Here is a 144,179-nt window from a genome sequence, read left to right on the forward strand (position 1 = left end):
TAAGACTATTTTGCCATAAATATTATTATGGGTGTCAGAAAGTTACCCAGAATAACAAATTCTATCGTAAAATTTTGTTGTATACCCAATTGAATATTAGCTAATAACCCATTTTCTATAGCGATGTTTGAACAAAATTTTAATAATTTTATATTTTGTTGAATTTACCTGTATCTACCTGCAATTAGAGTCACTTTGTGACAAAAATTATAGTATAGAATTGGTTGAGAACATTTCATTAAATTATCTTCCAAAATTCACGTTAAATAAAAAAGTTATATTTGTTTAATGAAACCAGACTAAATTTATGATTATGTAAGAAATTAATTGAAACGCATAAGGGGTGTATTTTGGTCAGAAATATAGTAACGAAAGGGTTAACAGGACACTTTCTACTTATAACTCACCTTACTTTGTGACTAAGAATGTGGTGTTAAGGATGCATAGAATCCTTGTTGCGTTTTATGAGTTTCAATTCCAGCATAAGTATACACACCCCACTTATCAACAGCTGAGTGTATGTTATCAGGTTTAGATTAAACTGAGCACATGTAAACATTCATAATACTTAATGACAATAGGAAACAACTGGTTGTAGCTGGTTTATAAGAAAGGAGTGGGGTGGGGTATGTAAAGAAATACTTTGAATGTTTGTAAACCCCCCCACCACAAGTACTAATATCTCATCTAAAAAAAATCTAGACATTCTTACTCCACCAAAAATGTCAGCCATGTTCATGTGAATAAATAGTTTTAAAAAATAAAGGTAACTTATTTTTAATAAATCCAGAGGGATTACTTAACCAAATCAAAATAGATGAACATCAATGGAATTTGTATCCTTGTGGTACCAGTGCCGGTGGCACGTAAGAAAACCATCCGAACGTGGCCGTAGCCAGTACCGCATCGACTGGCCTCCGTGCTGTGGGCACGTAACAAACACCATCCGATCGTGGCCGTTTGCCAGCCTCGTCTGGCACCTGTGTCGGTGGCACATAAAAAAAAAAACCATCCGAGCGTGGCCGTCTGCCAGCCTTGTCTGGCACCTGTGTCGGTGGCACATAAAAACACCATCCGAGCGTGGCCGTCTGGCACCTGTGTCGGTGGCACATAAAATCACCCACTACACTCTCGGAGTGGTTGGCGTTAGGAAGGGCATCCAGCTGTAGAAACACTGCCAGATCTGACTGGCCTGGTGCAGCCTTCGGGCTTGCCAGACCCCAGTTGAACCGTCCAACCCATGCTAGCATGGAAAGCGGACGTTAAACGATGATGATGATGATGATTGTGTTTTTTTTTATGCTGTCAGTAAGACTAGATAAAAATGATTAATGCAAATAGAATACCACAAATCCCAATTGCCATGTGACACTTCACACAAACATACACTTAATGACATGTATGCAGTGTGGCCCTATATCAGGTAGAAGCATAGTCCTCTGACTCCATACATGTCTAATATGGCAGAGCTGACAAGAGCTATTTAATATTGACATTTAAATAGATTATTTCTCTGAGTAATTTCTTTTCAAAATGACTGAACAAGTTTTTCAACTTTCTTATAAAAAAACAATGATAATTTTTATTTGTAACAAGAGGTGCAACAACTGTTGAATCAAGAGACTGATGGCATGATCATAAGTCTTATTAATGCTATTGTGATTTTCTAGGCAAATTCACTCGACTGGGGAAAAATAGGTTGCACTTTTACTTCACTATTTAGTGACAGGTCATAAGGAAGGTAACCAAGTGTAAATACAATTTCAAGCTAGCATTAAAAAAATACTGTAAAAAAATATTATTTCAGAGCTTTATTTTGTCTTATTTTTCAGAGGAAAGAACAGTATCATCAACAGATAAAAATCATGGAGACAGTGAAGAAAAGAATGATGATAGTAATGGTCATGATGAGGAAGCTGATAAGAATCCAAGTCAAGATGTTGGCTTAATCACACAAAGAGACATTCTTTTATTACTATTTCAAAGTCGACAACTTATGCAATCTACTCATATTTTTCAACAAGCTCTGGACATTCTAAAACTCAAAGGATACAATTGTAGTTATCTGACAGATGTTCCCAAGAAAAAGATGGTGTCATCAACTCAAGATACTACTGAAGAAACTGATATGGATGATTCCTCATCTGTTATCTCTGAGACGGATGAGCTCAATAATATGGATGATGTTTCAGAAGCAGAACAAATTGAACTGACTAAATCTCTTATTAATATTTGTTTGGCTTGGAAGCCGTCTGTACCTATTACTGAGAATGCTAAATTAGTTTTGACTCAAACATTACAGTTAGTCATTTCATGGCTAAGTCATGAGGTTTGCCACAAAGGGACCATTATTTTGTTACACGATGTATTATTATGGATTGACAGAATTCTTGAAAATTGCAATTCAATTATTCCTGATCTTTTGACTAGTGAAAATTCCACAATTTCTGTAAGAAGCTTCCCTGAAAATCTATTAGTATTTCATGGAGGAATTATTTCTATGAAAGTACCTGACAACATTAACCAGATGGAAAGCCGTCTGGAATTAGATTCTGCATCTAGTGAAACTATACAGAAATCTCAAAAATTACTTGCTAAGCTTTGCAAAATTCTTACAGGTTTTGAAATTCAAAACATTACTGATCAACCTGTTAATTATTATCCATTTTTAGACAAAGTTGTAAATACAACCATTTAATAATAGAAGAAAAAAAAGTTTTTTTTGATTAAAATATCTGAGAAATTTATTTTCAATAACATTTTTATATTTCTATTTTGTTATTTTCTTTGCTGATCTTTTTTTTTTTCTTTTGTATGGGAGAGAGGAGTGTTGATTGATTAATTGAAAAAGATTCAGTTAATCATGCGTTAAGAGAAATCTGTTTTAGCTTGGCTGAAGGAATGTCTATCATATTAACAGAAACTGTTGATGGAAAATAATTTGAAACTTACAGCAACTTCCTTGCACATGTAACACTGTTTTCACAGTGCTAAGTGATTGGAGGACATTTTCATTCTTGGATAGGAATGCCAACCTGTTATGTCTTGGATTTCAATTCAGCAGTGCTCATAGACAAAAATTGGTGTTTTCCACTTGCATCAGAAAACAGTGCTTCCCTGTAGTAACCATTGTGGAATCACTAGTAGGTTAACAGAGAAAGTAGTCTTTGTATGTGACAGATACACAGGAACAATAAAGACTATGAACACACAGGAATTAGATTTTCTCAGGAGGGACCTGAATACAGAGGACATGCAAAAGCTGGAGAGGAATGAAACTAGTCTGCTCCAGTGGATGTGCAACATCAATGTGCATGTACTGCAAAGTGCAAATGTGTTGAAAGATAAGTTAGTTACAGAGAAATCAGATGTAGCATGCAAGAGAGAAAACTATGATGATTTGGTCATGTGATGCATATTAAGGTTAGCTGTATAAACAAGTGCCAGTTACTCAGTGGTTGGGATCTTCAGAACAGGATGACCTTGGAAGACATGGGGTGAAGTAATGAGGGCCAGTTTTGAAATTCTGAGCCTCATAGAGGTGATGACAATAGACCAAGATGTCTGGCAAATTAAGTTCTTGGGAAGACTTGCCCACGTCAACAAAATTGGGTTCTGGAACCACTGTGTATTATGTGCTCTCCACCCGTACATTACATTAATTTCCTCCACACCATGAACCAAACTGCATCTCATCACTTTTGTCCCTGCTCCTACTCTACAGCCCAACACCACTTTGTCATTTCAATCCTCTGTACCACTTCTCTTTACATTCATCTCCTTGTACCCTGAAGGTATACCTTCACCACCATCCTCTCCCTCTCTCTATCTTTCTTTCTCTCCAACTGGGATAGCTATGTATCTCTTCTGCAAGACACTGTACTGGTATCATGTAAAAGCATATGGGAAAGGCATCCAGAGGTATAAATCGTACTACAACTGACAGTAAAGCTTGACATAGCCTTCTGGCTTGCCATCTCCTGTCAAACTGTCCAACCCTTGCCAGCACTGAAGATGGACATTAAATAATGATAGTGCTGATGATATACATATAATTTAATGTAAAACTATATTAAAATAAAAGCTACTAATAGTATCTTCAGGCTCCTGGACACCAGACACATTATAAAAATCTGCCTAACCACATGTTTCAATGGTAAGAAACTATTATTAGCCCTTATTTTAAATATTGTGATATTTTTCTCCCACTGGATGGAGTACGTTTTTTGTTGATCCTACCTTAACAGAACAGTAAACTATATATAACTTTCTTGTGGCTCTAAGGGTTTTTTACTCTTATTTCTAGCAATATAGGTGCTACCCAGCACCCTCAGTCACAATTAGTGACAACTGAATTTTTCCTTCTTGGTTTTATTTTGCATATAGTTGCCTTCATTATTTTATATGAAGTGAACTGCTTGACTACACACCTTTGCTCCTTATTGAGATCTTTTGAAAAAGAAAGACATTTTATAATGCAATCTTAAATATATTTTCCCTGAAAAAAAGATGGGATGGCCACGGCTGGAATGATGGTGACCGTACGTCCACTGAATCATCAACACGAGCTAAAGTATTACAGTAAAAAAATTTTCCAATAAAAATATCGTCTGCTTGAATCATGTAGGAACATTTTCTAATTCTATTCTGTATTACGTTACAATTTTCAAGGGTCACCTCATTTTAATTATGTATTAATTAATATATATTAACTGATCCGCGTTTATTTTTTAAGTTATCAAGTCTTTAGCTTTATTTGCAAATATGTTAAGATATTAAAACACAAAGAAAGTTATAAGACGTAAATAATCGAGATTATTATCACGAACCTGATGTAAGTTATCTACCCTTGTTACTGAGATTCACTCGATTAGTTTAGTCGGAATACCAATAGATACATGCTTTTCCACACGTTGTTTATCCAGAGAAATAATCCCATCAAACTTCGTCTGAGTGAGAGCTTACTAAACTACAACCTATGTTTTGTTGTTTAACCTTTGGATTCTACCCTAACCATCATATCCTTCTATGACTATGTAGTTATTTTATTCGTACATAGTGTAATTTTAGAACATTATCCAATGTGTTCGGTCCTAATTTCAAAACAAATCAGGTGTGATTTAAGAAAGATTTGGCTGCTGTTTCTAGCAAACCGAGCGACTACGTAGGGTTTTTTTCTTCTTTCTTTCTTTTAGTCCCGTTATTGTTGTTTTAACGGAACTGAGCGTAAATATTAGATGGTGTTTATTGTCGAAAGGAATATATTATGAAAACGTGTTTCCCGCGTTCTATGTTATAATCTGTCGCAACATTTTTAACTGGTCGAAGACAAAGCCTCAATTTTATTTCATTTTTATTTTTAATATAAGAAGCAAAATCGCTGAACTTTCTAGAAAATGTTGCTATAGTAAATGCAAGCGTGATGGAAATTGGCAATGTTACTCTCAGAACTAAAGGCCTTAATATACTTCAAAGTGGTGAGTGTTTGTTTATATTAATATTTTATAGATAAATATGCTGAAAATTCAACATTTTGCTATGGATCCCGAGATTTTTGTTTTTATTACGTTGTTTGTTATTGATGTTGGTATAACATTATTTTAGAAATATGAATTAAACCCTGAAGTTCAAAACAAAATTATGGAATATATGTCTAGATATATATATATATATATATATATTATATATATATATATATATATATATATAATTATTTTATGTAGAAAAATACAAACTGGGACAAGAACGTAAAACATTAAGAAGACGATACAAAAAACACGGACGGGACATTCGAAGCCTTCAATCTTCAGTCAAGAACCGGATCATCGTAGCAATTTCGGCTGATTAATCTTGAGATCGCTCCGATCCGGCCAGCCCCAAGGAAAAACTAATCTACGAGCATTAGATTTCTTCGCCGTGTTTAAGGGCTTAATGAAGTTATTCGTGAATATATATATATATATATATTATATATATATATATATAATATATATATATATATATATATATATATAGAGAGAGATAGAGAGAGATAGAGAGAGAGAGAGAGGGAGGACAAACGGAAGAAAGTGGCTCTCAACACATTTGGAAGGAATCACTTTTTTTTTTTTAATAGCTTGGCTCAGCTCCAAATCACTTTAAGTTTTGTGGGCTCATGCGACGGACTTATCTCGTCAGATATCTAGAGACAAAATGTCCCAAGATGAAATGGGTTCGCCCTATGAGCTCACGAAACTTGGTCATAAAGTTGAGACAAACTTATATATATACACAACAGGTGAGAGCTAGAAATACTCAGTATATGAAACACGTAGTAGTGCTCAAATGAATTTGAAACTCCGAAATCTTCATCCGAAACTGGGTTCGCGGCGTGATGAGCAGCTATAAGAAAATCCTAGGCGAGCTGTATGTCAAGCCTAATCTGCATCATTACATCTGTCACATATATAAAGAAAGAGAGAGTCGTGTCGTAATTTCTCAGACTCGAGTCAGGACAAACTTCGAATTACAGGTATCATAGAAATAGGTGCTTGTATGAAAAACTTTTAGTCTCACTTTTTTTTTATCTGCAATGCATATTCTTTTTTTTTTATATAAGATTCTGAACTTCAAACAGTTAGGGAAGTAGAGCTTAGTAAAGTACCTATTCGTTATTTATAGGAAACAAGGAAGGAAAGAAAAATAAATAAATTACATAATATATTCTGAATCCCGAAAATAAGTCATTTTTAATTCCAGAATCCAAGCACAAGCAAATATATGGTTTCCCTCTTTATTACTTTGGGTCTCTATCTCAAAATAGAAACTTCCTTGGGTGGGCCTACGTTTTATACATTTTAGCTATAGTAACATTATTAGTAGTAAAAATAATTTCAGTGTAATTATCATATACTCTAAGGTGGCGAGTTGGTAGGATGGTTAGCGTGTCGGGAAATTGCTTAGCAACATCTCTTTCGGCTTTACGTTTTGAGTTTAAATCCCGCTGGGATCAACTTTGCCTTTCATCCTTGTGGGGTCATAAAATAGAGCACCAGTCAAGTACTGAAGTCGATGTAATCGATTTTCCACTTCTCGAAATATGCTGGCCTTGTGCCAAAATTTGGAAGAATCTTTACTTCTTATATATACATGTTATAAGGCCTGCGTAATTAATGATTTCAAATCGAAACTTCTTATAACTATTTTCTATTTATTTTTCTTTCTTTACACAATCAAATTTATAGTTCTAGTCCGACAATCTTACAATATTTTTTAAAAACTTTTTATGTAGTCGTGTGGAAAGCTTAAAACAGTAAATTGTTTGGCTCCATAGATTCTGATTGTTATCTCAGGGAAGTAAAAGTGAATAACCTGTCGGACCTGTCAGGGAGGACAATACAAATGTGTTACGGATGAGTTCTCAATGAAGCAAAGAACCTTCAGTGATGTCAAGCATTTTATTTTTGTTTGTTTTGCTTTTCTGACAAGTGTAAGTGTTTTTGTTTTGCTTTGTTAAAAGAAATCGTTTTCTTTTAACATATGACACATGGTTGGTGGTTGTTGATGTTCAGCTCCAACTCAGTTCTGATCATGTAGACCAGTGGTTCTCAACCGGGGTCCGCACAGCAAAACTGGGGATTCACAATAGTATTTTAAAGGGCACCTGAAAAAATTTTGCTTTAGTTGTATTTATTGCAAGAAACAGCGAGGTTTCCTGTATCATTTTACGTAATTCATCCTACACAAGTTAATGTGTGTGAAACGAAATAGGAATTTTGAAAGAGGTGTCTATAAAACTAGTTTTTAAATATCGAATGATTATAGGGGTCCACCAGAATAAAACAGTAATCAAAGGGGTTCATAGACAAAAAAAAAATGATTGAAAACCCCTGAATTATAGACCTATGATAAAAGATCTTCCAGCCATGACCATTCCTGTTTTTTTTTTCCTTTTAATTTTTTTTTTTAGATGCAATATAGTTAATGTGTCCTTCCTTTTTAAGAAGGTAGGGTTTAATTTGAAGAAGGTGCGACTTGTTTTCTACTGCAGCTCCGAGTTGACCAAACCTTTATAAGTGAAATCTGATACACGGAAACTGTTCTTGGACAACATGCTTAATTCGTAACCCACCTTTATTGGAGTCCACAGTCTCAAACATAAGAACCAAGTCTCCTGTTTAAAGATAACCCTTTGAGTTTTAATTTATTCCTTACTTTTACCCCCATTGGCTTGAGAGATCCTGCAATAAGGTCATTAGCTGATTGTTAATAATTTTATCTTTTTTAGAAAATAGTTATCTATCCAACTTAAATTGCCTGCAATGTTAAGAATTCTCTTCTTGTGATACACAAACTTATCCTCTTATGTGTGCCTTGAGAAATTTATGATATAGAGATGTGTGTAGGAAAATAATTCCAGCCATGAAATAAATCTAGGAATGCGCAAATATCTGCATTTGTATACCTGTTCAAACATTTGAAGTATGATAGGGCAGTTAGAAAGGTAATATGTGAGTGAGTAAAGATAGCATGTATTCAAGAATATTATGTGATGTATTGTGCAATAACAGAGTGAATAAGGTAGAGAATTTTAGCTGTAAAATTGGTATTCAGGTGAAGACCAAGTTAAAGTTCAAAGCTTAAAAAGAAGATTACTGTTATATAATAATAAATAAAATATGATATATATGAAGATTCACTAAGTTATATTACTTGTTTTCTGCCACTGGCAGATGATTTTTCTGCAAATCCTATTTGCTTTTCACTTTAAACCTTAATCAACAACAGATGTAAAAAAGACAAAAGAAAGTAATTAAATTTTTCCTATGATTTGTTAGCAGCAAGCTAAGTTTCTCTTTTACCTCTTTATTTCTTTCTTTTTTTTTCTTTTTTTTTTTCTGGTATTATTGTAAGATTTGTTAATGATTTGGGTTGGATGATGTTCTGGTGATGAGAAATATTAATTGAAGTTGTCAATAGGTTGGGGAATAAGATCATCTTAATTAAACAGCTGGCCATATCAACAGGAATGATTTTAATGAACCAATGAGAGAGCTACTATATAATTACTTTGACCTGGTACAAATAGCAGTCAAATTTCCTTTTGAATTACACCCTACCATCTTAAAAATGGTAGAACAGTTGTGACCATCTTGTCTCATTCTCAGACATAGCTGAGTCTAAGACTATATTGGCCAATGCCTCCTTCTTCTAAGATGATTTGAGAGAGATTTAGCTGCTATTTCCATCACATTGCACAGTGGCAATGTAGCAGTTCCCTTGCTCGTTCATCTCTTCTCTGTTATAGAAGTCTTACTGGCTTTTGGTACTTTCCCATTCCAATACTAACAATAATTGTTTCTAAACTTGGTGCAAGGCCTGCATTTTTGAGGGGAAGGAATTAGTCCGTTATAGACCCAGTAATCAACTGATACCCGATTGACCCCAGAGGAATGAAAAACAAAGTTAGCCTCAGCAGAATTTGAACTCAGAACAAAGAGTAAGGAGAAATACTGCAGAGAATTTCTTTCCAATGCTCTAACCATTCTACAAATCCTGTAGTTTTTTTCACCTATATATTTATTTTATGATTCAATCAAATGAAGACAGACAGCACCTATGACTTTCTTTCAAATCTGATGAAAGGGTGTGTAAGATATTCTTAAACTAGAATTCATGTATGAATGTGTGTAACTAACCAAAGTGCGCACCGCTAATGGAGTATTTTATTTATTTATCTATTTATTACTGTTATTTTCATATGTTAATCAGATTAGTAATTAGCTAAGCAACTTTCTTTTATATGACTAGGCTTATTATTTTTTTTATTTTATTAATTGTTGATTGCTATTATTTGCAAATTATTTATTTCTGCAGCATTTTGATCTTGTTGCCTCAAAAGCCATATCCTCTATTATCTCTGTTGTTGTAAAGTGTACAAAACTAAATCTTATTTAATTCTACTTATGACATTGATGTTCTTTTATAGTACTGAGATAGTAGTCATAGTAGTGATGTCAGAGCCGATCATGTTGCTCTTTGTTTTTATTTATTATTTTCAGTGTGCGGTTCATTGTTGTTCTATTTATAGTCAAATCCTGCCGTGGTCAACTTGGCCTTTTATCCTTTCAGGGTTTATAAAGTAACAGTTAGTACTGGAATCCATGGAATTAGCTGATTCTTTCCTTCAAAACTGCTCACCTTGTGCCTAAATCAAAAGCCTTTATTATTATTGTTATCAAGGTGGTGAGCTGGCAGAATCATTAGCACACTGGAGGAAATGCTTAGCGATATTTTGCCCGTCACTACATTCTGAGTTCAAATTCTGCTGAGGCCAACTTTACCTTTCATCGTTTCGGGGTCAATAAAATAAGTACCAGTGGAACACTGGGTCAGTGTAATCGACTAGTCTCCTCCCCCAAAATTACAGGCCCTGTGCCTGTAGTAGAAAGGATTATTATTATTATGGCAAGCTGGCAGAATTGTTAGAGCAGCAAACAAAATGCCTAGTGTCATTTCTTCCAGTTGATTATATTTTGATTCATACATTCAGAGTCAATAAAATAAGTACCAGTCAGTACTGGGGTTGATGAAATCAACTTACCCATTTCCACAAAATTGTAGGCCTTGTGCCTATAACATAAAGGATTATTATTATTCTGGCAGAATCATTAGCACACCAGGCAAAATGCTTAGTGGCATTTTGTCTGTTTTTACAGTGGAGTTCAAATTCCACCATGGTTGACTTTGCCTTGTTGCCTTAAAAAGTATATCCTCTATAATCTCTGTTACTGTAAAGTGTATAAAATTAGATCTCATTTAATTTTACTTATAACATTGATGTTCTGTCATAGTACTGAGATAGTAGTCATAATAGTGAATTCAGAACTGATCAGGGTCAATAAAATAAGTTACAGTTGAACACTAGGGTCGATGTTTACAACTTACCTCCTCCCTAAAATTGCTGGCCTTGTGTCAAATTTGAAATTATTGTTATTATTATTTAGACTGTGAGCTGGCAGAAGAGTTAGAGTGCTGGAAAAAAAATGTTTTGTGGTATTTCTTCCAGCCCTTTACATTCTGAATTCAGTTCCCTAAGGCTAACTTTGTTTTTCATCATTTCAAGGTCAACAGAATAAAGTAGCAGTCGAGTACTTTATCAATCTTTATCTACAGATGCAATAGACTAATATGTCATATTGATATTTCCATCTTGGGGTAGCGAACTGGCAGAATCGTAAGCACACCAGGCAAAATGCTTAGCAACATTTCATCCATCTTTATGTCCTGAGTTCAAATTCTGCCAAGGTTGCCTTTCATCTTTTTGAGGTTGATAAAATAAGCACCAGCTGAGCAACTTATACCCTCCACTGAATTTCTTGGCCTTGTGCCAAAATTTGAAACCAATATTTCTATTGTGGGTGATCTGTGGATTGTTTGGCAAAATTACTGATACTCGGTGTGTGCATGTATATAACATTTTCTTATAAAAATAATATTTATATGCTGTGTGTAAGAGGAGAAGAAAGAGTAAATGAAGTTACATTATATATTTTTTCCATTAGTATACAAATTGTCTCATTTGTTGATTTCAGTAGCGTAGTAGATTATATGTAATTAGGTCAAATTTTTTATGCCTATTTATTTATATATATATATATACATGCACAAGTGCATATAGATATATACATACATGTACACATCTGCTTATGTTCAGGTGTGTGCATGCACACATGCACACATTAAATTATTGTGTTTGTAAAGTTGCCTCCACCTCTTTGAAATACTGAGGTTAACCAATGTCAAGATTAGGAAGGCTTTTATTAACTAATGCTGCAGATAACATTTTGGCTTTCACTTTTAAAGGATTAATTTAATCATAAACTGATTAATTATGGGAAGTGGAGGAAAATGACAGTAACAATTGAAATAAGTATGATTCTGAAAGTGTTGATGCTGTAGGGTATTTATTTGTATTTATTTGTATTTATTTATTTATTTATACAGCTTTTGAAATGATCACATTTGCTTTAGTTAATTATTATGATACTGGCTGACTTTGAAATCAGTCTTTTTAGACATATATTACAAAATGTATTGTTGCTTTGATGTAATAATGTGAAAAGACCCAGGAAGACCTGGGATGAGGTGGTGAAGCATGACCTTCGAACATTGGGCCTCACTAAGGCAATGACTAGTGACCGGGACCTTTGGAAATATGCTGTGCTTGAGAAGACTCAGCAAGCTCAAGGAGACCATAACCTTGTGACCTATGCCAGGAATGTAACCAGCCCACTTATACGTGCCTTTCCTTCATTGGACACTAAACTCTGCTTGCGAAGACCTGTTGAGGCAAGTGAAATCAAATTCAATGACTGGCATCCGTGCTAGTGGAGCGCTAAGAGTACTATACGAGCGTGATCATTGCCAGAGCAACAAACTGGCCTCCATGCCGGTAGCATGCAAAAAACACCATTCGAGCATGATCGTTAGCTGCATCGCCTTACTGGCACTTGTGCTGGTGGAATGTGAAAAAACATTCGAGCGAGGTCATTGCCAGTGCCGCTGAACTGGCTCCTGTGCAGGTGGTACATAAAAAGCACCATTTGAGCATGGCCGTTGACAGTACCGCCTGACTGGCATGTGAAAGCACCCACTACACTCTCGAAGTGGTTGGCATTAGGAAGGGCATCCAGCTGTAGAAACTCTGCCTGAAGAGATTGGAGTCTGGTGCAGCCATCTGGTTCGCCAGACCTCAGTTAAATTGTCCAATCCATGCTAGCATAGAAAGCAGACGTTAAACGATGATGATGATGATCTCTTGAATTCCTGAGATGCTGTTATAAGAGCTCTGGCTGAGCCCTGGTTTCAGGGTGTTAAAGAGATCAAGGAGGAATAAATTTCTTCCATCTGATTATGTTATTGTACATTTGATACAGTACATTTTAATTCATCACCTGGTTTAACATCTCTACCAGGCCCTTGTGTACCTTTTTCAGAATTCACTCTGTTGCAAGTATTCACTCCAGGTCTCTAACTTCCTACTGCAGCAAACCATGAACTGCATTTCCTTACCACCACCACCACCACCAGTCATGGAGGCAAGACATCTTTCTTTGACTAATCCATATAATTTGAGGCAATGTAGAATATCTTGCCACTTATGCCTTTTTTATGGCATTAGTTACCTCAGTTCAGCAAGTTATTTATTTTAATAGTTCTAATTTCATTCCATTCATTGGTAAATTGATGCCTTACTTACAGTATCTTCTGACATTGTGAAAAAAAAAGTATTATTATTATTATCTTCTTTCAATTTTGTTTCCATTTCTTGTGTAGTGTCTTCCCGACACCTAGAGCAAAGAAATTCACTGTATACATTGATAGGCCATTAAAACAAACATGCTAGATTGTTCATTTTCAAAGTCATGTAACAGAAAAAATAAGGGGGGAAAGAAAATTCAGTGGCAACTGGTACGTCATACGTATTGAAAGAGCATTAAGATAATTTTTTGCACTTCATGCATAGATGGTGTAAACCAAGGATCATCCTCAAATAATTTTCAGTTCCCTTTATGATCATTTCAAGTACTCCTACAATCATTGCATTGTACCTGTCTTGAAATGCCACATTTTTCGATTTCAGTCAGCAAATCTTTATATTTTTTGAGTTTATCAGAAAAAAAAAAAGAAAAAAAAATCATCATCATCATCATGAAGGAGAAGAAGAAGAAGAAGAAGAAGGCACGCTGACAGGCTCATTAGGGAATTGGAAAAAGATTCTTTGTTATATCTTTTCCAGTTTTTTATATTCTGAGTTCAAATCCTGCAGAAGTCAAGTTTACTTTTCATCCTTTCAGGGGTCACTAAAATAAAGTACCAGTCAAGTATTAGGGCAATGGCAATAACTAACCCCTTCCCTTACAATTACAGGCCTTGAGCCTAACTCAGAAATTATTATTATTTGTTGCCAGAAAGAGGCAGTACAGGCACTAGCATAGCTAGAGTGTGTGCGGCCTCTCCGTTTGCCAGCCCCAGACCCCACAAAAAGCACATATTGCCTACAGCAGACCGAAAAGTGCCGCCCCCTACCATCCCCACTTCCTAGCTATGCTAGTGAGTGTAGGTATCTTTCCAGGTCCTCTCAAGCTGATGAGATTAATACAGTTGTTTAGCTTAAATTTCTGCTTGCAAGATGTCTGTAGGAAGTATATGAGAAAGATAGCAGCCCTAGAATGCTGCAATTCTGAGTAGGAAGATATACAAGCAAAGAACATTAAATGGAGGAGGAGAGAGAGAGAAGAAAGACACAAAGTAAAAAAAAAAATTTTTTTCTACAGTATTATATAATTAATCAACAATACTCCTCCCTCCAACTTAGAAGACCAGGAGGGGAAGTAACATGTCTTTGCCAGCAATGTGACACAAATCCAAAAACCTGGCTGCCAACATGACTAACAAAATAACATAGACATATTGGTCCCAAGTTTTGTATGTTTTCTGCTGTGCTTATTTGTCTGAATGATTAACAATCAAAAGAACAACCTTGCACAGGCATAGCTGTGTGGTAAGAAGCTTGCTTCCCAACCACATGGTTCAGGGTTCAGTCCTACAGTGTGGCAAATCAAACAAGTGTCTTCTGCTATAATTTTGGGCCAACCATGGCTCTGTGAGTGGATTTGGTAGATGGAAACAGAAAGAAGTTCATCATGTATGCATGTGTCTTTGTGTATGAATTTGTCCACCACCACTGCTCAACAATTGGTTGTTTGGTCGCTTACATCCCCCATAACTTAAAAAACCTGATAGAATAAGTACCAGGCTTCAAAAAATAAGTATCCTCTGACTAAATATTGATTCCAAATTTTGGCACAAGGCCAGCAATTTCAAAGACAGGGGTAAGTCTTTACATTCTGAGTTCAAATTCCACCAAGGTCAACTTTACCTTTCATCCTTTCAGGGTTGATAAAATAAGTACTAGTTGAACACTGGGGTCGATGTATTAGACTTACCCCATTCCCCCAAATTTGCTAGCCTTGTGCCAAAAATTTGATATCAGTATTTTTGCATATACCCACCTTCCAGCCCTTATACCTTGTATCCTTTTGTACGGAATCAAGTTCATGTGTTAATGGATAAACAACTTAATCTAGATTAACTGACACTTAATTACTGAAATAAATCCCACCAAACTCTCCCTATTTGTTTCCCTACTTAAACTTCTCTTGTCATCCATCAGCTTTTACATCATACCTAAATACTTTATATTTATGAAAAGAATTTCTCATTATCCCACCTCTCTCTCTATATATATATATCTCCACCTACTCCCTAACTTAATGGTATTACGTTAGTTACTTTAATTACCCTTTTAACAGTTACACCTCTTCCATTATAACATTACCTTCAATACTATACATTACACTGATCTTCCATCTAAAACTTGTTGGTTCAATTATTCCTTCTCATGTTTTTACCTCAACACTGTAACCCAGCAGGTAAATCAATATTTTTTACTGTTTTGTTTTTCCTTACCTTTCCCTGCTAATATATGAAGGTATCTCTAGTTCAGTGATTTTCAATATTTAGCCACACACTTCAGTTGGTTTCACTTGTTCAGCTTTAATGAACCGTTAATTTTGTCTTTCTTTTTTTTTGTTTATTGTTTACACTACATTTCAATTGATTTTTGTAAATACACTCACACACACATACATATATGAAGTGAGTATATATACAAATCTCTGTGTGTGTATGTTTGTATTTAGAAGCTGAATATTCCTTTAGTTATTAGTCAAGACCTTTTTATGCACATTCATCATTCAAGTGTACATAGCAACATATATTGTACTACATTTATACTTTTGTCTGTCTGTCTATCTACTTGCACCCCCCCCCCTTCTCTCTCTTTGAAATGGAGAGGGTCTTACATCAAGGATGTATTTCCTAATATATATTACTCAATGATCTAAAATCTATGAATTAAATGCTTTCAAAATATCATTATTTAGTTTGACTTTATTATTATGGCATGACCCAGGAAGACATGGGACGAGGTGGTCAAGCATGACCTTCATACTCTGAGTCTCACAGAGGCTATGACAAAAGACTGAGACCTCTGGAGATATGCTGTGACTTCGAAGACCCAACAAATGAAGTGAGTTCATGGCTCGAAGGACGGCCTGCTGTGCTAACCTTGGATTGTAGAGTGACCCGCTGTTCTTGAGGAGACCTATTGAGTCAAGTACATCAACATCAAAATAAAAATTCAAATGAAAATTATAGTTAAGAACCCGTGCCGGTGACACGTGAAAAGCACCGTCCGAACATGGCAGATGCCAGCACCGCCTGACTAGCGTCTATGTCAGTGACATGTAAAAGCACCAACCAATTGTGGCCGTCTGCCAGCCTGCTCTGGTCCCTGTGCCGGTGGCACGTAAAAAGCACCCACTACACTCACGGAGTGGTTGGCGTTAGGAAGGGCATCCAGCTGTAGAAACATTGCCAAATTAGACTAGAGCCTGGCAGCCTCCATGGTTTCCAGATCCCAGTTGAATCATCCAACCCATGCTAGCGTGGAAAATGGACGTTAAATGATGATGCTGTATATATAAGCCAACTTCAAGAAATGTAATATTGACTCCCATTCTGAGATAGAAATGCTCAGGATCAAGATCACTGGAAATCCATCATCAAAGAGGAACTAATAACTTTTAAGACTAACAAGACTGCCAAACAAGAAGAGGCACAAAAAAGATAGACAAGAACAACCAAGAAAGGACCTTCCATCCAGAACTACATGTCTCACTTGTGGAAGGAACTTCCAAGCAAGAATTGGACTCATCAGTCACCTCAGAATACATAAATAACTATAAAAATAAAATAAAATAAAAAGAACAAAGACCACAATCTTCTATATCAAGGGATAGCCACAAGTGATGATGTTGAAATTTATGTAACCCTGTGTGACAGGCAGTGAAAACAATGCTATACACACTCAGTATATATACATAGTTGAGTTGATATAGTCAACAGATGAGATCCCAAGATTCTCAGTATAGAAACACTTAGTAGTACTCAAATGATTCAAACTTAAACTCCAATGCCTTTACAAGGAATCAATTCCATTGGATAAAGAATGGCTATAAGAGGGACCAAGCTGCACAGATATGGAGGCAAATATGCAGATAAACAAATTAGATATATTAGATATAACAGTTTGGGTATGAAATACAAAATATGTATACATGCAAAATGAGAGAAAGCAAAAAGTGAAGACTTTCAGATGATGATTATTTAAGTATGAATATATAGATACTTATAGTAGTGAGGAAGGCAAACGGTAAATCTGCCTTCCTCACTACTTTAACCAATACCTACAGACTCAAGCTGCAAGTTGGCATTTTTTTTTCATACAACCACATCTCTAGCCATTGTTGACTCAAGCTGCAAGTTGGCATTTTTTTTTTCATACAACCACATCTCTAGCCATTGTTCTTGCTAGAATTTTGGTGGATTACCTATTGGAGCACTCAGAATACATACCTATTAGTTTGGGTTACCTTGACCTAAACTCCTCATATCTTCTGTGTTGATATTTATATTAACAGATCAACTTACAGAGTACAAATGACAGAGAAAATTAAAGGGGAGAAAGAAAGGTGTTATAAGTCCAGTAAAATTGATATATTTAGTTACTTATTGTCGAATGTTCATGTAGCCACAACTTAAAAGTTTTGTTGATAGTTATTACTTAAAAGTGGAGAAAACTTTGTTTTAAAATTCCACTTGATTGTAGCTTTTCTTAAGTTGGATAAAGTTCTCAATATATATTTGCAGAATAATGTATATTGTCTTGTAAAAACAAATGTATTTATATTTAGTAACTATACCATTAAATCTACACAATGGTTTAACAGTTACCTAGATAACCAGTTTCTACTTTAAAATATAGTATGAATTATGCTCTAATTCCATTGTCCTATAGTCTTGCATTGCAAAATTTGTTTACTTTTATAGAAAAGATTGCTGTACAAGGATATATGTAGTGATGGTGTCTGTAGGAAATATTTTGGGCAATTACACCACCCTCTGCTGTTATGACTTACTTCCTACTTTAAATAAGGCCATATATATTTATTGATGATTATGCCTTCAATCTTACTGTGATAAGAAGACTAAAAATGTTGTGTTCTTGTTTGAGTGTCTGACTTAAGAAACTGGACATAATGTTGAAGTTCTACACTGTAAGTGATGAAGTGAAGTTAATGTAAAGAGGAACATTGCATAGAGCAAAACAGAAAGATCCTGATCATGTGTTAATGGAGTGGATTTATTAGAGTGAACATATGCCATTTAGGGACTAATTATTATGAAACAAACAAAAATCTGTTGCAAATAACTATAAATGTTCAAAAGGTTGAAAAAGAGAAAACACTGGAGGATCTGTTAATTATGATTTTATTCAATATATTCCCCTCTCACATTAACACACTTATTGCAGTGGTCCTTTAGTTTTTCTAAACTCTTTAAAAATAACTCAGAAGGTTGGGCCTCCAACCAACCCTTTTGCAGAACCCTTACTGGAACTGGTAAGCTCTCTGGCTTACCAGTTCCAGTCAAACCACCTAACCCATGCCAGCATGGAAAGCAGGTACTAAATGATGATGATGATAAGAAAGCATTGTACTCAAGAATTGCTGTTATGTCACTAATTTAATAGTTTTTTGTTTTTCTTATAACATTTAAGAAGTATAGAAGAGAAGCAATTAACTTTGACTTTTACTGTCTATGCAAGAAAATTTGGTTGCTATTTCTAGCAGATTGAGTGACTGCTCCTTTCCAGCTTTTGTGAACCAATACCAAACAGTGGACAGTATATATCAATAAAACTATTTTTTATTTTATAACTTTCAGTTTTATAACTCTTAACATGTTTTTGCAAAAATACATTTAAAATTGGAAGTTTACAAAATTGGAAGAATGTAAAAGTGGTATCTAACTGTTATATGTGGCTAACAGATCAATGCAAAAGTATAATAGGTAGATTTGTTCTGGTGCAAAGCAAAACTGGACAAGTGCCAAATATATATATATAAAACTGCCGAAGCTGTATTATGAAATGGCTAATGTGTTTCTATTCCCAAGTTGTCCCATTTTGTTCATTCAAATATGCAATCATCTTGAAATCTGAAAAAAAATCCAAAACCAGAAACACTTCTAATCTCAGGTATTCCTGATAAAGAATTATTAACTGCACAAGCACGCATGCACGCACACATATACACATATCAATGTCATAAGAAACTTTGAAAACATGAAATAATTCTTTTAAGGAATGGTGAATATCAAGGTAAATAAAGCTGTAACTAGTATCATGTAAATACCAGGTTAAAAGCCTTTTGGATAGAAAAACTGAAGGCTGCATGTGGGACATGAACTTGCATCTCCTGTAAACATGTCAAGTGTTCTACCATTGGACCCTGTTGGTACTGGTGCCACGTATAAAGCACCTAGTAAACTCGAAGCATTTGGCCTTTGATAGGTCATCCAGCTGTAGAAATCATGCCAAAACAGACAATGGAGCCTGGTACAGCTCCTGGCCTCACCAGCTCCTGTCAAACCATCTAACCCATACCAGCACGGGAAACTGATGTTAAATGTTGATGATAGTAGTATTGATATCATCATCATCATCGTTTAGCATCCGCTTTCCATGCTAGCATGGGTTGGATGGTTTAACTGGCGTCTGGGAAGCCAGAAGGCTGCACCAGGCCCAGTCTGATCTGGCAATGTTTCTAGGGCCGGATGCCCTTCCTAACGCCAACCACTCCGTGAGTGTAGTGGGTGCTTTTTACATGCCACCGGCACAGGTGCCAGATGAGGCTGGCAAACGGCCACGATCGGATGGTGCTTTTTACGTGCCACCGGCACGGGGGTCAGGCGAGGCTGGCAACGGCCACGAACGGATGGTGCTTTTTATGTGCCACCGGCACGAGGCCAGTTGGAGCGGCGCTGGCAACGGCCACGTTCGGATGGTTCTCTTACATGCCGCTGGCACTGGTATCACAGCTGCAATTTCCATTGATGTTGATCAATTTCGATTCTCAACAGGTCTTCACAAGTAGAGTTTTGTGTCCCCAGAAGGAAAGGTATGCATAAGTGGACTGGCACATCCCGGTTTATGGTCTCACTTGTCCTGCCGAGTCTTCTCACGCACAGCACACTTCCAAAGGTCTCGGTCTCTAGTCATTTCCTCAGTGAGACCTAAAGTTCGAAGGTTGTGCTTCACCACCTCGTCCCAGGTTTTCCTGGGTCTGCCTCTTCTACAGGTTCCCTCAACCGCTAGGGTATGGCACTTTTTCACACAACTATCTTCATCCATTCTTGCCACATGACCATACCAGCACAAACATCTCTCTTGCACACCACAACTGATGCTTCTTAGGTCCAGCTTTTCTCTCAAGTCATATATATACATATATATTTTTATATCAACAGTTATTTTATATTCTACTAAAATTTTATTTCTATTTCAATTATCTTTTCATCTTTCATTATATTTTATTAAACTCTTGTTAATTTCATTGTTATTGCTTTTATTGAGCTAACAATTATTAGAGCATTAGAAAACTGCTTTGCAGTATTTGTTCCAATACTTTACATTCTAAGTTCAAATCTTGCTAAGGACAACTTTGCCTTTGATCCTCCAGGGTTGGGAGGAGGTATTGCTATTGTCTTACCCCTCCTGGTGTTTAAATTAAGAACCTTTATTAACTTAGTATCTCTGTATACTCTCTGCAGGTGTTGCTTTGTATTCCTGGATATGACTTGCATCTCCACTTATTCAGTGCTTTATTCTCTAAGAAATGGTTGCTGATGACAATTATGTAATTGTTACTTTACCTCAGTTACCTGATGATTAATGATTAAAGCAAATCTATGATCAAAGGTTTATTTCATTACATGGCAACCTTTAAAAAGTCTCTTCTACCATAGCTTCTGATTGACCCAAGCCTTGTGAGCAAAATTGCTTAGATGTAAACTATGTGGAAACCCATCAAATGGACAGTACCCATTTTTCAGTAGTAAATTTAATCCATTGCTAGTTTAACATCACCACTTGGTCTATAGATATTTTGTGTGAGGTTCAATACAAGGTTCAATACACAGCAAGCATTCCAGTCAGATAACTCAATATCTTGATGTGTTTCTTCCTAGTGTTAAGCCAGGAATAGTAATTTCTTCCTCATTTTCCTTATCTATTTCAGCCTTATGAAAGGTCCTGATTGTTGCCCTACCACTCTTGATTAAGCCATAAAAACAAGCCCTCAGCTGATTGGCATTAAATCCCTAACAGACACTCTTCAGTCTGTGGCCCACAAGCATGCTGACTCTTCTCTCTCTCTCTCTCTCTCTCTCTCTCTCTCTCTCTCTCTCTCTCTCTCTCTCTCTCTCTCTCTCTCTCTCTCTCTCTCAACTATAATGACTTTTTTTGTCCTGGGTATGATTTTAACTCTTTAATATTCAGATTTCTTTATCAAAAGTTATGTTTATTTATTCACATTGTTTTGAATTAATCATGTAATATCTTGCAGCTTCATGATTTCAAATGATTTGATTGTTTACTTTTAGAATGACATGGTGAGGTAGGTGTGAGAGTTCAGATCTGGTTGGTTTGAGCTAAAAACAGGTAGAATATTCAAGCCAGATATGGCTGGTTTAAATGCTAAAGGGTTAAATTATACCAGGTAGTGGGACCCTGGTTCAAAACTTCCAAGGTTTTGAGGAGTGTGGAGCTGCCTCTTACCCACTAGTCTTCCAAGGTCTACTCTAATCCACAGCTGCAATCCTGACAGATGCTACTACTCTGGGGTTAATTAGCATGCTATGGAAGAAACTCTCACTGCCTTGTGAATGTCTTGGGAAAGGAAAAGGCTAAGAGAATCAACCGTCACAGCAAATCAAAGATGGAGTCTCTCAGGCAATTCAATCCATCTTTGACACCCTTTCAGCAACTTCAAGGTAGGTGGAGCTCTCCATCCCTGTAAGGCAGTTCACCTTTGAGAAGGCCACTTCAGTGTAAAACCTACAATTTGTTGGTCACTGCAGTTGTCTTAAGCCACTGAACCACTGAGTTCAGACCCTTAAATCTAAAGAGTAGGATCGGATTGCACACACTGATTTTTACTTTAAAATGCAGGCAGGAAGAAAAGCTCTGCAGCATCAGAAGGTGTGCCACTCTGCCTCATTATAAGGGTGTGCCACTGTACCTCATGTTTTCAGGCACAAAGAAACTTCCATCATAATGTCCTCTGTTCTTTAAAGTTGGCTTGTCTTGTGCCTTCTCTACTCAGACACCTCTGACCTACTCATCTCTCTATTTCTCATCATTTTTGTTGCATCCAAGAAGGTCATGGACTATTACATCTTTTCCTTATTCTTTATGTAATGCCCCACCCCCACCCTCACCCTAGGAGTGACTAGACTGGGCACTGCTACTGGTTTACGATATATATGTTTGTAGCTGTGTAAACAACATTTCCATATCTGTTCTATCTAGACACATCCTTTGTAAAACCTGTCCATTTTGACATTTTCAATATCTTTTTATAACTATAATCAAAAGTCTTACAAAACTCACTTATTTGTTTTCCTTAATTGCTTTTTGAACCCCCTTTTGGTTTCCCTCTTCTGCAGTTCAGTGTAGACCCAACACTCTTTTTTCCCTTTCACCTCAATTAAGCCACTGCTTGACATTACTGTGATATGCATTGCATTTTCTTTGTCATCAGCCCTCAAAAGCAACTGACGGGGTTTGTGCGTGCATGAACAAACTGACACATTTGGAGACTTTTAGTAGTGCATTCAACCTACAGTGATACTTAAGGCACGTTTTAACCACCCTGCACAAAATGGTGGTGGTGATGGTGATGCAATTGTTGTTTAACACCAGGTCAGCCCTATTTGTGTAAGCCTTTGATCAAAAATATTTCAGCCATTGATAACTTTTTTCTTTTTTTCTTTTTTTACAAGAATACAATGCACCTGACATGCAAATGTGCTCTGCTAGAAATATCAGCTAAATCCACCTCTAATGACATTGTATTAAATTTAAAAGCAAAAAAATAGAGAAGGGTGTGTTGGTTAATGTAACTCCAGGTAAAAAATGTGATGGCCATGACTAGAATTGACATTAGGATAAATAACAATAGCAGCTAGCAATTAGAGCAAACAGAGGGGCTTCTCTGTGTGGCTGCTCAATTGGCTGGAAATAGCAGCCAAATCTCCTTCAAGTTACACCCTTACAGTTGTGTTAAATAGTGGTGGTGTAAAAGAGGAATTGGGATAATAGACAGGCTTTAAAAAATTGCCTGGAGTAAAAGGAAGTGGCAAGAAAATTATATCTAGAAACTATGTAGAAAAGTAAATGACAGGTTTGCACTGCCAGTGGGGAAGAAGTGGTTGGGAAATAGGAAATAGGTGGACAGAGTTGTGAAATATTGTCAGAAAAAGAAAAGTAAAAATATAAACAAGGAAAGCCAAGATGTCATTGGGAAGAAGTATATCTAGAGTGACATTGTGGGAATATTTGAATGCAGGCAGGCCAATGTTCAGTGGTGAAGTTGTTTTTCTTTGAGAGGTAAATAGACTGTTAGACATTGTTTAGTGTGACCCTGTGGGAGTAAGTATGGATTGGGTTGGGGAAACACTGGGATGGGTGTAGCAAATAGGCTATAATAGAGGAAAGAAGAGGAGGCCAGTGATTGCATCAGAGAAATGGCCATTGTAGTAATAGTGGTGGTGTTGGTGGTGGTAGTGGTAATGTTGTCATCATTCATCATCATCACGTGTTTTGAAAGTATTATATTTCTGAAAATCTTGCTGTAACATGAAACATTTCCCATTCACTTCCATGCTCATTGATTTCCATGTAAAATAGAAGTCAATGATGGTGTGTTTATAGTCTTTAAAAATCTTATACCGGGCAAAATGCTTAATGGTATTTCACCCGTCGCTACATTCAGAGTTTGAATACCGCCTTTCACCCTTTCAGGGTTGACAAATTTAGTACCAGCTACATACTGGGGTCACTATAATCAACTAGCCCTCCTCTCCACACAATTTCAAGCATTGTGCCTATAGTAGAAAGTATCATTACTATTATTATTATTAATTCCGCTGACGTTGACTTTGTCTTTCTGGGTCAATAAAATAAGTACCAGTTGTGTATGGGGTCAATGTAATCAACTATCCCCCTACACCAAAACTTCAGACCTTGTGCCTATAGTAGAAAGGATTATTATTGTCGTTGTTATTATTAAGGCAGTGAGCTGGCAGAATCATTAGTATGCCAGACAAAATGCTTAGCAACATTTTGTCTGTCTTTACATTCTGAGTTCAAATTCCGCCGAGGTCGACTTTGCCTTTCATCTTTGCAGGGTTGATAAAATAAGTACCAATTGAGTACTGGGGTCAATATAATCAACTTACTCCCTGCCCTCAAAATTGCTGGCCTTGTGCCAAAATTTGAAGCCATTTTTAATATTAAGGTGGCATTATTTACATTTGATGGATATTTGTCCTCATCTTGTTTGTTGTTAACACAACGTTTTGGCTGATATACTCTCCAGCCTTCATCAGATGTCTTGGGGAAATTTTGAACCTGGGTTGTCATTCCTAAAGTATTTTTCAATGTTGTTATTATTATTATTCAGGTCACTACTTGGAATCAAACTCGGAATCTTGGGGTTAGTAGCCCACGGGCATGTGGCGTAGTGGTTAAGAGCATGGGCAACTAACCCCAAGATCCCGAGTTTGATTCCAAGCAGTGACCTGAATAATAATAATAATAATAATAATAATAATAATAACAACATTGAAAAATACCTTAAGAATAAGAACCCAGGTGGCATTTCTTGCAGCTTTATGTTCTGAGTTTAAATTCTGCCAAGTTTTACTTTGCCTTTCCTTTTTTTTTGAGATCAATAAAATAATGTACCAGTTACTGAGGTTGATGTAATGACCAGCTCCCACTCTAGTAAAAAAGATTCTTATTATTATTTGTCCGTTCTCACTGAGTTCAAATTCTGTCAAGGTCAACTTTGCCTTTCATCCTTTTGGTGTCAATGAAAAAAGTACAAGTTATGTACTGGGGTTGATATAATAGACTAGCTCCTGTCCCAAAATTTCAGGCCTTGTCCTTATAGTAGAAATCATCATCATCATCATCGTCATCGTCATCATCATCATCATCATCCTCATCCTCATCCTCCTCCTCCTTTTAACTCAGGTTCTCTGAATAAGGGTTGTTTAAGGATGTTGAATGAAACATCCACTTTCCCAGAGATGAATTATTCAAACCCCAAAGAATCCCTCTCAACACATGGCTATGATGCTCCCCCACTACTTCTGCTCATGATCAGAGATACACATATCATCAACCACCAAGGGACATGCTCAACTGGTTATGGTCAGACAACTGACATGCAAATCTGTGGTATTGAGCAGAATATTTGATGTAGCCCATCTTTATACCAAGTCAAAATATGTACATGATAACACTTCCAATCAGTTAAGATCAAAAGCCATGAGAGCCAGTGCCTGGTACTGCATCAGTGTTATTATTATTATTATTATTAGTTTGAGAAACCCATCAAGAGTTAAGAAAATGTTCAAGGTTAAATACTCTGTGAAAATACCCTAACAATATTTACAGATTTCCTATTTTCTGAAATGTGCTTTGCCTATCCTTGTAGGTTATTTTTAATAGTCACATTTCACATCACTCCAATTGTTCTAATAAGACAGGATAACAGGCACAGTTCTTAACTACCATCATGTTCTTTTTAATTCAACAACTAGATTGGCATAATTTCTTAGCATTTCAGCCCTCATCTGCTTGACGTTCCATGTATTCATTTAGTGTTTCCTTGTTGATAATTAGTGCACTATATTCATGTTTTTTTTTTTCAAAGAAAATGTTGTATAATTTATGCATTCTCTAATCATCTTGTCTGTATGCTAAAGTTCACAAAGTATTTTCACATCATTGTCATTGTCTAAGACTGGTGGAGCTTCAAATGAATAGCACAAATTTTTCTTCTTATGGTAGTTGAAATTGGGTTACTAGGTATATTTTGAGTAGAATTACTGTGTTATTGTGTCTCTATATTTTAGAAACAGTGTAGTGTATTGTTTCAGAAAATACACCACCTGACCATGTGGTCTTGAGTTCAATCCCACTGCACAGCACTTTGGGTAAATACCTTCTACTAAAACCCTGGGCCAGTCAAAGCCTGCAAGTGGAATTTATATCCTTGATGGTAGGATACAAATAGTTGACCCTTCAACCAATAAACCAAGACCTTAATCATTTGATTGACTATGGCTTTCATACGGTTCTTTAAATTTAACAAAGTATCTTTTGGAACAAATAATTTCCAATTAAAGATAAGCAGTTTGTCTGGGTGAGCACTCAATATTCACTTGAAGCTAATTTTTTTCTTGTCACTTTCTTTATGACCACAAAAGTAGTCCAGAGTGGCAGTTACCTATAATATTGACCCTTTCTTTCTTTCTCTCTCTCTCTCTCTCTCTCTCTCTCTCTCTCTCTCTCTCTCTCTCTCTCTCTCTCTCTCCTCTCTCTCTCTCTCTCTCTCTCTCTCTCCTCTCTCTCTCTCTCTCTCCTCTCTCTCTCCTCTCTCTCTCTCTCCTCTCTCTCTCTCTCTCAAGCAGTTATTTGGTCATCAACCTCATTATTTTATATCTGCTTTCCATGCTGTCATGTCATATATTTTGTCAAGATCCAACAACTTGTAGTTTCACAACTTACTACAGTATCCTAATTTTGGCATGGTTTGTCTGGCTGTATGCATTTAACTAATGGCACCAACACTAATAAGATTGCCTTGTAACATGCTGGAGAAAAGAGCTATCTCAGCTGAAAGGGAGGATAGGAAATAGGGTTGTCGCTTCAAGCGAGATGTTAATGTTAAAGAATGACAGTAGGGAACAGGAACAGGATTATTGTGGTGGACGAGATTCACAGTAACCCTGTATTTTACATTGGTAGATGGGGGAGGCTGAAGTTGAGCCTAAAGAAAAGTAAATATGGTAATGATGAGGCACCAGAATATACTCTCCTGGTAACATGTTGAAGGGAGCATGGAGACTGAAGAATCAGGTCATTTGTAAAGATGTCGGAGGAGAGAGATGGATATAAATATAGGGTGGGAATGAACAGAAGTATACAGCGGATGAATATTGTGAATAATGAACAGAAGTAGGGGTACTAAATATGAATGGCTATGTGGTTAAGAAATTTCTTTCGTAATTCTGTAGTCCAATGTTCTACCTCACAGTGTGTCATCTTTGGCATTTTTTCCCCACCTAATCATAACCTTGAGCAACTCAAAAACTTATGAATGAAACTGAGTAAATAGAAACTGTATGGAAAGGCATTTGTTGGGCAGTTGATTTAATCTGTCTCCACTAAAAATATCCTTGGGTGTTTTTAGCAGAGTCTACTGTGCTGCGAGCATTCAGACCAGGTTTCCAGTTTAAGGACAACTGCCTTTTTTCTTCCCACCATTCTCAAAGGTTCTACACAATAGTCATGGCCATTCTTCCTCCTTTGACTAGTTGCTTCAGTCATTGGACTGTGACAATGCTGGGATACCACCTTGATGGTTTTTAGTCAAACAGATGGACTCTAGTACCTATTTCTAAGTCTGGTACTTATTCAATAATTTTTCTTTTGCCAAACTGCTAAGTCACAGGGATGTAAACAAACCAACATCAGTTGTCAAGTGAAGACAAAGACACACACACACACACACACAAATGTGTGTATATATACACACACGTCTGTGTGTGTGTGTATATATATATATATATATTATATATAGAGATATATAAGACAGGCTTCCACACAGTTTCCATCAATGAAATTCAGCTGCAAAGCATTGGTTGGCCCAGCACTATAGCAGCAGATGCCTACCCAAGGTGCCAGGTACTGGGACTGAACCTGAAACCATGTGACTGGGAAGTAAACTCCTTACCACACAGCAACTCCTTTGTATCAGTAGTCATTTCATTGAGTATGACGAGATCAAAAGACAGAGGTTAAACCTTGTGGGAATTTTGAGCTGTAAACAGTGAGAAACTGAACCGGACACTATGGACCATTCAGTCTGCTTGTCTGTTGTCTTAGTCACATCTCCTGCCCTACCCTGTACACTGGAATATTAATAGATATATCATACAGGTAGATGTTTTTGCAAGAAATATTTCAGATATTCAGTCTGAGTCATGTTTACAATGAAAAGAAAAGAGAAATCCTTCCAGTTTCCTAATACCTTTTGTTGCGAATTATTTTTATTTGCAATATATATATTTTTTTTGCTTTTTTTAAATATATGTTTCTTTTCTGTTTTCTTTCAACACCAGATAACTTATTTAATTCTGATGTAAAAATAGCTTTTATACCTGGACTTACTGGTTGAGGAAAAGACTCAAAGTTGTTGTTTAACCCAAGGTAGACCCTAGTTGAGCATGTCTATGATCAAAAGCATTCCACCCAGGATTACCACCTCCACACCTCTTTTTTCCTACATGCAGCTAACTTAGGACCACATTGTTCATCATGTCCACTTTTTAAAACGGCTAGCTGTGATTTGATAGGGATTTTGCTGTTATTTCTTGTAGTGGAAGCAACCATGTAGGAACTTGTTGAAATGGCTTTGTTTATATTTATGTTTGTATTGAAAGTGATGGTCACTGTTCATTTTTGTTTATGAATGTTTGAATTTTTAATTTGTTGTTTTGTTGTTTTTTTTCGTTTTTTTTTAACTGTCTGTTCATGATGTCTGGACACCTTATAATTTTATGAAGATAGTGTATGTATATCATCTGTATAACATACAAACATTATACATACACACATACACATGCACACACAGGTGTAGATATGTGGTAAGAAGTTTGTTTCCCAATCACATTCTTCTGAGTTCAATCCCACTGCATGGTACCTTGAGCAAGTGTCTTCAACAAGCCTTGTGAGTGGATTTTGTAGGAAGAAACTGGAAGAAGCCTGTCATATGAGTGTGTGTGTGTGTAAAAACATTTTATGTTGTTTACTTACTACTCTGATTTTCTCACAAGGAGTGTTTTATCTGAAGTCTACTATTATGTATGTTACGTTGAATATTTGGAATTCATATGTATTGATGATGTTTATCATTGTCATCATCATATCAGTGCCATCCTTCAGCATGTGCCTAATTCAATATGGCCCACAGGCAAAGCATCAGTACCACAGAAATATGTTAGAGACTCCAAATGTGTAATATGGAAGACTAGCAATTTGCCCTGCTAAGAAAAAATGATGGGATACTGATCATAAATTCAAATTACACAGAACAGAGGATAATAGAAAAAACTGCAATAGTGTCCATCCATACCAAGCAAGGAGGCTGAAACAATAGGCCATAGAAAGCCACCCGAATAGTAAAATGGTCTGGAAATATGCGCACTTAAAACAGAGACCTCACTCTCTAGTCAGCCTCTCTTCAAAATACCCACACATTTCACATAACTAGTGATGCCAAAGAGTGAATCAGAATTTATTGCCAAATGTTATACTGGAAGTTTTAGTATTGACAATCCAGATGTATCATCTTCATTGCTACTAACACCAAATTCCATAACATTTGTTGAATTTACTACTGCAATGCCACCCCAAGCTTATGTGCAACTATACTTCTCCTGGTTTTGATGGTATTAATTACTTCTCAAACACAGTGGGCTCTTTTTACTGTACAAGCTTTCACTTCTTTTCTGATTTTGTTTTACTCCAGAAAAGTTGAAAATTGCCAGTGTTATTCCCCTGTTCAAAAAGCTGAATACACATCACCTGTCAGTTACTGTCCAGTCACTCTCACAAGCTGTACAACTAAATTAATGGAGTTTAATATCAGAAAGATACTCTGGAGCTTCTGGAACTCTCATAACCTTATCGCCACTTACTATTTGGATCTATCTTTAACTTCAGCTGATGTGACCGATTCATCAAATTTCTTGAAGATATCACCCAAATCGCAGATGGTGGTTCATAGGTGGACATCATCTATTCTGACTTCACCTTGACCTTTAACTCCCTGCCACACAAGCAACTCACAGCTAAACTCTCTATGTACATGAAAGTTAATCTTTATTACTGGTTGAAGTCCTTCATTCTCACTACTAGGATAACATTCTGCACTTTATGCAATGATATCTGGTATCTTGCAGGGGTCTCTTCTTGGTTCCCTGTTGCTTACATTAATCTTACAGATGCCAACTTGAAGTATGTTACTGTATTGAAATACACAGACATTAAGTTGTACCTTGAGATAAAACAAACGACTCTTAAGTGCTATAGATTTTTCCTGAAGGTGACCTGGGCACAATGCATGGCAGAAGGTGTCTTAGCATCACTCAGCATGATCTTTGTCAGCCATTCATCAGCTACATATTTTATGCTATATATGGCTATGGTACATACACACTTACAGTTTGTATCTCCAATCTGGAATTCCTGTCATATCCAGAATGTAAGCACCCTGAGAGAAAAGTTGAATATAAGAAGCATCAGATGTGGTGTGCAAGAGAGATGACTGCGCTGGTATGATCATGTGTGGCATTTGGATGAGGATAGCTGTGTGAAAAAGTATCACACTCTAGCAGTAGAGGGAACCTGTGGAAGAGGTAGACCCAGGAAGATCTGGGATTAGATGGTGAAGCACGACCTTTGAACGTTGGGCTCACTGAGGCGGTGACAAGTGATCGAGACATTTGGAGATATGCTGTGCTTGAGAAGACCCAGCATGCCAGTGTAGCATAACCAGCCCATTTAAAAGTACACTTCAATCATTGGGCAAGAAACAGCACTTGCAAAGACCTGTTGACGTAAGTGAAGTTGTTGTCGTGGCCGATGACAGTACCGCCTGACTGGCACCTGTGCCAGTGGCACATAAAAAGTAACATTCGAGCATGGTTGAGGCTAGTGTCCCCTGACTGGTCCTATGCTGGCATGCATTCGAGCATGCTCGATGCCAGTGCCAGCTGACTGGTCCCATGCTGGTGGCATGTAAAAAGCACCATTCGAGCGTGGTTGTTGCCAGTACCGCCTGACTGGCTCCCGTGCCAGTGACACATAAAAAGCACCATTCAAACGTGGTTGTTGCCAGTACTGCCTGACTGGCCCTCATGCTAGTGACACCTAAATAGTACCCTCTACACTCTCGGAGTGGTTGGCGTTAGGAATGGCATTCAGCTGTAGAAACTTTGCCAGATCGGATTGGAGCCTAGTGCAGCCTTCTGGTTTGCCAGCCCACAACAATGATGTTGAGAAGCCCTTAAATCTGATCTGATTATTTTCAACATAGTATATGTGAAACTGTAAATTTTAATGCATTATATATTACATTTTGTAATTGTGTATGTGTAATTTTATATATAGACTATAGAGAATAGATTAACATATATTGTTTAGTCACAGATCAGCACTGATCAAGTAGACTTATGATCAAAAGCTTTTCAATTATGTTTCTACCATTTTTGTTTTTATTTTTAAGCATAGTATATCCAGAAGTACAAAATATATTAGGATGTAGTTCAATGGATGTTTAGCTGCTATTTCTTGCAGTTTAAACTATTGTAGCATTGTGACTTTCTTGTTGGCTTGATTAAATGTATTCTGTTTAATTTACATGCACACACTCACACACTTTCTAGAGGCAAATGTAAGCAGGCAGTCATGTGGTTCCCAATCATGCTCTGAATTTGATATCATTGCATACCACCATGAGCATATTGTCCTCTACCATCACCTTTAGTTGACTCAAGATTTCACAAAAATTTGGTAGAAAGAAATTACACAGAAACTACATATGTTGTGTGTTGTCAATCAATATAAGAAATATATGATTAGTCTAATTACAAACTAGAATTGTTAAAGATTTTGTCTGCCAACTCTATAACCCTGATGATGAGATGTGAAAGCCATGAGCACAGCCACTTCCTCTAAACAAAACCTTTAATCTCCTGATTGAGCAGACATATGATCAAAGGCATTCTAGCCATGACTATCTCATCTACTTTTACTTTATGTCCATTTCTTTTTTTTTTTTTTTTTTTTTTTTTGTAAAATGTTGAGATATAATTTAACAGAAATTTGGTTGTTATTTCTAGCAGGTTGAGCAACTACAGCATCTCCTCACTGCTTCATAAAATTTCACTTATATATACTGGTATGAAACATGCACTAATTCATAGTATCCCAATGTCTACAAAGGAAACTTATTTGTTTTCAAAATCAGTAAAAATGTCTACAAAGGAAACTTATTTGTTTCAAAATCAGTAAAAATGATAGAAACAACCTTTGTTTTTGATTTTCCATCAAAATGACTTCATAAGAATTAAATATTAAATTGCATTGAATTAAGAAGAGGAATCTTTATCTAGTCACTTGGTCTCCTACAAATTTGCCTTCAGTTACATTCTACTATCTTAAAATAAGACACATTGAACAATGTAGATGTAGGTACTTTATGCCCTGCAAGAAAGGTAGAAGATGGGGTTATGGATCTTTAATTGTTTTATAACTTGAATTAGCTTTCTGGGCAACTCAAACAAGAGATATATATGTCTAATCCACTACAGTGATTCTCATCCACTTTATGCATATGAACCCCTTTGATTACTGTTTTACTTGGATCTACCTTCATAGCTATTCAATGTTTTAAAAAATCCTATATTTGTATACTTAAATGTTATAATGAATTGTATACAAAAAGTTGTTAATATATTTTGTGTATTGTAGAAGTACAAACAATTTATTGTGCATAAATTTTACCAAACAAAATCTTATATGTGCCATGGTTAAGAACCACTGAACTACATTATAGCCCACCGATGTATTGGTAGTTACTGAAATGAAACATCTCGTGTTGTTTTTGTGTAGCTCCAGATTAACCCAGACTGAGTTGACCTGTGAGCAAAGGTGTTCCAGTCATAATCAGCCTTTTTTTTATTTTTCTGACAGTAGAGTTAGTGAGGCGGGTGTGGGGGGGGGGCGTTCATGAAAAGTGTTGTGCCATTGATAAGATAGTAAATTGCTAATATTTATCAGTGTTAGAAGGATGAAAACTTGCAAATTTTGTTATGATTTTAATGCAAAATCAGTTTTATTTAGACCACATATTGTGACTGGATGAATGCAAATCTTTTTGTTAAATAATAAATGTTTATTGGACTAAAATACATTGTATTAAATTGTTTCCTTAAAGCTGTATTTTATCTTTCAAACCAACATCCTTAAAGCTGTATTTTATCTTTCAAACCAATATTTATATATTAAGAAATATCACCAGTCTTTTAAGTGAGCTATTATTTACTTCCCAAAATTTCCAAATTCAACCTCTATCAAACTTCCTTATTGTAAATTCAATGCTTCTATCAAACTTCTTTATTTGGGAAAGAGATCTACAAGATTTAACTCTTTTGATACCAACTTATTTGAGATTGTCTGAGATTTTGACACAAAATTGCCCATCTTAGTGCTATTATTCAGCCATATTCCTACTGCTCTATGTCACGCTGGTGAGACCCATATTGGAGTATGGGATTCAAGCCTCTTCTCCTTATTTCCTCAAAGACATACATCATCTCGAAAGAGTCCAGAAGCTGGCTACCCGCATGGTTCTTGGTCTCAGAAGAAAGGCTGAAGACCCTTGACCTTTATTCTCTAGAAAAACGACGACGCCGTGGTGATCTCATTCTCGCTCACAACATCATAAGCAGAAAGTGTAACCTCTCGAAAGAGCTGTTCTTCACTCCTGCTCCAGAGCATGGGCTGCGGGGTCACTCTGAAAAGCTCTATCTATGACGATTTCATCTCAATCGAAGGGGAGGGGCTTTCTCCGTCCAGGTTGCGGATCCGTGGAATATGCTGCTGGACGAGATAGTGAAGATGCCAACAACCGCTCGGTTCAAAGTCTCTCTTGACCAGAAATGGCCTGAACTCTTTGTATGACCACCCTCCCTGTACATAACTCACTGTCCCCCTACATGGCCTTGCTTTTGCTTTTTGAGCCAATAAAAAATTGAATTCAATTCAATTCAAATCGATTTATTATCAAAAAATCTTTCCATTGTGTTCCTAACATCAGCTTAAAAATGTAAAATTCAACTAGATTGCTAAGTTCCTCCAAATTTTTTATTTTCAAATGTAATTGAAAATGCAATCAGTTAAAGAACTCTTTATAACTATCATTTATATCAACATTTTATGACAGAATTATGAAACTAATTAACCAGCCATTTTATCAGAAAGCATATTGCAACTTTATTTTAATTCCTATTCATATCTAGTTGATTTTTGCTTTTTTGTTTTAAGGGTTGAAATTACTTCACTCTTATTTTTTATTGCTCATATGGGTTGGAACAATTTAAAAGTTTGGTTTTCTATTGAATATCCATCTTTGAACTATGTACTGAAGTAGTTATGTATTCTTTGGCACGATCAAACTGCACTACTAATAACAACAATGTCTAGAGTAGAAATATTAGACGGGTCAAGAATCACCACCCAACAACAATTTATTGCTCATTGTAACTCAATTGCTCTTTTACATATTAATGTTTCTTTTTTCTATTCATTAAATTGTTATATTTGGTTATAGTTAGAATAATTTTCTTTTTTTCAGCCATCCATCCCAAACATGGACTTGTCTGGACAGATGGAAAATCTGTTTACTTGGCCAAATTCAAGATCATAAAAAACCAAGTTCAACCTGAAAAGTCCTTTAAGATTAAGGAATTTGAGTAAGTAATTCATTATCTTGTTTATATACATTATAAATTATAATTATATGACTTAAATAAAATAGAGTGATTCTTTTCTTTCTGTGTCAAATACACCTCACTAATGTTATTGATTGATATTGATATTAAAAATTGAAATTTGTAAACAAGACAAACAATGTAGTTCACAATATGGTTCTACATACACGGTGACTGGGAAGGGAATTGGAAGATTAATGAAAAAAATGCTTTCAATCATAGATCAGTTGAATTAGAGTTGCCATGGTGTTAAACAATGGCAACAATAACTGTATATATATCATCATCATCATACATCTGTTGTCCATGTTGGATTGGACGGTTTGACTGGGCAGGCATGCTAGAAGGCTGCACCAGATTCCAGTCTGATTTGGCATGGTTTTCTACAGCTGGATGCCCTTCCTAATGCCAACCATTCCAAGAGTGTAATGGGTGCATTTACATGCTATCAGTACGGGTGCCAATTTGCATGACACTAGTATCTGCCACGACTGCGATTTTGCTCGGTTTGATGGGTCTTCTTCTTAAGCATGACATAATGCCAAAGGTTTTGGTCATTGCCACTATGAGGCCCAACGCTCAAAAGGAACTCAGCCACTTTGCCTCTGTGAGACCCAGAGCTCTATATATACACACACATATATATATATATATATATTATGTATATATGTATTTATCCTCACAGATATAAAACATAAAAGGGAAAATAATGATTAACTATTATGTATAAAGTAGATTATGTAAGCACCAGCTCATAGAAAGCCAAGTTAGTGATTGATCTGAGCTCACCTTACATGCTTTTATTGTGTCTACCCAAAACTTACAGATTGGACTGTGGGAGAAATTGAACATGCCCAGACTACCACACTGCTTCACTTAAAATTAACTGCTGCATGGTAAAAGGTATAACACGGCCTGCAGTCAGATTGAAAAACAACATATTCAAATTTATAGATTTGTGGATTGCACCTATTCATTTGGCTGCCATAGGTTTGCTCAATCAAGCTAACCTGGAGCTATATAACAACAAACCTGTGACCCAATTTTGATTCCACATAGTCAATATTAGATTTTATGTATGTTACCAATTATTTGACTGAATTCCATATTTTTGGCTTTGTTCATATTGAAAGAAAGAAACGAGAAGGTACCTCAAAATAACTGCGCAAAGACACTAGGTAAAAGCCCCACATTACAATCAGAAATAGATATACCTCAGAAGGAAAGAAATACATGTGTGTGGCAGGTGGTGGTGGAAACAATGGTGGCAGGGGTGGTGGTGGTGGCAGCAGTGGCTACTGTTATTATTTATTAACCCCAGGTCAGCCCTGATCATGCAGACCTATAATGAAAGAATTTCCAGCTATGACCACTCTGTATTTTTGTATATGAATATGTCATTTATTTAAGACCAGAATGTTATTTGAAGGAGATATGGATGTTATTTCTAGTAGGTCAAGCAACTACATAAATGCCCTACCATTCACTCATATTCTTTAAAGCATGTTAGGCTACCTAGTGACTATAGGATTTTCTTTTGCTCAACAATACTTAAACTTCACTAGTCATATTATTGCAGCCAGTTATATTATAGGTGTGGTTATGGCAATGTGGTTAAGAAATTTACTTCCCAACCACATGGTTTTGTGTTTAGTCATACTGTGTGGCATCTTGTGCAAGTATTGTCTACTACAGTCCTGGACCAACCAAGGAGATGGAAACTGAAAGTAGCGTTTTGTGTGTGTATATATTTTTATACATACATAGATGTATATAAGTATATAAAAGCTTGCATAAGATACATCAGTTTTGTGTGGTGTATCTGAACGTATGCCTTTGTTTTATCCACAGTCAATCCCCATGGATAAAAATGAGCACAGAATTAAATATTAGTACTGAGACAGTCCTAATCAAGGATATCCCAATCATCCCCTCTTTAGTATTAAGTAACATGTACCCCAAACTTATAATCAAGGGTACTTCAGCTGTGATTATCCAATCTCTTTTCTTAGGCACAAAAACAATGAGAAACGATGAGTTCCTTGGATTACATTATTCTCTGTGTCCTTTTTTTAAAAAAAAACAATATATTGAAGGAGATTTGGTTGCTATTTCTAGTAAGTCAAGCAATATTCTAATAGTGATGTGGTGTATGCATGTTTAAATAACTGATTATGAGTCTGTTATAATACAGTTGCTTTAGTTTCAACACTCAAGCTTAGCTAAAATTCTCTTGTTAAATAAGTGCAACAAAGAAATTCATCAATTCTTCATATAATATCTATGTTCCATGTGAGTATGGGTCAGATGATTTGACAAAATTCAATAGGTCCAAGAACTGCATCATACTCCAGTGTCTGCTTTCTACAGTTGGACACCTTTCTTAATGCCAACCACTTTACAGAATTTACTGTGTGCTTTTTAACATGCCACCAGCACTTGTGAGGTCACCAAAACAGTATGCTGAGGGAAATTTGGCAGCTATTTCTAGCAGGTCAAGTAATACTCTAATAGCAATGCAGTGTATGCATTTTCATGGAGTAAATAAATATAGAGTACAATTATATGATATAATAAAGTGGATTGGCATGAGAGATTATTTTAAAAAATCAATAAATTACTAGACAAATTATACAGTCCATCAGATAAGTACAAAGTTTGGCAACTTGCCTCAGTTATTAACTGTATAGGTTCACAATGGTTTGAAGGTCACTAATACATCCTTGTAATTAAGGTCATGTGTATAAGTAAATTATTTTGTTACTCTGCAAAAAAATATATAAAATAGATGACATGGCTGCATGGTTTGTAACTTTGTAGTTCTGGGTTGAATCCTCCTTGTGTCACACTTTGAGCAAGTGTCATCTAGCATAAACTTAGGTTCACCAATATATTTCCTTCAACAGACTGGAAGGAAACATTGTGCTTCCAGAACTTAGTTTCACATATTTGGCCAGGTCTTCTTGAGAACTATATATCCTGATTCCTTGTGATCTCCTCCATGAAGTTCAAGGTCCTAAGATCAAACTTTACCACTTTGTCCCATGTCCTCCTGTGTCTCCTTCTTCTTCAAAGTCCATCCACCCTAAGTGACTGACACTTCTTTTATACAACTGTCCCCAAACATATGCCTCTCATATCCATACAAGTGCAGTCTTCTTTCTCACACACTAGATCTGATTCCTCATATATGCCCAGTTTTTCTCTCAATGCACTCGTACATTGTCATTCATGTACATTGCCTATTCACTGGAACAATAATTCTCAACTGGGGTCCATATGCCTCTTGAGGGTCCATATAAGATTTTTCTTGTTAAAATTTATCTGCAATAAATTGGTTATACTTCTACGCTACATAAAGTAAGTTGATAATTATTTCTATACAATTCCTAATAATCATCATCATCATCATTTAATGTCTGCTTTCCATGCCAGCATGGGTTGGCCGGTTCAACTGGGGTCCTGGAAGCCAGAAGGCTGCACCAAGCCCAGTCTGATCTGGCAGTGTTTCTACAGCTGGATGCCCTTCCTAACGCCAACCACTCCGTGAGTGTAGTGGGTGCTTTTTACATGCCACCGGCACAGGTGCCAGATGAGGCTGGCAAACGGCCACGATCAGATGGTGCTTTTTACGTGCCACCGGCACAGAGACCAGACGAGGCTGGCAAACGGCCACGGTCGGATGGTGCTTTTTACATGCCACCGGCACAGAAGCCAGTCAGGGCAGCGCTGGCTACAGCCATGTTCGGATGAATATTTAATTATAAAAATATATGATTTTTTTAAACATCAAATGGCTAGGAGGGTCCATCCAAGTAAAATAGAAATCAAAGGGTCCATAGATGAAAAATGGTTGAGAAACACTGCACTGGAACATGCTTGCTTCATTTGTTTCACTACTGCGCTGCTTTGCAAGTTATTTATATATTTAGCCATTACTTATCTCTGGCTCTTAAGTTATTTATTGACCAATTCACATTTTCTTATTTATTCATTGATTTTATTGAAGTGCTGTTTTTTTTTTGTCTTGTTGAAGGCTGTTGATAACAAATAGAGCATTTGATCATAAAACCTGAAATTATTGACAGTCTTTAAGTAACATATAACAGAATGTCATACGAAACATCTAGCAAGTTGCACACCTGTTTGAGTTGCTCATTCAGTTTCTATTCAGTAGGTTATATATTTCCAGCAAAGATTGTTTTGAAAATGTGTTTAAATCAGAAGTATTGTACCTAGCTTAAATATTTTATTTCATAAGAAAAATCATAACCCTTATGAAAATAGTTCCAGTGTTCCCTTGATATATGCTGCTCCTTTGTGAGCTCACAACGCCCTCAAGCATTGTGAGCTCATAAAAGCAGGTTGAGAACCACTGCCTTATCTGTCACAAATTACAAACTTTGTTAGCAACAAGTTTCAACTCTGTTATTATTAACACACTACTAACTTGATCAAACAGAAATTCTGTGGTTGTTGCCAATCATCAATTATTGTTTCTGAAATCTTTTACAAGATTCTTGTTGAGAAACCATATGTTGAAACAGATGTTGTTATAGTTTTACTTCACCTGTGCAAAAATTGATTGGTTTTTTTTTAATGGATTGAGTTGTAGATATTTTGTGAAACTATATTTCATGTTTTAATTACATTAAAATTACTTTTATAAGGAATCTATTTGCAACTGTCTAAAGTAGGTTGGCATCTAAGAAATTAAGTAACTTTGTGTGTATGTGTGTGTGCACGCACGTGCATGCATACATCACCCTCTGAAAACCCTTTAGTTGTGAGGAAATATATTCAGTTTGCCAACACAGTTGTGTTGTGTATATATGTGTTAGTATAATATGTGTGTATGTATACAGATATGTGTATGTATGTCTGTATATGTGTGTATGTAGCTATGTGTGTATTGATATATATATATATGTATGTATGTATGTATGTGTGTGTGTATACACACACATGCACGCACACAAACTCTGAAACTGACTGAAATTAACTGTTTGACTTTACAAAATCTATTTTAGTTTTGTAAACTGTGTACAATGGAGTTCAAAAAGCGACTCTGGGACATGTTACCTGAGTGTCTCACACAAAGATGGCATTTGTATATGGAAGGTAGAAGGAGAGGCACCAAACTTGGAGTTGAAACAAATTCGTAAAATATACATCGAAGCTCTGCCTCAAGGTAAGTTTTATGTCAAGTGATATTTTATATAGTCAGGGATATCAAGAAACAGACATGTGTTCAGAGGCATTCCAGCCATGACAATACCATCTGATGGACAAGACCTTTTACAGTCTATTGTCCTTGTTTTTGTTTTTTTTTCTTTATGTATGAACTTTCAGGTTAAAGTGTTTGCAGAAAATAGTTTGTAACACATTCTGCTATTCTGGAATTATCTAATTCTCAAAAACTTAACTCTGTTTAGCTCTTTGGATGGTTTGACAGAGCTGGCAAGGCAAAGGATTGCACCAAAATCCATTGTCTCTTTTGGCATAGTGAAGGTAGTTCAGCAGTAAAGACCCCCTTCGGTCATGAATGACCATGGGATTGCACCTAGAAAGTTACCCTCCTAGACACAAGTCCGGGCAAGGTTGTTTATGGAAGACCAGCAGTCGCCCATGCATACCAGCCTCCACTCTCCACGCCACCAGTGTTATCCAAGGGAAAGACAAAGGTCGATACAGCTTGGCACCTGTGACGTCGCAACTCATTTCTACAGCTGAGTGAACTGGAGCAACGTGAAATAAAGTGCTTTGCTCAAGAACATGGTCTTTTTACTGAAAGGTTCACCTATGGCCACTGACTTCCAACTGGGTTAGTTAGTTACACTAGTTTCTTCTTCCTTCCTCTCACTCATAATCTGAGAGGTGGTCCTGCAAAGGTCATGTGCTTTACTCTTTGTTCAGTTAATATACTGAATGAGTGGGTGTAAAAAATATCGAATTAACCATTTTGATACCAACCCACCTGAGACTACCCCTCATTCTTCGATACAAACTTCTTGTTTTAAAATGATCATGCTAGCATGGAAAGCAGACGTTAAACGATGATGATGATTTAAAACCTTGCATCAGAATTTCTTCTTAATTCATCTTTTTATCTTTTACTTGTTTCAGCCTTGCTGGAGCACTGCCTTTATTTGAACAAATCAAAACCCAGTACCTATTTTTTTTAAATCTAGTACTTATTCTATCAGTCTCTTTTGTCAAACCACTAAGTTACAGAAACAAACCAACGCTAGTTGTTAAGTTGTAGTGTGGTGACAGACGCAAATACATATGCACACAGGCATGAAAATCTTCTTTCAGTTTGTCTACCAAATCCACTTAGAAAGTATTTGGTCAGCCCAGGACTATAGAAGACACTTGCCCAAGGTGCTGTGCAGTGGGAATGAAACCCAGAACCACATGGTTGGGAAGCATGCTTCTTAATGACACAGTGTTAACATATTTAGCATATAATGAACATCAAAAATGTATTTAGAAATACTTGCATTTGACAAGAGCCTTAATAAAAATCAAATTGCTTTTACCCAGATAGCCTGGTTTCAATTCTCAGTAGAGGAACATTAATACCTTTTTAGGTGCAGGTTAAGGTGCATTGTGGTTAAGAAGCTCACTTTGCAACCACAAGGTTTGGGGTTCAGTCCCACTGCAAAGCACTTTGAGCATATGTCTTCTATTTTAGCCCCGGATTAACGAATGCCTTGTAAGTGAATTTGTACAGAAAGTTTGTGGCAGTCCATTTCATGTGTAGACATATATTTGTGTCTGCGTGCCTGTCGGCTCTCACCACTTGACAACTGGTTTGTTTATGTCCCCATAACTTAGTTGTTTCAGTAGAAAAGACCCGATGAAAGAAATACGAGATTTTAAAAAGTATTGGATGTTATTTGTTTGACTAAACCCTTTAAAGCAGTACCACACCATAGCCATAATCTAATGATGGAAAGAAGTAAAAGACAAACAAATTGTTTCCTTCTATTCTGAGGCCTAGTAACTTTATGTGCTAATCTTTACTGTTCAACATTTAGACCATAATATTTTATATGAACCAAAAAAAGAAAATATTTTGGCCAACTATTTAGTCCAACTACACACACACACACACATCATGGATGCTTCTACACTTAACTAAGTTACAATCACCTTCACAAGATTATATGATGGTACAATTTTCTCATGGTTGTTGCAGTAGGGCTCTAAAACGGCAATTTTAGAGTGAAGTGTTAGTCAATGATATTGACCTCATTACTTAATTTTATCAACCCCCAAAAGGACTTAAACTCAGAACATAAAGAGCCTGAGGAAGTGCCCTAAGCATTTCATTCGACACGCTGGTGATTCTGCCAACTCTCCACTTTATAATGATAAATAACCACTGCTTCTACTATTTAATAAGAGCTTGTTTGTTGAATTAATAACTCCTGGTAGCAACATATTTGTTGTAGGCTGGTTTCATCCTACTTGTGAGGACAATGGGTTCTTTTTTACTCAACCATGACAGTACTATCTCTTTCAATAGAGAGAGGAGGAAGAATGAATTGGAAATTAATATTCATTCTTCCACCATCACTCCAGAAATAGGAACAGAAGAGATAACCTGTTATTGTTGCTGTTCAACCCCGGGTCAGTTCTGGTCTAGCAGCAGGCCTATGATCAAAATTATTCTAATCATTACCATCCTCTCTGTTTGTTTCAGCCATAGTGTATCCCTGATTACAATATCTAATGCGTCTCCTTTTTTTTTTCCTAAGATACTTCTATGTTGTCTGAGGGAGATTTGGTTGCTGTTTCTAACAGTTTAAACAATACCCTTATTGGCTTGAATCAACAGTCATAACTAATGACTACTCTAATTTTGTAACAGACTTTCTGCGACATTATTGTATGGGTTATCTTACATTAATTTGTTTTACTGTTGTTATATACCTGTATTGGTCAAGTGTCTTCTGCTGTAACCCCAAACCAACCAAGGCCTTGTAGGTGGATTTGGTAGGCAGAAACCGAAAGAAGCCTGTTGTGTATATTTATATATATATATATACACACACACACACACACACACACACACACACAGGTATAGATAGATAGATAGACAGATAGATAGATGTGCATGAATGTGTGTCTTTCTATATATCTCCCACCACTGCTTGATGACCAGTGTTTGTTTATGTCCATGTAACTTAGCAGTTCAGCAAAAGAGACCAATATATTAAGTACTGGATTTAAAAATGATAAATACTAGAGTAAATTCATTCAACGAAAGACTCTTCAAAGCAGTGCCCCAGCATGGCCACACTAATGATTGAAACAAATAAAAGGTAATTGTTTTAGTTACCCCAATTGCGAGCAGACACTGACACCCTCTTGGCCTTCCCACCCTTTAACCCATCAGAATATCGAGGGCATGACAACTATGAAGAAAGAGGACTGCTGCCAGCATGAGGCTGGTACATACTTCTCAGCTGAGTAAACTGAAGCAGTGTGAAAATAAAGCACCTTCCTCAACGTTACAATATACTACCTGATCCATAAGACAATTTTTCCTACACTTTAATGAGTCTGCCATTCCAGTGCCCTAGCTGAATGTATATCTATCATCATCATCATTTAACATCCATTTTCCATGCCGGTATGGGTTGGATGGTTTGACAGAGCTGGCAAGGCAAAGGATTGCACCAAAATCCATTGTCTCTTTTGGCATGGTTTTTACAGCATCAGCATCAGTCTGTACTTGATCCAGAACTGCAGCTCTTTTAAAGAGACAAGCTTCAGAAAGACATCTCTCACAAATGATACCCACACCTGTTCACCATTATCATTTAGAAATCTTTGCAGTTATTTCCATGATAGAGCATGCTTGCATATCATTAGACATGGCTCTCCTATGTTCCAGTCAGTTTCTCATAATTTCCATCTTTGACAGTAATGGCTCAAGGACCAAAACATACAGAAGAGATACAGAAGGAATCCTTGACGGACTGGCCATGTGATTATAGGTGGATAACTACCACTGAATGGCTACCTCTATACATTGTAGCAATCACAACTATTTCTGAAACTATCTGCACTTATGAGAGCTGTTATATAGTGATAGTCAACTTTGTCAAAAGCTTATACTGATCAAGTTAGCAGAATCCCACCAAATCTAGATTTAGCTCCACATGCCCAGTGATCTATAAGACAGAGATGCACAGGCTTCTTCTCTAGAAGACAATTGCCCGAAGTACCATGCAGTGGGACTGAGCCCAGAAGAATATGGTTGGGTTTGATATATTCAACTAAGACACTCTTGAAAGTAATGCCTCTGCATAGCTGCAGTAAAAGACTATTAACTATTAGTGTGAGAAATAGAAAAATATTAAAAAGAAAAACATTACAGAAAAATCACACAATATTCCCAGCTGAATAAGCAACCAGTATTTCTATTTCAAGGTTAAAATAGTCAACCTGTAGAAAGTAGTTCTAAGAAAATTAGGAAGCAATTACTTTGATATCATATAAGACTATTCAGTACAAATATATACATGCACATATAAATAGATTTATAGCCACTTGCAAGGACACAAACTCACACACAGAAATTTGTGCTTCAAAATCTGAGTAAAATATTCACATTTGTAACAATAATTAGTACACTTTATTATGTTAGCAAATATTTCAGAGTTAACAAGATCACTTGACCTGCAGTAAACAGCAGCCAAATCTCCTTCAAAATACACCCAACTATTTTATTTTTAAAAATATACATAGGCACAAGTATGGCTGTGTGATAAGAAGTATTCATAAGTAAAAAAGATGAGTAAAAATATGCTCTGGGAATACACATTTGTTATCTTTCTTACTTCTTTTTGTATAAGTTCTTCATATATCTATCCTTATACACACACATGCACATGCACACACACATATATATATAGATAGATAAAATTTTATCTTATTCCACTTTTGGATGGAACTTCTCTCCCTCAAACATTTCCTACATACACTTATGCCTTTTTTTCATTGGTAATGCTTTTCTCTGTATGTGTGTGTGTGTGTATATATATATATATATATATATATATATATATTATGTGAAATAGAAAGATGAATAATCTTGTAGTAGATTAATCAAAAGTTTAACCGATACCTTAGTAGCAAAAATCACAGCAGTAAACAGCACGGTTGGAGGTACAACCATCTGGCGTTGCAACCGTGCGTTGGTGCGGATAATTGAAATTAAAACATTATTGGTGAATTGAAGAAATGGAGCTGAACGCAGATTGAACAGAAATCGTTTTATTTCATTCTACACGTGTTTCGAAAGGCACAAATTACCAAAATCCGATTGAATAATGGGACCATATTGTGTCTTTCTCTTCAGGAAGAAAAAAGGAAATCCGTTGGAGAAACAAAAACAGAACAGAGGCGGAGCAAAAACAAATCGAACTATGCTCCTAAGAGCCCATGGCGAAACTGTTTATCAGTGTATGTTGAGAACCGGTGGCTGAAGAATTCAACGGGTCAGGCATCGGTCAATCATGTGGGTGAGGGTGTATAGATGTTCTTTGTGACCGAGAATAAAGTTCTGACTATTTAAGGAATATTGGATGTTTTATAAGGGGCGAGAAAAAATCTACTTCGAGACGTGTGTGTGTGTATACTGTTCTATATATGTGTGTGTTGGCGTAGGGGTAGAAAACATTTTTTGTGTACGTGTGTGCGTTTGATCGTTCGGCTGTCAGTGGCTACTGCCGTGAGAACCGTTGGGTGGCAGAAAGAAAAAAAAATATATATATATATATTATGTTTTATGTGTGTGTGTGTTCATCTAAGCCTGCCTTATCAAGGAAACCCCCCGCTGTGAAAAAACCAAGCCCCGTTTGTCCCACAGGAGTAATTCCCCTTGCAGTGGTTAATCGTAGATATCTTAAAGGCTATTTCAGAATTTGTTACCAAGGGCTATGGGTGCCGGTATTATTTATAAACGCTATTTAAAAGCCAGATAAGTGTAACGCCGCCAATGGGGGCATCGAAAAGCCGACTGTAAGAGCCCGTTTACCATCCGGCCTCTGGCAAACAAAATATGGAAGAGTTCGGAGACACAAAGGTTGCACTGTCTTCTGCCCCTATCAAATGGGAGGGCCACCGACAAAATTGACCATTCCAGCCTATAGCTTAACTGAAGGATACAAACTTAAGCTATAGGCTGGAATGGTCAATTTTGTCGGTGGCCCTCCCATTTGATAGGGGCAGAAGACAGTGCAACCTTTGTGTCTCCGAACTCTTCCATATTTTGTTTGCCAGAGGCCGGATGGTAAACGGGCTCTTACAGTCGGCTTTTCGATGCCCCCATTGGCGGCGTTACACTTATCTGGCTTTTAAATAGCGTTTATAAATAATACCGGCACCCATAGCCCTTGGTAACAAATTCTGAAATAGCCTTTAAGATATCTACAATTAACCACTGCAAGGGGAATTACTCCTGTGGGACAAACGGGGCTTGGTTTTTTCACAGCGGGGGGTTTCCTTGACAAGGCAGGCTTAGATGAACACACACACACACATAAAACATAATATATATATATTTTTTTTTTTTCTTTCTGCCACCCAACGGTTCTCACGGCAGTAGCCACTGACAGCCGAACGATCAAACGCACACACGTACACAAAAAATGTTTTCTACCCCTACGCCAACACACACATATATAGAACAGTATACACACACACACGTCTCTAAGTAGATTTTTTCTCGCCCCTTATAAAACATCCAATATTCCTTAAATAGTCAGAACTTTATTCTCGGTCACAAAGAACATCTATACACCCTCACCCACATGATTGACCGATGCCTGACCCGTTGAATTCTTCAGCCACCGGTTCTCAACATACACTGATAAACAGTTTCGCCATGGGCTCTTAGGAGCATAGTTCGATTTGTTTTTGCTCCGCCTCTGTTCTGTTTTTGTTTCTCCAACGGATTTCCTTTTTTCTTCCTGAAGAGAAAGACACAATATGGTCCCATTATTCAATCGGATTTTGGTAATTTGTGCCTTTCGAAACACGTGTAGAATGAAATAAAACGATTTCTGTTCAATCTGCGTTCAGCTCCATTTCTTCAATTCACCAATATATATATATATATATATATATATATATACACACACACACACACAATGGCAGCCATAATATAAGGGTCAGTAAGAATAAGTCTATTGAAAAAATAGTTATAGAAGATTTACAACACATTGAGACTAGATATTTTACACACATTTAGATATATCTAATATTTATCTTTCGTGAAAATTTCAAATGAATGGAATAAATATTTCGTAAGTTATGAAGAAATAAACAAACAATCTTCCAAATTGCAGTGGCGAAAAGTTAAGGGTCATTTAGAAAAAATGAATTACTAACCGAGGTATTTGTTGTTTAGAAGACCATTAATGGGCTAACAGTTACTTCTTATGATCTTACATTACTGGAACATTCAACTGCCGACATGGCAGTTTGTGAGAGACAACCAGTGTCCTGTGATGAAAAACAAAGGATTGTGTTCCTTCACCAAGAGGGCAAGTCAAATTCTATGATAGCAACTGCTGTAGGAATGTCTAGAGGTGTTGTGCAATGAATTGTAGCTTGTTTTAAGTCATCAGGATCAACAGATGCTAAACCTGAAATTGGTAGACTTCGTAAAACTTCACCAAGAACGGATCGTATTATGGTTAGAATGTCACTGAAGGATAGGTTTAAGAGTGCTGCTGAAATATCCCATGAGCTTAGCTCCACTTCTGATGTCAACGTATCATGCAAAACAGTTTCTTGGAGGTTATGATGTTCTGGGTTGCTTGCTCGGACACTAGCAAAGAAACCTCTGACCTCCAAGAAGAGTCGAAGAGCCCGTCTTTGTTTTGCTTATGAACATGTCATTTGGACAGAAGAACAGTGGTCACAGGTGCATTTTAGCAATGAGTCAAAGTTTAATGTGATTGGTGCTGATGGCAGGATGTATGTCCAACAAAGAAGTGGCAAAAGGTTATCTCATGCATGTGAAGGAGAGTGAAATATGGAGGAGGCAGTGTAATAGTATGGAGAGTGATCTCTGCTGCTAGTCCTGGTCCACTTATTCGCCTACAAGGGACTGTCAATGCTGAAATCTACAAGCAAATTCTTAGACAGCATGCCCTTCAACATCTCTAATCCTCATCAGTTCAACCGCCTATCTTCATGCAGGACAATGCTCTCTGTAACACTGCAAAGAGAGTCAAAGGTTTTTTGAGTGATGAAGGGGTTGATCTCATGGACTGGCCACCTCAAAGTTCCAATCTCAACCCTATAGAAAACGTTTGGAAGATTATTAGAGCTGGGGTGCAAAGAGGAAATCCAAAAAACCAAGATGAACTCTGCTAATTACTGAAAAGCGAATGGAGCAATATTACTCCATAGTTTTACAAGAAATTAATTCAGTCCTGTGGTAAGAGGTGTCTGGTCATTGATAGTAAAGGGATGTTCACAAAATATTAATAGTAAGAGTTTCCTTTTTATTTTTGTTCCATTTTTCATTGTTTTTCTAAGTGACCATTAACTTTTGGCCATTGCAGTTTGGAAGATTATTTGTTTATTTCCTCATAACTTACAAAATATCTAGTCTCAACATTTTAGCTATAATAAATATTTCAATATATTTTTTCTTATTGACCCTTATATTATGGCCACTACTGTATATATAAATGTGTTTTCCCAAATAAAATTGCACTTCATGTTTGTAGGTCTGATAAAAGTATAGGATGATACACAAGCATTCAACTATGAGTGCATTACACCTTATAGCTGAAACAGCTGTAAGCTAATGAAGTTCATGGTACAATTTCTTACTACTGCTTTGTTCTGAAGCATATGTATATTGAGTTCTAACACTAGATCATTAGTATTGCTATGCCTAAGCAATCTCTCCCTCTCTCTTCTTTTCTCTCTCTCTCTTGCTGGGTAATCATGTACCTCCTCTTAAAGCAAGACACCTATTTCTGCCTCTATATTTCTCTGTCACACTATAACATTTCACCATCTGACATCAGATCACCTCCTCCAATGCTCCCTCCAATATAGCAAGACACCTGTTTCTGCCCCTCTCTCTCTCTCTCTCTCTCTCTCTCTCTCTCTCTCTCTCTTTCTCTCTCTGTTACACTCTAACCTTTCATCTTCTAACACAAGTTCCCCTCCTCAAATGCCCCTGCTCCTCTCAAAATTCTTTGTCTTGTGAGTTACTTGGTGAACCTGCCAGTGCTGGTACCACATAAAAAGCATTCAGTCCACACTGTAAATATCAGCCATCCTATGGCTGTCTAATTCTCTCTCTCATTAGACTACATTGTCTAATGCATCCTTGTTTAATGGTAGGGTGTGATTTGAGTGTAATTTGACTGCTATTTCTAGTAGACTATTATTATTAAGCTCCAGATCAGCTCTGAATAAACTGACCTTTGATCAAAAGACATTCCAGACATGACTATGCTATTTTTTATTTCCAGTTACAGTGTATCCTGAATTCCATTATCTAATGTGTCCTTTTTCATTTAAGATAGTAAGGTATGATTTGAGGGAGATATGGCTGCTACTTCTAGCAGATTGAGAACCAACCACTTTGTGGCTTCCTCATTGATTTCAACAAGTTTATTAACCATGTAGAGATCCCTTATTAGCTTGTTGTTAGCTAAGGGCATATGCTAGTAGCAGTGGAGGTGATTGTGTGTGTATTTATACTTACACCAGTGCTTTATTGTATATGTTATACGAATATATAACAATTATACTGACTCAATATATGTGTATTCTAGGCTCACTTCTGCTCTTTTCACTCACCTAACACTGCTAATTGAAATTAATGACTGCCTATAGATATCACTTTCTTTTTTTCTCTTTGGCTAGTAGCTTCTTTTTCTTATTTTACATCTCCAAACAATCTCTTGTTAAATTACTATCAAATCGTAGAAGTGGTGGTTATTATTATTATTATTATTATTATTATTATTATTATAGTGAAGGCAGCAAGCTGGCAGAATCATTAGGATGCCAGGCTAAATGCTTAGCAGCATTTCATCCATCTTCACGTTCTGAGTTCAAAAATACCAGTTGAGACTTACCCCCTTCCCTGGAATTGCTAGCCTCGTGCCAAAATTTGAAATCTTTATTATTACAACGGTAATGAGGAAGAGGATGGCTACAAGCTGGCAGGATCATTAGAACACCAGACAAATTATTAAGCGACACTTAGTCCATCTTTACATTCTGAGTTCAAATTCTGCCACGGTTGACTTTACTTTTCATCCTTTCAGGGTTGATAAGTTCAACACGGGTTGATTTAATCAACTAACTCCTTTTCCACAAAAATTTCAGGCCTTGTACTAATAGTACAAAGGATTATTATTATAAGGTAGTGAGCTGACAAAATCATTAGTGCATCGGACAAATTGCTTTGTAGCAGTTCTTTGGGCTTTTTACCTTCTGAGTTCAAATTCCATCAAGGTTGATTTTGCTATTTCATCACCAATCAGACACTGGGATCAATGTAATTGACTAGCATTCACTCCTAAAATTTCAGGCTTTGAGTCACTGTAGTAGAAAGAATGATTAATGTTATGACTACTATTTACATTGTTGTATGAGCAGTTTCAAGCCTCACCCAGTGACATCAAATAACACTAAGCTGGATGTTTTACTATAGGTGTTATTTATGATTAGTAATGTTATATTGTAAGGGAAGGAGACCAGAATCTGAGAACAAAGATTCTGTTAAATTCATAATACTAGATCACTACTCATTGCTATACTGCCAGTTAAAGATATTTGTTAATCATGCACATAACTTCTTAAATTGTTCAAAGTGAAAGACTTTTTTTTAAAGTCTGTGTTGTGTTGTCTGTATGTTAAAAGACATAAAGAAAAAACACACAAACAAGCAAAAAAATAACTATATGTATTATATATATATATATATATATAATATATATATATATATATATATATATATATAGGCTTTTTTTGTTTTTGAAGTGTGTTGTGTTGACAGACTTGTACTAAAATTTTTGTTTTTAATCAACATTTGTTAGCTACTAAGGTGACAATACTGCCTATTTATCTATCTTTCACACATTCTCTCTCTCTCTCTCTCTCTCTCTCTCTCTCTCTATCTATCTATCTATCTATCTATCTATCTATCTATCTATCTATCTATCTCAACAACATTTTCTTCTCTTCTTCCCTCACTCTACACAGATGTTGTAGACAGACAGACGCAAATCAACTTCTCTTTTACAATATTAGATTTCAGTTTTGAAAGAGTTTTAAGAGAATCATATATTTTCAGGTTGACAATATTTTTCTTAGGATGTGAGCAGTACCCATGAGAACAATCTTTTGTAGTTTAGATACTGTTGGGTTTCCTTGGGTTTAGCCTTAGTGTTTAAGAACTCTGTTGGTATTAACCCCAAAGCTCTGATGATCACAGGTACAGTTGTTCTTAGATATCACGTTTTTAAGACCTCTATTTGAAGACTCTTGAATTTACTTGACTTTTAAAGTTTTTTACAGAATTATTATTATTATTGCTGTTATTACTATTATTATTATTATTATATTATTATTATTATTATTATAGTGAAGGCAGCAAGCTGGCAGAATCATTAGGATGCCAGGCTAAATGCTTAGCAGCATTTCATCCATCTTCACGTTCTGAGTTCAAAAATACCAGTTGAGACTTACCCCCTTCCCTGGAATTGCTAGCCTCGTGCCAAAATTTGAAATCTTTATTATTACAACGGTAATGAGGAAGAGGATGGCTACAAGCTGGCAGGATCATTAGAACACCAGACAAATTATTAAGCGACACTTAGTCCATCTTTACATTCTGAGTTCAAATTCTGCCACGGTTGACTTTACTTTTCATCCTTTCAGGGTTGATAAGTTCAACACGGGTTGATTTAATCAACTAACTCCTTTTCCACAAAAATTTCAGGCCTTGTACTAATAGTACAAAGGATTATTATTATAAGGTAGTGAGCTGACAAAATCATTAGTGCATCGGACAAATTGCTTTGTAGCAGTTCTTTGGGCTTTTTACCTTCTGAGTTCAAATTCCATCAAGGTTGATTTTGCTATTTCATCACCAATCAGACACTGGGATCAATGTAATTGACTAGCATTCACTCCTAAAATTTCAGGCTTTGAGTCACTGTAGTAGAAAGAATGATTAATGTTATGACTACTATTTACATTGTTGTATGAGCAGTTTCAAGCCTCACCCAGTGACATCAAATAACACTAAGCTGGATGTTTTACTATAGGTGTTATTTATGATTAGTAATGTTATATTGTAAGGGAAGGAGACCAGAATCTGAGAACAAAGATTCTGTTAAATTCATAATACTAGATCACTACTCATTGCTATACTGCCAGTTAAAGATATTTGTTAATCATGCACATAACTTCATGCACATAACTTCTTAAATTGTTCAAAGTGAAAGACTTTTTTTTAAAGTCTGTGTTGTGTTGTCTGTATGTTAAAAGACATAAAGAAAAAACACACAAACAAGCAAAAAAATAACTATATGTATTATATATAATATATATATATATATATTATATATATATATATATATATATATAGGCTTTTTTTGTTTTTGAAGTGTGTTGTGTTGACAGACTTGTACTAAAATTTTTGTTTTAATCAACATTTGTTAGCTACTAAGGTGACAATACTGCCTATTTATCTATCTTTCACACATTCTCTCTCTCTCTCTCTCTCTCTCTCTCTCTATCTATCTATCTATCTATCTATCTATCTATCTATCTATCTATCTCAACAACATTTTCTTCTCTTCTTCCCTCACTCTACACAGATGTTGTAGACAGACAGACGCAAATCAACTTCTCTTTTACAATATTAGATTTCAGTTTTGAAAGAGTTTTAAGAGAATCATATATTTTCAGGTTGACAATATTTTTCTTAGGATGTGAGCAGTACCCATGAGAACAATCTTTTGTAGTTTAGATACTGTTGGGTTTCCTTGGGTTTAGCCTTAGTGTTTAAGAACTCTGTTTGGTATTAACCCCAAAGCTCTGATGATCACAGGTACAGTTGTTCTTAGATATCACGTTTTTAAGACCTCTATTTGAAGACTCTTGAATTTACTTGACTTTTAAAGTTTTTTACAGAATTATTATTATTATTGCTGTTATTACTATTATTATTATTATTATTATTATATTTTACTTCTCAGAGCTCTCGATCTTACTTGCTTTGGTTCATTCTGTGAGAGCAGGCAGCAACCTGTTGTCAGAGGTCTCACAGTGTCTCTTTCCATAGATTATAAGACTTGGAACTTGGACAGGTGGTGAGCTAGCAGACTTGTTAGCACACCAGACAAAATGCTTCACAGCATTTCATCGTCTTTATGTTCAGAGTTAAAATTCCACTGACATCAGCTTTGTCTTTCATCCTTTCAGAATCAATAAATTAAGTACCAGTCAAGTAGCAGGGTCAGTGTAATTGACTAGCCCCCCTCCCTGCCAAAATTTCAGGCCTTGTACCTGTGGTAGAAAGAATTATCATTATGGCTGCAAGCTGGCAGAATCAAGTGACAGTATACACTTTAAACATGCATATGTATATATAGTTAATCCAAACATGAACAAAGAGAAAACACAACAACGCGAGGATGTGGAATAAGTATAGTGTTATCAAACGCTCAGGAAAGGAAAGAAAGAAGGCGGATTTCACGTTTCGAGTGGAGCTCTTCATCAGAAAGATAGAAAAAAAAAATAAAATCCAAAGAAGGGAAGACGGAGAAAGAAAATCGGCAACGATACACACGCGATCACATATATGTATCATCATCATCGTTTAACATCCACTTTCCATGCTGGAATGGGTTGGACAGTTTGACTGAGGACTAGCAAGCCAATAGGCTGCACCAGGCTCCAATCTGATTTGGCAAAGTTTCTACAACTGGATGCTTTTTCCATACCACCAGCATGGAAGCCAGTTGGGGCACTGGCAAGAAAGTCTCAAGAAGAAAACTACCACTTCGTACCAATCAACAAAACCCACTGATATAGAATGACTAGATTAAGAGGCTTCTTCAGCTATATCCCACAACATGCAGATACATGTTGAGAGTAGGCCATTGCACTTGAGCCATGTTCACCACTGTCACCCACCTTTCAATAAATTTATAAGAGAACAGCATCTCTCTCTCTATCTCAGCTTCCTCTCTAAGTGGCACTTTAGGTTGCTTATGAGGGTTTCTCCAGAAAGAAAAGTGTCTGTCCTCACTTTTTTAGATCAGGAGTCACCTACAACAAAGCTATAGACCAGTACCAGACTATGGATCATTTGGTACCAAATGAAAGTATAAATTTTTCAGTTTTATTTCTATTTTATTGACTATTGCTGTCTGCAGGTTGTTTTTGTATTATATATGTAATATATATGTATAATATATGTAATAATTAAATCATATACTATGTACTTTATTGTATTTTGTTATGCACAAGATCCCCCACCAATCCATGGTGCAAAAAAGGTTAAGACTGCTGTTTTAGATTGTGTCCACCATACAGCTTCTTTTGCCATAGTGACAAGTCAGGAACACTGACTATTATTCTTGATCAAAGGAAAGCAGTGGGGTAATTTTCACAATGGACTCGGCCAATAGGCAGATCTCATTGATCTGGCACACAGCAACAGCTGTTCAACATAACTCTGCAAGTCAGTATTACTTGAACAGTGAATGAAGTCATGCAAAAATGGTTTTGATGTTATCTAAATATGCTAATACAGCTTTCCTGCATCCCAATTCAGAATTCCTCTCAACATCTTATGAGTCAGTACATAGAGAAGTGAAAGAAGGCATCCATAATAATCCAAGCATGTGATTTGAAACAGTTCCAGTTAGTGGCTATTTAGTCTAACCACTGGTCAAATGCTGTTGTACAGTGATGAAGCAATCCAGCCTCTTAAAACAGGATCAAAACTGGCTGCACAGAGGACAGGTACTAACTAGCAATAGTCAACCTTATCAAAAGCTTTCGATTGATCTAAATTCATCAGAGCCCTACTGAAGTCAGGTTTGTTACGCACCCTCTTTACAATGGAAAATATTATCTTGATTGGAAACAGCTGAAAGAGCATTAGAGTGTAGAAAATCTGCCTGAAAACAAATTTGTCTGACTCCTGCAAGCATAGACATGGACACTAAAATAAAGATGATGACATAGTTGCAACTCCTGACAGAAGTGTAACTTTTTTTTTTTTCCTAATGTGAGCTCAGAATGCACAGAACCAGAACAGATAGTACTAGGCATCCCATCCAGCAATCTGCCAATTCTGCCACTCTGGACTGGTACTTTTCTTATAGATGGAAAGGTAGAGTTGACATTGACAGGATTTGAACTTGTAGCATGGAGAGTCAGAGCAAATACTACTACAAGGCATTCTATCCAACGCTAATGACTCTGCCAGTTCACCACCTTACATAGCTAAATACAAGGTATACAATCTCCCACTCTACCTATTCTCACAATCCACTGTAATAGTAACAATAATAATGATGATGAAAGTAATAAAAACAAAACAATGAAATAGATTGTATGTTTGCATGTATGTATACATGTATATTTGTGTGAGAGAAAGAGAATGCAACCTAGTGTATAATATGTTATATATAGTTATATATTACATCTAGCCATGATTAAGGTATGTGCTCTGTAACTGAAATAGAAAATAGACTGACGTGGTTTGTGGGTCGTCATTGGCAGAGTGGCTAAAAATTATTTTCAAAGGTTAATCATGCTTGGAAGATAGACATTAATGTATGTAAAAACAAACATTTCTGGATTAAGGAAACTGATAATTTGAACCTAGTAATCTTCCATGGTATTATGTAGGTGAGGTATTTGCTGCTGAACTGTCTTTTTAGCTTTTGTTTTGTTTTATTTTTATCATCCACCCCATCCCACCATTTTGTAATGTGTCAGATACAATTGGAGTTCTACTGCCAAGTAAGGTACCAGTCTGTTGCTGTTGTCATTGTTGTTGTTGCTGCTGCTTAACCTCATAAAGAAAAAGACATAGTGTTGAATAGTATGGTAGATAGAGCCATATAAACTAAGAGAAAGAATTGAGCAAAGGGATAATCAAGGAATAATATCAAGTACTTAGAAGAGAAGTTAGGGATCAGGTATAGCATAAAGGGAAATTGAAAGTTAGAAGTGTCTCAGTGGTTTGAGGGGCTTTGGATTACAATATAATGTCAGTGTGAATCAGGGTTTCACTGGTTAAAAGTATGTAATGACTGCAGTACACTTGCCCTTGCACCAAGAAGAGGCATGGAAATGCTACTACTGGAGGTTGCTGGGTGAAGAGAATGCATGGGAAACAGAGAGACTACTCCATGTTGACTGAACAAGTTTGTATCAGGAAATTTTTAATGCCTTCTTAATGAACAAATACAGAAGTTCTTAGCTAAGAGCAAGACAGATATTCTGGTCTTATCCTTCCATCACTCAGGTCCTTCCAACCTTCTCACCTCTCCACCTTTCATCACCCTTGTTGCATCTGGGCCTCCAGTCCTTCCTCTCCACAACATCAACCTGCTGGAATCTTTTCCTGCTCATGTCTTCTCTACAAGTATTGACCTACAACAATTTGAACTGAACACTGACGGCATCAAATTCATTGGTCTCAGAGGGCCTACAAATGTCATGGCTGCTGCCCCTTCATGCAGACTCCATAAATTGAAAAATCAAAACATCACTGACCTGGAGATGGTTTTGACAAGGTTTCATGCTCTGTAGTTTGATATAGATGAGTAACTTGTAAGAGTTAACAATGAGTTCAGTAAGGAATCAAACCACAAAGAGGCCATCAGCTTTCAGTTTTGAGATCTCTACTGTTTACAATAATCCTCCAAACCATAACAGAGGAATTCAAAATTCACTCTCTATGGAAACTTATATACTGACAACCATTTTTCTCATTACCAAATTAGTCAGGGAATTAGAGGGAATGTTCCAAACATGGGAGCAGAGCCTAAAATTAAGAGGACTAAAAGTAAATTTATTGACAATGAAACTGTTAGTTATCAAAAGAAAATACAAAAATTTTGCCATCTAGGAAATAGTTTTGTGCAACATGTAGAAAATATTTTGGTAGAAATTCTAAACAATGTACCTGATGTAAACTGTGAGTGCCCAAGGGATGCGGTGAGGACACAGACTGGATAACAGAAAAGAGGGACATCATATGTAGCAGATGCTTTCAAATGCTCAGAAGGCTGCCTGGAAGTAGTTGACAGCCTCTATTACTTAAGTATTCTAAGTGACCAGTGAAGGTGGTGGTTATGAAAGTGTAGTAACCAGAGTTAGTGTGGTTGTTGGTCTTGTTGGTCTTGTTGGCATCGTTGGTGCTGGGTAAGATACATGAGCTATTACCTCAGTATAATTTATTGATTGCGTGCTTTCTAAAAATGTTCTGTTAAAAATTATTGCTTATTAGAGCTTTAAAAAGTGACTTGGTACACGTTAAGGTACACTTACACACACACACACACACATGCACACGTGGAACATGAGGCAACTTGTCATTTCTATAGCAATAATGAATACTTAAGACAAAGCTGCTTGCCATATGTGCTTCAATCCACCTTTCTCAGTACAGGCCTGGAACAGGCTGCACTGGATGCCAACCCCAAATTTCAAAATTGAGGGACAAGAACTATAACTTTGGATAGGAGCCTGAAACTTGCATAAGGCAGGGTCATCACACTCTGTAGTAATGACTGAAGTCTCTATCTGCTAGTTAAAATACTAGACTTAAATCTTACAAGCAAAGCACTTAGCTCTTTTTTATTCTAGTCAGTTTCAGTGACTGTAAATAGCTTCCATGCCCTACTTCATGGTCAACTGTCTTCTACGATCACTTCAAATCAACCCAAGCTTTGTGAGTAGACAGGGTAGACAGAAACTGTATGAAAACTCAACAGACAAATTTAGTAGACTTTATCAGTTTCCGAGTTTAACACTACAGTCTGGCTTTTGTGATGCCTCTTGCATAGCCTACCCTTTTGCAAGCATCCAAACTAGATCTCCAGTCAGAGGATAACTCAATATCCTGATATAATCCTTCAAATAACATTAAACTATGAGTTACAGTTTGTTTTTTCTTTTTCTCCACCAACCTCAGAAACCCCACATAGATTATGGATGCTGCCCTTCCTCCAGAGGATCTAATACTGATAAATAGGTGCATTGAATGAACGTAGAATAAAGTGTGTCATCTACTTTTATTCAGAAAAAACCTTTGCTGCAACTCAGAAAGTTTCTGTAGTCTCATGGGTGTTGCCTACCTAAGCTGTGGATATATAGCTATAAATTTTTATGTTTTATTTCTAAAATATTATGCACAGCTATTGTCAAACATATTTAACTACCAAAAAGTAGGCGAGTTGTTTTGCTCTAGTTGCTTTTTTCAGTAATTACTTGGACATCTTATCTGGTGGCTCATTATACATTATGAAGCTTAAAAATCCAAACATTTTAGTGATACTTATTAATGTCATAGAATAACAATATTCTATAAAATTTTGACATTTCTTTTTAAAGAAAGTTATTTGGATATTGTATATACTGTCTACCTCTTTTTAACATGTTGTATGGTTTACACACAAAGAGAAAAAGAAAATTAGTTCCACAAAAATTCAAAATGCAATAGAAATACATAGCAACACAATTGTTGCTATGTATTTGTAGGTTGTCAAACATTGTTAGTTCTTATAATTCATAGCATAAAATGCATTCAAATACTACAAAGGGTGCTGAAAAGTTCCTGGCTTTAAACACAGTATCAAAAATGGCCTGGTTGAAGGCCAACCCAACCTTCTAAGTTCTTTTACAGGGCTTAGGAAACCTGAAAGACTGCTGCAAGGAACTTTTCAGCACACTCCCTCCTCCATAATCACTTATGTAAAGAGAAATTTCCTTTTCATTTGTTAACATTCTGGTTAATATTGGTTCAAATATTTTTTTCTGATTATGTAACAGAATTGGAGAATTATACTACTTGTTTTTAAAACAATATAATGTTCCCAACAGTTACTATTGTTTCTAATCTTACTGTTATTGTTGTACTTAGAGCTTCACCTGCAAATAGACCTGGTATGACTGGTTTTCTTTCCATATGTACATTGAAAGCTTACTCAACAAAATACTTTATTTCCTGCTTCCCTGAGAAACATTTATCATGGAGATGCAATGGCTGTGAAATACCAACCCAAGTTCACTTTAAAACAGGATGTTTGCATTATAAACTATGAGCCGGAAACTGCCCCTGGTTCTATGATACAAACTTCTTGTTTTAAAGTGATCTAAATTAAAACCTTCCCTTCAAAGTCTGATGTTACTTTGTATTCCAAACACCAGATGAATAATGACATATTTTACATATTTCTTCACTATTTTCAAAATTGACTGAAACAAAGGCAGTGTATTTCAATAGAAAATTGGTAGAAAGGGTTAAAGTGCTACACCCACTGACCCATATCATGTGTGCAAACCTTACTACTACAACTATTGTATTGTTCCCCAGAATAAGGCGTCTTATAGTGGAACACTAGGTAATGTGATCTTGAATCTAGTGTAATATTGGAAAAAGACTATATAATTAAAACTAGAATGTTTTTAGTCAAGCCTGCCAATCAAGATTCATCTGGGCTGAACAACAACTTCATTTTACCTGACTGCTAGAATAAAACATAAAAAGCTACTCTATTCCCCATTTCCTTGTTGACCAGTTAGTCATAGGAAGATTATTCAGATGTAAAAACATTTACTCCAACAAGTAAATCAGGTCATCCATGCTAACACGGGAAAATGGGCGTTAAGCAGTCAAAAAGGAAATATCTTGTTTACTTAAGTATTGCAGATTTCTGACCAAAAATGTTTAAGACAGTAGAATAGGATCTAAGAGGGATATAGCTTCTTTTTCTAGCAGCGTGAGTAATTATACAGGCTTCTACATTAGCTCATTTTACTTGTTTTATGGGGCAGTGGAAATGATTTAAACTAGAGACATCATCATGTGTAGTCCAGTACTTTTTTTTGTTTTTCATTCAAATCCCATGAAAATCAAATTTCAGTCTTGAGTCTGTAAAATAAGGTTCCTATCATTGTACTATAATTGATTCAATTCACTATACCATTCCTCTTCAGAAAACTGCTATTTTGTATCCATGTAGACGGTGAAAATGACCAAGGGTATAAAGCACCAAACTTAGTTCCATTGCCATTAGATTCTGAGTTCAGATGTTGTTGAATAAGATTGGATTTAATACCTTTTGTCCTTCTGTGGCCCCAGTAGAATAAATATTTGTGATATACTGGTGTGAATCTCTTTTCCATAAGTTGGCTTTGATCCAAGTTGCAAAACAAGAAATCGGTATTGTGTCAGGTATGACATTTAAGGATTTACTCAATCATCTTTAATAATCCATGACATTTTTCCCTCTGGAAATCTTTATTGAAACTTGAAGATATTATGTTTTAAACCTGATTAATGTTTGCTTATATAAATTTATAAGCAAATGCTTTTAATCATAGGTTTGTTCAATCGTAGACGACCTAAAGCTAACTAACTACTAACTTACCATATGAGGAGCAAAATTTGTCCTCACAACAAACTCCAACCCTCAGTCCCTACCACTGCATTTTTAACCACTCATAAACACCCAAACACATTTACAGTACCATTTTACCAACACTATCTCTCCTATTCAATTCAGACAAACATTGAAAAAAAACCCTCAAAACAAGTAGTAGCATAAATGTGATCATTAATCCCTAAACACTATAGTAGAATGTTCAGCTTTAATAAGTGAAGAGGAACAGTAACTGTCATGTTTTGGCAGAGTTCACCTTTTCTGCTTCTGCTGTGGCCATCTCCAAAACTTACAGCTATACAGAAAGTGACTGGACAGTGGAGACAGTGTAATATGTCTAAAGTGTAGCATTGCATCCCATACAATTAACAATTGCATGTTGGAGTATATAGTCTAGTCTTCAGCTAAGTGAAAGCATGATATATATGGAATAAAAAATCTGTGAACTGCACTTATTCATTCAACTATCTGCCTGTCATATATATATATACATCCTTGATCAAATCTTATGACCTGTAGATACACAACAACAACAACAACCATCTTATTATGTAGGTTAGCCTTAGGTTTTTTTAGATAGATTATCTGCTATTCACCCTCTTGGTCATACTGCACTGAGTGAAGAGATACAGCATTAAGTAGTGAGGACCTTTCACTCTTACAGGGTAGAAGGCACCACCAGCAGTGTTGGTGCCATGTTAAAAATGCACCTAGTACAATCTGTAAAGTGGTTGGTGATAGGACGGGCATCTAACTGTAGAAACCAAGTCCAAAAAGTAACGTGCAAATAAGATATGGTTTTCCATTGCATCTAATTGGGAAGTAACTACAAATAAAAATTGACTTGGACCACAATAAATTGTCTCTGTAACAAATCAAAGTTTAATGTTTTCATTCCGTTGCTGGCTGACTTACCTTAACATTTCTTTCCTTTGGTCTCTTTTAGGTTGCTTATGGAACCCTCACCGAGAACTTCTGTGCATCCTCAGTCGAGAACAAATTCGTTTTTTCTACAGACATGGGAAAATTCGTGGTGTATACTCCATTCCACCTTTAGAGAGGTAAATACATTTTAAATCATGGTTTTTGTACTGTTGTAGTTCCAAACTGACTCCTCACTTTGTTCCAATTCTTCTAGTACAGTCATATCAAAGCACTCTCTCATTCAACTATCTATCTACTTAATTGCCCATATACCTATCTATCTTTTCATCTACTCATCTATCTATCTATCCATGTTAGTGTTACAGATGCTATCTATCCTGAGTCAAAGACATTCTAACTCTGGCCATCCCATCTTTTTTCCAGCCATAATGCATGTAGGACTACATTATTCTATGTCTTTATCTTTTTGGATAGTAGGGTTGAGAGTTGAAAGAATCTAGCTGTTATTTCTAGTAAGTTGAGCAACCAAATGGATCTCTATTGAATTGTTGTAGTTGTTAAGGACGATGTACAGTTTTTCAAAATTACTGATTTTTCTTCAATCTCTTTTAACAGTGGCAAAATCAGTTGTGGTGCCTGGTCTGAAGATGGCTTAAAGCTAGTTGTTTGCGTTGGTTCTGCTATTTTGGTAAGTCTATGTTTCTAACTACCTATCTTGTTCAAATTTTTACATATAATATTATCTAGTTCATTTTCATTGCCAGATCTGTACTATGTTATCTGTGTTGTTTGCAAAAACATTTAATTCTTAATGACTCATTTTACCTAATCATTAATTAATAGAACTTACTTTAGCAAACACTGCTGTAACGTTGTGCAGTGCAACTGAGGAATTTCTTCCACTCCATCAATCTTTTTAGATGAAAACATTTTTTTTTGTCTTTGGTCAGTAAATGTTATTTCCTATTTGACTTCTATTCCCTTCAAACTTTGCTTTTATAACCTGGGCATCAATGTTTTGAAACTGACCTATTTTCCATTATATTTCAGACAGATTCAGCACTAAGTTGCTGAAACAGAAATATTGTTATAGAAAATATTCCACTCAATACTACAATACCACGAATTTGCTTTGTTAGTTGCTTAACCTTAACAACTTGAGCATGTCCCTTAGTAGCTGGCAATATGTGCATCTCTGATCATAAGTAGGAGTAGTGAAGGAGCATCATAGTCATGTATTGAGAGGGATTCTTTGGGGTTTGAATAAATGTAACAAAAGCAAAGTCTGAAAGAAATATTAGCCATTTTTCATACTTTCTAGGGGTAAGCAAATAGGAAATAACAGTTGCTGCCCAAAAACAAAAATCATGTTACACAGTGCAATGAATGGTAGGGATGCATGCATGGCTGTCTGGTTAAGGAGCTCACTTTGTAACCACATTGTTTCTGGTTCAGCGAGGATCTTCTATTAAAGCTTTGGACCAATGAATGCCTTGTGAATGAATTTGGTTGACAGAAATGTTGTGGAAGCCAGATGTATTTATGCATGTGTGTTTTTGTGTTTGTCTTCCACCACTGTTTTGGCAATCAATATTGGTTTGTTTAAGTCCCTGTGACTTAGCAGTTCGGCAAAAGAGATAAATAAAATAAGTATCAAACCTAAAAATAAGTACTGGGCTCAATTTGTTCAACTAAACCCAAAATGGTACCCCAGCATGGCTACAATCCAATGACTGAAACAAGTAAAAGATAAAAGACAAAATAAGTCTGTTATTGTAAAGCCCTGGCTTTGCTAAAAATTTCACTTCCATTTATATTTCTCTTTGAAAATCTATATATAAACAAATTTTCAACTATATACCATGTCCATTTTCACATTCTCTATTGCTTGCTTTCTCTCAGCAACACAAGAATTCTTAACCCAACTTCCTTCTAGATCCATCCTCTCTTAGTAGGTTCCACTGACTATGTATTGTTCCTGTGAATTATGATTATGTAATGGGAATGACATTATATGAACCATTCTCTAAAAATTGATGATCAGTGGCTCTGAAAAAAAAAAGTGAGATAAAAGTAGTTTTTACTATATTCAGCAAGCAAAATATAATGTCCTGAAGTGTTTTGTTTACATTTAGCCTATCTTCATGACTAATATTTTTATAGTGATGGTTGTCTTATTTATTCATTCTTTGAAAACGTCTTAATCTTGAAATTCAAGTCAGAAGTTTCAAACCAGTCACTGTGTTTAAACAAAAACAAAAGCAGGTTAATTTACACACACACATAAAATTTCAAGAACAAAAAAAAGACAGTCAGGGTAAATAATTTCATACTGTAAAGAAGAAACAAAGGATAATTTAATAGTTTGGGTGATGTTCTTTGTTAAGAAAAAGGAGAAAAGAAACAAATGTTCTGTAATGTTTCTACAATGGACATGGCTTTTTTTTTTTTGTTTGTTTTTAACAAAGGGCACATTCTAAAGTGTAGAACTATACTCTTTTTTTTTTTTTTTTTTTTTTTTTTCCTTACAACATATTAATTACTTTGTACACCTGTCTTGTTTTTGTTGTAGTTTCTGAAATCTTTTTGACTGTCATTATCACTCTGATACAAATTATATCTCTAGGCTTCTTGGGCAAGTGCCTTCTACAAAAGCCTTGGGACTGACCAAAGCCTTTTGAGTGGATTTGGTAGACAGAAACTGAAAGAAGCTTGTCGTGTGTGTGTGTGTGTTTGTTTGTCTCCCACAACTGCTTGGCAACCAGTGTTAGTGTGTTTACATCCCCATAACTTAGTAGTTCTGCAAAAGAGAATGATAGCATAAGTACCGGGGTCAGTCATTTGAATGAAAGTTCAAGGCAATGCCCCAGCATGGCCACAGTCTAATGCTTGAAACAAGCAAAAGAAAAAAAAATACATTCTTAATCTGTTTTTGAAGTAAAGATAGAATTTTTTTTTATATGTACCTTTATTATGATAGAATTGTTCTGATAAAGAGAATTAACAACACTTTGCTCTATTAGTATAGAAAATATCATTGAAAATACAATGTTAAATTCATCTTAAGAATGGATTGATGTAGTCACTTTCTTGCTATTATTCTTTATTTGTTTATTTTTCAGATCTACAACTGGAGGTCAATAGATGGTGTTATTAGTGAATTTGACACAAATGTATGGAAAATTCCAGAGTAAGTATTTTAAAGTGTAGAGAGGGTAGGAAGAGGGAGATGCAGTGAGGATGTTGAGAAGGGAGGAAGCTGGTACATCAGATGACCAGTGTTAGAAGTGGGACATGGCTTATTAGGCATGGCAGGTCACTTTGCAACCATGTGGTTTTTGGGTTCAATCCTACTGAGTGGCACTTGGGGCAACTCTCTTCTGTTATTGCTTCAGTCTGACCAGTACCTTAGTGAATTTGATGAACAGAGACTGTGTGGAAGCCCATTATTTATGCACATATATACACACACACATATACATATATATAAAAAATTTACCCATCGCACCCTGCATATGTATGTGTGTGTGTGTGTGTGATGAACTTCATACACTTCTCTTCACATGCACTCATGAGGTAATACATAATATAGTGGGGCTGGACTCAAAACCATATGACTGAGCAGCCAGCTTCTTAACAAATGTGTGTGTGTGCACATTGCACACATGACCTTTGCAGTCTCTTCAAGTCCTTTGAGACCAATGCAGTACATTTTCCTCTTTTACAATTGATAACAATGATGCATTCCCATGTGTCAGGCCTCTGGGTTGGGAAAGAAGTTAGTGTGCGTCTGATGGTGATACAAGGTGGGTAACAAGAGTAGAAGAAATGGATGTGTTAAATTAGCTTGAGTTGGAAATGGTAGATAATCACCTAGCTCTGAAGAGCAGGGGCCATTGTGTTAGTGAGAGAAAAAGCAGAGTGAAAGACAACAGAGTGGGTCTGTTGGTTGAAGTGTATTGGTGACTCCATGCCAGTCTGTTAGATGAGTCCCTTTGGGATGCAGTGTAGAATGTATATTCACTGTGTGTAGCTGTAGCACCATAGCAGTTGTGGGAGCATTATATTATTGTAGATGTGGTTCTCACTTGAACTGTGTAGAGGGTTATTAACAATTGGTGTAGGTATAGCTCTTCAGCCTGCTCCCCAACCACGTGGTTTCAAGTTCAGTTCTATAGTGTCACCCCTTGTGCAAGTGTCTTCTACTATAGGTCTGGGCCAACCAAAACCTTATGAGTGGATTTGATTTGAGAGAGGGAAAGTGAAAGAAGCCCATCATGTGTGTATATGTGTGTGTGTGTTTGTCCCTTTGTCTTGACATCATGTGATCATTGAAAATGAATGTCATTCATTTCCAATATTCTGCAAAAACGTGTGGTCATGGGGAAATCTAACTGTAGAAAATTTACCTCAATCAATATCATCCAACCCATGTAAGCATGGAAAAGTAGGCATTAAAACGATGATGATGATTATGGATTGAGGAACTATACTTTACTAATCTCTTGATTTTATGTCTTGGTATAAATTACGTAGCAATATCAATATTCCTGAGACAGTAATAAAACTTTATTCTTTAGAATATTTCAGCATTACAAAAGCTTTTATTGCCAAACCTGTTTTTAAATTGCCCTCTGTTGTGTAAGCACTCTGTAGAATTTCATGGACGAGAAAGAAAACTTTTGTAAAGAAGTTGTATAATACGTTTTATTGATCTATGTCAGTTTTCAATGGTAACCTAAAGTTTACATATCTAGCAACATATTTGTCTTACAATATTTACTGCCAAGCAATCTTTTGTTACGGATACCTGTATGCACTGTATTATTCCAACTGGTCTCTGGACACTCTTGTACAGCCAAGATTGCCAACAAAAGAAGACCCAGTTATATATTCTATGCGTAAATGTCAAACAAGAATGAGTGCTCAACACCGCATTGGTGGATAAAATTTCTTTATTTGTGTATTAAGGCTACCATTGGTTTCATGATAAAAACATCTTAATATATATATATATATAGATATATATTTATAACATTTTTTAAAATTATTCAAAAAACAGAATGTCATAAGCTTTAGGGAAACATTAGTGTGTGTTTTGTGAGTAAGCACTTTCATTGTTCGACTTTAGAAACACACATGGAAAATTGATCAGTGAATTTGCATACACACAAAATATACACTGTATGCAGGCTTCTTTCCCAAAGGTTTGTGACATTCTGAATAACTTTGATACAATTATTGTCGATTTGAGACTAAACAACACCCTCTCCTTTTCAAGTACTTGCTTATGCTAATAAAATAATCCTCATTTGTACTGAATAATGCCCCAGGATTGCTTGCAGCTGTACTATTGTATCTTTTTACAGCTAAGCAGTTAACTGAGTCATTAAGCATTATATATATCTATAGAATATCTCAGCTTGTCTAATTTAAATTCAAAATATTAAATGCAAAATTTATTTCCCTTTATGAATCACGATTTCTAACCTGGGACATTTTCATTTCAAGACATTTTTGAAAGTCAGATCTATAAAGTAAATATTTATTAACAGTGTTATTTTACATTGCACATCCTAACTTCTGTAATACCTCCCTCTTTGGGAGCTAGTTAAACTGATTCCCAAAATCTGCATTTTTTTAAAAGGAAGTAAAAAATTTGAAAATCAGCTATATTAATGTAGTTTTCTACTCTTATTGCTATGAAGGCATGATGTGGATAAAAAAATTGGAGGAAAAAGTTACAGAGGTTTAAAAATTTTTTAAAAAACTATTTTTAGCCAATAGCAAGACAGAAATTTTCTGTGTTTAGCGGTGTCAGCTTTAAGGTTGTACCCTGTGAAATTTATAGTTTAGCGTCTGTGAAGTGACCTGTTCATTGTAGGTTTCTAAATAAGCAGAAATACCTAATAAAATCAACATGTATTATCTTACTGTTTCTTTTGTCTCTTCATTGATTTCTATAGTGTTTTATATGTTTTTATTTTTTTAATTTGTTATATTAATATATTTGTCTGCATGTGTTTACTTTATGCTATTTCAGTATTAAGTATATGTGTCATGTATTTGTGTACATCATTAATATATAAGTGCATGTATGAATTCATATATAAGTTTATATGTACACTTATGCATTCATGTGTGTGTGTGTGTGTGTGTGTGTGTGAAAAGGGGACGTCTGTCTCCAAAATTCCAAAGTTGAGTAATGTTTTCATGCTTGGATTTGTAAACTAGGATAAGAATAACATTGGTCAACGAAGAATTTGTCCCAAGAAAAAGAATACCTGTATCATATATGTTTTTGCATACAGAGTTCAAAAATAATGTCAAATTATCTGTATCACCCACAGTTTTTCTGTTCCACAATATCTCTCTCAGTTCCTGTTACATGGGCTAAATTTCAGTTAGGCTGTTGAAATGTGAAGCTAACGGTCTAAGAAATTCTCCTAATTTAAATGTTTATGAACAGAATTAACCTAGTGAAATCATAAATCCAGCTATCTGAGTCAATGAGTCCTTGAAGCTTGGCAATACTGAGTCGATGAGTCACCGATGCTTTGTCAGTACTGTGCTTGAAGTGTAGATGTGCAGTTGTATACTAAGTTCACATATTCCATTCACCTTCATAATGCCAAAAAACTGTATAAACATTGCAAACAACTTTTGCTATATTTGTGGTGACTTAAAACTCAAGTCACAAAGACAGCATTTCACGCTATTGATTAAAAAGTGCCATGTGCATTATTTTGATTGCAAAGTGGGTGACCAGGATAAAAGCTGGGCCAGTTGAAATGAATCTTGTGGTGTGAAGAATCAACACAGAACAACATGTGGCACAGACGCAGATGAAGTGAAACACAACGCAGCATGCGGTTGTCATGGTAACAAGCTGTTAATGCCTTGCTGTCTGTTGATTGGCTAAAATTACCCAAATTTCCTAACTTTAATGCCAAATAACACCAGATTCTTTAATCTACGAGATAAAGTAATTGGTTGATCGTAATCAAAATTCAGAGTTGCATCACTACACCAAAATTGAAAGCAATCTGAGCAAAATTAAAGGGGGCTGATTTTGTGAATCAGTTTAACTAGATCCTCTCTTTGCTTCAGGAAATGTGATTATTTTTTGTTAAAGGTTACTGACAGATTTTATACCTTTTTAAAATTTTTTTGTTTTTACTTTTTGGCAGTGCATATTAGAATTTAGAGTATTGAAGATAGCCAAGATGATTAACTACCTTGCCTTGGAAGCCTTTTATTATAGTAGTATAAGTAAATAAGTAGCAAGTATTGCTGGAATTGACTCACTGTACCTTTCAAAATGCCTAATCAAAAATTATTAGTATTAGTATTTATTTGACTTTTAGCTAATAAGGTTTCCAATGTGTATTTCTAACCCTCTCAGTGGCAATCCACCTATGCTGCTCATGGCATCCACCAGAGACCATATTAAAGTGATTATACTTAGATTAAAATCAATATTGAAATTTCATTATTGCTGGAATGAAAACATAAGATTTCCATCAGTAAATACATTAGTCTAATTAAGTCATGCTCCACTAAATAAGTTACATTTATTTTACTACATTGCTTCTAACTTTTGATTGCTTTGAAAATAAATTAATATACATGAAACATATCTTATGTGTTTCATATATATCAATTTATTCATGTTAGAAATATAGCTGTTCGATTCACTTCAACATTTAAGTTTAATTTGTCAAAATATTTTCATCGCTTTAAGACCGCGACCTGTTCACTGACAAAAATTCGTGCTGCACGGATTTTTGTCAGTGAACAGGTCGCTGTCTTAAAGCAACGAAAATATTTTGACAAATTAAACTTAAATGTTGAAGTGAATCGAATGACTTTTGTGTGTTTCTTAAATGGCTTACAAACACCTTCTACGCTGCAATTGTTTTCGTTTCAGCACACAATCTCAGATCAAATCACTTGCTATGCAAGTACATCTCCATGAAGAAATATAGCAGTAAAAAATCGAAGTGACTTCACAATAACGACTAGAATTTGTTGGCTAAAATCTATTGTCTACAATGTCAAAACCTTAATGTTAATCCCACATTATTTGCTCAAATCATGTTATGTCTTAATTGTATTCTCTTTTAATATTTGCTTCTAGACTGAAAAGCACTGTAACTGCCATAACATCTATGCAAGAAAACCTATTTGCTTGTGCTGCTGAAGTGCCATTAGAATCTCTCTGTAAAACAAAAGACATGTTTGTGGTTCCAGGTAAGTATTTTACATTATAAGCCATCATGATTCTCATTATCAATCTAATATACAATTTTCCTCACTAACATGACCTAGGCAGATTTTCAAGGTCCTTCATCTGTCATAAACTGAACCTGACTTTGTAAACTACATTACTTTATTTTAATTACAGGATGGGAGCACTAAGCAGTGATGTGTATAACTGCAATGTTATTACCAATTCAAATATGCTAATAGCACATTCAAACTTATAAACAAGCCATTCACTGCCATGGAGAAAATTTCTCACTGTAAACAAATGGTATAAATACACCTAAATCAGCTCACGGCACCATCTATCAAGATTGTGAAATGCGAACATTTCAGACAGGTTATCTCCTCTTGAGTCACAGAAACTGGATGGAGGTGCTGCAAGCTGATAAGAGAGACAATCTCTCTTATGCTATTCCAATAATCATGTCAGCTGGTGTATTTACACCATTTGTCTACAGGGAGAAGTTTTCTCCATGACAAAACACAGTGAATAGCTTGTTTATGAGTTCGAATGTGCCACAGGCATATTTGAACTGATAATAACATTGCACTTTATTTTAAGTATACTATCAACTAAGAGCACATTTTTGCTCACAAATACACAAACACACATTGTCCAGTTACAGGACATAAAATTCCCAACTCAGTTGTCTCTCTTCTATAATACCTAGGTCATTCATTCATTGTCTCAGTTTATATGATACTAGCAGTATCGCCTGGCGTTGCTCGGGTTTGTAAGGGAAATAACTATATAAGCATTTTTAGAGAGTTACTTCCCTTATATAATAGCAAAAAATGCATTAAAAATGGGAAAAAATTGTGGTAATTTTTTTTTTAAATTGTAGACTCATCGTAGATGCGCGCTAATACCCAGAAGGGCTCGATATGAATCACGACTATAAGATACCCGCTTTTGGTTAAACGGCACCGCAAAATGTGGGAGTAGTTAGGAATCTAAATCATAGGAGACAGACACACAACTTCACTTTTATATATAAAGATTTCTCAAATTCACATTACAAAACATTAATTTTGCACAACTAGCTATATTCTCAATTTCATATTTCTGTCATTAATGTGTTTGGATATTTGAAGTGGTTTTATAATACTCTCCTATAACTACATCAATTTGAGTAAATATTGATTTCTAACATAGGCACAATGTCACAAATTTTAGAGAATGATGGGTATAGTTGATTAAATTGACCCACTTACATGCCTAGTATTGTGTCATGATTTACAATGATATAGCTCAGAATTCTTCTTAACTGAGGAGTTATTATAAACACTGTCAGACATTCCTATAATTGCTGTTCTCTATAAAGACACAGCAGACTATGAACATTATGGCTGTGAACTTAGGATGTTGAGTTATTGACCAAATACTTATGTATTCAAACCTTACAAGTGTTATTGTTTTAGATAGGAACTTATTTCCTTTATTAGGCTAGTGTACCAGACTAAATAAAAGAAAAAAATGAAAGAAGAGAAAACAGAATCCACTCCTATTTAGCTGTTTTATTCAGAAGCCAGGCAGCACTCGTGACCTTTGTGACTTCTTGGCTGGGGTGGAGTTCACACTTTGTGCTACATCTTCATGGGTCAAGGCACAAAGAGTGAACTGCACAAAAAGTATCCCATTGTCAGGTGTTGATTTGAAAAGGGATCACCTTTTCAAAGTCTGCTATGTCTGGTATCTAGCTATGAAATCAATGGCTTCAACTGGTACATATCATCCCATGCAAGCAAAAAATGGGGATGGAGTGGGGATAGATGTCAACTTGTGGCCTGATCTAATAACAACACTTGATTTTCTGATAAATTCAATAATTATTTGAAGATATACTTTTAATTTTATGGACTTCAAAGTTTTGCTAGTCATCAGCAGACTGCCTAAAGATAAAAAGTATCAAATTTGTATTCAAATCAATCTTTAAACAATATTCAACAGACATTGAACTTTAAAAATGTGTCTTTATTCTTTTAGCCCTTATATTTTCTGAAATATTTCATCTGGAGATTTTAAGAGCCAAAAAAGAGTGTGACACTCTTGGGCAAGTGTCTTCTAAAGCCCCAGGCCAACCAAAGCCTTATGAATGGATTTGATAGATGGAAACTGAAAAAAGCTCATTGTGTGTGTGTGTGTGTGTGTGTATGTATATATGTATATATATGTATGTGTGTGTGTGTGTGTGTGCGTTTGTCCCCCACCATTGCTTGACAACTTGTATTAGTTTGTTTCCATCCTTGTGATTTAGTGGTTCAGCAAAAGCAACTTACAGTATAAGTACCAGTCTTATAAAAATAGTAATGGGGTCTAGTTGTTCAACTAAAAACCTTTCAAGGTGGTACCACAGCATGGCTGCAGTCCAATAACTGAAACTTAAAAAATAAAGATTTACTATTGATATAAAAACATCACATACTTTAAGTAATAAATGGCACCCTAACAATTACGATGATGAGGGTTTCAGTTGAAATTAACGTACAAGTGGCTGAGTACTCCACAGACATGCACACTCTTAATGTAGTTCACAGAGTGACTCAGTATGACACAGAATGTGACAAGGCCAGCCCTTTGAATTGCAGGTACAACCCATATTTGCTAGCTGAGTGGATTGGAGCAACATGAAATAAAGTGTCTTGCTCAAGGTTGCAACACACCACCAGGTATTGAACTCACAACCTTGTGATCATAAGCTGATTATCCTAACCACTAATCTATGCTCAGATAAAAAAAAAAAAAAAGAGATGTAATATTAAGCTGTCAAGTGCAAGGGAGTTAACAAATATTGTCTTGATATCTCTAAGCATAGAAGATGAGAAACATCTGAAAAATGAAATAAATGAAATGTCTAAAGAAGTAGCAGATATTAAAATAATAATTTCTGTAGCTAGATTTTCAACTACTTCATTACATGAACTGTGATCATTGTCAAATTGAAGAAATTGAATTTTATTATAAGAACTATCATTAACTTCATCTATTTGTGATAGATTTTGTTTTATATTGTATCACTCTTAAAAAAGAATTATTATATCTGAGTCTGACTCCAAAACTATTGCTTATTGCATTTGTGTTATCGAAATAAACTTGTAAAGTTGGATGCTCTTATTATACCATGGAACAGGAATGATGTAGATATCAGTTACTCTGTCTCTTACACACACAAGTACACGCACACACACACACAAACACACACCTTTTATCTTTTTCAGTCATTAGACTGCAGCCATGCCTTGAAAGGTTTTAGCTAAATAAATCAACTCCAGTACTTTTTCTGTTATGCCTGGTATTTATTCTAACCATCTCTTGCCAAACTGCTAAGTTGCAGGAATGTAAACACACCAACACCAGCTGTCAAGCTGTGGTGGGAGACAAACACAGACACAAAGATATATACACACACACACACACACACGATGGGCTTCTTTCAGTTTCCATCGATCAAATCCACTCACAAGACTTTGGTCGACCCTAGGGTATAGTGGGACTGAACCCCAAACTATGTGGTTCTCTCTCTCATCATCATTTAACATCCCCTTTTCCATGCTGGCATGGGTTGAATGGTTTGACAAGAACAGATGAGCCAGAGGGCTCCACCAAGTTCTATATCTGCTTTGATGATAATGATTTAATATATATACTAAACTACCTATGACCCAATAGTTCAAGGTACCCGTGGTCCGATTCACGCAAAACTTGTTTTATTCCATTTGTATTCATATTTCAATGATACCTTGTGTTCACAGTAAAGGGCAATAACTCCAGGTTTCACTGCTTAAATTTGTGGAAACAACCTCCCACCCTCACCCCCAAAATGCCTATCTCTGGAATCCGTGGTCCGATTTACACAAAACTTGTTTTATCTTGCTTGTATTCATATTTCAGGGATATCTTTCTTTCAGAGTATTTTCCTATTATGTGCCTGTTTGGCTGTATTAAATTACACAAGCAATCAATCACAGACTTTTAGTATTATATAGATATCAATAATAATAAATGCAAAAGCAAATGTCAGTATGTCATACTCTTTCAACCTTACTCCTCCGACCCCCCTCTCTCACTATTCAGTAACACTTCTACTATTCCTCATGCTTTACCCCTCTCTCATCATCATCATCGTTTAACGTTCGCTTTCCATGCTAGCATGCACCAGGCTCCAATCTTGATCTGGCAGAGTTTCTACAGCTGGATGCCCTTCCTAATGCCAACTACTCTGAGAGTGTAGTGGGTGTTTTTACGTGCCACCGGCACGGGGGGGCAGTCAGGCGGTACTGGCAACGACCTCGCACGAATCTTTTTACACATGCCACTGGCACAGGTGCCAGTAAGGTGACGCTGGTAACGATCACGCTCAAATGTTGCCTGTTACGTGCCACCGGCATGGAAGCCAGTTAGCCGCTCTGGCAACGATCACGCTCAGATGGTGCTCTTAGCACCCTACTAGCACAGGGCACAAGTGCCAGTAAGGCGACGCTGGTAACGATCACACTCAAATGGTGCCTTTTATGTTCCACTGACACGGAAGGTTTATTAGCCGCTCTGTCAACGGTCACACTCGTATGGTGCTCTTTGCACCCTGCTAGCACGGATGCCAGTCATCGATTTTGATTTTGATTTTACTTGCCTCAACAGGTCTTCGCAAGCAGAGTTTAGTGTCCAAAGAAGGAAAAGGTACGCATAAGTGGGCTGGTTATGCCTCTGGCATAGGTTCACTATTCAATTACACTTCTACTATTCCTCATGCTTTACCCCTTTCTTACTTTTCAATGACATTTCTAACTGTATCAAGTAATTTAACCATAACACGTTTCATAACATTTGGACCTGAAATACGTTTTGAACCCACTCTCTCATACAATATTACCTCTCATAACTCTCTACCATAAAAATATTGGAAAAAATTTAGTATTTTTTCAGATATTGATAAAATTTGTTGGACCTATTTGCATGCCATCGGCCATCAAAGCTATGGAAACTTAGTGCATTCCATAAAGGCAACGAGCTGGCAGAAACATTAGCGAGCCGGGCAAAATGCTTAGCAGTATTTCGTCTGCCATTACGTTCTGAGTTCAAATTCTGCCAAGGTCAACTTTGCCTCTCCTCCTTTTAGGGTCGATAAATTAAGTACCAGACACACACTGGGGTCGATGTAATCAACTTAATCCCTTTGTCTGTCCTTGTTTGTCCCCTCTATGTTTAGCCCCTTGTGGGCAATAAAGAAATAGGAAACTTAGTGCATTCCAACTGCATGAGAATAGATTTGACAAATTTTATTATTACCTTAAAAAATACTAATTCTTCTCTCTAAAAAAGTTTTTTTCTTAATCCTAACATTTTGGAAAAAATATTTCTCTAAATATTATAACTATTTCCAAAAGTAATTTCCAAAATAAACATTTTGAAAAAATCTAACACTTGCTTCATAATGTTCAGAACTGAAATCCGTATTGAACTTACTCTCTCATGCCGCCAGAGCTATGGAAACTAAGCGCACTTCAACTGCATAAAAATAGATTCAACTAATTTTATTATTACCTTAAAAAATACTAAAAATACTAAATTTCAAACATCTTTATCGTCAAATATATTTAGAGCAATTCCAAACCATAAAAATCGCACTTTAAAATATTGTTTAGCGACAGTGATGTAATTTTCCTTCAAACTACAAACCGGAGTTTATCTATGTACCAGCTACTACAAATAATTATTTGTATGAAAAGTAAGGCCCTACATATATCAAATTGTCTTTAAATTAAATGGCATCAGAAGAATTATCGTTGAACTTTTAAAAGGTGAGTTTATTGTTGCCTACAGCCAGCTATATGTTGTTCAAGAGTAGGGAATGGAAACAAGCTACTTGTACTGACCCTGCATAGGAAAACAAAAAATGTTGTTTATCATACAGTTTTGCAATAAGTTCCAAATCAACAAATTATATCATTGTTTTGATGAAAATTGTTCATTGCTTGAAATAAAATTCAAGTTCAATAAAATTTAATATGTACTCAATGCATGAAGTGTCATTGTTGGGCCCACTGAAGAGCCCTCTACAGGGGCTAGCTTTCAAGCCAGTATATAATATATGTATAATACATATAATCATCATTATCATGTAACATCCACTTTTCCATGCTCATATGGGTTAGATGGGAATTTTTTTAAAAACAAATTTTGTACAGCCAGATGCCCTTCTTATTGCCGACCTCCACTTGTGTCCAAGCTTTCATGTATTCAGATAAGTTTGTATGTTGTGAAAGAAAAGAAGAATTTGACATTTTGGAATTAACTCTTTGTCAGAGAGAGATGGAACAAATTAATTTCATTCCCAAACTATCAGATTCCTTTTCTTCTTGCCACATACAAATTTCTCAAACACCTGAACCACACAATATGATTTTTTTACCAACAGAAGCTATCACCTTTTTACCTTTTTTTTTTTTTTTTTTTTTTTGTTACTTAATATTCATTTTGTTTGTTTTTTATGCTTGCATGGATGGATGGTCATTATTGAGGAATTAATTTACAGCTGTATGCTTTTCTTTTTGCTCTTATCTGCTTTACCCGAAGAGATTTCTTTTTATTCTACTTCTCTTCAAAAGTACAGAGCCACAGGATGATTTGTAATATATTATTATCTACTACATGTATATATATTCTACAATTGTGTTTGATAAGCATATGATTGGCATAAACAGATTTGTAGTTTGATAAAGGAATAGTGTATTGTATGTTCAATGAAAAAAGAAAAGAAAAAATGCCTTATAGTCTATACTGCTGGTTTAATTAAATATTATATTGTATCAATCAAAAACATAATGTATGAGTTTAATAATAAAAACATTTTTGCCTTTCTTTCCATTTCAGAACCAAACAAAGTAAATTCACACAGCAATGACAATGAGAAACAAATGCTTGAAACAACCAATCTAAACAAATTAATGAATCTCAGAAAAACTTCTGAAGTAAATAATATAATTACATTACATATTTCTAAAATATGAAAACATATTTATCATCATAAAAAGCTTAGTATGAGACTATCATCCAATGTGTTGTTGCTATTATTATCAACATTATTATTATGAAGATGGCGAGATGGCAGAACTGTTAGTATGCCAGATAAAATGCTTAGTAGCATTTTACCCATCTTTATGATCTGAGTTCAAATTCCACCAATATTGACTTTGCCTTTCACCCTTTCAGGGTTGATAAAATGAATACCAGTTGAGCACTGGGGTCAATGTAACCAACTTATTCCCTCCACTGAAACTGCTGGCCTTGTGCCAAAATTTGAAATTATCATTATTATTATCATTACTACTACAACTACTACTTAGGCAGTGAGCTAGCAGAATCGTTAGCATGCCAGGCAAAATGCTTAGCGGCATTTTGTCCATCTTTATATTCTTAGTTCAGGTTCCGCCATGGTCGACTTTGCCTTTCATCCTTTCAGGATCAACGAATAAATACCAGTTATGCACTGGGATCGATGCAGTTGACTAGCCTTCTCCCCAAAAATTTTGGGCCTTGTGCCTAGTACAAGTATCATACCAAACTGACCAGAACTTGTATGTTTTTAAAAAGTTTCTCTGAGATAAAGTATTACAGCTATTGCCATTCTGCATGATAAATGTTATATTCATCAGTATTTTAAACTAATGCTATCTCAAATGCATATACCAAATTGATTTTAGCTTAACTAGCTTTTGCCAAATCAGTGAATGTTTTGTTTTCTGATTTCTTTATTAGATTGAATATTTCAACTTAGCTCAGAATGTCCAAGGGTGTTTTGCCACTGAGGAAACCAAATCAGGCTGAAACACCATATCTGATAATCTACTGACAATATTCTGAATGAGCTCTCTTTTCTAATACACAAATCTCTTTGAGAAGTTTCTCTGAGACAAAATATTTATTGGTGATCATTCTGTATTTGTATACACATTATTATTTTAATCTAGTACTGATTCAACTGCATCTAATATATTTTAGCCATGCTTGCATGGATCAGATAAGAGTATGTTGGTGCAAAGTTATCTGTGGCTGGATGTTTTTCTTGCCACCAACTTCTACATGAGGTTACAATCTCCCAAACATACACACACACACATATAAATGAATATATGTGTGTATAATGTGTTGTAATTTACCTCCAATTCTGTTGTATTTTAGGCAACTTCTCATATCCTTGCTTAAATTGAGTTAAAATATTACTGATATTTAATTTACAATTTCATCTTCTGTAGCTCTTTCTCTGTTGTAACACCAAAATTATTACATTTGCAGTGTGACGTTGACAACCTGTCACAGCTTGTTGTAATCAGAGTGAAGGAAAATATGAAAGATCCTGAATTTCTAATCAGAACTAGCATTAAAGGAATTAATACACCTGATTTGCTTCATTTTCAGGTTTGTAGCCTTTATTTCTTTTTTTGATATCATCATTCCATTTTTGTTATACCCAGAGGCACCCAAGATACATGACCACTGACCACAGTAACTATTTTAAACTATGATATCAATTATTGTCATGTGTCCCTAGATATATGCTGCAAAACACCGCTTACCCAACTGATGTCAGTCACTTATTTTGCCTACTCCACTGTTGATTTGATTAAAAGTAGAAATGACATTTAGCTATAAACAAGTATTTTCTCAACAGGTACATACTAGAGTGTTACCTGTTATATGATGGCTAACATTGGAAGTATACTTATGCCACTATGGTCAATATCAGGAAGTATGGCACCTGTGCAATGATTATTATTTAACTTTTATCAAATTTCTTGATATTTATTTATGCAAAATAATGAAATGGATATTAATTTTCAAAAGAAAAATATTTATTACCATAAAATTAAATAACACAAATTTCTCATTTCTATAACCATCATTTACTCCCTCTCCTCCCTCTATGATTCTTTCTCCTTCATTGTGCATGTGTGTACAGCATTCCTTTACTCATTGCCTAATAACTGCACTCATCCTACACTTCTTATGATAACTCTCTCCATATCTCTCTTTTACGCTCTCTTCCCCTCTCTCTGTATGATGTAAAGCTTGATTAGAAAAATCATCAAACATACCAACCAACTGACCAACGTTTATATTAGCTATTATTATACAGAGATCTCTAAATTATTGTAAGAGTCATATTGACCAGGACTTTAAATTTTGCCTGATGGCTTATTCAGCCATTTTGACCAAACAAAGCAAAACTTGAAGGGAGAGATTTAAAGTCCTAGTCAACATGAATTTGACAATAAATTTGACTCTACCTTCAGTGTATCAAGCTCCCTACCCATCAGTAAATGTTCTGTTTTTATTCTTTAACTTACTTTAAAATAATAACATCAATTTGATATTTATCTGTGTAAATTATCAAGAACCCTCTCACCTGTATTAGCATGGAAAACGAATAAACACAGTAAAGGAAATTGGTAAATTGGTGACAGTCAAATTGTATTATTAGCTGAAATATCAACTCATTCATTACATTCACTTTGAACTAGGTTTCACAGCCTTTTTCCCCCCATTCTGTCATCAGTGCCATAGCTTTTTAAGTTATTGGTGTGTTGTTGTTTAGTTTCATGTCAAACTTGATTGGACAGGCCTAGGGTCAAAGGCAGTCCAGACATAACCATTCCATCTGTTTTCTATATCAGGGACTACATAGTGCAATGTATTTTTCCTTTTCTTTTTATTTTAAGACAACAGGGACATTTGGAAGCTATTTCTAGTAGGTTTACTGACTGGGTAGAGGCCAAGTTCGACATCTCATTAAGTAGAATTGTAACCTGTTGTCAACCAAGCTACCCACATATAACACACTAACACCGTTATAGAAGATTGATAAAAATCATCTTAATTATGTCATAGTTAAGAGAATGGAAACAAATAACTTATATTACACATCCAACAGAGCATGCTAGTTCTATTTCTTTCCAGTCTTTTCAGTCCTCTGAATTCAAGGCCCATGTTTCACCACCATGCAAACATTGCACTTCACATAAGTGTTGTACAATCTGCCCTTCACTTTGCAGGAAAAGACTTTTGTTACCAGGAGATTGATAAAATATATTACATGTCATTGATTGCACATAATATTCAGCAAATAAACATCAACAGATGAGTTAATGAGGGAGCCTCAACATGCTAAAGATAGCAACCAAATTTCCCTCTGATCACACCCTACAGTCAGGATATGATTTAAAATAGGAATGACATCGTGAATAATGTAATCCCTGACAGTCTGTTTCTGAAGAAAATAAAGATGGTCATGAAATGCCATTTGATTTTAAGTTTGCTCATTCGGAGTTGACAAAGGACTAATAAAGAAAAACTGTCATTTGTGAAACCATTCATATACAAACACTGCTGATTATTATTGCCTTTGTAGAAAGAAAATCTTGTTGAATAATTTTTTTTTTTTTACAGACTTTAAAACAAGTTCTCATCGTTGGAAGCAACATACAGACGTCTCTGCAGCTTTTTAATTTTGCCAAGGATTTTAAGTTAATCAAACTTGCTAATGTGGTAGGTATTGTGTTTGATTCTTCTTTTTTTTTTCTTTCTTTTTTTCTCCTTTTTTTTTTTTGCATTGTTTAAAAGAAATATTCTTTACCAGTTCCTTGATTAATTTTTTTTTCTTTTTAACAAATAAAATTGTAAAAGAGCTATTCCTTTTATTTAGATAACTGTCTTTTATATAGGCACACAGGCAAAATCACAGAAATGTAAATTGAATTTATGATTTTTTTTCTGATTTTTTCCTTAAATGACACTGATGGTGAAACTAAATAAAAAGAAATATCAACAGCTAGAAATCAAAACTAAGCTAGTGACTTCACTTGTGAGGTTACTTCTGCATGTATCTTTATTATAATGTGATTTATTATTGAGCTGGTAGAACCGTTAATGCAGTGAACAAAGTGTTCAGTGGCTTTTCTTCTGGCTCTTTGCAGTTTAAGTTTAAATCTGCTAATTTCAACTTTGCTTTACATCCTTTCAGAGTTAATAAACTAAAGTACCAGTCAAGTGTTGGGTTCAATATAATCAACTGACCCCATCCCCCAAAAAATTTCAGGCCTAGTGCCTTAGGTAGAGCGAATTATTATTAGATTACTGGATTAGCAGAATCATAAATATGTCAAACAAATTGACTTGTGGTATTTCCTCCAGCTCTTTACCTTCTAGGTTCAAATCCTGCCAAGCCAACTTTGCCTTTCGTACTTTCAGGGTTGATAAAAGGAAGCTGATGATATAGACTTCATATTGTTTAACTCTTTAGCATTTGGATTACCCTGTCAAATGTAATTCTTATTTGATGTCATTGCTTTGAACTGAACTAACCATGCATTATCTTGTAGTTTTGAGATTCTGGTGATGTGAATGTTATTTTTAGAATGACATTGTAGGGTAGGTATATAAAGCTGGATTTGGCTGGCTTGAGCATTGAACAAGTAGAATAATATTTCGGGTGGATATGGCCAGTTTAAATGCTAAAGGGTTAAATTAAAAACATGGTGAATTGGCAGAATTCTTAGGGCATCAGAGAAATTACTTTACAGTATACTTGAGCAAATGTATTATTCTACTATAGCCCAAAGCTAACCAATACCTTACAAGGGAATTTGGTCAATGGAAATTGTGGCAGGATATGGGATACAAATGTTTTTTGTTTTTTTTTTATAGTGAGACATGGAATTGTGAAAAAATGTTTACCTTTCCTCAGCCTACCCAAACCAATCGCTCCTGCCAAGTGTACTGTGTGAAGACTTTGCTACAGTATAGTGTTATTCTGTGATAAAATATTTTTAGAAATATTGTTTTTATCCAACTACTGATGGAGCCTATGTTTTTTAGGAAAGTTATTGTGGAACCCTAGGAAAAATAGGTTGTGAAACACTGGAATAATGTTTCCCACAAAATGCCTGGTGTAATTTGTGCCTATGTTAAAAATCATTACTGTTAGCTATGTTGTATCATCAAAAGATGGATCTTTGGATTCACTTGTAACACATTCCTACTGATTAAAGTTTCTTATGTAAAATTATGACAGTTTAATTTAAATAATGAACAATTTAAAATGACACTTTTCTTTGAAAGAACCAAATTATTAATATGATCGTATATTTCATATGCATGTATAGAAATGCACAATGGAGTATGTAAGTAGTATAAGTTTTAGCTAGCACTGCAATTTGTAAGTAAATGTGTATATGTGTGGAGATAAGTCAAATTGTTATTAAAAATATATGTAACACCTACCAAATGCTACATTTTTTTTTTATTTGTCCACTCACTATATATAGACATGGTAATCAAATAAAGAATAAGAATTATATCCATTTAATACTTTATTTACTTACATACATTTCAAATGACTCAATGTACTGTATCCACAACATATACACTTAATTGATTAATTAATCAACCAATTTATGGAGCAATCATCTCACAAACCATTCTCATCATAGCTCAAAAACATCTGTTAAATTTTTAGAAGACAGTCACAAGCAAAATTAGTGAAGAAGATAACTGATAACAAACATATCAGACTCCCTCTCGTTGTTTATTATCCCTATGGTTTATATTTTTGGGAGGTATTGATATTATCAAACTTTAAGAAAAACCTTTATGAATAATAAAGTGTTTAATGTCTATATTAGTCAGTCTGTTTAAGGGGAGAAGGAAGTTTGGTATCTAAAGTCAGTTGAGTGCAATCCTGCATTCAGTAAACAACCGAAGGTAATAAATTGTCTCACTAAAAATTTTTTTTAATTTAATTTTTATAGCTATTAAATCAAATTCCATTTTTAAAAAAAGCATTAAAAAATTAGATTAAACTGAATTACATTAGGTGTGATAATTATGGACTCAGTATTGGAAAGACAGATTGAAATTAGAAAGAGTTAGGAAAGGAACGCTTATACTATTTTTTTTATGGAACAACATAGCCATTTCAGATTTTTACAAACTTGGGGCATACATTAATAATGTTTCCCTTATTCTACTAATTAAAAAGTAGGCACAAGACTAACTCAATCACAAATTGCAAAAAAGCATTCAGTTAAGAATCGTATGTCAAAATGTATAGATTCAACATGTAAAAAAAAAAATTGTTTAAAAGTGTTAATTTAAAATGTCTTATTGCAGAAATGTTGCTTCTTGTCTAAATTAATTGTGAATGTGATAGCCTTCATTGAATTATGTGTCACTTCTTTGTAGGAACTTGAAACCCACAGTCGTCCAAAAGGTGTTTGCAGTCTTCCACCAGAGCTTTCCACAAACAGCAGTAATGGTAACATGTTAATCATGCTAGGTAAACGCTCAGAGACAAACCCTTCCATTTTCTCCACCTCCACAGAATCTAAGTATGAACTGTGGTTGCAGTGCTTTTCACTGGACAATGCACAAAGTAAGTTGATTTATTATTTTATTTCTAACAGAGATGGATTAACCCTTTCATTACTATATTTCTGTTGAAATACACTGCCTTTTTCTCAATTAATTTTGAAAGTAATTTTTTAAAATATTAAACTAATGCTGACATTATTCATCTGGGGGTTTGGAACATAAATTAACATGAAATTTTAATGGAAATTTTAAATTAGATTACTTTAAAATGTGAAATTTTTATCAGGACCGAGGGCAGTTTCTGGCAAGTTGGTATCTAAAGGGTTAAACACAAAGAAGTGTGTTTGTATCTTTGGTGTAATACAAGTTATATTGGTTGTTATTATTGAGCCCCAAGTCAACCATATTCAAGCAGAACTATGATTAAATGTCTTCCACCCATGACCATCACATTTATATGTATATCAGTGTATCCTTTATTTAAAACAGTGTGATGTGATTTGAGTGAAATTTGACTTCTACTTCATGATGGGTGTTTGCTTTAAAAAAGATATGCTTCTAACAAACTAAGCTTGCAACATGGTATCAGTAACCAGTTGTAGCATATTTCTTTATAATTATGCTACTTTTATGTTTAGATCTGATTAGGAAATACACTATTTTGTCATGCTCTTTTATCTACTAAATTGTCCAGCTACTTAGTGACCTTCTCATTATTACTTCTGCTTGTATAATGAAGTTTATGTTTCGCAGATGATGTCTATTAAGATTGAAACATGTCTAGTGTTGTCTCCCATATTTGCTGGAAATATTAAAATAATATTTGTCATTAAGCTAATATTGTCTTTTCTTTCTTTTTACATAAGCACTTCTAGCTATAGTTTAAAGCTCTCTACATTAAAATATATTAAGATAAAACATTTGACTGTCACCCTAATATACAAGATAGATAATTTTATACACAAACTGGTAACAAGGTATCCTATAATTAATTACATGTTAAAATTATCATATGCATATTTTTTTGTTTTCATATTCTCTTGAACTTTTTTATATTTCATGATTTGAAATATTAATCCTCCCACTTGTATATATTGGGTCATCCCATAAATAAAGCAGTTTTTTCAATTGCATGAACTAAAAGTCAGAGAGGGTGGGATAAACTACCTGCATCAACTTGCTGTAAAAGCAGGTAGTAATTTTACCTTGTGCTTATTCTTAGTGCAAGTTTTGAAGAGTGCAGTTCGATTTTAACAGTTATTTTTTCAAAACTATAATGGAAGTGAAAAAGCAGCATATTTTGCTTCATGAGTTCAATAGAGGCAACAATGCAACAGAAAGTGTGAGGAATATTAATGCAGTAAATGGGGATCAGACAATAAGTGTAGACCATTCTCGGTGGTGGTTCCAGAAATTCCAAGCCAGAAGCTACAGCCTAGAAGACAAGCCTCATCCTGGAAAATCTGTAGAGCTCGATGAGGATGATGTCCTGCAAACCCTAGTGGAACAAAATCCCATCATAACTGTTGAGGAACTAGCAGAGAAGCTTAGATTTGGTCATTCAACCATTCATCAACATCTGCGTGCCATCGGAAAAGTCAGCAAATTGGGTCAGTGGATTCCTCACAAACTTTCCAAGTGTAATCGCGCACAGAGAGTGAATCTGTGCTCTACTTTGCTGTCACATCACGAATGAACCTTTTTTGGACAAAATAGTGAATGGCGACAAGAAATGGGTTCCCAAACCAAACGATAACAAAGGAGATCTACTGTGAGCAGCTTGAGTGGCTTAAGTCAGTGCTAGAAGAAAAACAACCATCTTTGGTTTCAAGATGAAAAGTGTTCTTCCATCAGGATAATGCTCGGCAACATACAGCAAGGATGACATTCCAATGACTTGAGCAGTTTGAATGGGAAATGATGCCTCAGCCACCATATTCACCAGATATTGCCCCATCTGATTATCATTTATTCCGCAATCTTCAAAATCATTTAGATGGGGGTGAAAAATATGAATTCTGTAGACAAGATCAGAACAGTCCTGGAGAAGTATTTTTCATCATGGACAAGTGAATTTTGGAAAAGGGGCCTTGCAAGTCTACCAGATAGATGGAAGAGCATTGTAGAAAATGAAGGAGAGTATATTTTAGATTAAAAAAAATTTTTTTTATCTTAATTTTGAAAAATAAAAGAACTATAAAAAAAACTGCATTATTTATGGGATGACCCAATATTCTTTTATTTTTTTACAAGTTTCAGTCATTTGACTGTGGCCATGCTGGAGCACTAGCTTTAGTTGAACAACTCAACCCCAGAACTTATTTTTTGTAAGCCTAGTACTTACTCTATCGGTCTCTTTTGCCGAACTGCTAAGTTATGGGCATGTAAACACACCAACATCAGTTGTCAAGCGATGGGGGAGGGAGGGCAAACAGAAACACACAAATATATGATGGGCTTCTTTCAGTTTCCGTCTACCAAATCCAATCACAAGGCTTTGGTCAGCCCAAGGCTACAATAGAAGATACTTGCCCAAGCTGCCACACAGTGGGATTGAACCCAGAATCATGTGGTTGGAAGCAAGCTTCTTACCACACCTGCCCCTGTATATTTGTAAATGTTTAGAAACGTTTTATGCCATGTTTACATATATGTTCTTGAGCACTAATATCATTTATCTCTTGACCCAACATATCCAACTACCAGAAGATTAGCTGCCTCTATTTTTGCCCCATTCATTTGATTGCTTAAGTGTATGTTCTGTTACCTTAGAAATTATCCAATCCAGGAAGTTGACATTTTTATACCTTTGTTTACAACTCACTACATCCACTCCTTACTTGTCTCTGAACCCCTGCTACTGTGTAACTCTCTTATACCCCTTTCCTCCACTCCACATCATATTCTTATTTCAGACATTTGACTGCGGCCATGCTGGAGCACCGCCTTTAGTCGAGCAACTCGACCCCGGGACTTATTCTTTGTAAGCCCAGTACTTATTTTATCGGTCTCTTTTGCCGAACCGCTAAGTGACGGAGACATAAACACACCAGCATCGGTTGTCAAGCAATGCTAGGGAGACAAATACAGACACACAAACACACACGCACATATATATATATATATATACATATATACAACGGGCTTCTGTCAGTTTCTGTCTACCAAATCCACTCACAAGGCTTTGGTCGGCCCGAGGCTATTATAGAAGACACTTGCCCAAGGTGCCACGTAGTGGGACTGAACCCGGAACCATGTGGTTGGTATGCAAGCTACTTACCACACACCCACTCCTGCACCTATATATTCACCTTCTTGCAAACTTGGTACACCCTGATATCTTCTCACCACCATCTTTTCTCTATAGTAAGACACCTGTTCCTAACACATTTAAGCCTCTTAACACTTGGTGCAAAGCCACATCCTGCACTCTGATTCAGTCAAGAGGTCTTGTTTTGCAAATTAGTGAGCGACCTCATTAGTGCTGGTGCTACAGAAAAAAGCACCAATACACTCTGTGAAGTGGTTCACATTAGGAAGGGCATAAAAAAAAGCAAGGATTTATACAAACAAATGAAATTTAAGTAGAAATATATTTACACACAATTACTTTCAGATGTTGGGCACTTAGAGTATAAACATTCTTATATACTTTATACCATTTTATCTTGTAGCTTCAAGATTCCGATGATATTTTTTTTTTTTTAGAATGACATTGTAGGGTAGGTATGAGAAGCCAAATCTAGATGGTTTGAACATAAAACAAGGTAGAACATTTGGGTCAGATATGACAAGTTTAAATGCTAAAGGGTTAAGGTGGGCTTCAATGATTTGGCTGCTATTTCTTGCTGGTTGAACAACTACCTTGGTTCTATAATGTAAACTCTCTGTTTTAAAGTGATCTAACTTAAAAACTTGCATCAAAATTTCTTGTTAATTTATGTTCCAAACACCAGCTTAACAGTTATTTTACTAAATTCTTCATTATTTTCAAAATTAATTTAAACATAAGTAGAGTACTTCAATAGAAATATGGTAATAAAAGTTAAAACTTGTCTGATATGGTTTAGTTAGGTTCCCCTTACCTTTCATCTTTCCACAGTCAACAGAATAAGTGCTGGTGTCACTAGAATTGACTATACTCTAGAAAGTGGTATTCCAGTATGGCCAGTGTTCATTGTCTGAGGTTTTTCTCCAGCCATACTTTCTACTTGTTTATTTCCAACTTAGCTCTCAGAAAATATTTTAATTATCAATGATTTCCATAAAAAAAAATAGTTTACTGATGGAACTGTAAGTTATTTAGGTGAGAACATTTGTTTTAAATAATTGTCCATTAAGAAGCTGCTTCTGCATTCTTCACCTTGATAAACAATGAATTTTTTTTTTCTAGTAGTCAAACATTACTTATAAATATTGTAAAGTTTATTGTCTGTTATGTTTTCCATCTTGGAGCTTCATGGTCATCAATAAAATAGCTTAGAGATTAACTTAAGAAACTATTCTTCTTTGGTGCCTGTCTTAAGTCAAGGACCAATGCTTCTTAATCAGCATCAAACATGATTTCTTCAGTCTTGGATTAATTCTAAATACTCTGTATAATTGAAAATAGTTTGTTTCTAATTTCTTACTCACAAAACTAGTTTACCGCTTGCCTGCCTGAGATATCTCTTTGGAATGTGTGACACAGAGTCAATTACTAGACTGTGCAATTTATCTGATCCTCTTCACTGCTCTCAGAATGTTATCTTCGTGTTAGTGTGTTGTCTTGGTTACTGAATCACTTAGAATTTTGTCTGAACTACTTGTTCTTGTTGATTTTGGCTATCAAGTCACCATGTTATTTATTCTCATACATGTGATGTAAAGATTTTCTTCTTTTTTTTCTGTTGAGATGGAAAACAATATGGCATTTATTGAAAGAGTATTGTTTAATATGTTTCTTATATAGTCAAAGGTTTACAAGAAAGGAGTTAGGAAGTGCCTAGACAGTGACACTTTTTTCAAGAGCGTTAGGGATATTAGGGAAACTGATTCATCTAAAATCTAAAATTGCTTCAATCTTTTCCTGAGAAATTACTGCCACAATATTTTGTTGTATCTGTGTGTGTGAGTGTGTTGGCTGTATATCATACTTAAAGCATATATACTGTTGAAACCTTCTAAACTGCAGTATTTGTCTCAAGAAAGTATCTCTTATAGATGTATAGTGTTAAAAACACACATCAACAGCAGATGAAAATTGTTCAGCAACAACAGTGGCATTGCTGCTTCTTTGAGCTTCATCAATAGCAGGTATCACTAGCATCATATGCTTAGCAAAAATCAACTGTTTGCTGATGTAATTAAACAGAGATTGAAAGGTCACTGATTTCACATGTTTGAGCTTCAACATGTGCTATTGTTTAGCCATGGTTGAGCCCTTGGTCAACTCTGATTGAACAAACCTATGATCAAAGGCATTCTATATTTACACACTCTGTTTAAAGTAATTTATACATACATTTACTGTTCGGTCTTAATATGATCATCACTACATCACTAAAAAGCAATAAGATCTCAGTTCAGTTATTGAGATTACAGGCTCTGAAATTGACATGAGAAATTTTATTAAATGATGTAATTTTCAGTGTTAGAATAATGAAGAAACTTCAAGTAAATCTCACCTATAACATCAAATACAGATTCAAAACAAATGTTTGCGCTGTCATCATCATCATCATCATTATCATACAGCCACTTTCCATATTGGTGTTGTAATTAGGTTATGAGTCAGTTCTCTCATACAGAATTTGTGCTCCCTTGATGGGTCAAAGGATCACATGTGCATGTTTCACTTTGGGCTTGATTTCTATAGATGGATGACCTTCCTATCACCAACCACTTTACAAAGTATATTGATTGCATTTTATTGTAGTACTAACACAACAGAGAATGTCATATCCTTGATAAGATTTAGAAGTTGTATCAACATAATTTCTTTTTTCTTTCTTTCAAAAGCCTGGAACTAGAGTATATTATGCTTTGTGTACTGGGATTTAATAAACCAGCTACCATTTGTTAGTATTGATATTGTCTGGTGGTGTTAGTGGCGTGACTGATATATTTTTGATGACACAATAAAAGGCACAATAAAACAAAATGCTTTGCATATTCCTACAGAGTTTTTGCATGGTACATGATTCTTACTGATATATCTGTTTTAGTATGTTCAAATAATACATGTTTTTAGTATGTTTAGATAATAGAATAGTCTTTCCTTTGTTTGTCTGCTCCTTGTAGAACCTTGCTATTTATATATGTGCCTTCCAAATCTTCTTATGCAATCCTTTCTATCAGCTTTCATCTTTCTTTATTTCTGCTAATGCTCCCCTATTCAAGATAGAAAGCTTTGTTTTATTCTATTCTCTGTTAATGTTGCGTAAAAGAAATGCTTTACACGACAGAGCTGCCAATCACACACACCTCAAACTGTAGGACCAAGTTTGTTGTAGCAGACTTTTACTCTGCCAGGCCTACTGACAAATAGTAGGTGCCTTTCTTTGAGCCTTTAATAGGAACTCCATATTTACAAAGCGAAAAATACAATGGTGTTTATACAGAAAGATCAAGGGTCATGTTTAGTTAGGTAAACAAATATTTCACTTGCTTATCAAAGTATTACATTATAGAAGTATGGCCTACAATTTAATTTCAGTAAAAAAGAGGGTGCATATTTTAGCATAATTAAGGAGGGTGAAGCTGCATGGTCTAGTGGCTAGGGGAGTTGTACTTACAATCATGAGTGTGGTTTCAATTCTCAGACTAGTTGTGTTCTTGAGCAAGGCATATTGTTTCATGTTGCTCCACTCTACTCAGCTGTAAATGGGTAACCCTACAACAGACTAGCCTTCCAATCAGGGACATTGTTGGTCTGCTTGCCTAGCCAGTAGAGTAGCATCATTCAATAACTAAAATGATGCAAAATGCATTGTGACCAGCAGTGTATAGCATCTGATAGTCTGGTTGATGCTGTAATAATTAAGGATATAATGCTTAAGAGAGAGAGAGAGAGAGAGAGAGAGAGAGAGAGTTAATAGATAACTGTACAAAGAGTTTGAGGTTTCAAAATGAAGCAATAGAAAAACGTATGCCCTTTGAATATGAGAACATTCATGTTATATAAGAATTAAAACCAATCCAAATATCCTAAGTTGTGGTAATTTTCAGTGTTTAGAAAATATGAGAGTAGCTGCTGATTTCACTGGAAGGGTACCAGCCACTAGCACTACATTGAATCTGTATCAGAGACTATTAATTCAGTGCCTCAACATAATATTGTAGACACTGCTATATAACTAAAGACTTTCATGAGTTTATCCTGCTAATCTGAAATCTTTGCAAGGGTAACATCTGTATTAAACTGGTGTCTTCTTTTGCAAAGTTTGAGGTACTTCCCACTTTTCTTGAAGTGTAACAATGCTCTGACACCATTTGGTAATTCACTGAGGGAACCTATATTTGATCACTCAACCTGCTAGAAATAACAGCCCAGTATCCCATAAATAACATATTACCATCTTCAGGAAAGAAAGGATGCATTTGATAATGTAGTTCTGAACACACTAATTTTGAAAAACAAATAGGAAATAATTATGGCAGGAATGTTCTTGATCATAATTCTGATCAATCAGACCTAATTAATGACAACAACTATATAATGATAGCAGTGGGTAAAAGAAAAGCGAAAAATACATATTGTAGACAAATACAGAACTGCAACATATTGTAACATTTCTAGTATAGCATATTACTTGATGATGTTACATACCTTGCGACACTCCACCATTTTGTCTTTTGCTTCAACAATTACTACAGAGTTTGTTAAAGATTGTTGTATCCAAATTCTTGGATACTATTGTGAAACCATGGTACAATAATAACTAGAATCATAATATCATATATGAAGTGTGCTGAAAAGTTCCTGGCTTTAAGGGTATAGTGAAAGGTCTGGTTGGTGGTACAACTTCCCGAGTTAGTTCTTTTACAGGGTTTAGAAAAACTGAAGGTCTGCTGCAATAAGTGTGTGAATCTGAGGAAATATGTTGGATAAAATCATAATTAACTGATCCTCCTGTATTTTCTTTTACCCAAAGCAAGGAACCTTTCAGCACCCCCTCATGTGTGTGTATATATGTGTATGTGTGTGCAGCACTATCCGTGTGGAATATATATATATATATATATACTTTCTTATCTAATTTCAGCCTCAACTGAAATCCATCAAAGGCCTAACAAATCTGAACGTAATAAGACTAATGGTCATTCAGAATATCCAAACAATATTGCTGTAGTCAATTCACAGCAGAGTTCTGTAAGTACTAGTCCCATTGGCTCTCCAGCAAATGACCTCAAAGAAGACAAAATTTTATTAGCTAAAAAACTTCTGCACCCTGTAAGCCCACAGCTGTCATCTAAATGCATGATAGAAGAACTTGAAGAATCTGAAAAGTTGAAAGAACTCGAGATAGAAAGGACAGACTTTGCTTCAACTAAACCTAACTTTGTCAACCCTACTTGTTTGTCTGAGTGGGGCTCATGCAATGCAGAGTTGACGGCCAAGAATTCACATGAACGATCAAATGGATTGAGAGAATCTGCCAGTGAGTCTGGTTATTCTGTTAGCAGTCCTATTTCTCCAAGGTCTCCTTCAATTGTAAATGGTTATGATCAGAATGAAAATCAGTCACTGGATTATGGTTACCAACATCTAGAAGATAAATTACAATTTCAGGTAAGCTGTTTTCAGAACTTCAATGTTGCTTTGAGAAAATTTTATCATTTGACATTGTAGACATGTTATTTCTGACATCAATTTTCTAAATGTTCAATGAGTATAAAAATTTGACTTCTTGCATTAGTTGTTAAAAAATTGTTTTAATAATTTCTGAGTGTAAGGTAGCAAGCTGGCAGAATCGTTAGCATGCCATGTAAAATGCTTAGCAACATTTTGTCCATCTTTATGTTCTGAATTCAAATTCCGCTGGGGTCAACTTTGCTTTTCATCCTTTTGGAGTTTGATAAAAGGAATACCAGTTGAACATTGGCATTGATATAATCAACTTAGCCCCCCCCCAAAAAAATTACTGGCCATGTGCCAAAATTTGAGACTTATAATTTTTGTGTGTTATGTCATAATTTTTAACACTGTCATAAATCCATAAAATTTAGAGGCAGTCTCAGTCATTTAAAATGATTCCAATATTTTTTCAATTTTTCATTTAGTATTGTCTCCCGATTCATACAAACCCATTTGCTAGCTCACGATTAACAGAACCTCTTTACTCAGCTACGGTGTTATATTAGCTATCAATAATGATATTCCCTCTGATTTTTCTGATTTTCAAACCTATTTATCTAATGTTTATTTATCGACAATGCCGTCCCCAGTCAAATTCCCTCACACCGCTTATTGTCACGTGTCCCTTGACCTCTCTCTCTAACTAACCCTATCTCTCTCTCGCTATGTCCCCCCTTCCCATAACCATCATCGCCATGGTCCTCTATGCCCCCCCCCCCTCCCCAAAACCATCATCGCCATACATAAAAGAGCGATCGCATTTATCGTTAACCCCACTCGCTTCAAAATATCTAAAGAATACGCACAGATCATGAATGGCTAAAAGTTAAGTGAATCGTCCAACCTCGCTACGACTACCTTCTTTCTTGCACTTATCCTTATTCTTTCTCTATTCTTCAATTTCCATCTCATTGTATTGTCCCTCATTCTTTCAGTATTCCCTCATTACCCTGTCTAGCTCAAACATTTTTTTTTCGTTTAGACTTGTCTCCAGGTTCATAGCCACTCTGATTTTTCAATTTTTCAATTTTTCGTTTAGTATTGTCTCCCGATTCATACAAACCCATTTGCTAGCTCACGATTAACAGAACCTCTTTACTCAGCTACGGTGCACCCGCCCTCCCACCCCCACCACGCATGCCGGAAGTTCCTATTCTCTTCCATCCCGGGGTTGCTTCCCATGAAGACTGCAAATGCTCTCACCATCCCTACCCCTCCCTACCCCTAGTCTCGACCTATGTAAGGTAATGTTCATACAGTGCAAAATATGAAAGGCTAGCGTTATGCAGGTTGTACTGAAGGCTACTTTACTACTTCATTTCTTGCACATGAATTCTGCCAAATGCGAGCTTTCTTTTCAGGTACACGAAGCTACTGTCCACCGTCCCAGGGTCTCTAGAGCCCATGCCTTCCACACCCTCAGGGTTGGCACCCTCAACGTTGGCACTCTGAAAGGTAGGTCTGGTGAGATAGTCGAGATGCTTGAACGGAGATGTGTGGATATATGTTGCATGCAAGAAATAAGGTGGAGAGGAGGATCAGCTAGGTTCCTCACAGGCAAGGAACGCAGGTACAAGATTTTCTGGGCAGGGAACACTGACGGGGTTGGTGGCGTGGGTATACTTATCGCTGAGAAATGGGTAGATAAAGTAATTGAGGTAATCAGAGTAAGTGACAGAATACTTAAGATTAGATTAGTGCTTCATCATAGTTTAGCAACCATTATATCAGCCTATGCTCCTCAGTCGGGGCTACCCGATGGACAGAAAGACCGATTCTATGACACTCTACTGCAGACTACCTCATTGACGAACGACAGAGACCTTATCTCTGTGGCTGGTGACTTCAATGGTCACGTTGGACGACATGCTGGGGGCTTCCATGGCGTACATGGAGGCTATGGCTATGGCTCCCGCAACAAGGAGGGAACCAGGCTGCTGGAGTTCTGCGATGCAAATAATCTTATGATTTGCAACACTAACTTCAGGAAACCTACCAGCCACCTAGTCACTTACCAATCGGGCCAACATACCAGCCAAATTGACTACATCCTTACAAGGCAAAGGGAGAGATGGCTGCTTATAAATGCCAAAACCTTCCCAGGTGAAGAATGTACCCCACAACATAGACTGGTAGTTAGTGACTTTAGGATCAGGACTAGGAGGACAACCAGAAGACGACAAATATGGAGAAGAAGGATCTGGAAGCTTAAAGATCCTGCAAATGGACAGAGATTTAGGGACATATTACTTGAAGCCTCTGACGAAGTAGAAGGGGATAGAGCATCACAGGGGGTAGAAGACAGCTGGACGTTTCTAAGGGACAACCTGCTGAGAGCCACTGACCAGATCTGTGGCTGGTGCAAAGTCCCCTCTCGACCTAGAATAACGTGGTGGTGGAACAATATTGTAGACAGGGCTATTAGAGAAAAGAGACAGGCTTGGAAGGTCTGGAAAAATGGGGGTAGCAGGGAATTGTATCAGACTGCCAAAAGAGAAGCTAGGAGACAGGTTTATTTAGCCAGAGGGGAAGCAGATAAGAAAAAATTTGCCAATGTTCTGCGCCGTGAGGACCAAAGACTGGAGGTGTTTCGTGTTGCAAGACAGTGTGTGAGAGAGAATCGTGATGTGGTAGGAGAGAAGTGTGTTCGCATGGAAGATGGTTCACTTGCGCTAAATGAGGATGCAAAGAGAGAGGTTTGGAGATGCCACTATGAAAGGTTGCTGAACGAAGAAAATGAATGGGATAAAGAGAGTCTGCCGAATGTTGACCCAACAGAGGGACCAGCTATCCGAGTTGATAGTTCTGTGGTAGCTAAGGCAATTAGAAGCATGAAGACAGGGAAAGCCCCAGGCCCATCAGGAATCACTGCAGAAATGCTCAAAATGTCTGGTAGTGTCGGCTATAGCCTAGTCACCCATATAGTTAATCAGGTGATACACAAAGGGGTCATACCCAATGACTGGTGTAGCAGTATAATAGTCAACTGCTACAAAGGTAAAGGTGATGCCCTAGATACAAATAACTACAGAGGTATCAAGCTGTTGGACCAGGTGATGAAGGTTACGGAGAGGGTCATAGCCCAACTAATTAGAGAGAAAGTTAGTTTAGATGAGATGCAGTTTGGGTTTGTGCCAGGGAAAAGTACTACTGATGCTATATTCCTGGTAAGGCAGCTGCAGGAGAAATACCTAGCCAAAGATAAGCCCCTGTACCTGGCTTTTGTTGACATGGAGAAAGCCTTCGACAGGGTCCCCCGATCCCTTATCTGGTGGGCAATGAGAAAACTAGGGATAGATGAATGGTTAGTGAGAGCTGTGCGGGCCATGTATAGGGACACCGCTAGTAGGGTGAGGGTTGGAAATGAGTACAGTGAAGAATTCCGGGTAGAGGTAGGGGTCCACCAAGGCTCAGTACTCAGCCCCCTCCTATTTATCTTAGTCCTCCAGGCAATAACGGAGGAATTCAAGACAGGATGCCCTTGGGAGCTCCTCTATGCTGATGACCTTGCTCTATTTGCTGAGTCGCTATCAGAACTGGAGGAGAAGTTTCAGGTGTGGAAACAAGGATTAGAATCGAAGGGCCTCAGAGTCAATCTAGCTAAAACCAAAGTCGTAATCAGTAGGAAGGTAGACAAATCACAAACACCTTCAGGTAGATGGCCCTGCTCGATCTGTAGAAAAGGTGTAGGTAGAAACTCTATAAGATGCACCAAGTGTAAGCTATGGACACATAAGAGATGCAGCAATGTCAAAGGAAGGCTAACTAGGAAGATGGTTTTTGTATGTGGCAGATGCTCAGGAACAATAAACACTGAAAATGCTCTGAGACCAACTTCCGTCACTTTCCAGGGAGAAAAACTAGAAATAGTTGATAGTTTCCGTTACCTAGGTGACCAAGTCAGCAGCGGGGGCGGGTGTGCTGAAAGTGTAACTGCTAGAGTAAGAATAGCTTGGGCAAAGTTCAGAGAGCTCTTACCTCTGCTGGTGACAAAAGGCCTCTCGCACAGAGTGAAAGGCAGACTGTATGATGCGTGTGTACGAACAGCCATGCTACATGGCAGTGAAACATGGGCCGTGACTGCTGAGGATATGCGTAAGCTCGCTAGAAATGAAGCCAGTATGCTCCGATGGATGTGTAATGCCGGTACTCACACTCGGCAGAGTGTAAGTACCTTGAGAGAAAAGCTGGACCTAAGAAGCATCAGTTGTGGTGTGCAAGAGAGACGTTTGCGCTGGTATGGTCATGTGGCGAGAATGGATGAAGATAGTTGTGTGAAAAAGTGCCACACCCTAGCGGTTGAGGGAACCTGTGGAAGAGGCAGACCCAGGAAAACCTGGGACGAGGTGGTGAAGCACGACCTTCGAACTTTAGGTCTCACTGAGGAAATGACTAGAGACCGAGACCTCTGGAAGTGTGCTGTGCGCGAGAAGACCCGGCAGGACAAGTGAGTCTACAACCCGTGGCCTTCTACATGGGATGGAGCCAGCCTACGTATGCATACCTTCCCTTCTTGGGACACAAAACTCTACTTGTGAAGACGTGTTGAGGCAAGTGAGGATCAGAATCGAAATCGATCAATGGAAATTGCGGATGTGCTACCAGTGCCGGTGGCATGTCGAAACTCTGCTTGTGAAGACCCATTGAGGCAAGTGAGGATCAGAATCGAAATCGATCAATGGAAATTGCAGATGTGTTACCAGTGCCGGTGGCATGTAAGAGAACTTTCCGTTTCGCGACCGTTGCCAGCACCGCCCCGTTTCGTGTCCGTTGCCAGCCTCGCCTGGCCCTCGTGCCGGTGGCACATAAAAAGCACCATCCGTTCGTGGCCGTTTGCCAGCTCTGTCTGGCACCAGTGCGGGTGGCACGTAAAAAGCACCCACTACACTCACGGAGTGGTTGGCGTTAGGAAGGGCATCCAGCCGTAGAAACACTGCCAGATTTGACTGGGCCTGATGAAGCCTTCTGGCTTCACAGACCCCAGTAGAACCGTCCAACCCATGCTAGCATGGAAAACGGACGCTAAATGATGATGATGATGATGATGATTTGACTGGTACTTATTTTATTGACATGTAAATGATGAAAGATAAAATCAGATTCAGCAGAATTGGAACCTAAAATCTAAAGCTATGCAACTAAATACTGCTTCTGTCACTCATCACCCTTGCTTTTACCATTCACGTATGATATGGCAGTGTTTCTTTCTTACAGAACAATACTCATTAAAATCATTTTGTCTTTCCCATCTGATCTAAAGACAGACTGAAAATAGCTGTAACACATTACTTCACTTGGTCCACAATCTGTTTTAAGCTGCCCAGTACTTTCTATAAAATGGTTGACATTAGGAAGGGCATCCAGCTATAGAAACCAAGCCAAAAGAGATTATGGAACCTGGTGCAACCCCTGGTCTTGCCTTGAAAAACAGACATTAAATGATGATGATGATGACAATGATTTGTTTTCTTGCATGAAGAAATCAAAAAATTCTCAATAATGCAGTGCACCTGAGCACTGAATACAATAATCCTTTCATCCTTTCAATGTTGATACAATAAGTACCAATTGAGCACTGGGATTAATATAATCGACTTAGTCCCTCCCCCAAAATTGCTAGCATTGTGCCAAAATTTGAAACCACTATGATGATGATGATGAACAACAGACAAAATCATTAGAATGTCAGAAAAAATGCTTTGTGATATTTGTGCCAGTTCTTTAATTCTGATTTCAAACCCTGTTGAGGTCAATTTGGTTTTCATCCTTTCAGGGTCAATAAAATAAACTTACTCTCCAAAATTGCTGGCCTTGTGCTAAAATTAGAAAGGATTGTTATTGTTATTATCATTCAGGCAGTGAACTGGCAGAATCTTTAAGCATGCTGGGTGAAATGTTTGGCAGTATTTCTTCTGGATTTATGTTCTAAGTTCAAATGCCACTATATCAGCAACCAGCTTATGCTCATTAGCAGCTGAGTAAAATGAGCCACCTGAGATGAAATGTTTTACTCATAGACACAAGTCCAGGAAGTCCAGGAAATGAACCCATGACCTTACAATTATGAATTGGACATCCTAACCATTAGGCCACATGGCTTCATAACTGTTAACTGTAAATACAAACAGCTCTAACTGCAACCAAGACATGTAATGACTGACAACTGTTTTGATAGATCACTTAATCTGGTTGAGGTAACAGTCACATTTCCACATCCTGCTGTCTTTAAGAAATAAATAGTAGATAATGTATTCCAAGATAGACTATTCCTAGAAGAAAAAAATAGGATTGTTAGGTCAGCACCTATGACACTTTTCAAGGCTTTTGAGATTAGTGGAGGAATGTAGGATGTTACCCTCACAATGGGGACCTGATTTGAATCCTTGTGCCCAAGAACCAGATAGTTCAACATTAGCTGTTAAACCACCTGGTCCTTGAGTACAGGGATTCAAGCAAGGTTTCTGATTAAGTTTATCACCTAGGATAATCAAGGTACCATGGATTGAATGCTTTTAGTCATAGATTTACATGACAGTAGCTTACTTCGAGGTAAGGTCAATAACCATTTCATATGCTGAGGAAGAAAGGATAGAAAGAGTGGTTGAAATCTTTCAACTATTTGACTTTATGGAAATTGGGATAAGCTCAACACATCATGATAATATTCTAGTAGTGGTTCAAAACAGGAATAATTTTTTTTTAATAATTATTTACATATTTACTATTAAATATTGGATAGTCTATCATTATTATCATCTTCATTTAACATCCATTTTCTATGCTAGCATGGGTTGGATGGTTTGACAGGAGCTAGCAAGATGGAGAGCTACACCAGGCTCCAATTGTCTGTTTTGGCATGGTTTCTAGTCGGTTATTCTTCCTAACACCAACCATTTTACAGAGTGTACTGGGTGCTTTATACATGGCACCAGCATAAAAAAAGAGTTTCTGATATCAGACCTATTTCCATTCATCTTAACTTGAATTTTCCTTATTTAAAATTTTTACAATCAAATGGAGTGAATTAAACTTGTAACAAGCTATTTCCTCAACTGTTTTACATGAAAATGTTTTAAAAATAACTGATTTTTTTCTTCAATATTTTACAGAATAACCAAATTGCTGAACTAGAGAAGAAAATCGAGGAACTAAAGAGGTTATATATTTATTTTCCATTTAATTTATATAATCTTACTCTTGTGATGAATATATTTAGTTTAATTTATACTTGTTTCTCTTTAACATTTAAATTATTATCAAATGTAATGTTTATTTATTTACATTACTTTGAATTAATTATGCATTATCTCGTAGCTTTGAGGTTTTCATAATCGGATTGTTTATTTTTAACATGGCATTGTAGGGTTGGTGTGAGAGGCCAAATCTAGCCAGTTTGAACATAAAACAGGTAGAATATTTCGATCTGATAAGTCTGGTTTAGCCCTTTAGTATTAAGATTACTCAGTTAAATGTAATGCTTATTTACATTGTTTATTTTTAGAATACCATTTTAGGGTAGGTATGTGAGATAGGATCTGGTTGATTTGAACACAAAACAGAATATTTGGGGCTGGGTATAGTCAGTTTCAATAGTTAAATGCTAAAGTTTTAAGCCAGTTTTTGTGCATCAAGCTTATCAACAAATATTAAAAAATTTTGGTTCTAATTTCTCTCTGAATGAACATAGCTTTTGACCCATCTGCAATTAGCATTCGTCATTATTTAACATCACTTTCAATGCTAGCATCTGAAATGAATGTATACTTAAGTAATCAGTATTCATGAAAGAGAGTGTTAGCTACAGTATTTATCAGTAAGCCCATCACTTAAAAAAAATTAAAAATACATGATATATAACAGAAAACAGAACTGTATTTTTGTAATTGATAGGCATAGTTGAGTATGTGTGTAACAGTGTGTTTCAGTGAATATAGACTTCCAAATTCAGTGTATTTTGTAATGCATAATGATACTGATGTGTGTGTGGTGACCGGTAAACTCCACCACAGTATATTCTACCATGGTAAATTTCTCCATAGGTGAAATATTATTATCAAATCATTATTTAGAAGGGTTCCACAATGCTTTGCACTCATCACTAACATCCACACATCCAAATTTGTGGAAACTATGCACTGCCCTTAAATCTGAGGAAGGATTAAGCCATACAAAAATTGCACATGTTCAACGAGGAGACTCAACAACAAAAAAAAAATGACCTATCAAATTATTCATGCACAACTGAAATAGCTAGTTCAGGAATATCAAAATGAAAACCCTCTGCAATTTTAAGAAGTCTTGCATACAATTTGTCTTAAGAAATTTTTTTTTAATAAATTAAACTTTCTTATCCTAACTCTACTTCACAATGTACTCACTATTATTTTCTATCCTATTGTTATAATAAAATGTGTGCTAAAATTTGATCTTTTCTTTCTTTATCCCAAATTATATTATTTTTGAAATTCTGTGATGAGTCTTTTTCATAGATTCTTACTCAATGGGAGTACATTAAAGTGATCCATCTCAATTCAAGTAGATTATAAAGATTATGTTCTATCTCACCTTCAGACTCCCTCTCTCTCTTCTTAAAACTTCAGAGATAGACCGATTAAATAACATTTATTGACCCACAGTCTAGAGAAACTGACCACGGTGATTATTAGCAGGTGGAATTTACCATGGTGGAATTTACCTATGGTAAAATTTACCACAGTGGAATTTACCTAGAACCATATATATATAGGTTTAAGAGACAGAATCACCTTCAGGCAACTCAATCATCATTGAATGACATTATCCACAATATGTACATACAACCCATGCTAGCATGGAAAGCGGGCACTAAATGATGATGATGATGATAAGGACTAAATATTAAAATTATCAAAATTAATACCTACAATTCTTATTCCAAATTATCAAAATTAATACCTTCAATTCTTATTACAAATCATATACTTTACATTATCTAGACTACATGCATTTCATGACAACATATTCCTCAATATTGCTGAAATAGAATGTCTCTATACAATACCACATTAAAATGATTATATTGCCAATCTTCAGGTCTATCTTATATGAACTTATTTTGCTATTTACATCGTATATTAAGACATGACAAACTAACATTATATAACTAAAAGTTGTTGAAATAATTTTACTTTAGTAAATAATGAACAGAAATGTGGAATAAAAGTAGGAAAAAGAAATGTTAACTTATGTGTATGGTAATTTTCTCAAAAAAAGCCTGCAAAGATCATGGGCTCTTCTCCTATCTTCAAATGCAGCTTGTTATATATATACACACATATATATATATATATATTCACTACAAAATAACAAAAATGTATTAAAAAATATAATGACAAAACCATAAAAATAGAAGTTTTATAGCTCATGTAAATGCTAGAAAGACTTCTAAATCATCCTGTACATTTTCTCATACAGTCTGTGTTATTTTAGTTACTGTAATTCAAATCTTCTTTAGATGTAAATTCTCAGATATTTTGGTGGAAAACAAGCTGCTGTGTAAATGATTTAAATATTAATTTCATTTAACAATCACAATTTTCCAGCCCTGTTTCCTGAAAAGAAGACAAATGTTTATACATTTCAGCTTCATTACACAGCTTCACTCAGATTTATTTTTCTTTGTTCTTAATGTATTTATCTGAAACTATTTCAGAGAAATTGATAAAAGCAGTTGTATCTTTCCTACAAAATACCAACCACTCAAGGCACCAGGTAACTTTTCTAATTTTATTTCTTCTGTTTCTCCCAATATACTAACTTGACAATTATATTTGTCTTTCAGTAAACTGAATTTGTGGCTGAATTGTAGCATTCATGCCCCTCACAATGGTATTAACTAATCTAGTGAAAAGACTCCAACATCACATTTCTTTTCCCAAAAAGATTATTATTATTTGTGTTAGTTTACAGAAATCATCATCACCATCATTTAACATCCATATACCAAGCTGGTATAGGTAGGATGGCTTGACAGAGAACTGGCAAGCTACAAGGCTGTGTTGAGCTCCAATGAAATATGAACGAATATATCAAAGAAATGGTATGCATTGGGATTTCTGATACAGCCTTGTTATACTATCTACCCACCTCCATCCAGTTGATTTTTTTTTTTAATCTTGGAATGTGACAGTTAAGTGAACTACCAGGAGACTAATCTATTTGCAGAAGAACTATTCATTCATATTTTATAATTTCATTAGTACAGTACAAGAACCTATTTCCCTCTCCTCCCCCAAAACATGACATCTTGGTGGCTCTCCTCAGAATTAAAATAACAATTAGTTTTAAAAGTTTACACAGTAGCAACTGTATATGCTAAGATCCCTGTCACACTTTCAAACTTTGAAATGAATTTAAAGAGCTGAACATCTTTAACCCTTTCGTTATTAGCCCAGCCAAAACCGGCTCTGGCTCTGTAGTACAAATATCTTGTTTTCATAAATTTTGAATTAAAATCTTTCACCAAACCTTAGTCACAATTTATGTTCCTAACATTAGCTGAATGATAACTTAGTTATTTTACTAAACTCTTTGTTATATTTAAAAATGATTGAAAGAAACAGAGTATCTCAAAATAAATACAGTAATGAAAGGGTTAATCAACTTGTGTTTTCTTATGGCAATCAAAAAGCTCAAGCTTGTTATCAGAATCTCCCGGAATAGACTTAATTTTTTATGGTTAGCATATCATCATTGATGATGATGATGATGATGATATACTGTCCATTGAAAATTATATATATAGATTACTGTTTAGTTGGATTGTCTAACAATTTCAAAATTATTGGCAACAAATGGTAAAGTGCCTACTTTCTTTATAATATAAGATTCTAACATATGTACAATGCTACAAATTTGGAGGAAAGGGAAAAGTACTTCAGTACTTAATTCATTTTATCAACCCTGAAAAGATGAAAAGTCAGAATTTGAGTTCACAATGTAAAAGACACAGCATTATTTAATGAGTAATATTTAATGAATAAATCATTTAATATAATGAATAAATGTGTCTTATTGTTTATCTGTAACTTATTTCAGTCATTGAACTGCAGCTATCCTGGGGCCTTGAAGGGTTTTAGTCAAACAAATAAATCCCAATACATTTTTTTTGTAAGTCTGGTACTTTTATCAATCTCTTTTACTGAGCTACTAAGTTACATGGACATAAACAAAAAGACAGAAATATATATCTATATATTTTTAATTATTTTTTTTAAAGCCAAAACTATGCTAGTTATAAAAATAATGTCAATGGTTTTACCAAGTATTTCATTATTTCAGGGTTAAGACCCCTTCTTCAGGAAATCTTTGGAGAAAAGGTGTTGTTAGATGGCTTCTCTCTCTTCCACTACATGAAATGTGTTAATACTAACTTATTGTAATACTACTTAATGGTAGGAAGTAAAACAAAACCAAACAATATCAATTCAGTAACTACTTTATATTTTTCAGAAATCATCAACGTAATCCATGTTATTCCATCAGGGATATCAATTAAAAAGACCTTTCTTTTGGATCATGGCCGGTTACATATGGAATCTGTGAAACAGTCTTTTGGTTTGAATACTATTGAGCTTTACATTGGTGAGAAATATTTCCTCATCATATTTTGAGAATACAATAAAATAATAACACATCAATTTAATCTATTGTATTGTAATTATAATGTGGATATTGATTAACTTTTTTCCTATTTAACTCAGTTTATTGTAATTGTATTTTTACAAGTACAACAAAGATCTCCTGGGTTTTTAACTTGCATTTATTTTATCATTAACATCATGATCCCTGTGTGTATCAAGGTTATGTTGGTTCAGTACTAGAACACTTATCTACTATTTCCCTTAGATGGGTTAATCACTACCACATTGAGCTAGAAATTTGTTACAAGTAGTATTCTATGAGAGACAGGTTGTTGTAGGGAAAGGAAAAGAAAGAGCCCTAAAGATTCTGGCAAATGTGCAGATTTGTCACTACCCAACCTGTAATTTTCATAGCAAAAGTGATCTAATTGGTGTAAATGTATTTTTGTTAAAGCTCTCTCATTAATACACATTATATCACCGGTTTTCTTTTCTTTTTTCAGATGGTGTTCCTGTTATTGTCAGTGCAAACATTGATGGCTATATTCCACTGAAATTCGAACCCAATTCTACACTGTTCATTAGTGGTGTCACATCTCCAGCTCAGGAGGATAGTGTATCAATATCATCATTAGCATCATCTGCTGTCTTACCTCAGAGCCCAATTAATGAAAGTAAACCTATTACAGACTTAACAGTTACTGGGGCTCTGACTTCCATCAAAGGAAAAGCCACATCATGTTAGCATTTCCAGTGAAAATCTCTCTCTTTTCTTGTATGTCTTCATCTTGTAATGACTTTGGGGGAGGCAGCCAGTTTGTACTATTCGGTAAAGAAGTTGCTGTGTTATTATTTGTTAGCTACAACTGCACAACCTTACAACTAACTGCACAGTTTGCTTAAAATACATTAACATCTATATAATTTCCCCTTCTCAAATACATTGCTATTATATATATATGAGAATGTGTATGTGTTTGTATATTTGAACAAATTGATGTATTATGTATTGTTATGGATTTTTTTTTTGTTAATAATGAAAGCACAAAAAAGAAAAAGCTGTAATAAATAAATAACATAAAAACAAGCTGTTTTCTTCATTTTGACCTGTTCCTATTTAGTGCCATACCAGTGCCATGTATTACTGCTTATACCATGAGATATGACATCATCCTCATCATTATTATCAACATTGTTTAAACATCTATTTTTCCATGTTTGCATAAATCAAATGAAACTTGTTGAAACAGATTTTCTATAGATGGATGTTCTTCTTATCACCAATCCCCACCTGTATCTGTTTCCAAGAAAAGCATTATCCCTTGTTCTTCAAACAATGAACAACTCAATGGCTAAACATGTTTTAATAGAAGATTGCAAACAAACAATACCAATTGAGTGAATAAATGCTGAAGCAAAGGAAAGACACACACATGCATACCATACATGCATATATATATGTATGTATGTTTACACACATGATGAAAGTAAATAGGGGTTAAATAAGCCATGGTGAATACCCCTTTAAGCAGTCTCTGGAAATAGAACTTGTTCAGTTATAACAATCCATATATCATTATTTTTTTCTTGTGACAGGTATAATTTGTAAATCCATGGTTGAACACCAATTAAACTGGGTATATTAATCACTGTATATTAGAAAAAAAGCAAAGGATCCAGATGCATTATCATCAATTTATTTAGCTTACACATGTTTCAAACAGCATGGCACAACAGAAGTTCTGCACATTGCGGTATGCACATTTAATTAATCCTTCTATTGGTTGACTAAATTGTGAGAGAAACAGAGCATGTAGCTGCCATGCCATTCTTTTCAATGCTTCTGCTAAATTTTGTATATATTGGGATAATGTAGAAAGGGCAATAAATTCCAGACTGCTGTTTCCATTTTATTGTCCAGTGTCCATATCATGGGCAAGGGGCAGTCTCTTTTTCTTCATTTAATGACAGCTACTACTTGTATGTATTTTGTTAGACTTGTAATTTAATCTGGAATGTCATTAAGTGCAACTTAATTCACAGCAGAAGACAATGAATTTAATAGAACTATAAAAGAAAATCTAATAAAAATATGCTTTTCACTGTTGAAGGAATTTATATTAGGTAAAAATTACATTTCATAAATTAATAAAAAAAGAATAAATTATACACATATACACTCACATACATATATGTACACACACATGCATACACACTCTTACTCGTCATGATACAGACTTACATCAAATTTGTAAAATTTTTGAAGAAAAGAATATCAAAAATTTAATTAAAATGTAAAACAATGTTGGGAAACAGGAAACATTAAAATATGATATAGTGCCTCAACTATTAATTTTAATATGTCAGTTTGTGGATGATTTAGTATATTATTATATATGTTAATCCCTATTATGAAGTATATGCTACAGGGATTAACGAGAATTGCTGAAGCATGGAACAAACTGCCGGCATCAGTTGTTAGTTGTCTGAGCACTGCATCCTTCAAAACTTCCATGCTTTCTGAGATTCGCCAACACTACACCTGATTTTCTCCCCTCCATACACACACAGGCATGTATCTGACTCATACATTGTTTGCTTTCCAGACATTTTTACATTACTGCATGTACTTTATATGCACTTTCTGACAAGTTGTGGTACACCTGAGCACTGTATACAATAATTTCATTATTATTTTTTATTTTATAAAATATACTAAATTATCTGCAAACTGACATATTAAAATTAATTGCTTTGTCAATATTTTAATGTTTCCTCTTCCCCACTCTGTTTTAATCTTTAATTAAGTTTTTAATATTCCTTGCTTTAAAACTTTAGAAATTCAATTGTAAGTTTTTATTATGATTAGTAAGAGTGTGTATGTATATATATATATAGAGAGAGAGAGAGAGATGCATTAGTGTGTGTATGCATTTATACAGTACGTGTGTGTATGTATGACATTTTATTTTTATGTTATATAATTTTACTTAATATAGATTACTCCATCAACCAAATGCATATTTTTCTTAGTAGATACTGATTTTCTTTTATAGTTCTAGCAAATTCTTTTTGTCATTAAGATGCACTTAAGAGAGACTAAATTACAATTTTTTTCTTGACAAGATACATCTATTAGCTGCCATTAAATTAAAAGAAAGATACCACCCTTTGCCTGACATGGACACTGAATAATAAAATGGAGACAGTGGTCTGGAATTTATTGTTTGTAAACTCCTTCCTCATTATTTCAATGTATACAAAATTTAGAAGAAGCATTCTTTGTAAAGAATAGCATGGCAACTTCATGCTCTGTATCTCTGGCAATTTAGTCGATCAAATGAAGGGTTGATTAAATGTGCAATGCCTGCATTGTGCCATGTTACTTGAAACGTGTAAGCTAAATAAATTGTTGATAATGCATCTTGATTTGTTATGGTAGTATAGTAATAACAGGTGAGAAAATGCTTTAAATGTTGTCGGTATGATGGTACAAAATGAAGAAAGACTGGTCAATGCTTGAAAGAATATTCCTTAAATACAGATGTATGGTATATGATATATTTCCAAATAGGAGTTTGTAAATCATTTTCAATACAAGACCTATAACAATACCCAAAGAAAAAAAGATTATCTATGTAAAAGGTTTTTTTTTTTTTTTTCCTTTTTGGGGGCAGATTTAACAAGTACTTCTACCTTCATAGATATTCCTTCATTCATGTACACACTCATTTGTTAATGTTGATACCATAATAGCAAATGTATGTACCATATATGTGTTTGTGTGTGAGTATGTATGCAAGTATACATGTTTGTGTGTGAAAACACTACAATCTTAACAACTGTTCTTTAGAAACTATTGTATTATAAGCATGTTTGTATTTATTTTTTTAATTGAAAATAATTTATTTGAAAATTTTTTGTCAAAAGCAATCTATAGGCATAAAAAATTATACAATGTTTAATTAAGAAGAGAGATTAATTTTTAAAATTGTTGCCCTCCCTATGTTTCCCTTTAAATTTAAATTAATACATTTGTAAAGAGGGAAAAAACGTAAATCAATCTAGAATCACTATGTTACAATGAATGATTTCAATATAAAATTATACTTTATTCATTTGAGTCACCTGAAGCAGAGCCACCAGACACTGATAATAACTGATTGTCAATTAAGGATGTGTTATAAACCCACGTTCTTGTTAATTTCAAAATAAAGATACTTCATAAAATTACTTAAAAACCCTTTAACATTCATATTTCTCTGTCAAATGTAATGCTAATTTATTCACATTGTTTTGAATTAATAATCATGCGCAGTACTTCTACCTTCATAGATATTCCTTCATGTACATACTCATTTGTTAGTGTTGATACCATAATAGTGAATGTATGTGCCATACGTGTTTGTATGTTAGTATGTATGCAGGTATACATGTTTGTGTCTGAGATTTCAATGATGTGATTGTTCTTTTTTAGAATAATATTGTAGGGTAAGTGTGAGAGACTGGATTTGGTCAGTTTGAAGATAAAAAAAGGTAGATTATTTTGGCCAGATATGGCTAGTTTAAATGCTAAAGGGGTTAACAGAAAAATAGAGTGTTGAGAATGGTTAAGCTGAAGGGAATTATTCAATCAGCTAAAAATTTGTCACCAACTATTCAAGTCATTGTGTGAGAAAGAGATGCTTTTAGTTTTTAAACAGTGCCTTGCCATTACAAAACTACCCTCTATTGTTAGACAAGTTTCTTTACTCCCCTTTGTGTACGTTCATTTCTCAGACGGTGTAGTTGTTTGAGTTAACCCTTTCACATTCAGATTACTCTGTCAAATGTGATGCTTATTGATTCACATTGTTTACTTTAGAGTAGGTGTGAGAGGCTAGGTTTGGACATAAAAACAAGTACAATATTTGGGATGGATATGGCCTTTTTAAATGCTAAAGGGTTAATGTAAATAGGGAAGAAGTCATAGAGAAAAGTAATTTTCGAGTAGAAAGATTTGAGAAAACTTTAGTTCAAGGTTTAGCGGTGAAATATTGATGTTATTGCTTAGTCCCAGATTAGTCTTACTTTAACAGATCCTATGATCAAAGATGCTCCAGCCACGTTCATGTACTGTCTTTTGTTTAGATATAGTGTATCTAGGATTATCTATCCAACACTAGTCCCTTTCTAAATAGTTTAAAAGTTGAGGGAAATTTGGCTGCTATTGCTAGTGGATCAAACAATCATGTAGAGCAAGGGTGGGGGATCCCCCCTTTATGGTCAAAATTTTGCCCACATTCAAAATATAACCTTCTCACTAACATAAAACCTGTATGTGAAAAAAATAGCTTAACCCTTCAGCATTTAGACTGGCCATACCTGGCCCAAATATCCTACCCTTTTTACATTCAAACTGGCCAGATCCAACCTCTCACACCTCCCCTACAATATCATTCAAAAAATAAACAATGACATAGAAATCTTGAAGCTACAAAATTATGTGAATAAATAAGCATTACATTTGACAGAGTAATCTGCATAACAGAGGGTTAAGCCTTAATACCAAAATAGTAATTTAGGTCATGTGTCTATGTATTTGTAAAATTAAATATTTGTTCTTCTTTTTGGTATAAATACTGCAAAGCATTTTTTTTTCCAATCCTTATAATTTTGCCGATCTACTGCCCGTTAACAAAGAAAGATTGGGAGAAAATTACCCAATTAAGGCGGTAAGCTGGCAGAATCGTTAGCACGCCAGGCAAAATGCTTAGCAGTATTTCGTCTGCCGTTACGTTCTGAGTTCAAATTCCGCCAAGGTCAACTTTGCCTTTCATCCTTTCAGGGTCGATAAATTAAGTACCAGTTACGCACTGGGGTCAATGTAATCAACTTAATCCCTTTATCTGTCCTTGTTTGTCCCCTTTAAGTTTAACCCCTTGTGGGCAATAAAGAATTAAGAAAATTACCCAAGAATGCATTTGGCATCAAGGTTTTGGCATGTACTGATAAGATTATGTTACTGAGAAGATCAAAACATGACAAGAGTTTTCACTATATTTAATAAAGATTAGATAAGCTCACCACTACGTGTCCCATTCATTTTTTCTTTTATTAATTTGAATTTAGGAGTAGTTGTCCCAATGAGATCCAAAGCTTGCTTGTTCACAATGCACCTACCCTTACTCACACACTGCTATATCAGATATCTTTCTCTTATTTCTCTACCCCAACAAGTGGAGATCTTACTAGCTGGGGTAAAGAAAGTAATTTAGAAAGTTTTTTATTGGTGCAGGTGTGGCTGTGTAGTAAGAAGTTTGCTTCCCAACTGCATGGTTCCAGGTTCAGTCCCACTGTGTGCAACCTTGGGCAAATGTCTTCTACTATAGCCTCGGGCCAACCAAAGCCTTGTGAGTGGATTTGGTAGACAAACTTGTAGAAGCCCATTGAATATATATAACTCTGTGTGTGTCTGTATCCCGCCCTCCATCACCACTTGACAACCAGTGTTGGTGTGTTTATGTCCCCGTAATTTAGGAGTTCGGGAGAAAAGACTGATAGAATAAGTACTAGGCTTAAAAATTAAGTCCTGAGGTCAATTTGTTTGACTAAAATCCTTCAAGGCAGTGCTCCAGCATGACCACAGTCAAATGACTGAAACAAAAAAGAACTGGTCTTAGTGGAAAAAAAAATCAAATCAGACCTGAAGGTCATTGTTCTATAGTATGGCAACAACTTACCTCAAAAGAACTGTTTAGACTACAATAATGAAAAAAAACTGTTATAAATGTTGTAATAAATGGCAAATCATCAAAATTTATGAATATTAAAACATTAAGAAAGCAGGATGAACTTTCAAATACAAAAGACAAATAGAACTAATGAATGGAGATGCTGTTACAGTAAGAAAGTAGAAACACAGTTGGTTAATTTTGGATATTTCAAACCATTTCATTAAGCAGTGAGACAAATACAAAAAAAATAAACAGAATGACTCCAACTCATGCCAAATGATTTAGAAAGTAAATCTTATAAAGTGGAATAAATTCAACATCTTGATGTGTGCCTCTCATCCTCCATCTCTTTATCCATCTATGCCAGAGAGAGAAAGAAAGATTGTAGCAACGACTCCCATTTCAACTTTCTACCTTTCTACATCTTCTTTCATGATACACAGCAGCATGTGATTTGAGGGAGATTTGGTGGTTATTTTATAGAATAAATGTTGTACAAAACTTCCTTGAGGTGGTAAATAATTGTGTATCTGGTTCGTAGTTTCTGAATACATACATACACATGCATATCCACACACATGCACATACATGCTAAAGAGATTATAATGTAAATTGAAAATTATTTTGCCTCTTGATAATGGCCATTTTAGGTGTTGTAAGCAACAATGAGTAACAATGTTAAATGTCTGTAATTTGTTTGAAATGGTTAATAAAATGGAATATTACAGAACACAATTGAAAAATATTCATTTTATTTTGACAAAATATAATTACACCCACACACATTCATACACATATACACACAGCTGACACCCAGTTATACAACATATACATAGACAAGAACACACACATGAACATATATTAAATGTGTGTGTATACACACACATACATTTCATATATATATATATATGCTAGCATGGAAAACGGACGCTAAACAATGATGATGATGATATATATATATATATATATATATATATATATATACACATACATACACACACATGTATGCAAGGGGCAGACAGCCACCATATATAAACTCATCTTCACAGGCCTATCTTGAAAATGGCTATAAACCTGTGTGGTAAAAAAAAAAAAGAGAATTTAAATAGCACCAAAAATAAATGGTAACCAGTATCTCTCTTTCCACAGACACATTTGATTAAATCTTTCAACACACACACACACACACACATATATTCTGTAGAATAGGGTGACAGAGACAGCAAGAAAAAGTAAAGAGAAATAATACATATACAGATACATGTATATTTCTATTAAATTTGTCTATTGTTAAAAACTTTCTATATGTTTGCATCTTTATTCATATGCGTAGCTACATACATTTATTTATAATCACAACACTTGTACATTGTGCATACACATAACATTTGCACATGTTCATACACATGCATACATTTATACACACATCAGGTATAAATGTGTTTCGATAATATATATATTTTTAAATCAGTAATTGATGTGTGGGTGTTTATGCATTTTTGAAGTGAGGAAGTATTTCGAAAGTTTTTGAAGTGTGTCTTGCCACCATTATAGGTTGTGATAGCTTATTATTATTTTTGGTGCTGAATTTAGTCAGAGCCTATTATCACTATGACTGATATATTTCAATGAGCTTCCATGATTCAGGTGTAGTCAAGCGGTTACTACTCTCCTATCAGAGTAACGCTTCAATGGAGATGAGAATGCCAGCAAGATGGTGAAGATGAGCAAAAATAAAAAGACAAATAAATAAAGCTAAAATATGAATAATGGAAAATATTAAAAGGAAATTAGAAAACTTTAATATTTTCATAATGATTTTTAATAGTGAGTATAAATGACTGAAACAAGTGTTTAGTGGACAATCAGTTTAGTGGTTGCTAGTTCATATTCTATCAACAGTGGTTTTTTTATATGTTGTGATAGTCAGCTTTAGTTGAGGAAACCTACAGTATATAGGTAGTTAATTCAATGCATAGGTAAAATCCATAGATCCTACCTAGCTGTGCATTTACCATGCAGAAGATAATTAGTTTTTGGAGCACTGCATCCTTCAAAACTTCCATGCTTCCCGAGATTCACCAACACTACACCTGATTTTCTCTCCTCTATACACATGCAAGCATGTACCTGACTCATACACTGTTCACTTTCCAGACACTTGTACATTATTGCATATGCTTTATACATACTTTTGACAAGTTGTGGTGCACCTGAGCACTGTATACAATAATTTCATTATCATTATTATATATGTAGTGCAGTGCTGCAGTTTGGTGGATGAATTTTCTTCTAAGTCCAGTGTGTTTCTATATGTCTCTTATTGTAGTTATTGTTTTAGATCTAGGTAAATCCCGATCAAGTAGATCTATGAGGAAAGTGTTTCAACTATGACCATCTTTTCTTTTTCTTTTTTTTTTTGAGACAATGTATCTAAGGCTACATTATCCAGTGTTCTTATTTTTTTAAGACAGTAAAGGTGTGATTCAAATGAGAATTGGATGCTATTTCTCACCAGTCAAGCTACCATGTAAAGTCTCCCTTATTAGCTCAATTTTATATCTGTAGAATCTGGTGGATTCATTCTAAAGACAACTGTTGTTTCTCTGCACTTATCATTGGATCATCAAGCAATTTTGTGTACATTGCTCAAAATATTTCATTCTCCAATAGATTATTCATTGACTTAAGAATAAAGGATAACTAATCACTATTTATGGCAACAGCACAGAAAAATTGATGAGCATTTCATTAGCCTGCACAGATGAGTTCAATTCTTCAACTGAGTGCTGCTGTAAGATGACTTAGGTATCACTGGTCTCTTCTACAACAGAACCAACCACTTGTTGATGGATATCAAGGAATCTATTCAATTATTTGACAAAATTTAGGTCAAGAAAGGAGCAAATTTTCTTTGCTACAAATAATAATGGTTTGAAATTTTTGCACAGGGCCAGTAGCTTTTTAGGGGAGGGGGAAGTCAATTATATTGACCTCAGTACTTGAGTGATATTTGTTATCAACCCTGAAATGATGAAAGGCAAAGCCAACCTCAGAACATATAGACAAAATGCTTAGCATATCAATGATTGTGCCAGCCTGCTACCTTTTTAATAAAAATAATAATAATCCTTTCTACTATAGGCACAAGGCCAGAAATTTGGGGGAGGGGGTAAATCAATTACACCAACCCCAATGTTCAACTGACCTCAAAAAGATGAAAGGAAAAGTCCACCTCAGTGGCATTTGAACCAAGAATGTAGAGACAGATAAAATGCCGCCAAGTATTTTGCCCAGCATACTAACCATCCTGCCAGCTTGCTGCCTTAAATAATCACTTTGCCTTTCATCTTTTTGAGGTCGATGAAAGTCCCAGTTACACACTGGGGTTGATGTCATCAACTAGTTCCCTCCCTGCAATTTTGAAGCCTTACACTTTTGTGGGAGGTGACTGGTTGATTACATTAACCCCAGTGTGTAACTGGTTCTTGCATCAACCCAAAAAGGATGAAAGGTAAAGGGGACCTCAGTAGAATTTGAACTCAGAACAGATGAAACACTGCTAAGCATTTTGTCTGGCATGCTAACAATTCTGCCAGCTTGTTGATTTTCACTAAAAAAATAGTAATAATAATACCAAATCTAATAATTTGTAGAAAGAGACCCTGTGAGACCCTTGATAACAGAATTAACAGGAGCAAGTAAGATCAAGAGCTCTGAGAAGTAAAATATAACAATATCATTATTAATAAAAATAATTGTAATAATAATAATCCTTTTTACTTAAGGCACAAGACCTGAAATTTGGGGGAAGGGGAGGGAAGTAGTTGACTATATTGACCCCAGTGTTTCACTGATACCTAATTTATCAACCCTGAAAGGATGAAAGGCAAAGTCGATCTCGGTGGAATTTGAACTCAGAACATAGTGACAGGCAAAATACTGCTAAGCATTTCATTCAGCATGTTAATTATAATAATAATAATGTTTCTAATTTAGGCACAAGGCCAGCAGTTTTGGGAAGAGAAGTTAGTCGATACCGTTGACACATTAATTGACCAGTACTTTATTTTATTGACCCCAAAAAGGATGAAAAACGAAGTTGACCCTGGTAAGATTTGAACCCAGAATGTAAGGAATCAGAAGAAATATCACAAGGCATTTTGTCTGATGCAAGGCTATAAAGTTGTGTGTGGAAAGAAGTAAATGGATCAATCCTTGCATATACTTGGTTCTTATTTTATATCAATTTTAGGAGAATAAAAGATTAAGTTATCTTCAGTAGGATAGGAACTTAAAATCTTAATGTATGAAACTACACACTGTGTGTCATTCAAATCATTATAATAATGTTACATCTTTCTGTGAGGGTGATAATTACAGTAAATGTACATTTTATTTCATAAGTGGACCTTTAAGATCATATCACTCTAGGTTGTTTTCATATTTTTTTACTAACTCATTTAAATGATTTAGAAAATGTAAAACCTAAACAGAAACAGCAATAGAGGAAATGTTTCTGTTTGTACACTACTTTGTATGCGTAAAAATGCAGCAACAGAACACATACTTCTTGAAACTTTTTATTTATGTTCCAATAACTTGTTACAATAAATGATAACCCAAGGGTGTTCCAATGGTTTAATATCTATGCAATTTACATAAAGATATTCTATTTTTTATTTAATGATTTTATTATATTAAATAATATTTATTGAACAATTAATTGTTGTTTTTTAATTGAAAAAAATTGTGGCTGTGTGGTAAGTAGCTTGCTTACCAACCACTTGGTTCTGGGTTCATTCCCACTGCGTGGCACCTTGGGCAAGTGTCTTCAACTATAGCCTTGGGCAGACCAAAGCCTTGTGAGTGGATTTGGTAGACAGAAACTGTAAGAAGCTCGTCGTATATATGTATATATATATACACACACGCATATATATATGTGTGTGTGTGTGTGTGTGAGTGTGTATGTATGTTTGTGTGTCTGTGTTTGTCCCCCCCAACATCGCTTGACAATCAATGCTGGTGTGTTTATGTCCCCGTAACTTAGTGGTTGGGCAAAAGAGACCGATAGAATAAGTACTAGGCTTACAAAGAATAAGTCCTAGGGTCGATTTACTCAACTAAAGGCACTGCTCCAGCATATCCACAGTCAAATGACTGAAACAAGTAAATGAGTAAAAGAGAGAGAGCTTCCTAAATGTGGAATATTCAACACATAAAACTCCAAAGACCATTTTTTTAAAGAAAGGTAATATAAAAAAAAGGTTTAAAAGGTTTTTAAAAAATTCCTATTTAAACATTTGTTCTTCTATGACAGAACATAACCAAAAACTAATAAATAAATGATTTGGTATAGTTTATCATTATAGATTATTACTTTCATTTCTCAATATCATTGTTAAAAGCATTTAATTAACTTATTAAGCACAAATTGTAGATAAACCATTTCTTTCCTTCTTTCGTAAGTAATTCAATACAAAAAGTAAACAAAAATTCTATTATTTATTTGAAAGTTTTCAGAAAAGAAATTAATTAATTGAGATGTCTGTCTTTCCCACTACAAGAGACAAACAAGATACATAAAGCCAATTTATTTATGAAATATAACAAGAAACATAGAATTTCCAATGTTCTAAACTTAGGAATTTGAAGGACCATTTGAAAAAAAATTAATAAAAAATTAAAAATTCAAAGTTGGTGCTCAGGAAAGCCAAGTTATTTTTCAACATTCCCATTTATTACTAGTATCTTTTTAAATATGCTACCTTCCTCATAGATAACCCTAAAGAAAGGTCAGTGCATTTTATAAACAAGATATATTTTTCTTGTGTTTTGTTTGCCATAATTAGAGGTTGGTTTTATGTGTGTATGTATATATACAAATAAATACAGTACTAAGTTCTTTGGCACCTTAACCTTAAAGTCACAGTTCCTTGTACTCTACTTAAAACTGATGTAACTGACAATATCACACTGCTACTTAATTAAATCAACATTAAAAAGATAACTGGTGAATTTTAGCTTTCTCCCCACTCTAAGGAATAATGAGGTACTGAACTAAATCAAAATGTCATAAAGCCCTGATATAAATAAATAAAGCAAATAAAGATATGAAGACAGGGAAATACCCTGGTCCATCATGAATTACCACAAAAATGCTTAAAATATCTGGTGAAGTAGGATACGACCTAGTCACCTGCATAGTTAATCAGAAAGGTATCATACCCAATGGTTGAAGTAGCAGCATTATAGTCACCTACTACAATGGTAAGGGAAATGCTTTAGACAGAAGTATCTACAGTGGAATCAAATTGCTAGATCAAGTCATGAAAGTTACAGACAGTCACAACTCAACTAATTAGGAAGAGAGTTAACTTAGGTGAGATGCAGTTTGGTTTTGTGGCAGGGAGGAGCATTACTGATGCTATCTTCCTAGTAAGGCACCTTCAGGAGGATCTTTTAAGCAAAAACAAACTGCTGTACATGACATTTGTCAACACAGAGATAGCCTTTTACAGGATCCATTGCTCTCTTGTCTTGTGGTCACTGTAGAAAGTAAAGGGTAAATAAATTACTAGAGAGAGGTGCTCAAGCTATGTACAGGGATACTATCAGTAAGGTGAAAATCAGCAATGAGGACAGCAACAAATTTTGGGTGCAGGTAGAAGTTCACCAGGGTTTGATTCTCAGCCTTCTCTCATTCATCATAGTCCTCCAGATCATAAGAGAGGAATCTAAGATAGGTTACCCATAGGAGCTCTTCTATACTGATGATCTTTCTTGTTCTGACAGCTGAATCTATAGTAGAATTAGAACAGAAATTTCAGGTGTAGAAGCAAAGCCTGGAATCAAAGGGCCTTAGAGTTAATTTAGCAAAGACCAAAGTACTAGCATACAGAAAAGCAGACAAATTATTAATCTCTTCAGGGGAATGGTCCAGCTCAATGTGAAGGACATATGTTGGTAGAAATTCTATATAGTATACCCATTGCAAGCTACAGACACATAAAAGGTACAGATGAAGCTTAATGGAATAAGTAGTCTTTGTGTGTGACAGATGTACAAGAACAACCAAGAACACACAGGAAACAGGCTTCTTCACATGTTCAGAGGGATCCTTAGAGGTAGTAGATAGTTTACGTTACCTGAGTGACTAAACAGTGGAGGAGGATATTCTAAAAGGGCTTCTCTCTCGGAGTGAAAAGTAGATTCCATGATACTTGTGTACAAACAGCTATGCTGTTTGGTAGTGAAATGCAGAGGGCATGTGAAAACTTGAAATAATTGAAGTTAGTACACTCTGCTGGATGTGCAATGTCAGTGTGCATGAACAATAATGTGTAAATGTGTTGAAAGAAAAATTGTGCATAAGAGGCATCAAATGTAGTGTGCAAGAGACAAGACTGTACTAATATGGTTGTTATGTGACCCATATGGATGACAACAGCTGAATAAAGAAGTGTTGGTCTCTAAATGTGGAGGTAACCTGCAATAGAGGAAGACCAAGAAAGACATGGGATGAAGTAGTGAAAAATGACCTTCAGATATTGAGCATCACTGATGAGATGACAACGAACTAAGATGAGTGGCAATTTGCCCTCAAGATGATTGAGAAGAGCCAGTCATCTAAGAAAAATTGAAGTCATAAAGGCATGTCATTTATGTCTGTGCTCCTGCACACAATCAGTCCTTGACAAATCTCTTCCCCTACAACTGATCTTCCTCACACCTCTCCCTGCCTCCACCCATGTTCACCACTTGCAGCATTCCCCTCCCCTCTATCTCCCAATCTGCCTTCATGAACCTACCTACTCTCTCTCTCTCTAACTAGGTTATTTCCTCTGTTGCAAGACACTTGTTTCTGTCCCTCTATTATACTTTAACCTTTCATAACCCAGCATAAAACCACCTTCCTCAATGCTACTCCCCCTTTACTGGTGACTGCACTGCTGCTAGTGCCATGTAAAAAGCACCCAGTACACTCAAGACAATTTTAAATTTCATAACAAAACAACTGTAGTGATGTCAGTATGTGACAACCTACAATTTTACAATTGCATGCAAGAAAGAGGGGTCACCATCATGTATGTAAAACAACAAGAAAAATAAGGACTTGTGAGATGTTCATAATAAGTCATAACATATTTATTACTGGATGTAATTCATCTCTCTCTATATAAATGGCAGTTTGTCTGTGCGTGTTTCTGTGTGTCTGTTTGCTTGTACCCTCACCCTGACCACGGCTTTCAACCGATTCTGATGAAACTTGACACACACATAGCCCAATGTCATAATTCAAAACTAACGCAGCGAAAATTTTGAAAAGTTCCCCCAGTTCTGAAAAAAATCGATAAATTCGACATGGGGTCGAGAATCAGAAACACAAACCGCAAACTGTCTAGGGGACGCAACTCCACCTTTTTTAACTAAAAAAAAAATTTACCATAATTTTTTTCCATTTTTTTGTTATTTTTTGGCTATAACTCTCTAAAAATGCTTTATAGTTATTTCCCTTACAAACCTGAGCAACGCCGGGCGATACTGCTAGTTAACATATAAGAATGGTTTGAAAGAAAAGGCTTGTAATATATTACATGAACATACTTTGCGACCACATGTCACAAAGCAAATGAGGCAAATATGCACGCGTGCGGGTGTGTGTGCGAGTGGCATGGCTGCATGCGTATGCCTAGGAAACGACAGGCAAAGGGTACGTGAAATTAGAAATGTGTTTGCTTTATATAAGGGATGAACCAGAAGTCCCTGACTTCCATGTCATCCAGAAGTCAATTGAAAGCTTCTAGAATATTCGAGAAGGTTGGAGATTACTCTCATTAGATCCCTTTTTTGTTTTGCTTTCCTGCTTGACCGCCAGGGGTCACTACACAACACTAATATGCAAATTAGATTACCTGTGTAAACTAAACTGCATTCCTATATAGCTATGCAAACTAGAATACCTTCAGTCAAAGGTTGGACAGTCTCAACTAACCTGGGTTTAGATATCAACGATAACAATGATTTTGATTTCTAACATTGGAACAAGGCCATGAATTTTAGGAGGTGGAAGTGGTCAGTTAAATTGATTCTAATATTGATTCAGTACATTCCAAGATTTATATCTAAGTTATCAAACTAGTGTCGATAAGCAAATTAGTTTCACTGTGTTTCAATTAAATTACATTTATATGTAGTCTTAAGTTGCTATCTTATCAAAAGAATTGTAAGCTTAAGAAGACAATCTATCCAAGCATTTATCATACTTTGTTTCATTAATACAACAAAGACATTAATCTAATGAAAACAACTCTCCATTTAATAATGGAGCTATATCACTATTAGCCAGGCCACAAAAGATCCATTTCCTACAACAAAGGAGTTTGGTGACAGGAGGCAAAATTTGATCTAAGGATGTGAAAAACCAAAACAGACACCACAAAGGAAGAAAGGAAAAAGTTATTCTCAAACTGATTAAACTAGATGATAGATTAAGTCTACCACTCAAGAACTCAGAATGCCAAAAGTCAAACAAAAATCACAAGGCAATCTGTCTAATACTGTAACATTTCAGCCAATTCCTCACCCAGGACTGGTACTATATTTATCTACCCCAAAAGTATGGAAAGCTAGGTTAACTTCGGTGGGATTTCAATTTAGTGCTCTGAAAGCTAGAATAAAGAATACAATGCATTTTCTCCATCACTTTAATGTCTCTACCATTTCACTAACTTATGTTTAAGTAGATATTGTTAAATGATAATAATCAGAACTCAGTCTTCCTAGTCCCCTTATTATTTTTTAATTTGTTTTCTGGATAGTTATTAAAATGATGGTACAGTGACTATGATTCTTGCAAGTGGATAGTGATTCTTGTGATACAAGCAGCATAGCATTGAGAGTAATGCTGGAAATAGGAAGTGTCAAGGTGGAAGATGCAGCATGACTTAGGAAGAAGGACAACTACAACCACATCAATGTAGTTGATGTTTGTTGAAAGGTGTCAACCTAGCATTGAGATGGAGACTATGAACCATCAAGGTCCGGACTGATTCTGCCACAGTTTGAGGGTGGGTGGAGTCAGTGATCATCAACCAGAAGAAGATTCACATGAAGGAGGCGGTAGAAATGGTGATTAAGCATCACCTGGGAATCCTGAGGGAGATAGCTGCCATGTTCAACCTGGAGCTGCATGAGGTGTTCGTGCCCTTGGAAATGAATAAGGCAGACACTCTAACCAGAGTAAAAAAGCATTTGTTGGAAACAGTAGAGGATGTTCCAAGTGGGGTAGCAGTGGTTTGTCAGCTGGAAGGCACAGAACTAAGGAGGATGCACCACATGGGGGTTGACAGGAAGTTGTTTTTGGCTAGGACGGTCAACCCCGATGTCACCAGGGAGAGCGTTTGGAGGATAATGGGGAATTGCAACAGGTGCCAATCAATTGATCCTGTCCTGAACACACACAAACCAGAAAAGATTCAGGTAGAGGAAGACTGGAAGAAGCTAACCACTGACATGATGCACTATTGAGGAAAGGCATACCTTTCAACAGTCGACTGTGGTGAATGGCTATATGGAGAGAAATCAGGGTAGAGACTACTGCCAAAGTTGCAGAAGTGTTGAATGTGATGTTCTTGGAAAAGGGACCAGTAGATGTGCTATTGATGGAAACAGCACAGTTTTTCACTCAGAATGGTTTGAAATTTTAATGTGTTCAGCAACAGGTGAAATAAGTAATTCTGTTGATGAAAATATCACAAAATTCAACAATGAGATGTACACATATATATATTTATATATATATATATATACACGCACACATATATTATAATATATGCTAAGAGAGATGCTCGGAAGGTGGAACACAAACTACTTCTTCAGAGCTGCTGACTGTCTCTCTATCTTTCCCTCTAACACTATCTCTCCTTCTTCTCCTCTCTTTTCCTACTGAAGTAACTAAAGTAACTCCTCTGTAGTAAGATACTTATATCTAACCTATTATAGTCAAACCTTTCACCTAGCACAAAGCCACTACCCTCAGTTTCACTCCCTCTCCCAGCTGAGAGGTCTTCATCTCACAAATTACTTGGCAACACCACTGGTGTTGGTGCCATGTAAAAAGCACCAGTGTTGGCGTCACATAAAAAAGACCCTGTACACTCTGTAAAGTGGTTGGCATTAGGAAAAGCATCCAGCCATAGAAACCATGGCAAAGCAGACAATGGATCCTAGTGCAGCTCTCCAACTCCAATCAAACTCTCCAACTCATGCCAGCATAGAAGATGGATGTTAAACAGAGATGATGATGATGATGATGATTACAGAATACTACTTTACAGAAAGATTCCCAAGAACGCTATAATGTAAGGGATGTCTGCACATGTAATTTCATCTATATAGCTTGTTATTTAGTCCAAAGCAGCTCTGATCAAGCAACTCTATGATCAGAGACATTTTAGTAAATTAAAAACAATCCACCAATTTTTGCAAGCATCATAACACATTATCTAATATGTTTTATTTTTTTAGGTTGTAGTATGTGATTTGAAGGAAATTTGGCTGCTATTTCTTGCAAGTTGACCGACCTACTTATATAAAAACTTCCTCATTGACTTACTATCACGAAGTTAGCAGAGGTGAGGTGTTGTGTATTCATTTGTAGCTGATAATTGTAACTAAATATTACTTATGTGTATAGCAGTGCTGAAAACATTCCACAAATAACATCTAGAGCTTCCTTTAATATCAATGGTTTGAAATTTTAATGTGTTCAGCAACAGGTGAAATAAGTAATTCTGTTGATGAAAATATCACAAAATTCAACAATGAGGTGTACATATATATATATATATATATATATATATATATATATATATATATATATATATATATATATATAGTGTGTGTTTGTGCGTGTGAGTGTGTGTATATATATATATATATATATACATGCACACATATATTATAATATAATACAAGTGGCGACATTCTATTAAGAAAATGAACCAAATCATTAAATTGGACTGCGAAAAATGCTATTTATTCCTATATTGAGTTATTAGTATCAACTATGAGTGAATAATGTAGCCAGTGTTAAAGCCAAGTGGATATCATACAATTCTTGTTTGCAAATGTATTGCGCTTATGTGGAGCTATTCATAGTGAAAGAATTTACTGTTCTGCTATTGTGCTGTCTGCTTATGAGGATTAACCATTATTTGATCCTCGTCATAGATAAGGGATGTGAAACCAATGGTAAATTGTGGCAATGCAACAGAATGAATAAGCTGAAAGGAAACTTGTTAGAACAAAATTCATTCAGTAGGAAAAAAAGGGATGTAATTCCATTTGAGTGAGTTTTCAATTTTCTGAACATGACATTTTCTTTTACAAATTCTTTGGGTTTTTGTTTGTGCTGTTTCTTTTCTTTTTTTTTTTTTTAATTTTCTTGTTCAATTATTTATTTCTAAACTTTCTGAAGCCTTTATCAGTTGAATTCTTGTATTGGAGATAATCTTAAATCTGGTGAAAAGAAAACTGTTGTAACCTTAAATAATAATTCTAATTAATTCAAATAATAAACTAAATTTTACATAGAAAATCAAGAGATTTTACAGATAAAAGTTTTGGGTCATTTTTTTTTTTTTTGAAAAACATTAATATATCATTGAGTTCTCATATTGATAAAGTGTCATTAATTTGCAGTGGAAAGTAGCAGACTTAATTAAATTCGCAAAACATAATGGATGCCTATTTTATGAAACAAAGTAAAATACTGTACATTTTTTCATAAACCCAGTTTTACTGTTACAGATAATGTGAGAAACAATTGCATACTTCCATACCATGATGTATGGGCTCACAAATACATAGTATTTGCGTTGTTGCTCACACATACAAACATGCACAAAAATGGTAAAGAATTTCATGAACTTATCTCTTTCACTGGCTTCATGAGAAACATCCATACATCTATGTGGCCACTGAACCTTTTAGAAATAGCAGCAAAATTTTCCTCAAATCAACATCCTATCATCTTAAAAAATGGATTGATATATTAGACAATGTAATTCTAAATACAGTGTGTCTAGACAAAAGATTCTGTTATGACACAAGAGCGCTTCTGACCATATAGCTGCTTCATAACAACTAACTAGAGTCCATAACAACAACTCTATTTTTCCCTAGAATTCTCAAGACCAACAATCTCATGATTTCAACCCGCAATTGCACAACTAAGTTAATTTCCAACTATGTAGAAAATTATATGTTGTTTTATCCTCCCAATTCAAGTATACTAACCATGTGATATACTTTAATCAATTCTGTTTCATTTTCAACATGAATGTGAAATCTTTTAACATTGTCTTCTCTCACAATGACAATCTCTCCAACCTAGGATACTTTTTCGACCACGTTTCACTATAAAAAAAAGTAGCAGATTCTGATTAGCAAAATTACTCTTTAAATAGCTTCACCTTCTCTACTAAGTGAGTCTTACTAATATATCAATGATATAACTATGATGTAACTGTTGTAATAACAATGCTTTTAATTTCTTTGATTTTTACCCACTTGCAGGTGGTCGTCCCTTAAGATTTACAACTATTACCTCAATCACTGAATTGCTACAACTTCTCTCAGAAGATATGAATTCATGTGCTTTACATCTTTCAAGAACACCATCGCCTAGTATTTGAATGTTCTCCTACCATCTCTGACTCATTGCTTTTATTGTCCTTTCTGTCATTATTGACAGATAACACTGACCCCTCCCCTCCCCAGTCTAACTTCCATCTCACCAAACATACATTAAATCCATAAATCCACCCTCTTTTTCCCTCAATTTCTCCAACTTGCCATTAATGTACAGCTTTCTGTCATCTCTGACAACACACACTCATATGTAGATGACACTATTTCTTCACTCCTTCTTAATTCCACCGTGCACAAACTTCCTCTGCATGCAACCCGGATATATCAAATAAAAACCTACATCCATGAACAAAGACATCAAAGATATTATCCAATAGAAATATGACAAAATTGTCTCTTTCAGCAGCTTAAAAACTACTTAAATCTGTAGCATGCTGTCTTGGACAACATGCAATCAAAACCTTCAAAATTACTTCAAATATTATGTCTCTTAAACTCTGATGATCTTTCCCAGTAATTACACATACATACCCAAGCTAAATCTACATCACAAAGACTCATTTTTCTAAGGGTAAGAAAACACTTCAGTTCTGATCAATTGCTGTCTCTTTCATTACCCAGTTCACAAGTGGAGCTTGAAAAGTCTACCCCTTCTCCTTCCCAAATTTAGCCTCACATACCTTAACGTATCCCTAGTTCCTAACACTCATTTCCATTACTACTACTATGAAAAATGTCACTAAAACACTATTCAACTTTTCAAAGTATGTGATATGAACCAAGAACTCTACCTCACATTTCATTGCTTAATGTTACAAGTATAACTTCATTTCAGTTCAAACTTTAAAATCACCATTCTTTGCATAAGTTTGTCCTCTCAACTCAAAATTCAGTCATATCAATCGTACATTATCCAACACTATCTAAAAACAACCTCTATATAGGCTTTTAATTATCTTATCTTCTTAACCACAGTACTCTACAATAGTAATACATCATGGTTTGAGCTCATTTCAATAAAAGTTACCAAACAGAGAAAGAATAATCTAATAGTTGCTTCAACTTTAATATAAAAGTCATATAACTTTATCTTACAAATCAAATGGCTGGTCTCAGTAATTAGACTATGGCCAGGGCGGTGCGTCATCTTCATATTATCCCCAGCGCTTATTTCAGTCCAGTACTTGTATTATAAATCCATATTCATTTTGTAATCTAATTAATACAGTGTGTTATTCACTTACTAAATTCATATCAAACAAGCAGCAGTTTTTAAAAATGAAGCTAGAAGAAAAAAGTTGTAGAGGAAATAGATTATGCACTATTATTTTTTTTAGCTGTTTTAGTGAAACAACACAAGAAAAAGAATAGATTATTTTTATATGAAAACAATAATATGAATGTTAATTCTTCAAAAATAATGTGAGAAAATAACTCTAACTATGCAAATTTGATCAATGATAATCATCAGAAAAAAATTTTGAACAAATGAAAATGCATAATGGAATCTTTTGAATGTAGATAACAGAATAGAAGATATAGATTTACAAAAATAAATGAGATATAAAAAGAAATTATATACAAATGTAAATTATGATTAAATTGAAATCTATCTTCCCCAACCCATGCTAGCATGGAGAACAGATGTTAAACGATGATGATGATGATCTCAATGTGGGTATGTGTATGTACACACACACATACTTTTTATGTGTGTATATGTCTGTGTGTATGTATGTATGTATATGTGTGTATATATATACAAGGGTAAGTCAAAAATTATACACATTCTTGTTCCTGTAATTTATTAAAACAAAAGCAGGAATTGAACAATTACATAATTTTTTGACATTGTCTCCTTGCTTTTCGATGCACTTCTTCCAGCAGTCCACAAGTTTGCTTATTCCATCAAAAAAGATTTACAGCTGATCACACAGCCATTTAAGCACCACTTCCTGCACTTCCTCCATAGCAGATGCAGTTCAAATAGGTGACAGTCAGAAGGGGCGAAGTCTGGACTGTATGCAGGGTGTTCCAGCAACTCAAAACCCAACTATTCAATGATTTCAACAGTGCAGGCAGTTGTATGTGGTCATGCAATGTCAACAATAACACTTGATTTGACAACAGACCTCAACATTTAGTGCAAATTTCCAGTTTCAGTTTGTTGGCCAGCATTTCACTGTAGCCTGCACAGATGACTGTAGACTCCTTTTCCCAGGTAATATTCCAGTATGGTCCCTTTTGCATCACAAAAAACAGTTAGCATCACTTTTTCCACAGAAGGTTTGAAACATGAATTTCCTTTCCACTGGTAATTCTAGGAGTTTCAACTCCATACTCTGTCTTCTGAATTCTAGCTCAAAGTGATGAAACCAAGTCTCATTTGTGACTATTCTCTCTAAAAAAGCTTCACCTTCATTGTTATAGCAGTTGAGTAAGCGTTGAGTGATAGATCCAGATCTTATCCCTTGTGACTATTCTCTCCAAAAAAGCTTTGCCTTCATTGTTACAGTGGTTGAGTTAAGTGTTGACGTATCTCTACAAGAAAACACTTATGTGCTTTGATCAGCTCTTCTGACACCCATCTTGCACAGACTTTATGGAAGTGAAGCTTGTCATGGAGATTTTGTATGCAGAGTCATAATTAATTTTCTGAAAGCCTACATCTTCAGACAAGACAAATTGGAACACTGATCTCTGTTCTTCCTTGGATCACACTGCTAGCAGAATAGCAACATTTACTCTAGGTCACAAGAAAGAAAACTGGAACAATCAAGGTCAAACCTTAGTTCCATAACCACAAAAGTCTACATTAATTTACATATTTGTTTTCTTGTGATTTAACTTCGCACTGTTTTAACCTTACCCACGATCTTTTATACAATATATTCTACACAATGCTTCACAGTAATTATCCAATATATATATATATATATATATATATATATATATATATATATATATATATATATCATCATCATCATCATCATCATTTAACGTCCGCTTTCCATGCTAGCATGGGTTGGACGGTTCAACTGGGGTCTGGGGAGCCCGAAAGCTGCACCAGTCCAGTCAGATCTGGCAGTGTTTCTACAGCTGGATGCCCTTCCTAACGCCAACCACTCCGAGAGTGTAGTGGGTGATTTTATGTGCCACCGACACAGGTGCCAGACGAGGCTGACAAACGGCCACGCTCGGATGGTGTTTTTTATGTGCCACCGACACAGGTGCCAGACGAGGCTGGCAGACGGCCACGCTCGGATGGTGTTTTTTATATATATATATATATATATCATCATCATCATCATTGTTTAGCGTCCGTTTTCCATGCTAGCATGGGTTGGACGGTTCAACTGGGGTCTGTGAAACCGGAAGGCTTCATCAGGCCTAGTCAGATCTGGCAGTGTTTCTACGGCTGGATGCCCTTCCTAATGCCAACCATTCCGTGAGTGTAGTGGGTGCTTTTTACATGCTTTTAGTGGGTGCTTTTTACGTGCTTTTTACCTATATATATATATATATATATATATAGGTATGTATGTATGTATACACACACACACACATATGTCTATTACATATCAGGAGTTGTCAAACTGCAGAAATATTAAAGATGGGTAAGTTGACTAATAGAATAAAAAATGTTCATATATGCCAGCAAGTGAAGAAGTTTTGCAAGTGTATGGTGAACCATAGTGGAAGGTGGTTACACAAATTAAGGTAGTGGTCCATGGAGTGGCCTGGCAAATTGAAATGCCCAGCTACAGACTTAGAGAGTGCTTGGGTATTATTACATATGTTGAACTCATGGGAGTGATTACCTAGATGATGACCACTTTCACCCATACATAATTATTTGTAAAGTTTATAAATGATGCAGAAAATAGATTGGTAGGGATTCAGCTAAAGAGGTCTGTGACTTGAAACAGAGTTTAAGTACTAGTTATGAGTGTACTGTTGAAAATAAAAGGACAAGTGCAACATATAAAGCTAAAGCATTTGAAGATGCTGGGGTGTACAGAGGGGAAAAGAATTTCTGTTCAAAAGATGGAGCAACTATTTGTTCCTTCTGAAATTGTGCAGGGGAGGATTAGGAATAATAAAAGCAGTTTGAAGGTCAGAGAGGAAGTGAAAGTCGTGGAAGTTTGTAAAAATGGCAGAGCTGCTGGGTGAACAGTAGTAGACAAGAAACCCCTAATTTCAGCTGTTTGCATGTGTTGTAGAAGTGCTGAGGCTCATTCAGTGGCCTGGGTTTGGCAGAGCACAACATTGATTGTAGATTCAGGGTAAGTACTAGAGTCAATTAGTTCCTAAAATTCCTCAAGGCAGTGCCCCAGCATGGCTGAAACATGTAAAAGATAAAGATCTGAGATACTTTATAGAAATAGTAAGTCAACCTGGTACATGACTGCTACTTTAATTTATGTAAAAGCACTGATGCTGATACCATGTAAAAAGCACTGGTGATGGTTCCACATAAACAGCACTGGTGATGATGCCACATAAAAAAGTATTGGTGATGGTACCATGTAGAAAGCACCCAGTGCATTCTGTGAAGTGATCAGCATTAGAAAGAGCATCCAGCCACAGAAACCAAGCCAAAACAGCCTATGGAACCTAATGTGGCTCCCAGCATTGCCAGATTCTGTCAAGCCATTTAATCCATGCCAGCATGGAGAACAGATGTTTGATGATGATAATGATACATTATATAAGTAGCATACCTGATAAGTGTTGTAAATTCGTTATAGATACAGGTGGATATATTTTTGAAGAAAATAGTAGAGATAAGGTAAAGGACGGGTGCCTATAAAATTTGTAAGATATATATATAAACATACATTCACACAAACACACACACACACACACAATTTAATTTAACATAAATGTTAAATCAAAGTTATTATTTAAAGCTAATTTAAGAACATTTTCTGATGGTGTGACTCTATACTTAGAGTAGCATCAAATTTTTTGTAAAGTTCAAATTAACTAGACTGAAATTCTAACCAATTTGATCTTTACAAAATTTGTGTGCATGCATGTGTGTAGAGATATATGTATTCACACATGCGTGCATGCGTACATACACATGTGCACACACACATATATACATACTTTAGTTGACAAGTTCTTACTCTTTCTCCTCCCTTAAGATACCTTAGGAACACACTTCTATCTATAGAGTTTTACAATAAAATGTACATTTCTTAAACTCTCCCATTATTTAATACTCCTCAGATTTATAATTTCCTTCTATTGTATTCAATTTCCTGATTGAAAAGCAGTTCATATCAGAATATTATTTTGTGCTGAAAGCCATTATTTCATTCTACACGATGTGGATTCAAAACAATCTCATTGATTGAAAATAACCCGCGCAAGTAGCGTGAAAATACGAAACTTGTTATTAAGTCTAAATGGAACTGGTCGACCATAATCTGAAATTTAAGAATTGAAACAATTGTGCTTGCAGTACTTAGAAGAAAAATGGAGAAAAAAGTGTTAATTTTCAATTAATTCTAGCATAATCTTTTTTTTAAATATTTACAAATATTTCCAGTTTTTTGTGTTTCTTTTTTTGTTTTGCGCTTCTGTTTTTTGTACAGTTTAGTGGAGAGGGATTTGCTCATTTTAAATTTCTTTATCTCTTAAAGGTATGACAAAAAAAAAAAAATCTCCAAGTTATTAAAATAAAATAAAATTACACCAAAAAGACAAAATTTGTTGCTAGAATGATAGATAGTAGTGGGTGTTGGAAATAGAATTATAAAATAAGCATCATTTAGGTGATAATAATGATTTTCTTTTCATAGGTATAAAGTAATACATGCATAGGAGATGTAGTACATTTGATTTAATTTACTTTGTAACTGGCACTCCAAACTAGAAAGATGAAATGGTATGATCAACTCCAACTGTATTTGAACTCAGAATGTAATGGGATATAACTAAATAGAGCAAGGTATTTTGTCTGGTACTCTACAGATCATACCTTCTTTAGACATTTAAGTCAATAATTACACTAAAATATTCCAAAATGAATAATTTTCAGTGAAAATAAAATGTTTAGATGCCAACATGTAATTGCATTCAATGATTTAGGATTTATGATGTGTGGTTGAGGATATACATTTGATGGTGTATGTGTTTGTGTGTGCGTGCATGTATGTATGTGTGTATGTGAGTGTGTGTGCGTGTGCGTGCATGCGTGTAAATGTGTGTGCCATCATTATCCTTTTTACAATTTCATGCTGACATGGGTTTGACAGTTAAATGAAGTCCAACATGTCAAAGGAAGAAGATTCTTTTCAGTGTTTCTGTTTGGATGTGGTTTCTATGGCTGGAAGATTTTTTTAACACCAACCACTTTAGAGAGAGCAATTTTCATGACATCACCACCATTGAGGTTGCCTTGTAACTCACAAGACTAAAAATCCCCCTTTCCTGAGAAGGAGAATAAGGAATAAAACAATCATTTGATACAAGATGTTGAGAGATTAATATATGATGGGAGGAGTAGGAACAAGTTTGTTGTGGAGGAGACTCACAGCTACTTTGGGTGATTTTCATATGAATTGACCCTTGTCTGCGTGTATATGGCTCATGGTGTACCTATGCGCATAGACACGTGTAGCTACATATATACATACATGCATGCATGCATACATACATATGTGGCTGTGTGTGTATGTGTGTGTGTGTACACTGATGGATTTGAGGGTGTTATTTATTTACAACTTGATTTCTTAATTTCATCATAATGGTGATACTTCAAAAAAAAAAAAAAAAAACTAATAACAATTCAGTTCAATTGAAAAGTATGGATAAGCAACACATTATAAACCACACTATAATTTCTGAAAAAAATTATTTGCACGCAGGGTATGCATTGCCTCTGATGCCTTTTTTCATTTGAAATAAATTGGTTATACTTCTACAATACATAAAATTGCCCTTTCTTACAACCATTTATGTAAATTATAATTATTACCTAAGTCTGGCAACAGCCTGTTCTTCAGTTCACCTGAGGAATTCACCATGATAGCCAAATGAGCCAAAGTGATATCACCATTCCCATCAAATGGTACTTTCCCATTTCCTAATTGGAGGAGCCAGGTTGAAAACTGTTTTGCATGTTGGTTCCCATGTAATTAAGCTCACACATTAGTATTGAAGGGGAATTTCAGTATTTTATTCCATAGGTGTGAAATGCATGCTTTTATTTCATCAGATCTTGTTGGTCTCAGAATGACTGGTAATGTCTGTCTGAAGTCTCCTGATGAAACTAGTGTAACTCCTCCCATAAATTTATTGCTGCCTCTGATGTTCTGTAAGGTCTTACCAAGAGCTTCCATTGCACCTCTATGTGACACGATGCATTAATAGCAAAAGATAAGGTGGCATTGGCACAACACTTCTGCTGAACCTGGATCTTTGCTTATGTTACAAATCAGACTGTCACTTGTGACCAGGTTTAGTGGTAATTTAAAAGCAAAATGAGCTGTTAATCCTCCTGGTAGAATGGTGGCAGCAAAGCCAGGCAATGGTACAGCAACTACAATTTTTTTTTTTTTTGCCTTACTTTGGAGAGAAGCAATGTTACAAATGTTTTACCTGTGTCACCAGGAGCATCAAGAAAGAAAATTTCCCTGCTTTTCTCTGATGATTGTGGAAAGCCGCATGCACACACACACAGATACATATAGTATCAAACATCAGATGAATTGGACATGTGCGAGAGAGAGACAGAGAGAGTGATTGAAGGATGTGTTGTCATGTATACGTACATACATAAATAGACATACATCTTTCTTGTATGTGTGTGTGTGTGTATGAAAGAAAGAGAGAGAGAACCACTTGGACCTCACTGTATCTATCTATCTCTCTCTCACACACACACACACACACACACACACACACACATACATACAGACATACGAAAAAAATGTATGCATATGTATTTATGTATGTACGAATACATGACAACATACCCCTTCACTCACACAGACATACATACTATAGGAAAATGTATACAAATGTACATATAAAAACACGTGTGCGTTTGTGACTGACTACAAATACATGGAGCTCAACACGACGTGAAAAAGAAAATAAATAAAAAATTTTTACGCAAATTAACGAAGTGTGCGAGTTACAGTAAAATAATGCCCATATCTTTTGAACGTCCCATGTTAAATTGCAAAATTTTAACTTGACATTTGTGTAATAAAGAACAAACCTTTCCCTCTACGCATGGTTATATATGTATACAGAAATATACGAGTGCAGAAGATAGTAAACAATGAAAATAACTTGTTAACGGAAATTATGTTTCTTAATACGATGGGCAGAAAGTAAATAAGAAATTTTAACGGAAAATAAAGTATTGTACGAGTTGAAGCGAAATTTGTCACTCAGTGAACCAAAGAGCCAGTATCGAAGGAACCAGAAAGAAACCGTCAACAACAGAAAAACACAAAACTGTACGGATTGAATCGAAATTTATGAAGATACTTCTGTCAGTAAATTATAAAATTACTTACTTCAGTAATTGTGAACTTCTTTCTGTCAGTAATTTGTCGTTGTTTGTAAACAGCGACTCGAAACTTAGACTTAAAGTAAAAACAATAACATGGAAGTTAGACAATGGCGTATGAAAATTGAATGTGAAAAGAAAAGATATAGATAGAGAGAGATGGATAGCTCTCTCTCTAGTCGACTCTCGGTCACTCGTTGGCTCAGTGTCCTCCAGTCCGTTCTATCCTGGTCCGCTTCTTTCAGATTGGCTATGTCCATTCCGGTATCACTCTTGACGGTGTCAAGCCAGCGGGTTCTTGGTCGGCCTCTTCCTCTCTTACCACTGACCATTCCGAGCATGATGTCCTTCTCCAGGGATTTTCTCCGCATAATATGACCGAAATATGCCAATCTATGCTTGGTGATCCTAGCTTCTAGCGACATTTTCGGCCTTATCTGCTTAAGAACTTCTCCATTGGTGAGCCTCGCTGTCCATGGAATCCGCAAAAGTCTTCTCCAACACCAAAGCTCAAATGCATTAATTCTCTTCTGGTCAGCTTTCTTTAGTGTCTAGGTCTCGCATCCATATGTTGCTATTGGGAAGACAATTGCATTCAACCATTTATTGCCTATGGACCTGTAGCAGAAGCGGTTACCAGAGGCGTGTGTGCTGTGTTAAATCCTCAGTTGTTTAATATTAAATGTCTTCAATTATCTAATATATAAAATAGAGATGATCATGACAAGTTAATAATTAAAAAAAAATCAAATGAAAACCCTATTATATGTCCGAGCTAAAAGTATTCATGCATCACAAGTATGGAAGTAATTGGTGAAACCTTTTTCGCATGAAGAGTGAATACGCACACATCTCTATTTTATATATTAGATAATTGAAGATATTTAATATTAAACAACTGAGGGTTTAACATAGTACACACGCCTCTGGTAACCGCTTCTGCTACAGGTCCATAGGCAATAAATGGTTAAAAAACACGAGTTAAAACTAACGAGTATATGTAGGTGGAATTTAATTAAGCTCCTACGCTACATTAAATTGGTCTCGTGCTTAATCAAAGAATTCATTATTGAATAAATCATGCTTTCATATTACATAATAGAAAGACTTGGATACAAATTTAGATATAAACATTCGATTACATAGAAATATACACAAATAAACACACTCAAACCAATCAACTAGCCCGTTTCCTCCTAAAGGTAATTCAAACTCAAGTGCATTCATGGAACTTAATACAAATATTTTTATTTATTCTATTTATTTCCCCATCATTGCTTCAAGTGATTGTTTTATTAAATGCTCTTTAAAAAAAATTGCGATGCATTCTCCGATTTACCAAAATACTTTTTCTCTTTATTCTATTATCTCTTATTATAAAAGGCAGATTTTATCTGCCTCCCTTTGGGAGTTATACAAATCTACAATATAGGATTTCTTCAATTACAATTTACCTAGCAGTTTTGAGAGTACAAGGCATCGCGTCATGCCAGGTCCAGTTTTTAAAATTTAAACTCCAATTAAGCAAAATTTACAGAAAACTTACATTCTGGTGTGTGTGTCAAATGCTTTTCTTAGTCTGGTTTACAGCACACGCAAACGCACACACACAGTGGGCAAGGAATAAAATGAAAGTAATTCACTTACTGTAGTGAGTGATTCTTTCACTCTGCCTCCCACTTCCTCTTTAGAGACATAGAAAAAACTTTTATTTTTTTACATAAGTAATGAGAGCGAAAGAGACTAAGAGAAAGCGATTGTATGACGAGGGAAGTTCCTTTGAAGTTACCGTGCATGGGACTCATTGATGTACATGTGTGTGTGTGTGTGTTTGATGGAGTGTGGGAGACAGACAGTATGTTGTGTAAGTGAAATGCTTCTGTTAGTGTGTGTGAAGAGACAGAGAGAGTAATGTGTGAAAGAGAGAGATAACTGAAATTTTTTACTCGGTTTATGTGTATATGTATGTATGCATGTATGTGTGTGTGTGTGTGTGTATGTATGTATTTATATATAAAAGAAAGGTTGTGTGTCTGTCTACTCCGATTTAGATTCCTAACTACTCCCACATTTTGCGATGCAGTTTAACCAAAACCGGGTATCTTATAGTCGTGATTCATATCGAGCCCTTCTGGGTATTAGCGCGCGTCTACGATGAGTCTATGATTTTACAAATAATTTACCATCATTTTTTTTCCATTTTAATGCATTTTTTAAAAATAAACGGAAGTAACTCTCAAACTTCACACCAATATGCGTGCTCATATGCGACGTAATATCACATCACCAGCATTTCCTCACACCCTCCTTGCACTTGGCGAAGGCAAAATACCAGGGGATGAAAATGGTAATATTGCCATCGATTCCATTTGTACCATTGTTAAGACGCCTTCTGATCTCAGAGATGCAGTGTTCCCAGATTTACAAGCTAATTATCAGAATATGGATTGGATTGGCAAAAAGGCTATACTGGCCCCGAGGAATAAAACTGTTCACCATATTAATGATGAAATGCTAAAACTCATTCCTGGGGAAGTCGATGTATATCAGTCTATCGATACAACTCCTGACCCAGAGGACGTCATCAACTATCCAATAGAGGTACTCAATTCCTTTGAGCACCCCGGACTACCACCACACTTTCTCAAACTTAAAGTTAGTGCCCCTATAATGCTCATCAGAATTTGGTTCCCCCAAAACAATGCAATGGCACACGTTTGGCGTTAAGTCCTTATCTCCCACCGTAAGCTTATTTCAATATTTGCCTGAATAATCATCATAATTCAGTGCAATCATTAACAGTACTTTCAAGCAATTCAGCCCCGAGCAACGCCGGGCAATTCTGCTAGTTTTAACTAAACGACTAAGAATGGTGGATATTTTGAGAGAGAGAGAGAATGGGGAGAGAGAAAGAGACGACAGACAAATAGACAGAGACAGATTTTTAAACAGAAATTCAATCGTGTATCAGATTTTATCCTGGAAGTTTTCTTCATAATCAAGAGCCGTTAATTGAACTCATCGACCATGGAGTGAAAGTTTAACATTTGTTATTGTATTATTTGTATTTTCTTAAATCCCATTAGCTATTCTCGTTTCACACATGCGTGCCCTTCCAAACAAAATAGCTGGTGAGCGGCAATGGCTATTCCTTAACGATAAATAAAGTAAATATATCAGCGCGTAATCTATATCAAAGGCACGGGGAAAAGTGAAAATTGATCGTTTGATAATAGACAACGTTTCATTTGCATGAGGTATGCAGGCACACACGCGCGCATGCATACATAGATACACGCCCACAGACTTTTATTTTTGTTTTAATAGTTATTTGCAGTTTATGTGATAAAGTATTTCAGTTCATTCTTTAGGTGGAGACCTGTTGTCAAAAGAGTTGCCCAGTAAAAGATAATTTCATGTCTCCTCAAGGAGAATTGAGTGATTTGTCCATAAATTAATATTGTGTACACATTTTAGTCTATCATTCTTTTTCTTCTTTCTCACTGTGTGTGTGTGTTTCTGTGTGTATGTGTGTGTGTAATTCTATGTATTTCTCTATCATCTTGCTGTCTCTATCCTTTTTATACTCGCGTGCTTTTCACATTCAGCTTGCAAGAAACCGACTCAATCAAATTTGTCTCTAAATGTTAACGATTTCGACGTTCTCTCTTTTACATCTAAAGAATAACAAACACAATAAATTTTCAAAATTTAACTGAGTTTTTCTCTATCAATGTTCCCTTTCATCTCTCTTTAAACACTCTTGTTTTATCCTTATCAATGATTATGTTGTTCCTCTGGCATCTTTCTGTGCATTGCTGATTGCACTATTTGTAGGCAAAACAAATTTATGACTTATAAACAACAGAAGACTAAAACGTAATATAATCGTTATCTAAAAACGATGATTATATATTTTTAGATTTTTTAAAATAATGATTGGTTGTAGCATCGCTGTTTGCTTAAGAAGTTCACTCGACTTCACGATACCTTCTACCACAAAATGAGACAATTAGGCGTAGCTGTTTGGACACTGATTGGACATTAAACCTGTTTGAGCAATGTTTTTTTTTGTTTTTTTTTTTTTTGTGATAGTACTTTTTGGCGAAAGTAAATAATACGTACATTCGGTGGTTATAGTTAGGATTAGGGTTACGGTTTAAAATTAGAGTTAGGGTTAGGATTAGAGTTTTTTGTTATGCCGAAAACCGGTGGTGTACATAGTCTTTACCTCCTATTTATACATATATATATATATATATATATATATATTATATATATATATATACTTTATTTAAAGCAGCAGACAATTCAACAAAACCTGTTACTCCGAGTTTCCCGTTGAACAGGTTTTGTTGAATTTTCTGCTGCTTTAAATAAAGCCTATTACTCTACCACTGGTATTTGAGTACTCTTTTTTCCACCTTGTTTCACATTTATGTGTTTACTCCGGTATATATATATATATATATATATATATATATATATATATATATATATATATATATATATATATTTACACACAAACACATATAGATGTAGGTCCATACATATATGTATGTATATATGCATATGTTTTATTTATTATTTTGTTATTATATATATATATATATATATATATATATATATTATATATATATATATATATATATATATATATAAATCTAAAAAACGGAACAAGAACGTAACGCACTATAATGAAAATATACGGACAAAATTATAATACAAAGACGGAGAGGAAAGCTAGAACGAAACATTCGTGGCTTTTTATTCTTCAGTCAAGCTTCCAATCATCATTACAGTTTCGACCTGTTACACTTGAGACTGTTCAAAATTGGGTGGGGGGCAAAAATCTAAGCTAAGAGCAATAAATGTTTGGAAGAGAGCGAATATGTGCGACAACACGGACAAAAAAAAACGAGAAAACGGAGAAAATATTAGAAATACAAACAACAAGAATAACAACAGGTGTCTTTCGACTAGGACAAGTTAAGTTAAGCTGGCGCGTGAAATGTGTATGTGTGTACCCCCCACCATCGCTTGATAACCGATGTTGCTGTGCTTAAGTCCTCGTAACTTAGCCGTTTGGTAAAACAAACCGATAGAATAAGTACTAGGCTTACAAAGAATATATCCTGGAGTCGATTTCTTCGACTAAAGGCGGTGCTCCAGCATGGCCGCAGATACATGACCGAAACGAGTAAAACAATTTTTAAAAAACCATGCCATTTTAATCTCGAGCAACGCCGGGCATCTCTGCTAGAATATATGAGGTTATCCCATAAGTTCTATCCGAATTTTTAATATAGAAAGCAAATGATCAAATGTTATATTTAATTGAAATTTAATCATCGATGTTTTTTCCCTGATTATCTATGACTTCCATCTATTTACAAGCTTTTTAATCCCATCAATGTAAAACTCTTTTGGTTTCAAAGCGAAGAACTCTGAAATGTCAGTTTCGACCTCCTCCTGGCTTGCGAAAGTTATGTCCTCCAAATGATTCTGTAAACTACGAAACAAATGGTAGTCCGAAGGAGCAAGGTCGGGAGAATAAAGTGGATGAGAATTTTTTTCCCAACCAAGCTCTTCGATCTTCTGTGATGTGATCTTTGCAGTGTGGGGTCGCGCATTGTTCTGATGAAACATCACTCCTTTTCGATTCATTAAAGCGGGTCTTTTTTTTCTTCAAAGCTTGGTTCAAACGCTCAAATTGCTGACAGTAGACTTGAGCATTGATTGTTGCATTAGGTGGGAACAATTTAAAATGAATTACTCCTTTGCAATCCCACCAGATATAGAGAAGAACCTTTTTCCCATGAAGTTCCCTTCTCGGTTGTGGTTGAGCCTTTTCCCATTTATCAAGCCTCTGTTTACGACGTTTAACTTTTCGATAGAAGATCCATTTTTCGTCACCAGTCACAAGTCTATCCAAAAATGGTGAAATGAGTTCGCGAGAATGGAGAGAAGAGCAGATATCAACTCGGGTTTTGCGGTTGCTTTCCGACAATTTATGAGGCACCCATTTTCCAAGTTTAGTAACCTTTCCAAGTTGTTGAAGCTGACGATGAACAGTTGTATTGTTTGAACTAAGCTTTATTGCCAATTCTTCAACTGATAATGCAGGATTTTCTTCAAGTAATGCCTCAAGAAGCTTATCATCAAACTCAACTGGACGTCCTGTTCGATCTTCATCTTCAAGGCTGAAATCTGCACTTCTGAATTTTGCAAACCATCTTCTGCAAGTTCTTTGATTCAAGCATTCTTTCCCATAAACTGAGTGAATGTTTCGAGTCGCTTCGGTTGCAGAGTTTCCTTTTTTGTACTCAAAAAGCATTATGTGCCTCAAATGCTCTTTGGATACTTCCATGTTAGAAAGGGTTTTAACCAAAGAATTTTAATTCTAAATAATATTTAATTAGTTTAAATGTACACAAATGCATAAAAATAATTTTAATTCCATTAGACATTCTAAAATACTATTAAATTTCATTCAATTTTAAAAAAGGTAAAATCGGACAGAACTTATTGGATGACCTGATATATATATACGTAAGTCGTCTAGAAGTCCATAAGTCAGGGAAAAGATGCCCTCGTGTATTTGTCAAAAGAGTTGTTATATTATCCAGAGTGCACAGTATTATCCTATCCATCACAGCCGATCTTACCAATCGGTTTCGCGCTAGGAGTACAAAGGAGAGTTAGGTAACAATCCGATGACATAACCCTACGCTCATCAAAAGTAGCCGATTGGTAAGATCGGCCGTGATGGATATATATAATACCTACGTTCTGTGGCATCCTGTGCCCACATATGCATATGTATATACGTATATATCTAAGTATGTACAAATACGTATGTATGTATATATTATTTATATTATTATATGATTGAACACCACGCATCCATTTCCAAGTAAGTTTTATCTTAATAATTCTGATGCGACACTTTCTATTCTATTCTATTACTCTATTATTCTATCACTCTTTCGTTTTCTCTCTATTTCTTTTTACTTTCCCTTCTCCCCCTCTCGTTTTTTTTCTCTTATCCTTTCTCTAATTTTTTTTCTCTCCTCTTCGCTGTTCACTGTCTGTCACTCTTTCACTCCCTCACTCTTCCTCTTTTGCTCTCTCGTGATCATCGGCCACCTTTCTTTCCCTAACTTGTGTTTCTTTCTTTCCTCCTGATACAACTGAACGAATCAGACGTTTTCTTGTCTGTCTCTTGTCCAAGCTTGCTTCTTCGCGTTCGCTACCTCACTTCGTTTAGGCTTAACAGCCCTTCCTGTTTGTTTTCACTGTCCTGTTTTTGTTACCAATTTTGATCCTCCCCAGAATCCCAAATTTTATTTTATTTACTTTGCGGGAGCAACTGTTTTATCGAATGCACATCTTGTCGTGAAATGCTCCAAATAAGGATTAGAAAAACAGCCGACAACTGATGAAGGGTCGTTTTTTTCTGTTGCGTGTCTTGTTTTCCATTTGTTTCCTTCGTTGTTTGCAAAAAAAGTTCATATTCCATGTATTCGTATTCCGTATTCCATATTTTTGTGTGCCCACATATGCATATGTATATACGTATTTATGTATGTACATATGCGTATGTATATGTGCATATATATATATATATATATATATATATATATATATATATATATAAATATATATATATATATATATATATATATTGTCATAACAATGATGAGTGGATCTTAAAGCAGCTTGCCCATTTTCTTGCCCCATATAATCTCTTAATCTCCTACAGGTTTTACTTCATAATTTTAGGGTGCATAGAGTAAAAGCAGATTTTGCCCTCCTGATAGAATATCAAGATATTAGTGAGCCCCGTGGAAATTCTACAGAACGAAAAAGATTTAGAGAAGATACTTAAGAAAGAAAGTGGAGGCGCTATGGCCCAGTGGTTAGGCAGCGGACTCGCGGTCGGAGGATCGCGATTTCGATTATCAGGAAACGCATACGCCACAGAAACCGGGAAACAGGTCCCATGAGCATGTCTAGGCTGGAAAAGGACGACGTTTTATTTAAGAAAGAAAGGATGATTTGCATTTTTATTTTTATTTTCTGAAGTTATTTCGCTTCTAGTCATAATAATATACAATATGATTTTAAAATTTCCCTCAGTTAAGCACTTCCCTTTTTCTCTCTGCCGCTTCAATACATTAGGTATTAGTTGCGAAACGTGTGTGCTCAACTTTGATGGAACGGTGCCACACAAGACCGGTAAGGCTGACACAGTCAACATTTCTCCCTTTCTCTTCACCTCTCACTACCACTAACCACATGAGTGATAGCATAAATCATCGGGTGGCTACCTGTTTTCTGACTTACTCTCACATTCCCTCTTCCTCTCTCTCACTCCATCTTTTCCTCTCTAACAAACTAAAGCGACAGAGGAGGAGACGGCAGTGGAGGCAGAGGCGGAGGAGGTGGCGATGGCGATGGTGGGGGCTTTTCGGTTCACCTTGTTTGGAAGTATTACAGCTCTGACCAGTTCGTCTTTCAATGTATTAGAGACTATATTGTCCAATTAAGTGCTGTGTCCGTGGCCCTTGCAAGTTGTACCTGTTATATAATCATCACAACAAACATGAACAATCAACGTCGCCCATTGTCTCCCTTGATAAAAGGACTTTCACTTTGTTTCCCGCCAAAACAATTAACTTGTACAACAACGGCAGTCGAATAAAGTATCTTGTATCGTTAACACGTTGTTTCAGTCTCTCTCATTTTCTTAATCTTTCATACTAAGTACTCACTACTTCCTTTAATACTCAATACATTATATATATATAACAACAACATGGTGTCAGAATACTAAAAGAACCCAAAATACAGAAACCAAAGGAAAAAAGAAGTTGAAATCATACTTCAAAGACGAAATGAAAAATTTACCGCATCCAAAAGACCTAGACTTTAATCAGGAAAATCTAGCCGCAGCATGGAAAAAGTGGAAAAAAAAATTCAATCTCTTTTTGATAGCAACAGAAAGTGACATGAAGCCAGACAAAGTAAAAACTTCAATGTTTTTAACTTGCATCGGTTCTAAAGGCCGAGATATCCATTCCACACTGGATTTCGATTCACCCGACGAAGAAATGAACCTTCAGACAGTAATCGAAAATTTCGATGCATATTGTGAACCCAGGAAAAACATAACTTTCCTAAGACACAAATTCTTCACATGTGGACAAGCGGAACATCAAAAATTCGATGAGTACGTAGTAGAGTTGCGCCAAAAGGCACAACAGTGCGAATTCGGCAACCTCACAGACAGTCTCACCAAAGATATTCTGATATGTGGAATCAGAGACATGAGATTAAGAGAAAGATTATTGAGAGAACCAAATTTAGACCTACAAAAAACAATTCAAGCAGGTCAGAGTGCAGAGCAAACACGACTCCAATCAAGGATGCTAAATGCCACATCCGAAACAAGAGATAACGAAATCTCGAGGGTATATAGTCAACACGACAGAAAAGGCGCCAAAACTCAAATAACCCGCCATATGCAATCCAGACATCAAAACGAACAAGGCGGAAGTGACAGAAAGCCCGCGAAGTTTCAAGCGCCAAGTCAACACTACGTCACTAACTGTCAATATTGTGGTTATAATCACAAAAGAAATAAATGCCCAGCATTTCACAAGACATGTGAAAAATGCAAGAAACAAGGACACTATGCAAAAATGTGCAAATCAAGAAAATTTGTACATAAAGTAGAGATACATACCGACGATGAATCAGATGACGATACACATGCACTCGAAATGATCACTGCAAATAATTCCCGCGTGCACAAAATCGAAAAGTTCAAGACTCCAAAAGACATTTGGACGGTCGAACTAAAAGTGAACAACTCGAATGTAACATTCAAAATAGATACAGGAGCAGACGTAACCGTACTGCCATTCAGAGAATATAGAAATATAATTCCAAAACCACAACTGCAAAAAACTTCAACTCGATTATCAGCTTATAATAACACAGCTATAAAAGTGCTAGGAAAATGCACAGCAGTCATTAAATACAAAGAATTATCAAAGCAAATAAAATTCATTGTTGCAAAAACAAACTCGCACGCAGTTATAGATGCAAAGACAGCTAAAGATCTGAACCTGATTCAGAGAATTTCAAAAATAAATTCGTCGAACACAAACGACATATTAGAAAAATATGAAGACTGTTTCGGAGAAATCGGCACTTTGTCAATAACACATCATATCACAGTGGATCCACAAATAACTCCTGTAATTCATCCACCAAGATCGGTTCCTTTTTCTATAAAAGAAAAACTCAACAAAGAATTAAAAAGAATGACACAATTAGATATCATAAAACCTGTTAGTGAACCTACAGACTGGGTAAATTCCCTAGTCATCGTTGAAAAAGCCAACGGAAAACTCCGACTCTGTTTAGACCCCAAGAATCTAAACAAAGCCATAAAAAGGCAACATTTCAAACTCCCTACAGCGGAGGACATTTTTGCACAAATGCATAACCCTAAATATTTTTCAAAACTCGATGCATCTAATGGATACTGGCAAATTCCAGTTGACGAAGAAAGCTCCCATCTTTTAACGTTCAATACACCTTTTGGAAGGTATCGCTTCACACGACTACCCTTTGGAATTCACAGCGCCAGTGAAGTTTTCCAAAAAGAAATTTCAAAAACAATAGAGGGCATAGAAGGAGCAAGAAATTCACAGGATGACATCATAATCTGGTCCAACACTTTAGAAGAACACACAAATAGACTACAACAAGTTTTCGATCGAATCCGAAAGCACGGATTAAAGTTAAATAAATCAAAGTGTATCTTCTATGAATCACAAATCAAGTACCTTGGGCATATATTAACCAGCGAAGGGATAAAACAAGATCCAACCAAGGTACAAGCAATCATTCACATGCCACTGCCAACAAGTAAAAAAGAATTACAAAGATTCCTAGGTATGACAAATTACCAATGTAAATTTTTATCTAATTACTCCGAAGTCACAGCACCATTGCGCCAGCTTCTACAGAGTGACACGTTATGGTCATTCGACAAACCACAAATCGAAGCAATAAAAAAGCTAAAAGAAATGATTACCAGAAAACCAGTGCTACAATTTTATGATCCAGATCTACCAATAAAAATAACTACAGATGCTAGTAAGCATGGGCTCGGAGCGATACTTGAGCAGAAACACAACGAAAGATGGCTACCTGTTTCGTTTGCATCTCGTGCAACAACTCAAGCGGAACAAAACTACTGTCCGATAGAGAGCGAAGCTCTCAGTATAGTTTTCGCATGCAAGAAATTTCATCAGTTTATATACGGAACTCATTTCAGAATCGAAAATGACCATAAACCGTTGAAGCAAATATTCAAAAAATCGATCACTAAATGCCCCCCCAGAATCCAAAGATTTCTACTAACATTACAAAGATATGATTTTGACCTAAACCACATACCTGGTAAAGAATCAATTGTTGCAGATACCCTATCACGTGCATACCTTGAGCAAAATACTCCAGAAGTATCAGACGAAGATATGAAATCGCACATTCATGCAGTAATAAAAAATTACCCCATAACCGACACTAAATTAAACGAGTATAAAGAAGCCACTGCAGACGACCCGTCTCTACAGACACTCGTCACATTTACAAGAACAGAATGGCCCCCAAAAGACAAAATACCAATAAACATCAAACCA

At 35.6% G+C, this 144,179-nt stretch overlaps 2 protein-coding genes across 3 annotated transcripts in view; both read left to right on the forward strand.

Annotated features, from left to right (window-relative positions):
* LOC115209508 (nucleolar pre-ribosomal-associated protein 1) overlaps nt 1–2,773 on the forward strand; it is a 68,545-nt gene extending 65,772 nt beyond the window's left edge. The window contains exon 34 of the mRNA XM_029777936.2: nt 1,833–2,773. Coding sequence (XP_029633796.2) covers nt 1,833–2,698 — 866 coding nt within the window. The 3' untranslated portion in view covers nt 2,699–2,773. The remainder of the gene's footprint in view (nt 1–1,832) is intronic.
* Nucleotides 2,774–4,861: 2,088 nt separating this feature from the next.
* LOC115209800 (WD repeat and coiled-coil-containing protein) lies at nt 4,862–104,595 on the forward strand. 2 transcript variants are annotated; one of them, XM_029778348.2, is made up of 16 exons: nt 4,862–5,477; nt 34,728–34,845; nt 39,894–40,054; nt 61,513–61,627; nt 62,067–62,139; nt 64,574–64,641; nt 69,592–69,704; nt 76,591–76,688; nt 78,013–78,135; nt 80,164–80,262; nt 82,957–83,146; nt 91,332–91,858; nt 99,034–99,080; nt 101,616–101,674; nt 103,415–103,546; nt 104,049–104,594. In XM_029778348.2, the coding sequence occupies exons 1-16, from the start codon at nt 5,423–5,425 to the stop codon at nt 104,288–104,290; spliced, it is 2,220 nt and encodes a 739-aa protein (XP_029634208.1). In that variant the 5' UTR covers nt 4,862–5,422; the 3' UTR covers nt 104,291–104,594. The 2 variants fall into 2 exon arrangements, with proteins under 2 accessions (XP_029634208.1, XP_036357097.1); XM_036501204.1 differs by lacking the exon at nt 4,862–5,477 and adding an exon at nt 15,431–15,476 and having other exon boundaries at nt 104,049–104,595.
* The last annotated feature ends 39,584 nt before the right edge of the window (nt 104,596–144,179 follow it).

Source organism: Octopus sinensis, linkage group LG3 (assembly GCF_006345805.1).
Source record: "Octopus sinensis linkage group LG3, ASM634580v1, whole genome shotgun sequence".
NCBI classification, from domain to species: domain Eukaryota; kingdom Metazoa; phylum Mollusca; class Cephalopoda; order Octopoda; family Octopodidae; genus Octopus; species Octopus sinensis.

Excerpts from the sequence above, each read along its gene's own strand:
- LOC115209800 (XM_029778348.2), top strand. The coding sequence starts at position 5,423 with ATGGAAATTGGCAATGTTACTCTCAGAACTAAAGGCCTTAATATACTT. Across the intron at positions 64,642-69,591 it reads AATGTATGGAAAATTCCAGA|ACTGAAAAGCACTGTAACTG; the intron begins GTAAGTATTTTA and ends ATTTGCTTCTAG. Across the intron at positions 91,859-99,033 it reads AAGATAAATTACAATTTCAG|AATAACCAAATTGCTGAACT; the intron begins GTAAGCTGTTTT and ends AATATTTTACAG.